Here is a 107,711-nt window from a genome sequence, read left to right as displayed (position 1 = left end):
AAAAAAAAAAGAAAACTCAAACCCCTAATTAAAACGGCGCCCCTCCCCCTCCCCCTTTCATTTCACATTTCTTTCTCCTCTGCCTCTTTTCTTCTTCTCTCTCCTCTCCTTTCTTCCTCTCATCTTCTCTTTCTCTCTCCTCTCCTCCTCCCCCTTCTCTTCTCACGCCCCTTCTCTTCTCCTCTTCTCTGATTTTTTCTCATGCTCATCTCCTCTTCTCTCCTCTTTTCTGATGGTGGGTTAAAGTCGTTTATAGTGATGCTTTAAAACAAATTAATGGTTTTTAAGGTCAAATTCGACCATGAAAATGCTAGACCTAGGGTTTTCATGGTCGAATTTGGCCTTATTAAACCAAGTTCGAGGTGAAATTCGAAGCTTTTTGATATTTAAGGTACGTTTTAATGTTTTCATTTTTGTTTTTGATTTTTTTATTTAATTTTTGAGCTGTGGATCTGAGTTTGGGTTCGGTGGTGGTGGTCTTTCGTATTGAGGGTTTTAGGTGGGTGGGTTTGAGTGTGGGTTCGGTCAGGGTTTGGGTGTTTAGGTGGGTAGATCTGGGTTTGGTGGGGGTTCGGTCAGGGTTTGGGTTAGGTGGGTATGGGTTTGGGTACGGTGGTGGTGGTCTTTTGTGTTGAGGGTCATTAGGTGGGTGGGTTTGAGTGTAGGTTCGGTCAGGGTTTAGGTGTTTTAGGTGGGTAAATCTGGTTTTGGTGGGGGTTCGGTCAGGGTTTGGGTTAGGTGGGTTTGGGTTTGGGTTCGGTGGTGGTGGTCGTTCGTGTTGATGGTGGTCTAGGCTTAGGGTTAGGGACTAGTTGGTGGTGGTCGTTCGTGCTGGTGGTGCCCTGATGTAGGGGATAGTGGCGGTGGTAAGGGTTAGTTGAGGTGGTAATATGCCGCACCGGTGGTGGTGCGACGTGTTTTTTTTTTAATTTTTTTAAAAGAAATCTCCGATGGAAATTTTGCCAGAAATTTCCGACGGAATTTGTATATGTCAGAAATTTCCAGCCGATTTTTCCGGTGTCGGAAAATTTGGCAATGACAGAAATTTCGTCGAAAAAGTGTTTTCGACGGAAATCCCGTCGTAAAAGGTCGTTTTTCCTACCAACCCTTTTCCGATAACCATTTTCGACGGAAATTCCGTCGAAAACGGGTTTTTCGACAGAATTCAGGGTGTTTCCGACGGAATTTTTCCGTCGAAAATGGCCTGTTTTCTAGTAGTAATTTTAGCCCGAACCCTTTATAATTCATTTTGTGTTATTTATTAATTAAGCCCGATTAATAAATAATAAAACCCTAAACCTAAAATAAGTCCGGAACACTGAAACGGCGCCTAATTTATCACGTGCTTAATGCTTAATAAAAAGATAAAAATGAGTTTTAACGTAATTCAGGAAAACTCAAATGTCGCGACACGACAAAATTTGCCGCGACACGGCAAATTCTACGGCAAAACGGCAAGACTTGCCGCTTCAAGGCATTTTTCGCCGTGACACGACAATTTTCAGGTTTTTATTCTTCGCAGTGCCTTCAATTCTAGGGTTGCGTGCTTCACCCCTAATACTTTTTCTATAAATATGAGGCTGATTTCTTCAGTTTTGGGGGGGCCAACAATCATTCTCTTCTCACTCTTTAGCCTAAACACTAGCCTCCATATTCTCTCACAATACTTCCCCTAGGCACTCCAAGGAATCCATACTTGACTCGAAGTTCCATACTTAAACCAAGGCGTGAAAGGTAGAATTGACCTAGGGTTTGGACCAAATCAACTCTACTTTTTATTTAGTTTAAATTCAATTTAATTTATATTTTTATTGAAGTTACTAACAATTCATTCATGATGTAGCAATTCAAAGAAACACGGAACATGAGTAATTAATTCATTTAATTACTCTTGTTTTTATTCTTTATTGTTAGTATCATGATAAGGGTTAATATTATGAATTGATTTGACTAGCGTTTATGGTTAAATTGCTTCCAATGTTGATGTTGATTCTATTGTTATTATTGATCACCATATTGCATGTTTAAAGGGAATATGTAATTGAATATAACGCCTAATAAGATAATTTGGACGACCAATTTAGGTTCCTTTTTAATCTTGTTGTTTAATTTAAGTGATCACGATATTTTAGAATTATATGTTGCATGAACATTCAACCAATTTAGCCTAATAATAGTTTGGAGCAAGTTAAGTCTTTGTTTGTATGTCTTTGAGATCACAAGATTGGAATACTTTTCACAATAAGTATCGAGTAGAGGCCAATACGGGCGACTGTGACTCCATGACTCACTTCGTACCATCATCCCCGATTCTCCTTTCATGGTTCTGAACCATATGGAATTAGTAAACTCATGGATTATGAATGGGGTGTACCTTCACGGGTCAATCTGTTGCCTTTCGTTGTCCCTTATTTGTGCGTTGTCTTAAATGATACGTGAACAGTTTACAAGTTCCTTAAAAACTTGTTGGCAGCTCCCTACACTGCTTTGTCCCTAATCGTGTCCTTAATCATATATGTCAATTCCCACTTTCTATGAGTGCCAAGCATATTCACCACATGCTTACGTAGGCGCGCTTCAAATAACGCCTACAACCAATAATGGTGATTAAAAGGTTTTTTTTTTGTTTGTTTAAATGCCACATGTCAATATTTAAGTGGTCAACAAATTTTTTTTAAAAAAAAACCGAAATCCCCTTCTCAGCCCTCACCCCTCCCTTTTGCCCTACCGGAAAACCCTTATCCCCTCCCTCTCTTCCCCCCACCAAAAAGCCCATGTAACCTCCAATTCCCTGCTGGAAAACCCAACACACCCGAAATCCTATGCTTCAGGGTTCAATTCTTTGTGGCGTTGATCAATGGGTACTATTGGGTTTAAGCCCCAAATAATCCAAACCCTTATTTTTTTTCCTCCATATATAACTCAATTAATCACACACTTAATTTAACAATAAACCAGAAATTCAACAATAATTAATTACAACAATTAAAAATCAATGCTACAATAAATTAAGCTAAAAATTAGAACGAGTATAAGTTTCTTGGATTTCTGAAGGAGAATGGAGCTAGAGTAGAGAAAGCGTTGATACATACAAAGCATGCAAATGTAATAGCTCAGTAAAAATGGAGAGATGAGAAGATGAAAGAGCAAAAGCAATTTTTTTTTTAGGGGAGGTTTAGGGCGAAAGAGGACGATTGGGTTTTTTACGAGGTTGGGGGTTGACTTTCCCGACAAGGAAGGGGAGGGTTGGGACGGGGTTTGGTTTTCCAATAAAGGGGAAGGAAGGTTGTGGAGCTTTTATTTTTTTTAAAGCTGTTTTAATTTTTTTTTTATTAATTTTTGGACCGATCAAGGCTTGACACATGTCAAGTAATCTGTTATAATAGGTTGTTGACTAGTCATACTATGTTATAAGAAACCGCAATCCAAAACTGGGATTATTCCAAAATAATTGAAAGTTGAGAATTATTAGGATTATTAATATAAATTTTTACTTTGATAAATATAACCTTGTAAACAAGGAGGATTTTGCAGTAGTCATTTGAAAAACGACTACCATAAGCTTAACTATGTGGCAACATATGATTGGATGTAGGTATCCTGTCATCTTTGACTTTTCAATGCCTAATTTAATTAAAATTTATTTTTCTAATTTATGAACTTCTTTTTTTTCGTTAGTTATATATTTAATTTTTGAAATTCATTTTTTAATCTCATAATTAATTTTTAAAAAAATCAGAATTAAATTAAAAATCAAAATAGAAAAATTTAATTAAACATACTGTTCATGAATGTTCTATATTGTTCTTTATCTAAAATCAAAACTTTTCAAAAATTTGTCACTTTTATTCAACAATTCGTTCAATGATTCAATGTTAGCAAGTTCGATCCATCAATGTCGTTCATCATTACGTATTGTATTGTTTTATTATTTTTTTTTTGTTTTTGGGTTTTTATCAGAAACTACCTAATACAACCTAAAATTTGTGAGAAACTATCTAATAAAAAAAATTGTAAGAAATTACCTTATAAAAGGTAAATTGTTGTAAGCTACTACCTTTGGCTGAATTTCCATGGTTAATCTAATTTTAAGGCGTTGACCTACCTCAAAACACCCCCGAAACCACCACGGAGGTTGCTTTTCAAGTTGGTAAGGTTATTTTTGGGGTGGTTAGAAGATATTCCGAGTTGGTGAGGGTAATTTAATTTCGTGATTTGGGATGTTAATTTTTGGGGTTAGAGGTGGTGGTTTTTGGGATTGGAGGGTGGTTTCGGCTTGGTGAAGACAATTTCAAGTAGGTTGTGTTGGTTTGGGGTGAAAGCGGTGGTTTTGGGGGTGTTTTGAGGTCGGTCAATGGTGGATTTCCGGCGTAGGTAGTATTTTACAACTAACATTTTATTAGATAGTTTCTTACAGCAACATTTTACCTTTTATTAGGTAGTTTTTTACAACTTTTTTTTTAATTAGGTAGTTTCTTACAAAATCTGGGTTTTATTAGGTAGTTTTTGACAAAAAGTCCCTTTTTTTTTATTTACTTATTATTATTATTATTATTCCCCAATTTTCAATTATTAGGTATTTGCACTCTTCAAAAATCTCATGAACAATCTCATTTTTAATTCAGAAAATATAAAACACCGTCATAGGTGTCACAAACACTCCACAAATTGGGTAAAGCTAGGTCAATCCATTTCTCCAAGCTAAGATCAAACCCATGAAGTCAATGCACATCAGTGACATCACTAAAATCGAAGCTAGTAAGAGCACAAAATATACAATAATGAACAACATTGTTATTAATTAATAAGTACACCATGTTCATCCAATCGGAAAACGATTGACATCCTCAACAACACAAGGTAAACCCCAACTATTCCAGTTAGAGCTATAAACAATAACTTGCCCCAACAATGACTACAAAAGTCGTCGGTAACATGAACGATCTTGTTGTAATCATTGTAATTCAAAACAAGGTTTTTTCGGAAATTGGATGTAATTCAGAGGGATGATTATTTCCGGCGGAAATTGGATGGAACTTGGAATAATGAAGAACATTCATGAATAATTTTTTTTTTTTAATTTTATTTTGATTTTTTGAAACTAATTATGAAATTAAAAAATGAATTTCAGAAATTAGAATATTGATTTTCAATTTTTTTTCTTCATAAATTAGAAAAATAATTTTAATTAATTAAGCATTGAAAAGTCAAAGTTGGAATAGACAATCACATCCAATCACCTTTTACCACATAGTTAAGCTCATAATAGTCATTTTTCAAACTATAAAATTTTCACGTAAACAATGATTTTCACACAAAACAAAGAAAACATGCACATCACTTTTCCACCAATATACATTGCCTTTTCAAGTGGTTATAGTTAGTTACTCGTATTACAAGTATTATTATATAACTATATAGTCAAGAGTTATTATTGGCTATGCTTTAATTTAATCAGCAAAATGCACAATATAAATTATGACCTATTTGTATATATATGACAAATCAATATACTAAATTACCAACCTCGTTTTATATTATTTGCAACAATTTGACATAAAGTAGAGAGGAAAAATGTCTAATCGTTGCAAATAATATGAAACGGAGGTAATGTATGTTGGGGAAATTGGTTTATCGGGTCATAAAAAAACACGAAAATTAGACAAATTAACACTTCGAGGCCTGAATAAGATCAGTTTTCCAAAGTAATATTTCAACCCTTATATACTCACCGGGTATCACGAAATTACTAGGAGATACAACGAAGACAATCACAACGATGTGTAGTATGTTTGTGATCTAATATAATCAAACTTATAATAATTATGATGATGATAATTGAAATATACAAGCAAAAAACTAAGAAAATAGATAATGAAAGTCACCACTCTCACGAGAAAATTGACTCCCCATTTTCTTATTATTCATTATATGTTAATTAACATATTTATATGAAGCAAATTTTCAACGCCAAACAATGCCAAGAAACTGACGATAACCGTCATTCACAAAACAGAAACAGCTTGCATTTTCTACTCTATTCTCGCGCTCCTGACAGGGCGGCGGCTGCCCGACCGGGTGGCAAAGCAGCGACCCAGAACCACCCTCGCGCCCGGTCCGGAGAGCACAACCCAAATTGGTGATGTAGGGGGAAAGGGAGGTTGGTTGAATCGAGGGGAAGGGGAGGTTGGTTGAACCGGGGAAGGGAAAAGCAGTGGTTGGGGTTGGGTTAATGTCGACACGAGGGGGAGGGAGAGGTCAGGTGCGGCGTGGCTGGGTTGTGGGGTTAGGGTTCTAGCGAGTTGGTGGTGGCTGGGTTGGTTGGGGTGTTTTTTTTTTTTTTTTAACAGTAAAAAAAAAAAAAAAAAAAAAAAAAAAAAAAAAAAAAAAAAAAAAAAAAAAAAAATCGAAGGTTAACCATTTTTTTCATTAAGGTTAGCCATAAAACAAAAAAAAAAGTCACTGTGCTTAATTTTCCAAAATCAGGGTACCACTTGATAGAATTGGAAAAATGTTTGTCTTCCATGTAGAATTTCTGAATCCTGGAGGCCACCATATAGAATTTCCCTTTCTAAAAAGACTATAAGCTCGTGTAAAAACCTCATAACGTATATTAGCATCAAGCAAAATTATTTTTAACATTCTAATTTCTTCTTATATGGATCAAGTAAACGTAGAATTGTAAATCAATAATACACAAAAATCAGTCAAGTACTTATTAAAATCTCTAAATAATATAATCTTCTAATTTTTAAGTTCTATCTCCAAAATGACAAAAAATGAAACAAAAACAAAAAAACAAATGCAGACGCATCAAGTTACCCAAGTTTCTAAGTCAATAGAACTTTTCTACAAAAGCTATTAATATACACAGACAAATACTAAATAACTATCTCCATTTATTACCCAACGTGCTAGCAGGTCCAAGCAATAAGCGATTATGATAGGCTTTAATTCCAACTAGGATTAAAAGGGAATAAGGGATTTTAAAATAAAAATCTCAATATCCCAATGTACACAAATTTGACACATAAAACTATCAATTATATACTTCCTCTGTTTTTTTATACTTGCAACATACCTTTTATTACGCTTATCGATGAGGTGATTAAACTAGGTAAACGAATGAATTAAGCTATGAAATTTAAAGCGGAGTAACTTATCCCTTTCTTCTTATAGGTGTTAAAATTTTGTAAATTAATTCATCCGTTTACCTAATCTAATATCTTCCTTAACATGCGTGCCAAAGGGGTGTGTTGCAACTAAATAAAAACGGAGGAAGTATTAATTATCAATTAAAAACTCGAACAAGATTCCAACTCCATAATCAATTATACAAAGTATATCAAAATCACATCAGCAATTAATCAATTATCAATCAATTAAAATTAAAAAAAAATAAAAAATAAAAAAAATAAAATAAAAACTGAACACATTAGAAAGTTAAGAGTAGTAGACTGCTACCCAAAAAAATATAAGCCCTTGATCTCCAACACTATCAGCTAGTGAAAAATACCACTAAGCTGCGCTTCTACTGCATGTCATGTTTCACACAAATATTACTTACAACCAGGGGCGGATTATTTAACGGGTTCAGTGGGGCTTGGCCCCTGTTGGATTTGGGAAATTTTTTTGTAGTAAAATGGAGTACAAGGCTGATATTTGCATGCGCTTAGTCCAATAAAAATGGCCCAATAAATACAACAAGCTAAGTCTCTTTTTATTCACCTAGGAAAGCAACCTAATTCCCAAATAATTAAAGTCTGACAACCCACAACCCCATGCCCCCCCCCCCCCCCCCCCACCCTCCTACGGTTACATTTAATATAATTAAGCACTTTTTCCAAATTACATGTCAAAATAGCAATTGTTGGCTAAAACGAAACAAATTATCAATATACGATAATTCGATTGTTTTTTGGTGCAATCAAATTGGTAAGTTATTTTGATTAGTTTTTAGCCAAAAATATTTTATACCCCTTACCATCTATAACAAATTCACATTAAATTTATTAATAATTTTTATAAGCTTATTATATTATATTTTTTTTAAGACATGCATATTGCATACAATTATGTTAGAAAATTTTGGCCCCTGAAACAAAAACCTTCAAGATCCCCACTGCTTACAACCTTTTTTTTTTTCCAGAAAATCAATGAACCCACCGATATCCGCCACTGCTTATAGGTGAGTGCACATTCCAATTAATACTCTCTCTATTTATTTCTTTTTTAAATGCATTGGTTTGACCGGCATATTTGTCAAAATGTAACTTAGACTATTAATATATTTAATTGTCTATTAGTAAAAATTGCAACAAAAAAAAAAAAAAAAAAAAAAGAAAAAATTATACTACGTATAATGAAACTAGACATTGTAACGAATTTAATGATATATTATATAATAACATTTATTTAATTTTTGATAACAAAAAAATTAAGTCAAACATGACATGTGAATAGTGTAAAAGTCAAATTGGTGCATTAAAAAAAAACGGGAAAGAGTATGATTTTTTTTTTTTTTTTTTAAAAGGTGTTCAAAAACAGATTTGTGCGGATTAGGTCTAAAATGAACAATATCATATTATGTGGAGTAGAGTGTGCATGCGGCCCATTTAAGGTGGGTGACCCAGCACAACAGCATGCATGGTAAAAAATTTATATATCTAATCCCCTTCTCTCGCTGTCTTTTTGTTGAAAACTAAACGAATAACAAATGACACAAACATAAATAGTTGAAAACTAAGCGAATAACAATTAACAAATGACACAAACATAAAATAAAGGAATACTAGACAATATTTTTTTACAATAGCGAAGGTAGACTCAACTGTAGAAGAGATATGATCATCGACAAAGGTGTCATTTGAAATGGCATGCACAATACACTGAACATCTCTAAATCCCTTGTTTGTACTATTGACATTTCTCTTCGAAGTACCCCTGGCTATGGGAGTTTCCCATTTCGAGAGGGACGAAGACGCAGGAAATAAAGTGACTGGAATGGCACCATAAGAAACCATAGTGTGGACTGTGGAGTTTGCTTTGATTGTAATTCAAGCTATGGGGTATTTGAACGTGATTGATCTAAAAATCTATGGTGATACTAACATTATTATAGATGATAAGGTAGGAGATAGTACGTACTAGTTCGTCTTCTGTGATTGGAAGCGAATCAATCGTAACAAATTGCTCAATACATGTAATACACGTTTTAAAATCAATTGGATGATAGGAGGACAATATTAATGGGCCACAAATTGCTTAGATGGGCCCTAGCTGAACTTCAAACACGAGGTCAATTAGGAGTTGGAACAATCACAAATTTATTCAGCAATGTGCACCAAACAGTACACTTTTTTCAAATTCACTTCGCCTAATTGCATTTGTCAAATTACTAATATTTCCGAAACAAAATAGCATACATTATTTTTCTGGCCTCTAATAATGAAGATATTAGCTAGGTTAATGCACCATATGTGTTGAGATATCAGATGTTATGCAAGTGGAGGACACGTCAGCAACGAGTTAGTTACAACTAACTCTACAAGCTCATATTTAGTGCAATAACTAATGCACCATATGTTTTAACAAAAAAACATTTCTAAAAAATGAACTAATTAATTTTCCCATTTTTCATCGTTTTGCTAGCTTACAAAAGAATTGAATCAAATTTTCTCAAGGTAGAAAATAATTTTCCTAATAATGATAATAGTAACAAACAAAACCATCGTGCTGATAAAAATAGGGCATGCATTTATTTGTACTTCATAACTTTTTATTGACATATGCATTTATTTGTACTTCATAACTTTTTATTGACATATATAGCCAAGTTATAATAAAGTTTAAAACCTTGCAATTACTCACAAATCAAAAGAATATTCTAATAACTTATTTCCAAAACATAAGAAAAAAAAAATTATAAAGTTAGCTAAAAGTTTTGTTTAATTCAATTTAATAAGTGTTTTTAGATTATTAATTATTTTTAATAAACATTACTAATAAATAATTAGAGAAAAAAATAATCAAAATGTACATTAAAAAACGTGCATAATCAAAACATAACCATCACAGAGTACATTTTATTAGATAGCCTTACTATCTTACTCTCTCTTACAACCATCCTGAAAACCCCTAAACCTAATTGGAAATTTTGATTTAAATAATCCAACCTTTGCTCGATTTATTTTTAATAATCCAAACTTTTGATTATTCTGCAATAATCCAAGTTTTGAGTAGAGTTCTATTTTATTACGCCAAGTAGGTCATCATCTAACCAAAAACAGTAGGTCACTTGCCACGTGTTGCGTTTTCATTTGTCCAAAAAACTTTTAACTTAAAAAAAATAAATTATTCCTTGTTTTTTCCCTTTCTTCTTCGAAATTCTTCCCTTTACCCCTCCATGAATTCAGGCTTCGCTCCCCTCACCGCCCCTACTTCCCTTTCCGGTCGCCCCATCCTTGCCAACCTCCCTTTACCGCTTCCCCTTCCTCATTCCTTCCCCGAACACCTCTAAACCACTTTCCTTTCCCCTCCCTTCTCGAATTCAACCACCCTTGCAAAAATCTTATCAATTTCCGGCCACCCCATCCCCTCGTATCTCACCCTCGAAACCCCGCGCACCCTCCCGCGACACCAAGAAACCTTAGCCTTTCCCTTTTCCTCCTCTTCTTGTTGGTCGATTTTTTAGGGATTTGCAGAAATATGAAGCTGGAATTGATTTGGTTATGTTTCTCATTTGTACTCCCTAATTAGGGTCGTTTATTGTCAACTGGACAGTCAAAGTTGTTATCTTGATTTGCGAAAACCAAGGAATGTGTTAAAACCCATTGTACCCCACTTGTGAGTGTCCCACATTGGAGAAAGAGGAGAGGTAGTTCCACTTTATAAAGTAAAGGAGCAATTCCTACTATTGCGTATTGATTGGTTTTAGTATGAAAGCTCCTAATATAAGCCTTGTTTGTGGACTAAACTCTCCTCCTTGTTCAGGTTGCTCAGACCCATTTCATATTGTCTTGAAATTTAACATCAATATTGAGAATTTTTATGGAAGTAATCACTCATTTCGCAAATAAAAAAAACAATTAAAAAAAAGGTTTTTTTAAACGAGGCATTTACGTTTTTTTTTTTGCCAAATCTAAGCTCAATTTGGATCTTTAAGGGAACAATTTCCAACACGCAAATCGATAAAAAAATATTATTAAGTGGAGAGTGGGCCCCACTAACGAAATTTGTTAACGGCGGGATAACGGCAAGGTTACCATATAGAAATTAAATGTATTTTGGGAGGACACATCAAATGTAGAAAAACCCAAAAAAAAAAATGTCACTTTGCCCTAATAAAATAAAACACCCCTTAAAGATTGGATTATTGTGGAATAATTAAAAAGTTGGATTATTAAAAATAAATTGGACAAAAATGGGATTATTTAAATCAAATTTACCAGCCTAATTTGCATTATTGGTGTTATTGTACGTGCCAATATTGGATTACTAGATACCCAATTACATATTGGTTGTTGCTAAGTCTATATTTCAATTAATCTTTAAAGAGTTTGCGTTTAGTTTTATGTTAACAAAAATTGTCTTTCCATTTATGGGAAATTTTCTCGTACGTTCGTTGATGGATTTTTTTTTCCCCTTCTAGTTTTAGGAGACTAATAATCAAGTATTTGCTGATATAGTCATACCTATAAGTAGGTCACTCTTGGACCACTATATGCTCTAGTTAAGACGGAGCATATAACCACCTAATGCTCCGGTTTTTTTAGCCCTTTAATTTACCGGAGTATAAAGAGGTTTTATGCTCCGGTTCAAACTCCGCAGCCTTAAATCACTTTATGCTATAGTTTTGAACCAGAGCCTTTTCAACCTGTAATCTGCTCCATCTACTAGAGACGCAGTTCAAAACCAGAGCACATATACTTCTAGCGTATGAATAGTGAAAAAGTCAAAGTATATCAATTATTATGGAACATAGGAAGTACTATGACTGTCAAAAAAAAGAAAAAAAAAAAGGTAGTTCTATATAGATATTTATTAATTTGTTATGGTAAATAACATAGATTCTTTTGTGTGGTTATTATTAGTTTGTGAAAAATTATGAATGGTAGTGATGACTATGTATGTGTATAAATGTATCTGGCTTAGCATTTTCCTTTGCTTGTTGTCATTCTTGTCAATAACATAATCACCTCAGAATATATCTCATAGAAAAAACCAAAAAGATAGACATTCAACTGCCATTTTTACAGCTCTAAATCAGCCATGTTCATGTTTAGAGCCATACCAAAAACAAGAACTAAAATATTGCTGAATAATAATGTTGTTGCTATTATTTTAAATGCTAGATATCTGCAAAATCTTACTCACAAGATCAGATGTATAAAAGTATTTCACATTACATTCCTACTTCCTTGAGGGAGAACTCTTTCAGAGGACATCACACTTCAAGTACAGTTAAGTTTCATTATTCTTCATAATTTGATTAAATTATTCTATATGTTACAAACTTACAATAATTAAAACTGTATATTGCTAGAAACTTTGCATTTTCTTTTAGAAACTACCTTCGTTTTAAATTACTTGCAATGATGAGATATTTTTATTTACACACTTTATATCAAATCGTTACAAATAATTTAAAATGGATTAGGGTAGTGTTCACAAAAACATCTCGGGTGGGGTATATATGTTGTACGACTAGTTTAGATTCATCAGTTACAACAACCAAATTGAACATACTGTGGCTGTACGTACCTTAGTATTGCCAGAAGCATTTTCCACATGGTCCCAAATCTCAAGCAAGGCACCACGAGATATTAGAAAAACTAAAGTCCATTTGTTTTGCTAATTATTAAGTAGGATCAATCAGCTTTCCAACCACCAAAGAGAAACTAGGCTAGCCTTATCAATTAGCTTTTAATACCATAGTTGGAAATACAAAGAAAGAAAACTCCACACTATGTTTGCTTATTATGGTGCCCTTCCCCTCAATGTGTTTCCCGTGTTGTCGTTCCTCACGAAAAAGGAAACTCGAATAGCCATGGATACTTCTGTTGTCATCTCTACTAATAATAATTCCATAAGAAATATTAGTAATATAAAAAATAAGAGATTCAAATATTTTCATTGTGTTGTGCATGCCATTTCAAAGGACATCAGCTTCGTCCATGATCAAATCTCTTGTACAGTTTAGTCTTCACTTAATGCATATTTAACGTGTTTAGTACTTCCTTTGGATGTTTGTTTGTTTTTTCATTTGTGTTTTTACACAATTTTATACACACATATTGGCAGTTCCACTTGTTATTTACATCATTTAACGTGTATTCTGTATGAGGTTTAATATTCTTCCATTCGCAGCAGGAATATCAGCTTCAGCACGCAGTGAAAAACATTAAGAAGATAATAAGAAGCAAATCAAGCAGCTATAGTCAGGTAGAAGAGTTGATCATGATTGATGCCATCCAGCGATTAGGCCTTGAACATTACTTTCACGACGATATACATGATGTGCTACGACGGCATCTTGTGCATTGTATCACTATGGTTGAAGATGGTTCTAATCTTCATGATGTTGCTCTTCGCTTTCGACTGCTGAGACAAGCAGGATTCAATGTTTCTGCGGGTAAGCAGATTAATTACATAAAGCCAATATACGAAGTATGCATTTCTTAAGTTGGTTACCTGTGCTGTAGCAAACCCCATCTAAGGTTATTTGGCCTCTGATATGGTTATAATTTTGAATTTTCTCTATCAACAATAGAAAGATTATTTTTGTCTCTGTTGTTCTCTGACTCTTGTGATATACTGTAAGCTTAATTGAATCAATCTCGATTCTCTTAAACAGAAATTCTCAATAGATTCAAAAACAAAGACGGGAAGTTCAGCAAAGAACTTGACAGGGACATTAAGGGACTGATGAGTCTCTTTGAAGCTTCTCAGCTGAGTACTCCAGGGGATCACATACTGGATGATGCCGGTGAATTTTGTGAGTCTCTCCTGAAATCCAACTTGATGAATGGAAGTGGACAACCTGATGAGGCAAGAGTAATACGAACAACATTGCACAATCCGTATCACAAAAGCCTGCCAAGACTTCTAAGACATAATGAAGTTCACAATTTTGAAATTTCGATGAAAAATCTTCACAATTGCTGTGGTATGACTGACTGGATAAAGGAGGTACAATATCTAGCAATGATTGATGTCAACGAGGCTCAAATAATTCACAGAGAAGAAATAATTCAGGTTACAAGGTAAAATTGAAAAGAATTTTTGTAACATAATAATCCAATTCAGACACTAACTTTCTGCTGTATCCAACATAATCAGATGGTGGGAAGAGCTTTGCTTGGCTGAGAGGCTGAAGTTTGCAAGAAACCAACCAGTCAAATGGCATATGTGGTCATTGGTTATTCTCCCTGCCCCCAATATGACAGAGTTAAGAACAGAACTCACAAAAGCAATATCATTCATTTATATCATTGATGATATCTTTGATGTGTATGGATCCCTCGAGGAGCTCACTCTCTTCACAGAAGCTGTCAACAGATGGGACTATACCAATATCAAGGGATTACCAGACTGCATGACAATGTGCCTCAAGGCTCTCTATGACACTACGGATAACATAAGTGCCAAAATATACAATAAACATGGATGGAATCCCAGAGAGCGTCTAAGAAAAGCGGTATGTCAGCAGAATCTGTTAACGAGTTAGAACTAATTTGTTGACAGCAAGTCTGGATAAGGAAATCAATTAATCTATAACTGGATGGTTTATATGTTGTTTCAGTGGGCCGAGTTATGTAATGCTTTCCTAGTTGAGATGAGATGGTTTTCTCTGGGACACTTGCCTACCGCTGAGGAGTATTTGGAGAATGGAAAAATTAGTTCAGGAGTCTATGTTGTTTATGCAAACGTCTTCTCTCTCTTAGGTGAAGCTGTAAACCATAGAAGCACAAATCTATTCAACAGCCATCACAGCATTGTATCTTCAGCGGCTGAAATTCTTCGACTCTGGGACGATCTAGGGACTTCTAAGGTACTCACTCTGGTTGCTGGATCCCTTTTCTAGTTTAGGTGATGAAAATATTTCAAACTGTCTGTATAACTAATAGCAATTTTTACAGTTGACACCCTACGTACCAAGCTCAAATCCTAATTGAACCATAAAACTCAAACGGAAAAAGACAGTGGCAGAAGTTATCATTGTATATGGAATCAAAAGGCTAATTTTCATTACTTGTAATTTCGATCTTATTCTGCAGGATGAGAACCAAGATGGGTATGACGGGTCATATATAGAATGCTACATGAACCAATATAAAGGTAGCTCAGCTGAAAGTGCACACGAATGTGTTCATTGGATGATTTCAGATGCATGGAAGTGCCTCAATAAGGAATGCCTGTCTCATTCTCCAATTTCAGCAGAATTCAAGGCTGCTTTCCTTAATTTAGCAAGGATGATTCCAATAATGTACAACTATGATGAGAATCAACGTCTTCCAAGCCTAGAGAAACACATGAAGTCAGTGCTTCATGTGCAATAGAACATAGATGTTTTATTAAGACAATGTTGCACAGTGTTGTCTTGTGCATTTTCGTGGCCCAAAGCGAAAACTAAATAAGGGCCCCAAAAGTAGGCCAAAACTATGGATTCGTATATCATAAATAATACATTTATTGACGAAATTTTCATGAATTTTATGTTACAAAGTTCATCAAAATTATAAATAAATGATAGTCATTTGAGATCTGACTTTCCCTTTTTTTTTTTTTTTTTTTTTTCCCCTCTCATTTTAATCTTTTCACAACCCAACCAGGCAACAAACCCTTTACTCTTATGGTTCATGATTTTAAAAGAAAAAAATAACTTATGAAAGTAAACTGAAAAATTTTAAGGGACATAATTATAAAAATTGGGAGGTGAGAAATTGGAAATATAAAGTAAATAAAAATTGGGATGTGATTATCATTCAATTAAGATACCACCCAAAAAGTTTTCCAAGGTTAGCAAATAATTCTGGTATACACGATCAATTTAAATGCTAAACTTTATAAAGGAATGATTATAAAACTACAAACACAATTATAAACTACTACGTCATGAAGCAATCGAAAATCAAACATTCTAATTAAGCATTATACTACTAGTTCAAGTAAAATGACCACCAAAAGTAAAAGCTGTAGCACATTAAGCACTGTAAAGAAGATGCAGAATCAGTTTCAGTACTCACAAAATAGCCACGGCGAGGAGCCAACTTCACGGCGAGTTGTTCTGTTCTTGCTTCTCTGCGTTACCTGAAGGCATCACCAAACCATATTGAACAAAGCTATTAGACTTCCCTAGCTCTACAAGTTCTTCTGCTTCTTGAATCTTCGATGCCTTCACCAACCCATTGACAACAAGCTGCAACAGAGCCTCATCAATCACAAACTGCCTATTGAACATCTTCTTGCACAAATCCAATGCCAATTCATATTCTCCATCATCACATAATTTCGGAACAAGGTAAGAAAATGTAATGCTATTCGGGGAAATACAACTTTCAAGCAACTCATAGTACAACCTTTTAGCTTCTTCTATATCTCCTTCATCACAATATTTCCTTATGAACACATTAAAAGTACCCACATCCGCTTTTAACCCTTCCCGCTCCAATGATTCAAACAAAACAACCGCCTTTTCAAGCTCGCCTTCATCAACCAAACCCTGCAACTTCAAATTATAACTTCGAGTATCCCGAACCACATCATACTCATCCATAATACCCCAAATCAATTCTCCTCCCTTGAAACCCCTCTCCCTATAAAACGCACCAAGAAGCGTATTAAACGTAACCACACTCGGGCTCACACGCTTCGCCTTCATCTCATCAATCATCAACAACCCCTCTTCAAGCTTCCCCACTTCACAAAGAGCATGAATCAAAGTATTATACGAAACAACATCACAACAAATCCCCAAATCAGCCGGAACCTCTTGAAAAAGAGTGAAAACCTCATCAAATCTCTTAGATTCAACCGCAGCCTTCAAAAGGGCATTAAAAGATTTAACAGTTCTAGGACAACCTAGTTCAGGCAATTCGTCGAACAGCTTGAGTGCATGATCAAACATCCCAGCTTTGGCATACAGCGAAACGAGACGAAGCGCGTAGCCTTCGTGGGAAATATCCTCAAAGTGTTTATGTTTATCAAGTACATATTCAACCAAATTATATCGCTTTGCATTGGAAAAACGAGCAATCGTAAAGTCGTAAATGTTGTGACGACTACGAAACTTGGAGGATATAGTTGCATTGTGGTTAATCTTTTTGGCAAGCTCGTCGAGGTCGGGTTCCTCTGCGAGCTCCTTAATTGAAATGGGTATTGTGGAAGTGATGGGTTTTGGAGTAATTTGGGGTGAGAGTTTGGCTGTTTTCTGGGTTTTGAGTATCTTGCGAAGACGACCTGCGGAGTTAGACATTTTTTGGGAGAAAGAATTTGGTTTGGTTTTTGGCGCTCATGTGCAAAAAATGAATGTGGGGTTTGAAATCGGTTATTTATACCTCAGCAACTAATTGTTGGGCTGGGCCTATTATGTCTAACTTCTAGGAGTATTCGTAATGGGGTTATATCGTGTACATGGTACAACCGAATGTATTATGAATGTTTTGTCTTCACATATTTCCCTAAATAGGTATTTTTAAGATTATGTCTTTTAGTAATTGAGTAATTTGTTTACCAGCACATAGTTTTATTTGATTCAAATTGATGACGATGAGACTCTTGACATCCCTAGAACCTTCCACCGAGCGCAATTTGCATTCAAAGAGTGGAATTATCGCATTCTCATAGATACCTCTTTAACCTCGGAGTCTCTAATGCAAAGATCCCAAACCCATCATCTTCCTCACCCAAACCACCCTAACCCACAATTAGTTGCATGGGAAGCTCCACCTCTCAACTCCTTCAAACTCAACTTCGACGGTTTAGTAAAAAACAATTCATCAGCAGTACGAGTCATCATCAGAGACAGTGACGGTAAACCCATTGCAGCACAAGCTTTCAACCTTGGATCCACCAACGTCTTTGTAGCTGAAGCTTTTGGTCTTCACAAGGGAATTATCCTCGCCCTCCAACAAGGAATACAAGATCTTCGATCAAATTGAAGGGGGCAATCTCCTCATTGTCAACGCAGTGAACAGTATTTGGTCGATCCGTGGCAGATTGATCACATTATAGCAGATATCAAGATCCTACTTCGCAGATTCCCCCATTGGAAAATTCGGCATGTCTATAGAGAAGCAAATAGAGTAGCAGATTGGATTGCAAATGTTGGCCATCTTGTCACCGACAAATTGGATATTTCTTTTTGTACCTATTCAGCTTTGTACCATTCTCACCTCATATGCTTTAGGATCGCCCCTCATGAGGAGGGGGTCCTAATTCTTTCCTTTGTTCTTACCTTACCAAAAAAAAAAAAAAAAAAAAAAAAAAAAAAAAAAAATCCCTAAATAAGTATTTTTAAGATTATGTCTTTTAGTAATTGAGTAATTTGTTTACCAGCACATAGTTTTATTTGATTCAAATTGATGACGATGATGATGAAATGTACATAAGTTTTCTAATCTTATACTTCGTATGAATTTAATTTGGTAATATAATCTAACATAATTAAAAAGGTCTTGAAGTATATATGGTGAATTAAACTGTCCATAGTTGTAATAAAGTATGCTGAACATTATTGTTAGAGGTGTCAAAAGTTGATCTGGTCCAAAACAATTAACCTAACTTAGCGTGATCTGGTCAAAAATTGATCTGATCAAGAATTTGATCTGCATCGGCACAATAATTTAGTATTGATCAAATTTGAAATGATTTAACCCAATGCAAAACCGACATGTAACCCAAGTTGACCTCTATCTACTATGCAGTATAAGTATAACATTCAGATTTCATATTCATTTTTTTTTTTCTAATTTACAAAAAAAATGGCCCTTCAATAAGCTAGGATCAACCTAACCATCCTTTTCGGATGATAGTGTATATCATAGCTTTGAGTGGAAAATCAGATAGTGCATGAAGCATGATAATTTCAAAGCGTGGTAATAACAAAAATTCACTGAAAATTTTGATAAAGTATAACGTATAAAAGTTAAAGCTGCTCTCTACACCAATGCAATTTCATTATCTTTCTTTTTTAAAGCATTTCCACAAAGATTTGGTTAACTTTTTCTTTTTTGTTTAAGATTTAAGGTTGTTATAAAAACCCCCTTATTGTTACATATTTGCTCCACATAAGCTTACATTATCTAAAGCATTATCATATATATCATGGCTCACTCCTTGCTCACTCTTGTGTTTTTCTTGCTCCTCCCAAACTTAGCACAACCTACAACTAATCTAGACCGCCAACAACGGAATAATCCCGGCCTAAAGTCGGTCCATTTCACGGTCTACCTTCACGAAACCTTCAACAAAACTGCCTACATCGTAGTCAAAGGTGTAAAGAGTCCAAAACACATGATCCCTAAAGGATCATACCCCTTTGGCTCTATGTTCGCCGTAAATGACCCCCTCACTGAGACACCAAACCCGTCCTCTAAACTCTTAGGCTACATGGAGGCATTCGCGGTCACCACAAACTTTGATGGCGAAAGAATGATTTGCACTTGTAGGACTACTTTGAACCTGAAAGGTTACAAAGGTGAGTTATTGAATGTAGGGAGTTGTCACTTTACCCAAGTTACGGAACTTCCTCTTGTTGGTGGTACGGGGGACTTTCGATTTGTTCAAGGTTACATGACTACTTCTCCAGTTGATCTTATGAGTCGTACTACTTGTTACAAGGTTGAATTTCAACTGTATTGGCCTCATGCTGCTCTTGTCCATTAATGTACCTTATGGCTCTTCATGTGTATATTTATTTTGAATAAGATATCCTACCTCCGTTAATTGTTATGTGCAACTTTAGGGTATTATTTGTGAGATCTACTACTTGTTACAAGGTTGAATTTCAACTGTATTGGCCTCATGCTGCTCATGTCCATTAATGTACCTTATGGCTCTTCATGTGTACATTTATTTTGAATAAGATATCCTACCTCCGTTAATTGTTATGTGCAACTTTAGGGTATTATTTGTGAGATCTACTACTTGTTACAAGGTTGAATTTCAACTGTATTGGCCTCATGCTGCTCTTGTCCATTAATGTACCTTATGGCTCTTCATGTGTACATTTATTTTGAATAAGATATCCTACCTCCGTTAATTGTTATGTGCAACTTTAGGGTATTATTTGTGAGATCTACTACTTGTTACAAGGTTGAATTTCAACTGTATTGGCCTCATGCTGCCCTTGTCCATTAATGTACCTTATGGCTCTTCATGTGTACATTTATTTTGAATAAGATATACTACCTCCGTTAAATTTTATGTACAACTTTGAAGTATTTTATATCTCACAAATAATACCCTAAAGTTGCACATAACAATTAACGGAGGTAGTATATAGTATTATGGAGGAACAAGGAAGAGCTAGTTAAATAATGATAGTATACTAGTATAGTAATAAATTATGGGTGCATAGAATGCACTTATCAACACGCGAGTCAATGCACCATGTAAATAAGGGATGCTAACAAGCATAACTGTTTTTACAGTGGCTTGTCGATCATTCCTTCTTTAAACAATATTTACAAAAAAATATATAAAATAGAATCATAAATTTGTTCTGTGACTAGTTTTGGTCTAAGGAGTCGCAAGAAATTATATATGCTCCTTAAATAATTGTTGTCCACTAAAAACCTTATTTTAGCTGAACTAGTTAACGAAACAACATATAAGCTAGCATGAATTTAAGCAAAACAACACTTCATGATAGAGATTAGATCAATGTACGAGTATGTATTTCGTGTAAATATATCTATATAACGAACTAAATTAGGTTTCCAATCAAAGTTAGGAATGTACTTATTTATATATAAACCTTACTATATTATATATATTGATTAATGTAAATTAATCCGACCAAGGAGATTTATACAATCCAAGATGATTATATGTGAAAGTTACGTAGCATATCATTTTGCACTGAACTAAATCATGTATAACCATGCTACTTTCTCGCATTTCCCTAACTTTGTTATATGCTTTATTGAGAGCAAGTTTTAGCAACACTCTGATTTAGCATTCAATTTTAGGCAATTTAACTCACTTCTTATTCCTTTGAAATCAGTAGTAGAGTATGGAGTATTTTTTGTCAGAAATTAAAAATGGTGGAAAATAATTCAAATATTATCTTTTTTTTTTTCTTGATAATATCATTAACATCTTATACGATTGATAATAAATTATTAATTGTTTTTTACTTTGTATTGACGTAAGTCAAATAATTTTATTCCATGGAATATATGAATCAAATTTTTTTTTGACTACATAAACTAACGTGTCCTCGAAACAATCAATTTGTTATCTCTAGAAGTCCTATAAAATTACTTTTTCGGTCTTACTTTACTTTTTCCATCTAATTTCTTTTGTGAGAACTTTTTTAATCGAATGGGTATGTAGAGTAACTTTAATCATGGGATTACAAATTTTTGGGTTTCACCATGAATTGAAAATGATCACTCTAGCTCATCCTGGCTATACATAATGAGAACCGTCCTCGCTAAATTAAGGCAGGCTTCCTTGAACTCTATTGAGAACGGAGATGAAGACGACATGGACTCCTTATTGAGACACTTCCATGCATCTGAAATCTTTCGACTAACATGCTTCCTTGCGATATCATATGAGCTTATTTTATGTTCTTTCATGTACCAATCTACGTAGGAACCATCTTCACCATTTGGAGTCCTATCCTACATACAAAAATCATATTTCGAAAAGTTGTTACATATATGTACTTAATAATAATTGAAAGTATGTTACAATATACAAGTATATGTCAATTAAAAGATAAACAAGGGACGAAAGGAATTTTATCGTGTTAAAAAAAAGGGCAAATCAAGAAACTAGTGTGCATACCATATGGTTCCCTACATCATTCCATAGGCGAAGAATGGTGGCCGTAGAAGATATAATTGAACGAAGGCTACTCAACTCTTCCAAACTCTTCTTGTTGATTTCTTTGCCGAGAAGGGAAAATGCGTGTGCCATAACTACATGGGTTCCCGAACTAACTGTTTAGGCAAATCTCAACAAGGACATATGAGAATCTGCTAGGTTTGAGGGGTAATAACAATCATACTACCAATGGCATATAAGATAACAACAAAGCAGTAATAAAGCAATAGATAAGCAATAAAACAGCAATAAATAAACAGAATGAACTCTATTATGAAGAAAGAGCAAGTTTAGAGATACATTACTGAATAAGGATTAGCCTCCTTCTTCAGTAGGGACGAAGCTCCGTAGATAAATGCAGAGTAATTCTATTATATTTTGAGTATAGGTGCGTACATGAATGCTGAAAATGTCTAATTACACTTATTTATACCTAGGGATCTCTAGGGTTTACAAATATCTTCAGAATATATTCAAAACGAAGAAGATCTTTTTGATTTATCTTCTTCCCTGTTCTGTAGGTGTATCTTTGGCAAGTATCCTCTTGATTGATACGTATGATGGTGCTTTCCTTGTTTACTCCAATCAAGCCGTTTTGCCTATTTTTGCTGAACCATTGATCTTGGTCTGATGCCCTAAATGTTATGGGTCGTATTACAATACGGGCCCAACAATTGCCCCTAATTTTTGTTTCCAAGTATTTGGAAATGAAAATTACCTAAAGAAAATTCTAGAAAATATTTTGAAATTCAGAAATTGTTCCAACGGTTAGCAAAATAGAAAGTGGTGGCGGTTTTAAGGCAACTTCCTCGATAATTGTGAAGGGCGGTTTTATTTCCGTCTTTGGTATTTATTGGGTGTGCAGGCTGTTGTCTAATCACTTCAATTGTTTTGCCCCTAATTTCAATTTCATCAGGTACTTTCTCTCTCCTCTCTGTTTGCTCTGTTTTACTTTGTATTTTTTTTTCTCTTGTTTTTGCGATGGATGATCATGTGAGAGTGGTGTTTGCTGGGGTGGATGAGGGTGTGAAAAAGCCAAACTTGGTGGCGCAGAACGTTTTTCCTGTCAAGGATACCTATCCTTCCACTGTTACGAAGGAGGAAGTCCAGAACATCGCTGCACTTGCACGTTTTCCTGATGGGGTTGTGGTGAAAATTCCATCAGCCAGGGAGAGGGCTGACTGGATTGCCCCTGGTTGGGTGTGTTTCTTTGAGTACCCTTTTGTAATTGGGCATACGTTTCCTTTTTCTGCTCTTGTTCGTCAATTTCTTTCTAGAGTTAGGGTTTCGCCTTGTCAATTATTGCCCCAAACTTGGAGGGTATTGAGAATTCTGGATTTGCTGAGTGTGAAATTGGGTATAGAACTTGATGTGAGGGATTTGTGTTACCCTTACACTATCAGGACCAGTGGTAAAGGTCGGGTTGGTCTTCGCCTGAAGGATGGTGTTGGTCCTTTGGTGACTGATTTGGAGAAGGTGTTTGATAAGAAGTGGTATCACAAGTTCTTCTTTGTGAGGATTGATTCGTTGGGTGATGATTGTGATTTTTTGATTGACACTGTTGAGGCCGAAGGTATTTTGTTTTCTTATTCTTTTATGTTCTTCTTTCCTTCTTTGTTGATTTGGGCTTATTTGCCTGTTGGTTGCAGTGAGTAAATTGAAGCAACGCTCTCAGTCTCCATCTTTGATAGACAAGTTATACGAATTGAGTGCAGACGAGAGGTCTTTCATCAAATTGACGCAGCCTGAAGCAATTATTCAAATTAAGTCTTTGGACGAGTCTGATTCTGAACAGAAAGTTGTTCCAGCCATGTCTCAAGGTTTGTTTTCTTTCTCCCTTGTGAGTTTCGATGTTTTGTTGCGCTTATGCTTTTGTGAATGCGTGGTTGGTTTTTAGTCTGTGTGTTTTTGTTTTTGAATTGGCTGTTTCCTTGTTGAACATATTTGCGCGTACTTGTTGGTCTTGGTTGTTTGTTATTAACGTCCTTGCTGTATATATTTGATGTGATCCTTGTTGTATACATTTGTTGTGTTCCTAGTTGTTCAATTTTTGAACCAACTGTATTCCTTGTAGATACATCAAGGTCACTAAGGTCTCATGATCTTCTTAGCTCATCCTCCATCTTAGGCCGTCTTAAGTCTCGTTCGTCCCCCCAGACTTCTGAAGTTGTTCCCATCAAGATGGTTGCTCCTAGGGGTGCTGCACCTCCGCCTCCGCCTCGTGCTGGTCTTAAGAGGAAGTTGGAGATGCCCATTGATGTTGACGCTGCTGAGTTTTCCTTTGATTCTCTTGCTCCACATGTGGATACCTTGTTGTTTCCTTCCTTCAAGGATCGCCAGTCTTCAATGACTTTTGCTGATCTTTCACAAGAAGCGGTTGTACAGTCCTTCCAGGTATAGTGTACTCCAAAAATTTTTTTGCATAAAATCGACCTTATTGAAATATGCTTCTTATACTTCATCTTTGCTGTGCAGAGTCTCCAATCCTGCCTTGGTGTTTTAGGCAAGGTATCAGAATTTTCTCGGGTGTATGAGGCTATGAAGAAGGAGCGTGATGCTCTGTCTGACAAGTACAAGGCTGCTACTGAAGCTTTGAAGTCTGAACGGGCTAAGCATCGGGATTGCATTTCTGAGCGAGACGGGTTGAAGAGTACCCTGAAGGAAGCTGCTAATGAGGCCATTGATGCTGCTACATACTATTATGGGAAGGCACGTCTTGAGATGATGGAAGAGTTTCAGCAAGGAAAGCATGGGGCTTGGGATTATGATGGTGACAAGGCTTCTTTTGAGAAGGCGTTTCCTGAAGGGACTGCTGCTCCTGGTTCCCTACTGCTGAGCTTTGCTGATGAGGAAGTTAATTCTCCTCACAATGAAGAAGTGAAGGATGCCCCAGAGGCGATGAAGCCTGTAGCTGAAGAAGTAGTCCCTGCTGACAACATGGGAGAGAATTAGTTTAGCTGGTGCTGTGTCACCTTTCTTTTTAATGAATGTATAACTTTGGATGCTGTTTCTGTTTACTGCCTTAGTGCAGTCTGGATAATTTGTTTTTATTTTATGCTACGCTTCTGTAGCTGGATGCTTTGTTTAATTTTGTTGCAATGCAACTAAGTATTTTCATTTTCCTCACTGTGTGATTATCTTTCCTGTATACTGTGTTGTGAATGCAGTTGTATCACGAATGTATTACAGTTGTATTACAGTTGTATTACAGTAATGATGTTACTTACATGTGTTTGTAAGTTCTGTGAGGGTAATATGCCTGTTCCTTTCAGGAATGCCTTGTCTTTGTTCTGTAGTGAAGGGACTTGTTGTATTCTTGCTCAGTAATGTCAGTCGTGTTCCTTGCAAAATAGAAGAAGGTGAGGGGTGGCCGTGGGTTTCCCCAACGGCCCTCCGATGCCAAAGTCAGTACTCGTAATGATCATAAAGTAAATTGACAAAAGATAAAGATAGATGAGTACCTTTCGTGCTGAATCTGGCTGTTGGAGATTTTTGTGTTTTTGTGTTTTTCTGATTTTTTTGTATTTTTGCTTGTTTTTCTGTTTTTTGTGTTTTCTTTTTTTTTTGTAACTTGAAATACAAAATAGAAATAACAATTGCGTACCTTCTTCAGAAATGATATAATTTTAAATGTGCTGCGTTCCAGCTTCGCTGCACTTCTTTCCCTTCTGCATTCCTGAGTCTGTATGCTCCATTACCTACTACCTTGGTGATTTCATAGGGTCCTTCCCAGTTGGGTGCTAGCTTTCCTGCGTTGACTTCCTTGGTGTTTTCGTATACCTTTATGAGGACCCATTCTCCTAGCTTGAAGGCTTTGACTCTAACGTTCTTGTTGAAGGATCTTGCTACTTCCTGTTGGTATGCTGCCATTCTCATTTGTGCGTCTTCCCTTAGCTCCTCTACTGTGTCTAAATTGTGAATCAGTTCTGCTTGATTTCTTTCTTCTTTCATCAGCCCGTACCTTGCTGTAGGCACTTCTACCTCTGTTGGAATTACTGCTTCACATCCGTACACTAGTGAGAAAGGGGTATGACCTGTAGCGCCTTTAGGAGTTGTTCTGTCTGCCCACAATATGTTGGGTAGTTCGTCTGCCCATTTCCCTTTGGCTCCCTCCAGCCTTTTCTTCATGTTGCCTATAAGGACTTTGTTACTTGATTCTGCTTGTCCATTCGCTTGTGGGTATCTTGGTGTAGATGTGATAAGGGAGATGTTCCATTCCTTACAGAACTTGGTGGTTTTGTTGCTGATGAATTGAGACCCGTTGTCTGTAATGATCTCCGCTGGTACTCCGAATCTGCTTAGAATGTTCCTCTTTATAAATGAAATGACGTGCTTATCCTTGATCTCCTTGTACACTTCTGCTTCAATCCATTTGGAAAAGTAGTCTGTCATTGCTAAGAAGTACACTCTCTGTCCTGATGACGGTGGTAATTTTACTATATCCATTCCCCACTTCATAAATGGCCACGGTGTCAATGTTGGATGTAACTCTTCTGATGGCTTGTGTGTCAAGGGCGCATGTTTTTGGCATGCTAAGCATTTCTTGGCGAACTCAACTGCGTCCTTTCTCATACTGGGCCAGTAGTATCCCATTCTGAGTGTCCTGTTGGTTAAATTTCTTCCTCCGGAGTGATTTCCGCATTCTCCACTGTGTAAGGATTGTAAGACTTGTTGAGCTTCTTTTCTTTCCAGGCATCTTAAGAAAGGTCCTGCTGCAGATTTCTTGAAGAGTACATTGCTGATTAGGCAGTACTTGGAGGCTTTCTGAGCGAATGCTTGAGCTGTTACTTTCCCTGTTGGTTTCGTGTTGCCCAGGAGGTATTCTTTCAGGGGTGTTATCCAACTGTTGTTTTCTTCTTCTGTAGGGCCTGTTTGAATTTCGTATACACTCATGGTTGATTCCTTCTCTATGGCTGGTGAGAGTACATGTACTAGAGGGATTGCCCCGAATTCTTCTGGATTGATGTTTGACCCCAAATTTGCCAATGCATCTGCTTCGGTGTTTAGGTTCCGGGGTACTTGTTCTATCTTGAACTCCTTGAATTCCTTGATGAGCTTCTTTGTGACTTCTAGGTAGGCAATCATTCTGGTGTCTTTTGCTGCATACTGCCCGTTGATTTGGTTTACCATGATTAAAGAGTCAGAGATTACTTCTAGGTGTTGTATCTTCATATCTCTTGCAACGGTTAGTCCTGTAATGAGCGCTTCATATTCGGCTTCATTATTGGTAGCCTTGAAGTTGCACCTTATTGCCTGTGCTATCTTGTCTCCTTGGGGTGATGTCAGTACTACTCCTAGGCCCACTCCTCGTATGTTTGCTGCACCATCTGTATGGAGTGTCCATTTTTGTGCAGCCTTTGGTTCCTGTAAGGCTAGTACTTCCTTTTGTGCTTCTTCTTCAAGCGTAGGGCTGAAGTCTGCCACGAAGTCTGCTAAAGCTTGAGATTTGACTGCCGTCCTGGGTTCGTACTGTATGTCGTACCTGCTTAGATGTAGGGCCCATTTCTCCATCCTTCCTGACATTTCTGGTTTTCTTATGATAGCTCTGATGGGGTAGTTGGTCCGTACTTGTATGGGATGACTCTCGAAGTATGGACATAGCTTTACTGAAGCAGTGAACAAGGCTAAAATGATTTTCTCCAACGAGGCGTATCGTGTTTCCGCACTGAGCAGGGTCTTGCTGACATAGTAGATTGGAAATTGTTCCTTTTCTTCTTCTCTTGTGAGGACTACGCTGACTGTCCCTTCAGACACTGCAAGGTACAGCTGGAGTGGTTCTCCTTCTTTGGGTTTGGAGAGAATCAACGGGTTGGCTAGGTATTCTTTCAGCTTCTGGAATGCTTCATCATGTTCTTGTTCCCATTTAAACTCCTTGTTCTTTTTCAGTACCTCGTAGAAGGCTCTGTTCTTTTCTGAAGACTTTGAGATGAACCTGTTCAATGCCGCAATTTTCCCTGTTAAGCTCTGTACATCCTTCTTGGATTTTGGTCGTTCTAGATCTAGGATAGCTTTGACCTGTTCTGGACTGGCTTCTATTCCTCTTTGCGTAACCATGTATCCCAAGAATTTTCCTGACTGTACTCCAAACGTGCACTTTGTAGGGTTCAGCTTCATGCCATATTGCTTCAGGATGACGAATGCTTCTCTGAGGTCTCTGACGTGATCTTCTGCCTTCTTGGATTTAACTACCATATCATCTATGTAGACTTCCATCGTGTTCCCAATTTGTTTTTCAAACATCTTGTTTACCAACCTTTGGTACGTTGCTCCTGCGTTCTTCAGTCCGAAAGGCATCACCTTGTAGCAATATATTCCTTGACTGGTAATGAAGGTTGTCTTTTCTTGGTCGTCCTTGTGCATGAGGATCTGGTTGTAACCACTGTAGGCGTCCATAAAGGATAACAGTTCGTGTCCTGCTGTGGCGTCTACCATGGCATCAATATGAGGTAAAGGGAATGGGTCTTTCGGGCAAGCCTTGTTGATGTCTGTGAAATCTATGCAAATCCGCCATTTCCCATTCTTCTTTCTTACTACCACCACGTTGGCAAGCCACTCTGGGTATTTTACTTCTCTGATTTTTCCTGTCTTCAGTAAGTTTTGAATTTCTTCGTTGATGATCTTGTTCCTTTCTGGCGCGAATTTTCTTCTTTTTTGCTTCACTGGTGTATGCATTGGGTCTACGTTAAGCTTGTGAGTGATAACCTCTGGGGGAATGCCTTTCATGTCCTCATGGGTCCAAGCAAACACATCTTTCTCTTCTTCTAGAAAGTCGTGAATTTGTTGTCTGATTTCCGTTTTAAGTTCTGACCCTATTCTGACTTTCTGATCTGGATGTAAGGGGTTCAGCTGGACTTCAGTAGCTTCTTGCTCTTCCGATATACTCAACTTCTCTTGGCCCAGCTGATCCTCTGATTGCTATGCTGAACTCTTTTCTGCAGATGTTGCTTTTAGTGCTATCTTGTAGCATTCTTTGGCTTCCCTAGGATCTCCTCTGATTTCTTGAATTCCCCATCTAGTAGGAAACTTGATGACCTGATGGTACGTGGAGGGGATGACTTTCATTTCGTGTATCCAAGGTCTTCCCAAAATCATATTGTATGAGGACAGGGTGTCGATTACTAAGAATTTGACTTGCAGGTTGATCCCTTTTGCATATGTTGCCAATGTAATTTCTCCACTTGTCTTCTTGGTTTCCCCGCTGAATCCCACTAGCATTGTTGACTTGTTAACTATATTCTTCTCATCTATGTTCATGTGCTTCAGGGTATCCAGCATGATGATGTTTGCAGAACTTCCATTGTCAACTAGGATTCGCTTAATCATGCAATTTCCAACTGGGAGTGAGATTACCAGGCCGTCATGATGACCTTCTACTGCGTCGCTTTCTTCAAACATGATAGGGATGTCTATCTTTGATTTTTCCCTCTTGTCTGATTGCTCTTTGTTACTTTCCTTTGCGTGCCGTTTCGCTGCTGAATATGTTAGGTCGCATACTTCTGACCCTCCTGATATAAAACAGATGGTTTTGACAATTGGAGGTGGGGGTGGAGGACCTCCTTGCTTGGACTCTCTATCCTTCCCTGAAGCTTTAGATCTGTCTGACAAGAGTTCTTTGAGGTAGCCCTTCTTTAATAGGTATGCAACTTCCTTTCTGAGCGCGACACATTCGTCAGTAGTGTGACCAATATCTGAATGGAAATCACACCATCTGAATGGATCCTTCTTCTCCCCAGGCCTATCACTCCTTCTAGGCCACTGAACAGTATCTCCCATCTTGTTCAAGGTCCTTATTACTCCTGCAGGATTGACATTGAAGCAATACTCGTGCAACTTTGGTGGGAGCTCAGGATCTTCCCTCCAATCAGAAAACTCTCCTTCGATAGCGTTGACTGATCCTTCCTCAAAGCGGGAACGCTGATACGGCTTGAATCGATTATCTCTCCTGGGGAAGTTGTTGTTCCTTCTTGAAGGGCGATCTTCATCCTTTCTGAGCTCTGGAGTCTTTCTTGCATACGCGTCTTCTTCGAATCTGACTTGAGCCATTGCCTTAGCTTGTACATCTTCAAAGGTTGTGCATGGATATTTGGTCAATTCCTTGTAGAGCTCACTGTGATCTAGCAATCCTCTTCTGAACGCTTCAATGGTTGTAGGAGCATCACACTTGTGTATTCCAATCTTTTCCCTGTTGAACCTATTAAGGTAATCTCTCAAGGATTCACCATGTCTTTGTACAATACGGTACAAATCCGATGACTGTTTTTCTATTTTCCTGCTGCTGGTGAATTGGATCTTGAATAGGTTTACCATTCCTGCAAAAGATCGAATTGTTCCATTATCTAAATTAATGAACCAAGTTAAGGCTGGACCTGATAATGTGGCTCCAAAGCCTTTGCACATGATGGCCTCCCTGATGTCTCTGGGGATTGAACTGGTCATCATCTTCTGTTTGTAAAGGGACACATGCTCATCAGGATCTGTTGTTCCATCGTACATGGCCATGCTGGGTGTGCTGAACCTCTTTGGCACTTCTACCATGGCGATCTCTTCTAAGAAAGGAGACTCTATATAGCCATCTGATGCTTCTTCCTCCATGGGCTTTGGCATTCCAGGGATCTTGGCGATCTTGGCTTCGATTGCTTTGAGGTACTCTTTGACTACCTTCTCTATCTTTCCTTCCTCAGACCCTTCTTGACTATTCTGCTTTGGGGTTCCTGCATTCAGATAGTCCAGGTCTAGGGTTGTTTCCCTAGAGTTAGATCCTTTTTCCCCGTTAGGGGTATGAAAGACACCTGACATGTCAAGCTGCATGGCTACACTTTCAGTGTTTTTCCTGGTATTAATGGTTTTGGAAGCGACTGATTGTATTTGGCTACGGAGGGCTTCATTTTGCTTGGTGAGGCTGGTAAGCTTGGCTTCAGTTTGGACTTTTTGGGCCAACAGTGTTTCAATTTGGCTTTTTTGTTGGTCTAAGGTTTGACGGAATGCGTTCATTCCCTCATTGATTTCGGCTATGGTAAAGGGTACTTGGAGCCCAGACATGGTGTTTGTATTGATTTTTTTTTTTTTTTTTTGTGGATTGGTAGGTTAATTGATTATCAGCCCCACGGTGGGCGCCAAATTGTTTAGGCAAATCTCAACAAGGACATATGAGAATCTGCTAGGTTTGAGGGGTAATAACAATCATACTACCAATGGCATATAAGATAACAACAAAGCAGTAATAAAGCAATAGATAAGCAATAAAACAGCAATAAATAAACAGAATGAACTCTATTATGAAGAAAGAGCAAGTTTAGAGATACATTACTGAATAAGGATTAGCCTCCTTCTTCAGTAGGGACGAAGCTCCGTAGATAAATGCAGAGTAATTCTATTATATTTTGAGTATAGGTGCGTACATGAATGCTGAAAATGTCTAATTACACTTATTTATACCTAGGGATCTCTAGGGTTTACAAATATCTTCAGAATATATTCAAAACGAAGAAGATCTTCTTGATTTATCTTCTTCCCTGTTCTGTAGGTGTATCTTTGGCAAGTATCCTCTTGATTGATACGTATGATGGTGCTTTCCTTGTTTACTCCAATCAAGCCGTTTTGCCTATTTTTGCTGAACCATTGATCTTGGTCTGATGCCCTAAATGTTATGGGTCGTATTACAATACGGGCCCAACACTAACTATCCCGTTGTTTAGATACTCCTTAGGGTTTGGTGAGTACTTGTCAACACTCCATTTCAACTCAATCAAGTACGCGTTGCATTGCTCTGCCCACGGCATCATTAATTAATATAGACTTAATAGCGTAGTCTGAATTTATAACTTGGCAATTAAATCTGAATATAACAATCTACCATCCTATTAATCTGTTCAAAAAAATGCATGTGTCACGTTGATAATACTCCCTCCGTCTCTTTATTAATGTTCACTTTCCCTTTATTATGTGAGTAATAAATGATAGAAAGTGGACATTAATAAAGAGACGGAGGGAGTATAATTTAACTATTAATTGTACCAATTTTCGTAAGCATTGTTCTGGGTTCCATCCATGCTTTATTTGAATTTTGGAGCTAAAATCATTTGTGGTTTCTAGAAGAGCCTTGAAGCAAACTTTCATGCAATTGGGTAATTGTGTAACATCAGCGGATTCCCATCTGTAATGCAATATTAACAGATAGAAGTAGTAAGTAGTATGATCAACATACAATAATGTACAACAATAACAATAATGCCGTATTATATATATGTTGAAGAAAGTTTACTTGTTGCAAATTAAAGTAAGTTCATGATATGCGAAATATGTTCCATTTTAAATTAGTACATTAGGTTTAATTATTTAGATCGGGCTTCAGTCCAAATTGGATCACCTAGCTTAAGGTAGGTAACGTAAAGTTTGAAGTTGAATTAAATTGTTCAAGTCGAGTACACTACTAGAAATGAGCCAAATACCGATGGCCAAAATTCATCGGTAAAAGTATAAAAAACCATCGGTATTCAATTTACCGATGGCTGCCATCGGTATTTGGCCGTCAGTTTACAATTCATCGGTAAAAATGAAAATACCGATGGAAAAGCCATCGGTAAACCAGATACCGATGGTTTTACCGTTGGCCAAAAACCATCGGATTTTTTTAAAATACCGATAGCTTAAGCCATCGGGATATTTTTACCGATGGCAAAAACCCATCGGTATTTTCGATTTACCGATGGGAAAAACCATCGGTATTATTTTAAAAAAAATTAAAAAAAAATAATACACCCCCTGCCCACCCACTGCCCATACCCCCTACCCCTACCGTACATCTCAAACTGCCCACACCACCACCCAAAACCATCTACCGCCACCTCAAACACCAACCGACAATCACGCCCTCTGCCCTGGTAAAACATGCAAATCAACCCAGAAAACAAAAAACAACGAAAATCAAGAAAATAACCAAAATCAAACAATTAAATGAAAAACAACAAAAAAATCAAGAATAATAACCAAAATCAAACAATTAAATGAAAAACAACAAAAATCAAGAATAATAACCAAAATCAAACCACATAATGCAAATCAAGAAAAATAGCCAAAATTAACCCACATACCAAAAACCAAACCAACTAAAAAAGCAAAATCAACCCACAAAATCAAAGTATTAAACCTACTAAATAACTCAAACAACCCACAAAATCTAATTAAAAAAAAAAATAAAAATCAACACAAAATCAAACAAAAACGAACATACCTCTAATATTATGGCCAAAATTCATCTACTTAAGGTTTAAATGGTCATATTCGACCATAAAAACTCCAGATCTGGAGTTTTTGTAGACGAATTTGACCAAAAAAACCATAATGTCGCCGAATTCGCACGAAATTCATCTACAATGACCAATAAAATCCACGAAGACCATGAGAAAAATAAACCGAAGGTGAGAAAAGAGGACGAAATCGAGAAAGAGAAGGGAAGAGAAAGATAAAGAAGAAGACAGGAGAGAGAGGAGAGGAGGCGTATGAGAGAGAAGAGGAGAGGAGAGGAGAGAAGATAGAGGAAAGAAGAAAGAGGCGCTGGAGAGAGAAATAGAGAAGAAAGAGAAAAGGGGAAAGAGGCGTAGGGTTACTTTCTGATTTTTTAATTTTGTAAAAAAAAAATTTTTTAAAGAACACCGATGGCTTTAAGCCATCGGTAAAATTTTTTTACCGATGGCTTTTAACCATCGGAAAATAATTTTAATTTTCTTTTAAAAAAATAAGATTTACCGATGGATAAAAGCCATCGGAAAAAATATACCGATGGTCAGGCCATCGGTATTTTGAGAAATACCGATGGATTGAAAAAACCATCGGTAAATTATTTTTTTACTGATGGCTTTTATTGACCATCGGTTTTTCCCATCGGTAATTGAGCTTTTTCTAGTAGTGAGTCAATTTTACATTCATGCATATGGAGTACCTGTTAATGGCCTCTGCGAATAGATAGAGCTCATCGTATGTTCCATAACCATCAAATATTGATAGATAATACATTTATATATTATCTTTGTTAATATTATATGTAAAATATATCTTGTGTAATTATGACTCTCATAATTAGGGTTGTACATACCTATATATATTGATTAATGAGAATACTCCAACTAAGGAGAATTACACAATTCTACATGGTATCAGATTCCAATTAGGGTTTTTCGCTCTTTTCTCTTTCAAACCCTAAAACCGATCCTAGCCGTTCCCTATCACTTTCGGCCAGCATTCTTCTTCAAAAAGCATGGCCGGTGATGACACGACCCCACCACCTCCTCCCCCTCCTCCAACCACCTCCATCCGGCATATGCCGCAACATCCATCAAGAACCTTATGCATGTTACCCTAGATCAAGAGGAAGCTCATTACACCACTTGGGTCGAGCTCTTTCGGATACAGGTGTGTGCTTACAACCTCCTTGGTCATATCGATGAAAAGGTTTCTCGTCCGTTGGACATTGATGATGTAACTTGGAAGAGGTTAGATGATATCGTGAAAAATTGGATTTATGGAACCATATCCAAAGACCTTGTACACACCATAATGAAATCGGATGCTACGGCGCTCGAATTGTGGAACCGTCTCAAGGAACTCTTTCATGATAACAAGCATACTAGGGCATTATATTTAGAGGAGCAGTTTAGCATCATCAAGCTTGAGCAATGTGCCAATATGACGGATTATTGCAAGGAAATCAAGCTTCTTGTCGATCAACTTGCCAACGTTGATTGCCCGGTATCCGACCGCAAGATGGTTATGCAACTCATTGTGTGACTCACCGAGGGTGAATATGACACCGTGGCCGCTATTGTCTCTCAATCCGAACCAACACCGAGTTTTAATAAGGCTCGATCGATTTTCTTGTTGGAGGAAACTCGTAAGAACAAACAAAGGGATAGTGGACAACACGCCCTTGTTGCACAATCCTCAAACTCGGCATCCACTCCATCACCGTCATAGCACCGGCGGATCCGTCACGAGGGGGTGGTCGAGGTCGAGGTCGAGGCAAAGGTTGGGGAAATAATAGCAAGGGAAAAGGTCATGGCAGAGGCAAGAACAATCCGCAACAACAACCGAATCAACAACAGCAGCAAATTGGGCCCTCCAACTATGCGGCCCAGTCACAACAGGCTGCCCTTCAGTGGGGAGCCCAGCCCACCTGGCAACAGCAGCCCGGGCAGTGGGCTTCACCACCCTGCCCGTTCCCAATTGCAGCCCAACAGTAGTTCCGTGGGCCTGCCTAGTCCATCTTGGGCCCACGACGAGCACAACAGGAGGCATATTACGCTGTCCCGGCCCAGCAAGGCTATGGGCAGCTTATGTCACCTACGGAATTGGGCCAGGCATATAGTTCCATGAGCTTGCACCCTCCCGACAATGGATGGTACATGGATACAGGTGCCACCTCTCACATGACTCGTGATTCGGGTAAACTTTCTAATTTGTTTAATTTGAGCATTCCTCAGTTTATTTTAGTTGGTGATGGAAACCGCATTTTGGTTAATGGTTATGGCAATTCTACTACCCCTACACCTAATCCACCTTTCAATCTCAAGAATGTCCTTATGTCCCTAACATAATTAAAAATTTAATTTCTATTAGAAAATTCACTAATGATAATTCTGTGTCTGTTAAGTTTAACCCTCTTGGTTTTTCTGTGAAGGAGCTTCATTCGGGGACAATTCTAGCGAGGTGCAATAGTGTGGGAGACCTCTATCCTTTCTTATCAGTTTCCGCATCAAATGACAATAGTCATCTATCTCTAGCTGCAATTTCTCCTTCAACTTGGCATCATAGACTTGGACACCCCGGCGATCCTGTTTTTGATTTTCTTAGGAAAAACAATTTCATTCGTTGTAATAAGAGAAATAGTTCTCATTTTTGCTATTCTTATCTATTAGGAAAACATGTACGGCTTCCCTTTAAGCCATCTACATCTATTACTATTTCGCCTTTTGATATTATTCATATGGATGTATGGGCATCTCCTATTTCTAGCAAATTGGGTCACAAATATTACTTAGTTTTACTTGATGATGTCTCTCATTTTCTTTGGGTGTTTCCTATCAAATATAAATCACAAGTCTATGATATATTAATTAATTTCCGAGCATATATTCGAACTCAATTCGAAAGGGACATTAAAACTTTTCAAAGTGACAATGGTCGTGAATTTGATAATTCCCCTTTTCGAAAATTTTGTGTGAATAATGGCATGGTTTTTCGATTCTCTTGCCCAAACACTTCTTCTCAAAATGGCAAAGCCGAAAGGATTATTCGCACAATTAACAATGTGTCTCGTACTCTCCTTTTCCATGCCTTTCTTCCCCCATCCTTTTGGGTTTATTCTGTGTCTATGGTTGTCTACATCCTTAATATTCTTCCCTCCACAACCATACAAAATAAAACCCCTACCGAGGTTCTATATCGTAGGTGTCCCACTTATGATCATCTTCGTACTTTTGGTTGTCTTTGCTACCCAAACCTTAGTGTTACCACTCCCAATAAGCTCTCCCCTCAGTCTACACCATGTGTTTTCTTGGGATTTCCTTCCAATATAATCATCGTGGTTATTTGTGCTACGATTTATCATCCAACAAAATAATTATTTCTCGTCATGTGACATTTGTTGAAGATCATTTCCCTTTCTCTAACATTCAACAATTTAAAGAAAATGATAATGAGTTTTTGGATTCATGTGACACTTACAATAGTTTGATGCAAACTCACTGTCAAAGACCACAATGCACAAACCACACTCAAACACATGGCCCACAACAAAAACCCACAATACCCACAAATGCCACGGACTCCCAGTCCACTCCGCAAGTGGGCCACGGCAATCCCACTCCAACCGCAGGCCCCCTGCGGAGCCCCCTACCCAGGCCACCTCTATCCCCTTCTAGCCCACCTAACTCCCCTATTTCACCATCCATTAAATTCGGATCACTTCCGAGTCCCACCCCGGTTATCACTCCTTACTCTCGGCCTACTTTTTGGCCTTCCCACACTATGACAACTCGTGCTAAAGTCAGGATTTTTAAGCCGAACCCCAAATATCAAGCCAATATTGTGGTTCCTTCTATTTCCCCACTTCCTAAAAACTCGAAATTAGCCATGCTTGACCATAATTGGAATGCCGCCATGAATGAGGAATTTAATGGTCTTACTAAACAGCATACTTGGGATCTTGTTCCAAGACCGGAAGGGGTTAATATTATTTGTTGTATGTGGTTATTTAAGCACAAATACAGGGAAAATGGTGACTTGGAGAGACACAAAGCAAGCACTTCTGATCATGGACTACACTTATACCGTTCTGCTCCTACGAGACTTATTTCTTACACAGATGCCAATTAGGGCGGCTGCCCGCACACTCGACGATCCACTTTAGGGTATTGTGTTTATTTGGGTGATAATCTAGTCTCGTGGTCTGCAAAACGTCAGGCTACATTGTCCAAATCAAGTGCCGAAGCAGAATATAGAGGTGTCGGTAATGTTGTTTCTGAATTATGTTGGCTCCGGAATCTATTTCTCGAGTTACATTGCCCTATTCGACGGGCATCCTTGGTTTATTGTGATAATATTTCTGCCGTGTACTTATCTTACAACCCGGTACAACACCAATGTACCAAACACATTAAGATGGACATTCATTTTGTACGCGACAAGGTCGCTCTTGGTGAGATCAAGGTCTTACATGTTCCATCTTCATACCAGTACGCAGATATTTTCACCAAAGGATTACCTCGCCAACTGTTCTTAGATTTCAGAGACAGTCTCAGCGTCCGACCCCCTCCCCCTTCGACTGCGGGGGTATGATAGATAATAAATTTATATATATTATCTTTGTTAATATTCTGTAAAATATATCTTGTGTAATTAGGGCTCTCATAATTAGGGTTGTATATACCTATATATATTGATTAATGAGAATACTCCAACTAAGGAGAATTACACAATTCTACAAATATGTCATCAATCATGTAGCTAAATGATATTGCTTTTGTAATCTCTAATCTTTCTTCGGACATATCGAGCCCAGGAAGAATTCCCATTGACCACATATACCACTTTAATGGCTCAATTCTTGCAAATTGCAATTCCTCCTTCAAATTAAGCTCGTTTACCCATCTAGCAAAATCCACAATTTGTTCTGTAATTAGATAAACATGGTAAATCACTAATAGATTAAGATTTTCATTTATTAAGATTAGTAATATTTTTTACTCCACTACACATACCCTAGCTTTTCATTAATCTATAAGTTTTTCTTATTTAGACAATGATTGTCTCGCAAAAAAAGGAAAAAAAAAAAAAAAGAGTCAAAATAGGAAGAACTTTAAAGATGTATATTATTTCTCTACTCAAGGCGCATATTTATTGTACTCGTTTATTATCATTTATAATTTTTTGATTGGACCACATATGCATACCAGCATATATATTGTCATATTGATTCTAGTTCAACGAAACATATATGCCCACGAAGTTCAAAAGTTATGGGTTTCGAAAAATTTTACATATATGTTTCAAAGGTTATGCACTTGGCCTTAATTAACAGTAAGGTTTTTCATTGTCATCCTTCTCGGCTCATTTATAATTGTGACTTTTCTTTCATAACATACATCAATATCTGTTGTAGTACTTCATTTCTATAAGCCATATGGGCCATGACAAATTTTTGACGGTCTCCATCAAACAATGCATGGTAGTGATACCAAAACAAAAACTCAATAAAGACAGTTGTTCACAAATTTCGAAGTAAGAATAGTTTTTCACAAAAATGATAACCTAAAAAGTAGTTGTTAACATAAATTTCTATCAATAAAAAAAGAACATATAGTTTAAATTAAATAATATATCATTCAACCCTAAAGAATATATACGAAGTAGATTGTTTAGTTAATTGGGTGTGCATCAACTATTTTGCACTTAAATGTAGCATATATAATTATATATGCACAATAATCAAATTTCATTGTTTGTACTGTTTATGCTCTAATTACAAGTCATTATATTATATACATTATACAAGGGTATTAACTTATTTTAAATTTACTAAAACTTATATTAATCTTTTATTAAGGTTCTGATTGTTGTGAAAAATTATTCTAGTCTCAATTAAATCATCGCTTCTACTTTTGCACAAAATCTGATAAAATTTAATTTAAAAGTTTCACAAACTTGTTTTTATTTTTATATTTTAAAATTTTAAAAATTTGGGCATGTACCTTGTATTTTTATGATACGCACTTTATAGATATTAGACATATATACATGTACTTCTTCCGTCCCTTAATTAGATTCCTACTTCTCTATATTATGTGAGTAATAAATACAAGAAGTAGGAATCTAATTAAGGGATGGAAGGAGTACTACTTTATGATATAAATCATATACCTCAAAACTTGGGTTAGTTCCAATTGTTGTGATATTTGAGCCAAGTTGATGTCGATTCTTGCTAGATCATGTACCTCGTTTATCCAATCGTTGATATGATTGGAATCGTGGAGAAACATTAGGGATGATTTGAAATAAGAAACTTTTTGGCCATTAGTCTTGGCAAGCTTTTATGATATGGATAACGAAGTGTGTTTCCTATTACCATACCCCCATATTGTTCAACATTCTTCAACGAGGCCTTCAATAGTTTGCGACTAAATTTATTTGCGTCATCAAGGAGATAGTCACTTCTAGTGCTAAATTGAGACGCTTCAAATAGACTCGAAAACCCTTTTATGTCTTTTGCAAGTTCTTGATTGAAATTCCCATTTTTTTCCTTGAATTTTGCCAAAGCATCTACATTGGGGATTAAAAAATGGATAAGACAAGCTAGCGATATAATTTAGCTACATGTTTGATTTGTGCGCAACACACACACACACACACACACACATATATATATATATATATATATATATATATATATATATATATATATATATATATATAAAGAACAAAATGTTGGAGGCTTTGCTCACTAATTCGTACTAAGTTGACCTATGCAACATGGAAGGATTTTCATTGAGGTTAGCCTGGCACCCCTAAATTTTTAAAAATTTAGTATACATAGAGATGTAAAGCTAGCATACAAAAGGTTGACACAGTAGTTTAATCAATATATATACTTTTAACTAAAGAAAAATTGTCAAAAACTACTCGTCTAATAGGTTAATCTGTGAACAACTACTCGCTTAAAAATTTACCCCTAAATTTACAAAGTTTGGGCAGCACTACCCTTTTTCATTTTCCGGCAACTAATTTCGACGAGTGGGGCATATATGTTATTTTTCCTTCGACAAAACATTCACTCTCTCGTATATATTAACCAACCCTCCTCTTCTTTGCAAAAACTCAATCCAAAAAACCAAATCTTTGTGAAAATTAAATCGATTTTCCTTCTTTAATTGGTGATTTTCACAAAGATTTGGTTTTTTGGATTGATTCTTTGCAAAGAAAAGGAAGATTGGCTAATATAAACAAGGGTGAGGATGTTTTTTTGGAGAGAAAATAACAAATGGGCCCCACTTGCAGGATTTAATTGCCGGAAAATGAAAAAGGGTAGTGCTACCCAAAAATTTTATATTTAGGGGTTAAATTTTTTTATAAAACTTTTTAGTGAGTAGTTGTTCACAAATTGACTTGTTAAGCGAGTAGTTTCTTACAGTTTTTCCTTTAACTAAAGGTTGAAAGTTTAAACCTTGATCCACAGTACTTTTTGGTCCAAAATCCGCCACTACATGCGAGGTTTTAATTGGTTATAATCTTCTTTTTACCTTACCTTAAAGTATACAAAAGAAAAATTAAAAATTAAATACCTGAAGATACATAGTATCCTTGTTGTCTCAACAGGCGAAAGCGAAGAGCTAGATCATGAAGATTATCAGTACCTTCTCCGACTGTACTATAATATAAATCGTAATGCTTTTCTAAAGTAGCACCGATTTCATCTCGAAAATAATATTCAAGACCTATTCGTTGTATAGCATCAATTATAACCAATTCTTCTATATCACCATATTTTTTGCAAGTGAGATATTCACTCCTTTTTCTTGATGTTTAAGAATGTAATCTTTGTTTTCTTTCCTTTAACACAACAAAATATATGTATAAAAAAAGGTGAAGTTACTATATGAGTCGTGATCAATACTTTTTAAGACGAAATTCATGAAGTGGTAGCAAAACAATTGATAAAAATGTACGCTAGTTAAATAAAATAAAACTTTGAAAGGAGTACTCTAAAAAACTAATGAAAGAGAAGTTGTTAACCCCAAATTTCCCTTATTTGTAAGAAAAATAGGGTGGAAAATAATTCGGTTTATATCTATCAACAATTAACATGATTGATATTAAATTATCTTACTACGTACATACTAAGCTAATTAGTTTTAAAACTCCAATTTTAGTGGTAGATAATTTGGTCCAAAATAAAACAAATTAAAATGTGGATGATCACCAGGATGCAAGTCAAATTGTTTTTTACTTTACACTGATGTGTCCTTTTGAACTAAACAGTCCATTTGCTATCTCTAGGAAGTCCTATTATTTATTTCATCGGTTCTATTTTACTTGTCCCATTTAATTTTTTGCGAGGACTTTTTGAATCAAGTGGGCATCTAGACTAAGTAAATTTCATCATGCGCTGCGCAACAAATTTTAGGGTTCCACCATGAATTGAAGATGATGATTCTCATCCTGGCTATACATAATGGGAACCAACCTCGCTAAATTAAGGCATGCTTTCTTGAAGTCTTTTGAGAAAGGAGATGTAGACGACGTGTACTCCTTATTGAGACACTTCCATGCATCCGAAATCTTTAGACTAACATGCTTCCTCGCAATATCATATGAGCTTATTTTATGTTCTTTCATGTACCAATCTACGTAGGAACCATCTTCTCCATTTGGAGTCCTATCCTGCAAAAATCATATCTTGAATAATCAAATTAAATTAAATTTGCATTTGATTTCAAATAGATGGGGAGACTTTATTATTTTTTTTTTCTATTATCCCCTCGGTTTCATATATAATTATCACAACAGTTTGACTTTTACACTATTTATATGCTTACTTTAGACCATACTTCTTAACAATATATAAAAATATATGTTGTCATGTGAAATATAATTGGATTAGGTCTTTATTTATATTTTCATTATATTAACCTTTTATATTTCTTAATAATATATAATTACAAATATTAATGGTCAAAGTTGTGCATTAGCATGTGCGCCATTCAAAGTGTTTCGATTATTATGATATGGAGGAAGTATGTAAGAAAATGTGGTACTGTAGTATTAATTGGAAGTACGTTACTGTACGATTTATGTCAATTAAAAGACAAACAAGGGACGAATAAACCACATAAAATGCTTCGTATGTATTTATCTGTGTTAAAAAAAAGTTGGGCAAAGCAAGAAAATAATGTGCATACCATATGGTTCCCTGCATCATTCCATAGGCGAAGAATGGTAGCCGTGGAAGATATAATTGAAGGAAGGCTATTGAATTCCTCAAGACTCCTCTTACTGATTTCTTTACCCATAAGAAAAAATGCGTGTGCCAAAACTACATGGGTTCCTGAACTAACTATTCCATTGTTTAGATACTCCTCAGGGCTAGGTGAGTATTTGTCAACACTCCATTTCAATTCAATAAAGTACGCGTTACATTGTTCAGCCCACTGCATCATCAATGTCGAGTTAAAAGTGTAATTTGAATTAGTAACATGGCTATTAATCTGTTCAAATTAAATATGCATATGGATGTACATGGAGCCTAGGTACAAAACTTAGAACGGTCACGTTGATATATTATTAATGTGACAATCAGTATAAGATCAATAATAGAGTTAACGTCCAGTGTAATATATACAAGTATATATTATATAATAACTATGAAAATGTACCAATTTTCGTAAAAATTGCTCTGGGTTCCATCCATGCTTTGTTTGAATTTTGGAGCAAAAATCATTTGTTGTCTTCAGAAGAGCCTTGAAGCAAACTTTCATGCAGTTGGGTAATTGTGTAACATCAGCGGATTCCCATCTGTAATGCAATATTAACATATTCTATAATCAAATGTAAAACAAGAATAATAACGCCTTGTTCATATATGTTGAATATTGCAAATTACATAAGTTCATGATGAAAATTTGTTCTATTTTACTAGTACATTATTGTCCTAATTACATTAGAAAACTTAGTACGATAAGATCCTGTCCACTTCACCTTAAAAAATAGTAATATTTAGTAATATTAATTTCAGTTCAGTAAAATTAATTTTAGTTTAGTAAAAATAAGTTCAGTTCAGCAAAAATAATTTCAATTCAGTAAAAATAATTTTAGTTCAGTAATAATCAGTACACTTAAAGAAGAAATATAATAGATTATCAGTAAAAATAATTTTAGGTCAGTAAAAATAATTTCAACATAGTAAAATTAATTTCATGTCAATAAAAATAATTTAAGTTCAATAAAATTAATATCAGTTCAGTAAAAATAATTTCGGATATATTTTGTATATCAATATTCAAGTAAGTCAAATAAGTAGATTAGGTTGGCAAGTCGGTTTTACAAGCACGTACCTATTAATGGCTTCTGTGAATAGACATAGCTCATCGTACGTTCCAAAACCATCAAAAATGTCATCAATCATGTAGATAAATGATATTACTTTTGCGAGCTCTAATCTCTCTTCGGACATATCTAACCCAGGGAGAATTCCCATTGACCACATACACCACTTGAATGGTTCAATTCTTGCAAAGTGCAATTCCTTGTCCAATTTAACTTCGTTTCCCCATCTTGCAAAATTCCACAATTTGTTATGTAATTAGATACTCATGGTATCACTAAAAAATTATTCTACTATCTTGGCAACGAAATATCACGTAAAGATCTTAATTTAATATGATCGTTCCCACCCATCCACCTGGCTACTCCTTAAAAAAAAGTCAAAACAGAAAGAGTTTTGAAGATGACTTGGAGGAAATAATAGCTATTATTAAATTTATGATTTATTATGCTAGAATAATAGAACGAGAAGTTTTTTACAATAACTAACGTACTTTTAAATTGTACCACAAAACATATTCATATCAGCATATGCATATCACCACAGTGCATACGCACACAAAGTTAAAAAGTTATGGATTTCGAAAATTAAACCAAATACATGTGGTTTAAAAGCTATGCACCGGGACAATAAAGTCCATTTCTATCCTTTTCATTATCCAAGTTTCTATTGATCTTTATTATTGTTAAACTTACTTCGAAATTTGTTGTACTTCATTTTTGTAAGCCGTATAAGCCATGTCAAAATTCCTTCTTGCTAGCTCTTGTACCTCATCCAGCCATTCGTTCACGTTGTCCAAATCTTGAAGAAGATTCAAAGAAACGTCGACATTGTGTAGGAAGTTCTGAACCAATAGGCTTGAAAAGTTCTTATGATAAGGAGTGTGCAATGATATGTTCTCCATCATTATCATTCGAGCTTTCGAGTGTTCCACAATATAGTTTAATGAGGCTTTTAGGAGCAGCTCACTAACATTATTACAAGCTTCATCTATTAACATCTCTTCTTCTGGCTCTTGCGTTATTAGCTGAGAAGATTTGTCCTTGAATTTCATTTCGATATCTGTTCAACATTTATAGATCAAAGGGGAGATATTTACGTAGTTGTATGTACGGACTAAAAATCCAAATGGATGGTCTAAAGTTTCAATAACACCAAACATGTTTGTTTGATCAAATTAGATGTCAAAATAATAGATAAATCTCTCATCTAATCCATGATACTCCTTGTGTGTTTTTTTTTTTAAAAAACAAAAAAATTCTTAAAACACACACTTTTTCAGAGTATTTATTAAGTGCGAGTTTCACATATAGCTAGGTTCGAGAGATTGTTAGAATTATAATTATGTAAGCCATGTACTTTAAAATAAGGCAATAGTACATCTATCACCATTTTTTGTTTCGATTATAATGCGTTGCAAATATTGTGGATTTTGGGGTTATAATGTGGATTTCTCAAAAGGGGGGTTATAATGTGGATTTTTCAAAAAGGGGGACATATCGTAGAAAACGGAAAGTTAAAGGGTTATAATATAGAAAAACACTTTTATTATTTTTAAAAAGTGTTGTAAGTATTAAAAACAGAGGAATTATAAGTTATACTCTGTACATGTCACGGTCAATCTAACGATAAATTTAGTGAGTTCAAAAAATTATAGAATTACCCTTTTGACCATTAGATCAATAGACCGTAACAAAAAGCTAATTTTCAAATAAAATTACCCCTACTATATAGGCTTTGCAGTGTGGACTAAAAATCTACAAAGTATTCGAAAACTCAAATTAGCCCATTGTCCGTCATGTGTCACGGCCCCCACTTTCCATTATTATTTTTTTTTTTTCTCATTTATAAAAATATTTAAACTATAAAAATTTATCCTTAAATCTAAGTCATTACCTATGTTCAACATTATTTCGTTCGTATTTACAATCAATTTGCGAAAATAATCAATGTTCACCCCTTCATTCTCTCTCTTTTGTAAACTCTTTAATTGTTGAATAAGCATAGCATATAACAAACATAAAAACACATACGAAGTATACGCAAGTATTTTTCTTTCTCCGTTCTAAATAGTTTGTGAGCCGAACAGGCCAAAAAGCTAGTTATTATAGATGAAATAACTTACCAGCAGTTGTATGATATCCATTTTGTCTCAGTAAATAAAATCTATGAATACCATCTTCCAATTCAAAATATTTTGTAGGTAGCTTTTGTAATGCTTGTAATTCCTTCATGCTAAAGTAGATCCTTGCTTTGCTTGTCATAAGTCCCATAATCTTTTGCTGTGGAATCCGATTTTCGATAAATAACATGACCAATAATTTGTAATTACGTATTAAACTTTTACACGTTAATGTCATATAAACATGATTTCCTCAAAAAAAAAGTAAAGTCATATAAACATGTACCAAAAAGTATTATCGCTGGATTATGCCTCAGCTTCATTTAAGAGTGATGATCTGATCTACCACGCAATTTGTTGTAGCCACGGAAATGATTTATGTTTAATTTATAAAATTGTATATTAAGAAAAATAATTGTTGCAATCTCAGATAATAATTTTTAATCAACGAACCAATTTCATGATACTCAACGTTATCTTTAGATTAAACTCACAAAACAAAACTAGAAGGGTTGACAAAACAGCCTAGAAAATTTGACTATTTCTAGCCTAGATAACCATGAATTTAAAATTGTTGAAAGATTATTGACTTGTTTAGTGGATTTGGAGGTGGGAATTAATATACTACCTCGATCCATTCCAAATTATCTCAACAATTTGATATAAGTGAGTAAAAAAATCTCTAATTAATGCAAATGATTTAAAACGGAGGTAGTTTCTAAAACAAAATGCAAAGTTTAATATCTAACTACATATAGTTTTATTTTAACATATAGAATAATTAAATTAAATTATCAAGAATAATGAAACTTAACTGTATTTGAAGTCTGAAGTCCACTGACAGAATTCTCCCTCAAGGAAGTAGGAATGTAATGTGGAATACTTTTATACATCTTGCGAGTAAGATTTTGCATAAATCTAGCATTTGAAATAATAGCAACAACATTATTGTTCATCAATATTTTAGTTCTTGTATTTGGTATGGCTCTAAACATGAACATGGCTGATTACTTGATTAGAGCTGCAAAAATGGCAGTTGGATGTCTTTGTTTTTGGTTTTTTTCTATGAGATTTTGAGGTGCTTATGTTGTTGACAACGATCAAAGGAATTTGCTAAGCCAAGTACATTTATAATAGTCCATCACCATTCACAAATTTTCACAAACTAATAGTCACCACACAACAAGAATCTACATTATTTACCACAACAAATTAATAAAAATCTATATTGTACTCCCTTTCTATGTTCCATAATAATTGATACATACACTTTGACTATTTCACTGCTTATATACTTCTAAGTTCTAACCTTGATTATTGCTTTTGAGTAATACTCTGTGTATCATTCATCAAACGCAATTAGTATTATGTAAAAATGTTTATAACGGATAATAATAATATAAAGTTTAACAAAATTAAGTTTTTAAGAATTTATTAATGTTTAATTATATACTTGTATAGTCTTTAAAAAAATATTATATACAAGAGTACTAGTATGAAGATAGTCAAACTCATACATTAACATATATGTGTAAAATTTGACATTGGGTGGGGGCAATTATTAAACGGAGAGAGCATTAAATAAGTAGAGTCAATATATATATAACACAAATTTAAAAAAAAACAACTAATAGAATGTTTGTTGATAGTGAATGGTTAGTGATGAGTCCGATCAACATATTAAGATATGTGCTTTCTTAAAAAAAAATTGACTACAACTAATAATTGTTATGGAGTACTGGAGTACCAATTTTTTAAATATAACTGATTGAGGATTGATAGGTGATTAATAGGTTATTACCTATGGTGGGTGATCTTACTAAGCTTTTGAATTATATTATTCTTTTTATTTCGTATTAATTGCAATATTTTTTTTTCATCTGTTTTCAATTAATTAATTACAACATTTTTTTTGTACTAACATCAAAACAAAGGTTGTCACATAAAATTTTGTTAAATACTTAGTACATATTAATATAAAATTTCATTATTTCAAATTTTCAAGATTTTAATACTAGTATAAATTATTTATATTCAATAATAAACTAGTCCACTGAAAAATATGTCAAATTTAATTGTGTCAAATTGTCAATTATTATAAATCAGAGTTATCACATTATATAATTCGAAAAAATCACATAAAAAAGATTGGAGTATGTAAATCATTTCATTATCGCAAGGAGACATGGAGTCATCTAATAAATCATAGGACTCCGTACAATGATATTCCAAACCAAATAATTAAAACCGAATAGACCAAGTATAGTTTTAATTTCAAACTAATGGTTACGGAATAATTTATCTTGAGTCCACTGATAGAAATTAGAAATGCTTTACCAACTCAAAAGTTTTATCAACAAAAACAGTACTCCGTTCTTAAATAATGCAAGAAAAACGTGTGGATATGCATTTACATGCTCCCTATCTCCCTATTATATTTTATATCAACACCCAATACCGAATACCCTACAAGATGTGACACTGACACTCATATTTTTCATGCATCCCTTACATATTGCATACTCCGTAATTACTAATGACTTAATGAGGTCCTTGTACGAATTCTGTTTTCCGTTAGATTTTTTTTTTTTTTTTTTTTTTTTAAAAAAATACCTATATTTTTTTTTATACAAAGTATAAGCAAAAGGGTGAGGTGATGGACTTATGGTGTTTTTCTAAAATATGGAATATATAGATAAATAAAAATAACTTCATCAATCACTAAAGAAAACAAATGAATTAATTAATAGACATATAAATTTCAAGTAATTAATTAATTAATTAATGCACATATAAATTTCAAGCAATTAATTAATTTATATGGTGTGCAATCAAAATCATTTGTAAGTTGAGCTAATATGAATAAAAAGAGAATTAAAAAAAAAAAAAAAAAAGAAAAAAAAAAGAAAGAGAGAGAGAGATCATTTCTTCAATAAAATACTAACCGTGACATGCGAAGAAATATGAAGGTAGATCGGAAATTTTGGTGGGACAATTATTTGTCAATTTTTCAATAATTGATCAAAGAGCTTAAAGTAGCATTAAAAAGATGTCAGAAATATAATAGTCCTTTATGATAGACAGATAGAGTGATAATGATGCTGATTAGCCTTTCCCCACCACCCTCGACCCCCACACATTACCACAATTTAAACGATTAAGACTTTGCTCCACGCTGCACAGAGCCACGGACCACTGGACCACAATTAAGGATACTTTACATGTCTCAAAACAAATAATTGATACCTGATACATGGGATTATTATTTTTTTTTTTTATTCTTATACGAAGTATTAAAGATGCATTCTATTCACATGATTTTTACTTATTTAAATTTTACTGATCTTATATGATATTATCTGAACTTATCTAATCTTATATGAACTTATTAGCCTTTATTAGAACTTATTTTAGTTTTAAATTAAATTTGGATAGTCCTGATTAACTTTTATCTGAACTTGTTTTTCCTGAACTTATCTTATCTGAGAATTTATTTGAAGTTATCTAAACTTATTAACCCTGAAATAAGTAGAAATAAGGATAAGAGAACCGGGCCTAACTTTTACTATACTTTTTTAGTTTTTACTAACATATATAATAAAAATATATTTTATCATATTATAAAACAAATTGTATATCATTTATATTTATACCCCATTCACTTTACCTTATTTTTGTTGAACTAAAATTATTTTTACTGAAGTGAAATTATTTTTGCTGAACTTAAATTATTTTTACTTAACTGAACTTATTCTTACTGAACTAAAATTATTTTTGCTGAACTGAAATTATTTTTACTGAATATTTCTAATACGGAGTATTTTTTAAGGTGAAATAAACCGAGCCTTAATTACATAAAAATAAGATCAAATTAGTACATCAACATGTGTGCAACATTTAATTAATTATGTCAATTATTTTGGGACAAAGAGAATAAAAGATTAAAGACTCTCATTGATAGGAGTAAAAATTACCTGTTTCCTACTCCCTAATCCCTATATCCCTTAATAATGTGCATGTTTACCTTAAGAAGTGTCCCCAAAAATTGTGCTTTTTTTTTCATTTTATTATAAAGTTGTACTTTAGGGGGAAAAAAAAATACCTACATTTCTCATTTTTATATCCTCCTACTTGAATCTCCCTTAGCCTCTTTTTGAGAAAATACAAATTTGTAACATTGATAAACATAATTGTTTTATTAATGGGTATTTATGTAATTAACATATAACTTGGGTTGACAGTTGACTGAAGTTTTTAGCATTAACATTTACTTTCTCTCTCCTCCTTCAAGCTTTAATGGTGGATCTAGTTTTCACTTACTTTCTCTATCCTCCTTCAACCATTGATTTTAATGCCGGAGTTTACATTGCATCTCTGATGAACATCCGCAAAACATAGTAAAATAGAGAAGCAACGAAATCAATGGAAATTAAAAAGAAGCTCACTTTCCCTTAAGAGTAAACCATGCCCTTTATCTCTCCCTTTGTTTTTAGGGATTTCGTTTAATTATAATATTCATCTTATATAATTTAATAATTTTTATTACCCGAAAATATGTACTTTATATTTGTTTGTAATGTACAAAAATATTTTAACACTACGTTTTTTTCCATATGTTCCTTATTATATTCATATAATTAATGATCTTTATTATTTCTTGATAAACTATTTTAAATGTTCATATTCTTTGATTTTAATTGTAATGTACTTTTATACTCACATAATGTTCATTACTAAAATGTACACAATTAGATTATAATTAATATACAAAAAATATAGAATTATTTTTATAAATGATATTGAAGATCAATAAAGGTTACATTCACAAAATATAAGAGATATATTCAAATAATGTAGACACTAAAACACATACAAGCTTAACAATAATAAGAATAAAAACTTTGAAAAAACATAAGGGATAGAAGAAATTAACACTATGATAAAACAAATATAATACCTCAAAAAGCATAAAGGAATAAACGACATAAGCATAGAAGAACATATTAATTATTTAAGTAAAGAAAGTATTTTGTATTGTTGAAACCCAAATACCTTTTTTAATCTACATATATTAAAAAAAAAAAAATAGATAATATCGTACAAAATATATAATTTAACCCAAAAAACATAATAATCAAACTCAATAAACATATTATGCTTGTATTCTTTTTGTAAATGTATATAAATATATAATGTTCTTTATTTTGCCCGTATTCTTTATACATATATGACTATATGTAATGTTGTTTCCATGGTGCACCATGCGCATGGTGATGTTGCACCCGGGTGAACCATAGAAGTTTCATATATATGGAGAGTGTACAATATAATTTTTTTCCTTTTTAAATAATGTGTGAGTGAACCACTAAAGGCCTATTCTGATTTATTGAAGTGAGTTGAACTGAATTGAATTAAACTGAACTTATTGGAGCTGAACTGAATATTTTATGAGAGAAGAAAAATAGAAAATGAACTGAACTGAACTTATTAGAGCTGAACTGAACTGAAAATAAGCTGAAGAGAACATGCCCTAAGGCTATACTAAATTACTAATTACATAATGAAAGTGTCAGGATTTGAAATCTATAACTTATTAATTTATTATAGTACACAAGCCCTCAAGCTTTCATGGCGAATTCACTAGCATTTGTAGGACTACTTATACAAGGAAAGGTTACACAGGCAAGCTATTAAAACTAGACATTGGTCACTAATCACTATATCCAAGTTTAGGAATTTCCTCTTGTTTGTGATATCTGGGCTTCAGCTTTGTTCAGAGTTACATGGCTTCATCTGTAGTTGATCATATAGCTAGGGGTCCTATACATGTTACATTACAAGATTGAGTTTCAACTGTATTGGCCTCACTATGCTGCTTTAGCCAATTAATGTACTTTGTGGTTCTGTAGATATAGTTGTCAACATATTCATATTAATCTTGAATGAGATACATGAAGGTGAAACTAGGAAGAAGACTAGTATATTGCAAATATTGTAACAAATTAAATTATCACCCAGGATGAATAGATTACAAGTTAACAACTATATGCAAATGTGTCGCATACACTAGTATATAAGATGTGCTAACAAGTAACAGTCATAATGTTGCTTGCCATTCCTTCACAAGATCATACAAAACATAGAAGATCACTGAAAAAATAATTCTGCTACTAGTTTGGGTCATAAGAAGTCGTAAAAGGCAATGATACAACGCAAATGTGCCTTAAGCCTACATCTTATACTCTAACTGTAGCCTGCTTAAAACCTTAGTTTTATCTGAACTGGTTCAACACAAACACATCAAAATTTATACTCTGAAGCTTCAAAGGAAATAGCGCAAAATACCTGCAGGCAATACAAGATCATAAGGAAAATAAGTATTAGACTTTCCAAGTCCTACAAGGACCTTCGCTTCCTCCATCATCGACTTCTTTGTCAATCCATCAACTACCTTCTGCAACAAAGACTCATCAACCGAGCACTGATGTTTAAACATCCTCTTGGACACTTTATACGCCAAGCCATAATCACCCTTGTCGCATAGAAAAGGAACAATGGTGTTGAATGTAACCCTGTTGGGAGAACAACCGCTGTTCAAGAGCTCATAATACCATCGTCGAACTTCATCCAAATCATCATTCTTACATGCTCCTAGAATCAAAGCATTGTAAGTACCAACATCAGGCTTCAGTCCTTTACTTTCCAACTCTGTGACAAATCCCATCGCCTCGAAAACCCTGCCATCATTAACAAGTCTTTGCACCTTGAAGTTATAGCTTAGTACTTCAGGAACTACACCCTTTTTAATCATCCTTTTCCATATCTTTTCACCTTCCTCAAATCCCTTACTCTCATAAAACGCACTAAGAAGCGTATTATACGATACGACACTCGGGTTTAAGCCATTTTTCTCCATCTCATCAAGCAATGATAATGCATCGTCAAACAACCCAAGTTTACACAGAGCATGAGCAGCCGTATTATAACAATGTATACTCGGTTTAATCGACAACTTAGAGGGCAGCACACGAAAAAGCTCGTAAACCTTATCATATTTCCCTGAATTAGAAGCAGCTCCTAAAAGGGCATTGAAAGATTTGAAATTTTGAACACAACCTCGTTGAGGCAATTCGTCGAACACCTTGCGTGCATGATCAAACAAACCAGCTTTCCCATATAAATATATAAGGCGAGCAGCAAATGGTTCCCCAACAATGTAAATTTTCTGGGATTCTAATGCTTCTTCAATTAAAGTATTCTGCTTTGCAAGAGAAAGACGATGAATTGTGTTTTCGTAAATTTTATGCTTTTGCCTGAAATACTTTTCTTGAGATAAAAATTTGAACTTTTGTACTAGTTTTTGAGGGTCTTTCTCATCTAAGAGATCTTTAATACCCAGATTAATGGCTTGATTGTTTGAAGAATTTGGTAAGTCAGTGGGTTTTGGGGTCTTTGATTTAATGGAGTTTGCTGCGTTTCGAGTTGAAGAGAACAGGCCGTGAAGACGAGTGTATACGTTGGATTTTGACATTGTGTTTTATAAAAGTGTGTTTTTCAATTGGAAGTTGGACACAACTATACTAGTATAATTCAAGTTTTTGGTTTAGGCACAATTAGAACTTAAAACTGACTGAAAACTGAGTTTAAGTGTTTAATTGAAAAGGTAATTGTGTCATAACTTTTTCACATCCGACCCGGTTAAGTGTAAAATCGCTAATGGCTCTTAATGGTGATAGATGGAACGGGTTGGCATCAATTCAGTTTAATTTGGCTCTTCATGTTGATTCTATTTCAATTTGTCTAAATTTTGGCCATGTTCAAATTGGTTGGATGCACTCGTGTTTGAGTCCAATTCAAATTATAGTGTTGAAGTCAATGACAAGCGCGATATAGAAGCACTTGGTAGATATCCAAGACAAGCATCATGCTTGTATGTTTAACAAGTTTTACTAAATTAACAAGGTAAATTGTTCCGCTATTAGTTTCGATCATAAGAAATCACAAAGAGGCAATGACACAAAAGAGATTCAAAACCCGGGTCTAAAACTTGCAACTAATGCCAACAAAAGAACCTTTCATAAGCTAAAACAGTTAACCTTTGAATTTAGTCACCAAGCTTGATTTGAAATAGCCCATAATACCAGTAGGAGGCAAATCAGGCAATACAAGATTATAAGGATGATAACTGTTAGACTTTCCTAGTCCCACAAGGATCTCAGCTTCCTTCATCATCGAGTTCTTTGCCAATGCATCAAGCGCCTTCTGCAACAAAGACTCATCAACCGTGCACTGACGCTTAAACATCCTCTTGCACACCTGAAATACCAAGCCATAATCACCCTTATCACACAGAAACGGAATAATGGTGTTCAAAGTAGCCTTGTTCGGAGCACAACCATCGTTCAAGAGCTCATTATACCATCGTCGCACATCATCCAGATCATCGTTTTTACACGCTCCTAGAATCAAAGCGTTGTAAGAACCCGCACTGGGTTTTAATCCACTAGCTTGCAACTCCAAGAACAGCTCCCTTGCTTCAGAAATCTTTCCATCTTTGACAAGTCTATGCAGCTTGAAATCATAGCTGACTATACTAGGAACCACCCCACTTTTAATCATCCTTTCCCACAGTTTCTCACCCTCATCAAACTCCCCCTTCTCATATATCACACCAAGCAGCGTATTGTACGTAATCACACACGGTTTCACCCCATTGTCCTCCATCTCATCGAGCAACGACACCGCCTTATCAATCGACCCGAGCTTACACAGCGCCTGAGCAGCCAAATTATAACTTCCAGTCGACGGTTTGATCGACAGCTTCGACGGCAGCTCACGAAACAGCTCATAAACCTTATAAAAATCCTCACAACGATAAGCAGCCACTAAAAGGGCATTCAAAGTTTTGGCATTCTGTTCTAAACCTCGTTTAGGCAATTCGTCGAACAGCTTGCGTGCATGATCAAACAACCCAGCTTTCCCATACAAATACATAAGCCGAGCAGCAAATCCTTCCCCATAAATGTAATCTTTCTGGGATTCAAGCGTGTCTTCAACTAAAGAAATCTGATTAGCAAGAACAAGTCGATGTATTATATAATCATAAATTTTATACTTTTGCCTGAAATACTTATTTGGAGACAAATACTTGAATTTTTCAACTAGTTTTTGAGTGTCTCTCTCATCTAAAAGCTCTCTAACACCATTATTAATTACTTGATTATTAGCTAAGGCAATCAATGGCTGTTCTTTTGGGGTAATTAGGGTTTTGAATTCTGGTATTTTTGTTGGTTTTGGTAATTTTGGTACATTTTGTGTTTTTGGTACTTGAGGTAATTTGGGTTTAATGGTGTTCGCTGCATTTTTGGTGAACAAGCTATGGAGGCGAGCGCATGGTTTGGACATTTCTGTTGATTGTCACTGTTTCAGGGTTTAAGCAACTATAGGAAGGTTTAAGAAGAGTGGAGTTTTTAAATTGAAAATATGGGATGGAGGGAGTAATAAAATTAAGGTACGGATTATGGTGGTTATAGGGCGAACATTGGGACTAGGATTTTTGCACAAAAATTACTCGTAAGTGGCTTGATTCAGATAAAGGATTAAGTCGGGACTAATTTTTTTTGCCAAAGTTTTCTTTTATAGAGACAATAATAATTTTTTTTTGAATGTTTATAAATTACTAATAAGATTCTGGTTGGTGGAAAAATTATTATGGAACTTGGATTCTCTTTGAGTATGGGTCTGCTGGTTAGACTCGTGTTACTAAGCTCAGTCTCTATCTATTGCTTTAGTAGATATACTCCGTATTTTATACAAACAGTGATTGTATATTGGTTCATTTAGCCCCCAAAATTGAAAATTCACCAAATTGTGTAGTTTGTGTTTGTGAAGATTGTTAAACTTGTTATTAACAATACTTGAATTGAACCCCAATTGGCACAAATGTATCCCTAGCCAAACAACCAAATGACTTAACTTAAACTGATTGCGAAGTGATTATAATAAAACTCTAATCAATCTGAATGGATACATACTCAATATATATGGAGTAATATAAAAGTCTAATAGATTAGTTTATTACATTTTTCATAGATGTTACTTTGTCATCCAAAATCCCATATTTGTCATCCACATCTCATAGTTGTCCTTTATAAATAAAAATGATATATGTGTTTTGTGGTGATTTAGATGACATTCAACTAAACAAGTTTATGACATAATAAATCACATAAAAATAAACGAAATATGATCTCTACATGTAAGCTTGAAGCTGCTTTCTTTAAAATCGTGACATGGTACAAACTACATATCTAATAGGTCAAAACAAACTTAACTAACCCAAATTACGCGAGCTTAGCACAAGGCGCAATTGAGTGCCAACTTAATGTATGACGAATGATCTCTTATTACAAGGTAATATTCAATATCTTAGCTAGGGGTGTGCTAAAAATAGCCCTGACCTGAACCAGATTGGACCTAATAGGGCCTGACCGGTGAATTTAGGTCCGGTCTCTGGTGAAATAAGGAACTTAGCACGAGTGCAATAATCTTTACAGACCTCCAGATCCACATATATTGAAGCTAATTCTAAGATAACCCATTTGAGCCCAACTGGGCCTGGGCCTAACTTGGACCAGTTGATCCAATATGACTATGAGCATATGAATAAAATAGTCAATAAACATTAACATGAGTAATATGTGATGGGTAAAAAGACTATAACTAATTATTAATGTAATCTTCTCTTTACATTCATAAATAAACAAAAACACATTAATACAAATTTTTGACAATCTAATTAACCATCTTTCTAAGTATTCTTACAAGTCCTGGATGACACGGTCTCACACAAACTTAATGTGAGACATCAAAAAATTTTTAGCAAAGAGAGTAATAATGTTACCTTAATTGTCTCACAAAAAGTTTTGAGAGATTGTCTCAAACAAATCATTAATAACAACCTCTTGGATTTTGGTGACTACTATAAAAATAATGTGAGATAGTCAAAATTTACCAAAAAGAAAAGATAAAGTCATCTCAATCTTACAATAAATTATTGTGAGACCGTCTCATACAAGACTTTATCATCTATCTACTTCGGTAAAGTAGGTCATAAACGAATCTATGCTATCTTTCTTGCGTGCTCCAAGTTTTACACAATGTTCTCTCAACATTTAAACTACAATTTTTAACATTCATATCTTCTGTATGGAGTATACCACTGTAAACTAACCATTACCTAGGGTCCATCTCTGTTGTGCTGGATGTTGCTGTAAACGCTGAGGCAGAGAGATCTATCCCAGAGTAATCATCAATCTCCGAATAAGCACCTGCTGCGAAGAAATGAGGCGCTGTAGGTCGTGGTAGAATGACAGAATCACCATTAAACGCAGCTACTATTGTAGCCATTCTTGGTCTTCTAGAGGCATCTTCTTGGATGCACAATAACCCAATGTGGATGCATTTTTCTGCTTCTTCCAATGATATATCATCTCCCATTCTCGAGTCTACCAATTTCATTGCAGACCCCTCATCCCAAAGCTTCCATGCCTGTAGTTATGATAATATATAGTAGCAGGTTCAATACATAATACTCCATCCGTCCCAACATAAAATAGATCGCTTTCAAAATATAGTAAGTTAAAAAAACAAGCCAATACTATAGTTACTCATAATACTTCGTACAAGAAACATTGATAAGGTTGAGATAAACTTTATTGATAATGGATAATTATGATTTAGAAATGGAAGGAGTAGTGGCGAAAAGAAGTACTTACACGATCGAGAAGAGACTCTTCGTTTCCGTTAAGTCTGAAGAAATTGTTCAACTGACCACTGACTATCTCCAAAACTAAGATCCCGAAACTGTATACATCAGATTTTGCTGAATAATGACCAGCAATTACATATTCTGGTGCCATATATCCGCTGCATCATATTGTTAACTCTGTCAGATTTTCAGCTAATTGATTGCTTCTCATGTTAGAGCTACTGAAATATCAAGGATAATATGGAAACAAAGTTCCAGAAATTATATGGAAAAAGAGAACAAGCTACTTACAAAGTTCCTGCAATTCTACTAGTGTTTCTCTGGGTTTCATCTGCCTTAAAAAGTCTTGCCATACCAAAGTCTGAAATTTTTGGATTCATATCTTCATCTAATAGTACATTACTAGCTTTAAGGTCCCGGTGTATGATCTTGAGCCGAGAATCTTCATGAAGATAGAGTAATCCCCTTGCAATCCCAGATATAATCTTAAACCTTGTTTTCCAATCCAAAGATGCAGACTTTTTTGGGTCTGACAAGCAATATATATTAGCAGAAGGTAGATGGTGGTAGGAGAGATCTTTTATAAAATCAGATCATCAGTGAAAATTATACCAGTTAAGAATCGGTCAAGACTTGAATTTGGCAAGTACTCGTACACAAGTAATGTCTCCTCTGTAGCAAGGCTATATCCAAGGAGTTTCACAAGATTTCGGTGTTGGAGCTCTGCAACTAGAAGCAGTTCTGTCTTAAACTCCGAAATGCCTTGTCTGGAGAACTTTGACAGCCGCTTTACTGCGACTTCTTCTCCATTGTCAAGCTTACCCTGGCAGAACATGGATATAAATGAATTTTTTCACATGCAATATGAACTACTGCAATATATCCAGACAGCCTATGATTCCATGAGATCTATGAACTTATGCTAAGAACAAGAGAGCATAATACAGGAACAATATAGGCAAAACATTGGCTTATGAACATGCATAACAATCATTACCCTGAACACTTCACCAAATCCACCTTCTCCAAGTTTTCTATCTTCTGAAAAACTATTGGTTGCAGATCTTATTGTGCTCAAGTCGAATTTCAAGGATTCCACTTCAATATCATTGAACCCTGCAAAAAAAATTAAAATTACATCAGTTGAATTTGCTATTAATGTTTGCTACTAAGCAAAGGCATGCCACAATATCTACAATGCAAAATCACAAACATGCTCATAATTCGATACCATACTGCGACACAGATCACTGATCAGTTACAATTACCAAATTAGTCGTGCATGAACCAATGAGGCAATAAGTCTATGACTCTATGAGTTGTTGAATCTGAATTCATGCCAATCAAGCAACCAAAACATAAGCATTCAACTGATTTTAGTTACCAATATGTTAAACCCAAGCTACATATAGTATTAGATGCTTTACATTTCCATATCTCTAACTAGGGTGATTCCTTTACCAGCACCCTTTAGCTCTGCCTACGATGATCAATATAACAGCATGACACTTCTAGCAATATAGTCAGGCATAGTATCGTATCAGCAATATTATGAAGGAATTTGATTAAAGTTTTTTCACTCAGTAACTCTTGCCCGAATAAGGATTTAGGTTGTCTCACCTGCAAGTTCCTTCTTGGACTTCCTCCTGCATACGTAAAACAGAACTCCAAAGAAAATTATCAATGCTAAAACTGCTGCTGTGATAGTGCTTATCAGTATTGCCTTCTGCTTTCTTGTAGCTTTTGCAGGGTTTCCTGTTTTAAACCATATTGAGTTAATTAATCTAAAGACCAATACACTATCAAAGCTCAGCTCTACAACAGCAAAACAACAAAAACACATCATTTAACAATTTTTTGTATAAAGGTAACACTTCACTGATTGTCTGAGTAAAGACAAATATACAGTAACAGCAATCTTTCAAAGCAGTCCAATTCTGCCGTAGAAAAAGGGCAAGTAAAGGTTCAAAAAGGGGCGAGAGATTACAAAATCCCCAATAGGTGATGCTTCCCCCCCACCCAAAACCCTCAAATGCCCCAAAAAAGGCTGACAGGTTAAATTTACTTTACAATCAAGTCTAACCCCTGGGCTCATAGTAACAAAAGTGAACACGATTAAAACATATTTATGGTACTCATTTAATTCAGGTCGAAACAAATAAGCACAAGAAGAAGATTTGGATCTAGGGAGACTAAAACTTTGAATACTTCAATACCAAAATGGAAATTTGACTTCAAAAAAATTGTATCTAAACCAGCTTAGCCTAAAAACAAGATGTTGACTCACCAATCATCACATACTTTTCTGTTCATAAAGGTTCAGAGACCAAACCCAACAGAATATATAAGATAAGGTCATAAGGGATTCATATTCAGCACCTATTATACTCAGAACCACTATGATAATACACAATTAATCTTCATCCATATAATAAATAAACAACTTTATTCAAAGTTTCTTACCTTTGATGGGAGCAAATAAAGGCCCTTTAGAATTTGCATCATCTCCATAAAAAGGGTAAATGTCATATCTCATATTACAATTCGGACACATCAAAGTGCAACCAGCCTTAACATTGCAGAGCTCTGAAGTATTCCCAATAACCATTTGAAGACAACGTCGACAATCTTTCAGAGATATATCAGGTGTGCATTCAACAAGTGTGTAAAGAGTGTTCAAATTTGACAGGTTACCAACAAATCTAGCTTCTTTTGTTGCAAACTTTCTGTCTATTCGACCATCTGTTGCATTGATCGTAGCTTTCCACATAGTATCAAGCAAAACTTTCGTAAAAGCATCCATATTATTCGTAACATTCCAAATATCATGAGAATTCTGTCTGTTCCACATAGGTATCATAGGAGCATCACGCATAGTACCAAGAAAAGACTTATCAGAGTAATGAACAACACATTGATCATAATACCATACTGTTGACTCTTTCTTTCCAGGACAACGAACGCCTATTGCATCCCTAGCCAAAGACACACACTTCTTACAGGCGGCATCCTTAACATCCAGACGACAGAAAAATAGGCCATAAACCTTATCACGTCCACTACCAACACTTGTGTTGTAAAACCGGTTGGCACGGCTAGTGTTTGAAGCAAGGTAAGAAAGAACCCTATTAGTGTTGTTATGATATCTGCTATTAGAACCAACTGTGGTCATGTCAGGGCAAAGAGCATAAACATATGCTTGGGTTGCATCAGAGGCAGCCGCCGAGCAGCAACATATAACCCACCCATTAAAGAAAGTCACAATAACAAACAAGGATGACCAACATAATCTAATGATATGTTCCATGTCTAAGAGATGAAAGATATGCAATACTAATACTATGATCTGAAACTATGAACAACATAGGGTGTGAATACAGATGAGATAAGGGGTGTTAAACGTTAAGAAACTCACTTACATACGCCAAAGTGAGCAGATATAGTAGTCCCTTGTGGGGCAAAGCCACATGTGACACTTAAATTGAGACACTTAGCTCCCTCCAACTTTGATTATTTCATCTACTTTAATTTTTAACAGTAAGTGAAAACTGCATTTTTTTCTATCAACTTGTTTTGCTCACCAAGAACCTTGTATACTTTCTTACGAGTAGTTTCTTTTTCAACAATAACCTAAGAAGTAAGAAGTATTGTTTTTGTTAGCTACTCTGTATAATATTAATATTGGCCGGTGTTTAAAACTAACAAGTAATATCGCTTTCATTCATTAAAACAAAAAGTAATAGTACCATATTTTTTCAACTTACAAGTCACAAGCTGACAAATAATATGAATTAAGAAAACTTAGTGTAGCTGATAGTACTACCTTCATTTCTAAAAGCTAAACACATTATGTTTTATTTTGTTTCACAAAAGTTATTTCTTGTAAAAATTTACAACTCTCTATCCTATTTCTGGCAAACTCATTACTTAGGGTCTGAACTTAGCTGAATTAAATTGAACTGAGCTGAAGTGAGCTGAACTGAACTGAAGTGAACTTATTAATTAGTGATTTTTAACTACGAATTAATAATCTTTGATTGTTTATTATTATACATATGTGTATATACAAATATACATATTAAAATATTTAAGAAAAATATACTGTATAATTAAAATATTTATGGAAAATATATTAAAAACATGAAACCGGGCTGATGCTGTGAAGAATCGTATACCATGGGCGAGCTGTTCTCTGAACCATGGAAGATCGACCAGGTGTTTAGCGATCCATAGCTTGAACAAGACAGCTGCACTGGGATACTCAGAAAGAAGTCAAGCGCATCCGCAGAAAGAACAGGAGCATCTATCCGAAAGAGCCACACCCAAAACATTTTTAAAACATATACTATTTAATTAAAAAATAAAATATTATTATGACAAAATAACACAAAACACTTTGTAAAAAATTATCACAATTAAAAAAAATAAAAAAAATATAAAAAAGAAAAAGCTGGAACGAAATTAAACAGAGCTAACCCCCCCAACTGTATACCACTCTCTTGATTATTCTAATTAATACAATGTTATTATTAATTATTATTATTAATTTATTATTATTATTATTATTATAATTGTCGTTGTTGTAATAAGAGCTTAAAAGAATGAAATTTGGCTTTATATCATTAGCAATATCATTAGATATAAACTGAACTGATTAAAGCTGAGCTGAACTGAACTGAACTGATTAGAGCTGAGCTGAACTGAACTGAATTGAAAATAAACGTATGAGAACAGGCCCTTATTCCTCTTACCATAGTACTCTGTACCTCATAATATTTACACATTTTCATTCGCACTCTCGTACTTTTATGGTTTCACCCCATTAACCCTTTTTCCAATTGCCTTAATTTGTATGCACACAGTAAATGTTAAATACTTTAATAACCAAATGCAGTATATTCGTGATAAAAAATTATCAAATAAGAAAAAAAATCACAAGTATAAACGCCGGAATATTTATACTCCGTAAAAAAATTAAAAATATATATTAGGAAGATTAATATGGCCAACAAAAGGACACCATGTGGTATGCATCCTGATCCACAAGTGAATTGGATATGCAACAACATAAAGTCAGACTCAATAAATCCTCTCTAGCAGCTTTTAAGGCCTAAAAGGCCGAGAAAAACGAATCTATAAACTTAGAGAGTGGGTGCATTAAATCCTCTTATGGTTGGGCATATAGTAATATTTTTGATACATAACTAAGACAAGTTCAGTCGGTGGGATCATGTATTAGTTTCAGCACCTAAATGTGAAGGGTGAATTCTACTGTTATGTGGCAACTTTTACAATCTACTAATAAAAGACAAACTCTTTCTTTCTTTCTTGTGCAGTTGTTTTCAGAATTACTTGTAGTGTACCTTAGGTTTTTTTTTCATCTAAGACAAAAAAACATGCGAGTGCCGAAAGTCCATACCAACTAAAAGCAAAATCATACTCAATCCATATTTCAAAAGTTAAAATTTGTAAACTTTGACTAATAACAATGTATCAAAAAAGTACATTGATCAAAGCTAGTGATTTCTTATGACGTTTTTTGACTGTTTAACTTAGTTTTAGGGTTATCCAAAACAAGATTGTTTCGATCAATCTTGCTTATACATTTGTCTAAGTTTATCAATAATGACATTGTAATTGACCCATACATAACAATACTAGATAACATAGATTTGATATTCCAACAAAAATTAATTATGTCACACACAAAAGAGGAAATATAGAAATTATTGACATTTGAACCGTCTTATTCATACATCTTATAGACTCACTGAAAACACGGATTATAAGCTGGCCACATTATAAATTCTACAGGACACGGATTACAATAAAGTAAACGCGTAAGCAATAAAGGTTGAAGAAAATCATACCAGATTCAACTTTCATTAAGACTTGATGAGCATCTCCATCAGCCAGCTTAAAGCTTTAATCACATAGGTTGTATGATTAAGCCATTTAGTTGATTTTTGGAAGCACTAGCCACTTCTTCTACTCAAAAGCGACATCTAAAAGTTAAATCAAGCAGCCAACTTATTAGGCTTATTCAGGCCTGGCTCCACCATACAACAACATCAAGGGTGGTCACGACTCATGAATATCAGCATTATATCATACTTTTAACCAACTCCCTTGCCATCCTCTTAATGAGGCTCATCTAATTTGATGAGTACAATGCCACTACATAGATGTGTTCGATCCTATCTTTCCAAGTTAGATACTCTTTGACTCTTTTCCCAAGGAAGCCCCATAAAATCTTTTTTAGATGGTAACAATAGTTGGGATTTCAACCATACTAATCTGATCTTGTTCATCTCTTAAAGTACCAACAACTCATTTCATTGGTCTCGAGTTCAAACTTCAAACCTTGCTCGTGCAAGTATGCAACTACATTGTCATCAAAACACGAAGCTTGAATCCAAATTAGTCAGAGTCTAACAGCACAATCACCAGAAATATACAAGTCAAATCCAGATTAATCGGAGTTTATACTTAAGTAGGTACCCTTACAAATAGCAAGAAGCGAATTTATCAACAAATGACATAAACCCTTTTTAGATTTCTGCTAAATAACATTGTTCTCCAAGTGGGTATAGCATCAAGTATCCCATACGTTTGGATTGCTTAGGTTTTGGCTCAGGCATTTCATCGAACACCTGGTGGGCACGGTTGAAGATGGTTATATTTGTCAACACTCAGCAGTATGGATTGTTGTTGATGTTTCGGCAACCTGATAACAACGTGGGAATTGATCTTTCTCTTTCAACGAATCCAATCCGACTTTCGGATTGGTGAAAGTTTTGACTTTTATATGGTTTGTACATAATAGACCGTGCACCAAAAGTCAAAATTGACATAGCCTTTGATTTTCACTGTCGACTTGTCGGAGATGTAATCGATTTGGTATATTTGCAGGGATAAAATGTATTTGTACTCCATCATAAATAAGAACTAATAAAAGTACATTGAAAAGATAAATTTACATTGAGTATGCAAAAAAGTAAAGAGAGAAAGTAATAAAAGCACATGGAATAGTAAAATTTACATGAAAAAGTTAAATTTGAACAAATATTATTGTAAATTGGAGGAAATTTTGGTAAACAAAGGGTCGGTTCATATTTACTAAACTGAGCTGAACTGAACTGATTGGAGCTGAACTGAACTGAACTGAACTGATTGGAACTGAACTGAACTGAACTGAATTGATCTGAAATGAATATTTTATGTGAGAGGGAAATTAAGAGCTGAACTGAACTGAACTGATTGAAACTGAACTGAACTGAACTGAACTGATTGGAGCTGAGCTGAACTGAACTGAGCTGAACTGAACTGAATTGAACTGAAATTAATGGTACTTGAAAAAAAACAAATGGGACTAACATTTTGAGACTTAAAATTGGCCATAAGAGACTATCAATAAGAGACGGTGAGAGTGCAATTTTAAGAGTTTATTTAATGCTTATATGCAGCCTTGAGCATTACCCTTAAATTATTTACAAATTTTGGACACTTGTATTATAAACAAGGAAATCTTGATAAGTTCAAGTCCAATCAATTAGAGTACATTTGCTTCCTTTATCTTACCTTAAAAAGTAAAAATTTGAATATTATTAGTAAAATATGAAATATTACGATGTAACTATTATTTAAAAGTTGTAATTAATATCAAATGGGAGGTAGTAAGGGTCTGTTCTCTTTAGATTATTTTCAATTTAGTTCAATTCAGTTCACTTTATTTCAGCTCCAATAAGTTCAGTTCATTTCAGTTCTTAATTTCCTTCTCTCATAAAATATTCAGTTCAGCTCTAATAAGTTCAGTTCAGTCAATCAGAACAGGCCCTAATTTATACAGGACATAAAGAATTTTATAACATTGGGCTAGAGTTTTCCATACTCCCTTTAATTTTAAAAACTATATCGTTGAATAATTGTACAACATTGAATTTCACATTTATTTTTGACAAACCTTATACTTCATATTATCTTTTGATTGCCCATAATCTTGTGTTTTCAACTTTTTACTTCATTTTCTCTCTTGTACTTGTTCAAATTGTTTTCATGTAATTATTAAACTATTTAAATTTTGTAAAAAAAAAAAAAAAATTGTACATTTATACTTATTGGTGCATGTGGACTTTGTGTTGGACCAATCATCCATGGTTTTAAGTCCAACACATTCAATAGCACAGCCCACATAACTATATCCATAACCCGATCATTCTTGGATCCTAATTTATACAAAGTACTTTGTATAATCTTTTTAGATTAATATTAGTATTTCATAATATCTATTAAAATGATGTGTCTAATATAAACATAATACATGTGACTTCTTTGCCTACAAGCTAGATAATATAATTAAACAAGTATATGTGGCGAATTCACCATAATTTTGGAATATTTTGGCAAAATCACCATAATTTTAGAACATTTATAAGTAGAAAAATTTGTACACGGCAAATTAAAAGAAATCACATGCTAAAGGCTGAATTACATTAGAGAAATAGAGAAGCTAATGTGTTCCAACGTTAATAAGGTCATTCAAGAAATCAAGATGATTTGGTAATTATATGTAATAGAGCATGTGATACATTAAATTCAGCTATAAAGTTAGGGACCGCAATTATTGCTTTTTAGATTTTGGCCATCCATTTGTATTTATAATGGTGATCATACGTTTATTCATTTAATTCTAGAAGAATTGAACTTAACTAGTTAGGTTTATTTACTTAATACTTGTTACACCGTATGCTATCCAATGGAGTTACTTTACATTTGCTTTTTGCTCGATTCAGTAAAATACCCCTTTATTACATCTAAAAAGTAATGGAGATAGTAAACGGGTTAAATGGGCCTGAGATGGCAAGACCATGGGTTATACATAGACTTAAAGCTCGACAAAACACGACTTTTTTTTCTAGTTCCATCCACAGCTAGTCTGACTTTGTGCGGCATTGACTGGGGTGGGTCCTACTCTGCCATATCAGTTAGAGGCTAGAGCCTTTAGAGGTAATAATGTAACTGGTACAACAATGAGGGGATGATACGTTACCCGGCCCAATAAATATAGGTGGTCCGGCCCAAATAGCATTTTTTAAGCTAGCTCTTTCCAATTTTATTCAATCATTTGAATCATTTCTTCCTCCATCTTACGACTATATATCATTTCATACGAAAGCCTATGTTCATCGAGTTAACAATTGTAATAATAAAATTATACTATTTTCAAACATGTTCTTTTTAGGAATGACACTATTACATTTGGTCATAAAAATAAATCAGAGAATAGTGAGCACATATTCCTACAAGAATAACATATACCTATCAAAAATATGTTAGACAATGAAAAATTGGTCACACAATTGCTAAACATGCACTAAAAGTTACCGAGGATCCACAATAGTGATGTTTCTTGAACCAGAAAAGGTCGGGCCAGATTGATCTACCCCATAGTCTTCCAATCCGTAAGAACCGGCTGTGAAAAAATGAGGTGGTGTAGGCGTAGGCAGAACTATAGCATCACCACTAAGCGCGGCAACCACTGATGCCATTCTTGGCCTTCTCGCGGCTTCTTCTTGGATGCACAACAACGCAATGTGGATGCACTTTGCTGCCTCTTCGGATAAGAAAGCATTTCCAATGGCTTTATCAACCAACTCCATTGCAATCTCTTCATTCCATAGCCTCCAGGCCTGTAACAAATACATAATATAATACTATTTTAGGATGTCCGTATATGAACCAGACCAACCAATATTTTTAAAGCATCAGCTTTTTGGTTAGAGTAACATTATGTTGTGACGACTAATTCTGGACAAAGGTGTCATGTAGCATATTAAAGAACTATAGGCCAAAGTTACAAAACTTACGCGATGAAGTAGTGATTCTTCGTGTTCACTATCTATTCTGCTGAACTTGTTCCTTTGACCACTTATGATCTCCAAGACTATAATACCGAAACTGTATACATCTGATTTGACAGAGTAGTGGCCAGTTAATACATACTCCGGAGCCATATATCCACTGCATCATAATGTTAACTACATGAGCTTTTCAACTTACTGAAGCTTAATTTTGGAAAAGCAGAAACTAACTACTCACAATGTTCCAGCAATTTTATTAGTATTTCCCTGAGTTTCATCTGCTCCAAAAAGTCTTGCCATGCCAAAGTCAGAGATTTTTGGATTCATGTCCTTGTCTAACAGCACATTACTTGGCTTAAGATCCCGGTGTATGATCTTAAGCCGAGAATCTTCATGAAGATAGAGTAGTCCTCTTGCAATTCCGCATATGATCTTGAACCTCGTCTCCCAATCCAATGCTGCACACTTAGTTGGATCTGCAGCAGAGAAAGTATTAGAATGTTTATAACAAAAAAAAAAAAAAAAAAAAAAAAAAAGGTTTCAGAGTTCATATGAAAACAGGTCATTTCTGATGATCTTACGATGCAGAAACTGGTCAAGACTTAAATTTGGCAAGTACTCATAAACAAGTAACTTCTCCTTTTTTGAGATGCAAAATCCTAAGAGTTTCACCAGATTTCTGTGCTGAAGCCTTGCAACTAAAAGAACTTCAGTCTTAAACTCAGTAACACCTTGTCTCGAGTTCTTTGATAGCCTCTTTACAGCTATCTCTTGTCCACATTCAAGCTTTCCCTGTCAGAATATGCCCAAACAATTCATGAACTCCAACAACACAAACGACGGTTTAATTTATATGCTGAGGAATGTACATGACATGAAATCTTTACCTTGAAAACTTCACCAAATCCACCTTCTCCCAGCTTTTTCTCTTCTGAGAAATTACTAGTCGCGTATTTTATTTTTTTGAAGTTATATTTTAGGGACTCTGTAGTCTCATCAATGTCACTTGAATCTGCAGGAGCAATTTACATCAGTTAACTTAAACCCTTACATTTTGCATAAAATCTCTTATTGTTGGTAGAGTTGGTTCAGGGGACCTAATGCTAAACTTGAGTAGATCATAATCCTCATTGTATGCAGTTAAAAGATAGCTGTGATGATCAAATGGAAGCATACTTTTCGGCATCACTCAAAACTTTACTTAGCAGCAAATAAAATTTAGTCTATTGTCAACTGTCAAGTCAGTAATTAGTATGAAGGGGTTAAACAAGAATAGAAAAACTCAGAGCAAAACAGATAATCCTGTATTCTCACCCTCATATTTATGTGCTTTCTTGGACTTTCTCCTGAATACAATTAATATAACCGCGAAAACAAGAGTCATTACCAAAGCTGCACCAGCAATGGCACCTATAAGTATTGCGTCTTTCTTCCTAATAGATTGTGAATGAGTTCCTGTTACAAAGAATACAATACAGATCATTTAATGTACAAATCTTATCCAAGATATTTCTTCAAAACGCGACTTTAATGTTTACTTATAAAAATAGAGAAAGTAGCATGCCACTATGCCAACATGGTAATGATCAACAAGAAGCTAAGTTGACAAAACTAAACAACATATTAAAATATAGGGAAACATAGCTTATAGTCATTTAGTCAATGGCGGAACTAGCAGGTAACTCTATGGTTCAAGCATATTTGTTTATTCTTTAGCTTTGTCACTACTCATTATTGCAACTCTTGTAAGATCAATCTTTCAAGCTCATTGAATTCTTCTGTGACAAAGCGCGAGGAAATTAAAGGCTCAAATGTATAAAGTCTGTCAATAGTTAAAATCCTTTTAATGTCATTAGTCAAATAATGCAGCGGGTTTGACACATTATTAAGGCTTGTTATTAAAATAATCTAAAATAATCATGATTATATTCTTTAATGTAAGAAAACTAGAGATGCTTAATCTTGAAACAGCCTAATACAAACAAACAAGAGGTTAGAATAAACTTAGAAATCCTAAGTTTGAAAATTAATGATTCGATGAAATCATGAAAAGTTGACTTTTAGAAATCCAATCTGGCAGAAAATGAACTTGGCCTAAAACACAAGATGATGACTCTACAAATTAAAATAGAACTTTAACCAAGCTTGTTACCTGATCGATTCGAAGAATTATCCATTGCATCTCCATAGAAAGGATAAGTGTCATACCGTATATTACAGTTGGGACACATCAGAGTACAACCAGCCTTAACATTGCACAGTTCTGTGATGTTATTAATCGTAACACGAAGACAGCTTTTGCAGTCCTTCAAGGTTATATCAGGTGTACATTCTGCAAGCGTGTAGATGGTGTTTAAGCTCGTCAAGTTATCAGAAAAAGTTATTTCTTGTGTCGCGAATTTCTTGTCAGGTGATCCACCTGAGGCATTATCTGCTGCATCATTTAGACTTTCTATCAGAACATCCATAAAACCTGTCATGTTGCTAGTAACATTCCAAATGTCTAGCGAGTTCTGCCTGTTCCACATCGGTATCATAGGAGTATCATGCATAGTGCCAAGAAACGGTTTCTCTGAATACCGAGTCACACACTGATCAAAGTACCAAACAATGGATTCTTTCTTCCCAGGACAACGCGTTTTCAGTGCAGAAATAGCCAAGGAGACGCACTTCTGACAGGCAGCATTAGTAACATCAAGACGACAGAAGAAGAGACCGTATATCTTACTGTCTCCGCTCCCTACAGTCGTGTTGTAGAATCGAGTTTTGCCTGTAGAATTCGATGACAGGTATGACAAAGTAGTGTCTATATTGATCTGGTAAGCACTCGTAGGAGCAACCGTCTTCATATCAGGACAAAGAGCATACACATAACCTTTGGAGTCTTCTGAATCATCAGCTGCAGCATATGAATTATAAGTAATAACAGTAATTAGCAGAACTAGAAACAGAAACAAATTTAGTTTTGAAAGAACAAAGAAAGCCATGTTTTAGAAACAAATACTACTGTAAGATTGTCTAAAATGATAGTGTTTGATTTAGACCAAGTTTATAAGCCTGAAAAAAAAGGGGTGATGAATGTCAAACTAATATGTAATTAGTCCATTCTAATCTATATCAGTATAATATAATAATGGAGTGGAACAAACTGTAACAATGGTTGGCCTGAACTAATAAAAATAATTAGAATAATTGTTTTTGGTATTTCGTTATGCTAGTATAAAATGACTAAGTCAACCAATCAATCAACTTCTTGCAAAGTGGAGTAGCAAAGTGAATGCTATGTATTATACATCATTATCATATGGTGTAATACTTCAAGGTCAATGTTTTTAGCAATAGTGTTATCAGGTATTCAACCATAACAAAAAGGGTAATGAGCGAAAATATGGGTTCGATCCTTACCAGTTGCGTATTTTTTGGATAGTAATTATCTTATCCATCAGCCTTCACGGCTTCACCTCCTGGACTCCCTCCCCTCCTGGCTTGGTTTACCTACATCATATGTTAAAATAATGTTGTGTATGTAGTTTGATTATTTTTCTTAAATTCTACGAAGTATAAATTAATTTAATAATGAAAGATAACAAATTTGAGGTAATTATATGGTATAGTCGTTTTGCAATCTCATGTCCATTTACTCTTTCCCCACCCTGTTAGTACTTGGTAAGTTTTTTAGGGTAAGCTTCTTTACTCCCCTTTAGAAAATTAGAACCATTTGGGAAAAGAAAAAAAAAAAACATTTGTTGCAAATAAAATTACATGCAAATCACTCCTATTATTTTAATTTGTAGTGCAGTTCTTAGCTTGACAATAATCATCTGAAATAATATAATTTCCCAACAAAAACAGATAACTTGCTTCCTTAGTCAACTTTGGTGGCAAAAGTTATACAGTCCCAAATCTCAATTTCTTCTAGAAACTGTCACTCCATGTGACATTTGTCTCCTTTCTTTTAACTTCCGTTTCATTTTGATTGTCATATACAAGTACGAAGTATCATTGTTCCATCTTAATTTACGACAATATAAAATGAAAATGTCTTAATTAATTTGAAGCAATTGAGTAACAAAATTATTCCTCCATATTACAATATTTGTGCTATTTCAATGTAAATTATTTTAATTTGCTACCATTTTTTATTAGATTAACACACATCCAACTATCTTATTATCTAACTATATATATATATACTCCTTCCCTTTATTAAATTGTAATAAAATTGTACGAAGTAACCAAAAGAATTTTCGTATGAAGAGTGATACTTACAAGTCATCGTGCTCGCCTTATAGAATTATATTTCCTCGTATCATAAATCTAGTCCAACTTTAGAGTATAATATGTGATTTGTTTGTTGAATGTCAATGCCTTCTCTTGGTAACTCGTAGTTGTAGGTTTATAATATAAATATCAATATATCATATGATTAGTGGGCTTAAACTTTCCAAAACACTAGCACTACAACTTATGAGACTAAGCTAACTAATATTGTAACAAATACAATAGTCAACTTACCTCAAAAAGACTTGTTTTGTTCTTCAATACTCCCTTCATCTCTAAAATTTCATACTACTATCGTGAGAAAGTGGTTTCAGAAAGAATTCGTCTAATATTGACAACAAAACTTAGTGGGCAGAGTATATTGTTGAGTATTGACATGGTCTAAGAGCAACTAATTGGGTGGGTCATTCTTAGCATAATCTTCAACATGGACAAATTTTAAAGATAAGGCTTGGGTAGTGTGCATAGTTCATAGGTGCAACCGTGGACAAATCGTACAATCATTCTGCTCCAAACTGATTTGTACAAGACTCGTATATACTTTCTCCGTTTTTTTTAGCAAGTGGTAGATACTGGCATACTGCTAGGAGGGCTAGGACCATCCGCAACAAAGAGGACATCCTGGCTATATGAAGTATGTTATCATTATTGGAAGAAGGCTATATAAGGTTTGAAAGTAAATCTAAAGATAATAAACTTTTCGGAGAAAATTGTGATTATTGAAGAAATTATTAAGAAAGTTTGAGATGTTATAGCCTTCTTTTTAAGGTGTTTTTTTTTTTTTTGGCAGTACTTTTGAATGTGTTGTGGTCTTAATTATCATAATTTTGAGCGTCGGTTCTACAAAATCAGCAGTTACAGGATTTTTTAGCTCAGTAAATGGCCTAAATGCTCTGATCTGAGATAACAAATTAACAATATACACTTAATTAATCCAGGAAACTCGAACAATAATATTTACCTGATGCATGAGTGCATGATTTGAGCTAGCATTGATTCCATAATCTGCAAAACTAATCAAGAGATGAGGCGGGGTGGGTAGAGGCGGAGTGATTAACTCACCATTAAGCACAGGAACCAATTGATGTCATTCGCGGTCTCTAGCAGCAACTTCTTGGATTCATAAAAGACCAATGTGGATGCATTTTGTTGATTTCTCAACAGGAAAATCACTGCAAATAATTAGGAAACCTTCATAAGACAGAGAAGGTGATTCAATTCAACAGCATGAAATCAGTTTGCATAATTCAGCACATTTGAGTTCTTCCACTTATCAATGTGGGATAAGCTGCACAATTACAACATACGCGAGAGAGGGGATCAATTTGAAACCTAAAGACACGAGACATTACAAGTTCACAACCTCTCAAACATGGTATGTATTACATCCATGCCTCCAAGGGATTGATAATATTTTACCCACAATGTTCAGTACAATTTCAAGGGCATCCTCATCATTCTACACAAACCAAGTACATCAGTGAAATTCCTTCATGACTTGTCTGTTCAAAAAGCTCCATTATGATGCAAACCATAACACGAGCATATAACACAATCATTTGTAGAAATCACACGTGAACTAAGTTAAATCCAATCAAACAATCATATCCTATCACACAAATAATCAATATCAATTCAAATGATTATCTTACAGGATTACAGATATAAAAATAAACAATTAGGTTCTGCTGCCATGTAAACATTCACTATGAAACGAGCAGCAAAATAACCATACTCAAAACTGGCTAACGCTGCTTAACAAACTAGGGTAAAAAAGAAATCATGGAAAGCTGGGCAGTGGTCAACTGGTCAATCACCTCAGAGTCCTTCAGAGGAGCAATCAAATAAAGTTGATAATTTACCTAGCCTCCTTTTACACACTTATGTGAGTTGCCGAGCTCCAATTATGTAGAACATGATCTAACAGCCTTGGGGATGACTTGTTTCATCGTACAAGATTTGTAGTTACAAAGTCTTTTTAATTCAGTCTCCACTTCCAAAACAACTATACAGTAGTTAAATGATTTGGAATTTGTGCCTAAATCAACATTATCGAGGATACAAGTCGGTGAAGATATCTCTCACTCCCAATGCAGGAGTACATTTGTCTGAGCCACCATCTTTGATTCCATAATCTACAGAGTCATTCAAGAAACGAGGCGGGGTTGGTAAAGGCAGAGAAATTGACTCTCCATTAAGCGCAGCAACAATTGATGCCATTCGCGGTCTCTTAGCTGCATCTTCTTGGACACATAACAAACCAATGTGGATGCACTTAGCCATTTCTTCAACAGGAAAAGCATTGCCAAAAGTTGGATCAGTCAACTTCATAGGAACCCCTTCATTCCACAGCCTCCAAGCCTGCACTATATTTTGGTTAATAAGTTGTATGAATCAAGATAACTTTTTAAATAAAACAGTTCAAAAATTAAAAAATTACCCTATATAGAAGTGACTCGTCAATTTGCTGTTTATGTGAAAACCTGTTCTTTAGACCACTAACAAGCTCCAAGATTATGATACCAAAACCATACACATCTGATTTAACAGAAAAGTGTCCTGTAATCAAATATTCTGGAGCCATGTACCCGCTGCAAAATCAGGTATATAAGCTCCAAGTTATTGGGCATTTTTCAGCAACATTAACGTAAATTTTCATAAAACACAGACTCACATAACTAAGGACATGAAGAAAGTGTAACATATTCACAAAGTACTCACAATGTTCCAACAATTCGGTCAGTGTTATCTTGAGTTTGATCTATCCCAAAAAGCTTTGCCATGCCAAAATCAGCTATCTTAGGATTCATATCTTCATCCAACAGTATATTACTAGGTTTGAGGTCCCGATGCACAATCTTGAGTCGAGAATCTTCATGAAGGTAAAGAAGCCCTTTTGCAATTCCTTCAATGATTGTTAATCTTGTTTTCCAGTTTAAAGATTCCCGTTTTGTTGGATCTGGTTACAAGATGTATAATTAACCAACCTATGCATTAAAATTGAGCAAAAAGAAATTTAAGCATCAAACTACAGCAGTAAACTACCTGATAAAAAACGGTCAAGACTCATATTAGGCAAAAACTCATAGACAAGTATCTTTTCCTTTCCTGACAGGCAAAAACCCAAGAGTTTGACCAAATTCCGGTGTTGAAGCTTTGCAACTAGAACGACTTCAGTCTTAAACTCACCAATGCCTTGTTTAGAGCTACTTGACAACCTCTTTATAGCTATATATCGTCCATCTTCAAGTTGTCCCTGCAAACAATGTAGCATGTCTGATTACGATAACTCATACAACAGAAAGCAGTGTGACCTTGCTTAGGAGTTACTTCCAGCAACTTTACCTTGTAAACCTCACCAAATCCACCCTCTCCTAGCTTTTTATCTGCTGAGAAATTATTGGTTGCCTTCCTTATTGTGGAGAAGTCGAACTTCAAGGACTCTACAGTATCAATTTCATCCATTTCTTCTACAAGCAATGATCCAAAATATTCCACTGTTAATTTTTTTGAATTGATTTAAGGTTCTAGTGCAATCAACTATAATATCCACCACTCCACTATTTAACATGGGAAAGAATCTATTCTAATCTAAAAAGTTTCAAAGAATCCTTATGAGTACACTCTAGGATTACAAATTTACATTTTACAATACTAATCTAAACTGGTTGTTGACAAAGAGCAAGTGACTATTATAAAGGGTTGGAACCAAAGAAAGGGGATGAAAAGGTCCTGTTGTGCTCCTACCTCCAATTGGTTTCTTGGATTTTCTTTTGAACATCAAAACCCAAGCCCCAAGTAGGATCATCAGTACCAAAATAGCTGAAATGCTGACACCAACAATAAGTAACGTTTTTTTCCGCCTTGACATGGATGAAGTTTTTTTAGAGGTATCTGTTTGACATAAATAAACAGCATTATTCACTTTTACTGGATGACTTTGAATATGAACACCAGATATAGCCATGAGATGAGAATGGCTCTAGGTCCATGGTGAATATGGAGCAATAAATAAGAGGAAAAAAAAAAAAACGTTTCCCAGGCCTTAATTGGAGTGGTTGAATGTAAATGGATAAATTGCGTCAACTGATGCAACCTTATTGAAGTTATCTTACCTCCGGAAACGGGAACAGGCGGAGGTCCTGAAGCAGGTGTGAGAGCATCTCCATAAAAAGCGTATATGTCGTACCTCATATTACAACTGGGATTCATCATAGTACAACCAGCCTTCATGTTGCACATCTCTGTCATATTGCCAATGGTCATCTGGAGACAAGTGTTGCAATCGTTCACAGATAAATCTGGGGTACATTCAGCAAGTGTGTAAAGCAAGTTCATGCTTGTCAAATTGGACACAAATTTCCCTTCTTTTGTTGCAAATTTTTTGCCTGACAGACCTGCTGCTGCTTGGGATGAAACATCTCCCAGTGTTTCTAGCACAACTTGGGTAAATTCGGTTTGGTTGCTTGTAATGTTTTGTATGTCAACAGCATTCTGTCTGTTCCACATTGGTATCATAGGAGCATCATTCATGGTACCAAAGAAAGAATCATTAGAGTATCGTATCATACATTGATCATACCATACTACAGACTCTTTCTTTCCAAGGCAATGGGAATTTAACGAGTTATTAGCCAAGGAGAAGCACTCCTGGCAGAAAGAAACTGTTTGATCAATACGGCAGAAAAAGACACCGTATACCTTGTTGGCTCCAGTCCCAACAGTTGTGTTATAGAAGCGGTTTTCATTGGTAGAGTTGAATGAGAGGAAAGAGAGAAGCGTATTAACATTAGTCTGATATACGCTACTTGGAGCAGCAGTCTGCTTGTCTGGGCAAAGGGAAAACACGTAGGATGGCTCAGCTACTGCAATACAGTTAAACGAGCAAATAAGCAGAGTGATCAGCAAAGGAAGCAAAGAGGACCAAGAGATTGCAAAGCATGCCATGTTTAAGTAAGATGTAGAGGGAAGCAATGTTACAGTTAGGAAACCTTTAGAAGCCAGAGAAAGTAATTCAATTTAACAACATGAAATCAGACTGCATAATTCAACACGTATTCCAATTTTCAATGCGGGGTAGATGAACTATTACAACAGATAAAATTTAGCCTAAGCAGTTGCAGCAAGAAGATGATTCAACATTAGCAGTTAGCAAGTGATAGCAGAGAAAAGTCACCATACAACATTAGGTGATGGGTAGCCTATATGGAAAAAACACCAAAGAGACAAATATTATTTTGAAAAGTCTAGCTAGTTGACCATTCAAAAGATCAAGTAAAAGTCAAATTTTAATCACCTATTTGCTTTCCCATTACTATTTTCTAATCTCAGGTTACAATAAAATCCCCTTTTTTCAAGTCAACCCTCACATTATTATGGAATAGAAGTTTACTGTACTTCTTTTCTATTTTGTTTTTAAAAAATTAAGAGTTTTAATCATAATCCATACATTATTAGGAGTTGGAATCATAACATAACTTTCTGTTTATTAATTAGACTAGGTTATGCTACTGTACCTTTTAAGGAAAAAGTAAAGTATTGCAGTACAAAGACAGACAGACTGACAGAGTGAGGGATGTTGTGCCTTCCATACCAGTAAGCTCTATATTATACGAAGCACTTCACCGCTTTAATTAAACTTATGTCACAACAGACAGACACAAAGGCAATTAAGATGCAGGAAGTATTTAACATGGTATACAAGGCAAGAAAACAAAATGTAAACACAGTAAGTAGCAGACCTTCACAACCTGCTCATGGCTACTTAAGCTATAGACACATGAATCAACTTCACAAAAGAAGTGTTTCACGTCTTCATATCCACTTCCTTGTCGTATTTGTTGATGTGGTTACCAAATTTTTGTTTTGGAACATTTGGTAAGGTTGCTGGTAGGATCCTCGGATTAGTAGGTTTGGCTTGGCTTCAGGCAACTGGCAAGGAGAGCACAGTTAAATATAGTTAAATATCTAACTTCGGAAGCAACTTTAACTTCACAGTTGAATCAGCATTCCAAAAGGGACACAGCTACTCTTTTAGATTTTCAAGAAGCACAGCTATTCTCATCATCACCATATCTTCGATTTCAAATTCAGTAGTCCTATCTTTAGTGAGCCACTTCATATAAATATGAAACTATGTCTAAGTATAAGCAAGGATCTTACATCTACACTATTCAATTAAATTCTGGGATTAGTGGTTTCTTTTATCACACATTTCAGATACTTCATAGCAATAGGGGTTTTAATCCGTTAACAAGATCAGTCTCTTCTAATAGATACTAGATCTTCAGTTGTAAGACTGTCATATACCACTGCAAGGGACTAATTAATTAACAGCTAAACCTCAGGGTAACTCCATCCCCTTCAAGGAAACATCATCTCAAGACTTCAAGCTATTCAACAACCAATCCCTTGTCCAGCCATATGTAGAGAAAGGAAGGAAGAGAGGTTGAGAGGAAACATAGAACTATAGAAGTGCATTTATATTGGTGAATCATCAACATTTGTATCAGACGTGAATATGTCCAACAAATCATACAAGTTTATGATATTACAATTCATGGGTGCTTCGGTTATGTTGAGAACACCTCCTAATGACAGGTTGGTTCATGAAACAGGAAAAACCAATTTTAAATTTGCAAAGCTAAGGATTCTCTTCATATACGAATTCATAAGTTTTCCAAGTATCATAGACATATATGGTACTATGCACCTAAAAATAAACATGCCCTTGGCACCAGTAAACAGTTTAGCATTAATAGCATATTAAACAACTTGTCTATTATAGAAAATAAACCATAAAAAATACACTTCATATTATATAAGAAGTATCATAATAAGGTCAATTAAAACTAATAATGAAAATATAAAACAGCTTATACTATAAATAATTAAAGATAGTAATACCTTTTTTTTTTGGTTAAAAGATAGTAATACCTGATTCACTACTTTAATTCAGCGTCTTTAAACAGAGCTAAATAACAAACAACTTTGATCTAATTACCTGAAACATAACACAGGGCAGGGAATCTATATTAAGTATCAAACTTAGGCATTTTAAGGCTGTTATAACAAGAATATCTACTGTCCTTTCCAAGTTTCACCAATATCTCTGCTTCACTGATGTTGGACTGCCTCACTAACCCATCAATAACCTTCTGAATCAAGCCTCCCTCATTCAATCGACAACGACGATAAAACAATAATCTACACAACCGAGAACCAAAGCGGAAATCTTTGTTATCACAAGCATATCTTAGCAATGTAGAAAATGTCAGACGGTCTGGTGGACACTTGTTTTTCATCATTTCATCAAACCATTTTATGGCCTCCTCTAAATACTTCCCATCCTTGCAGAAGCCTCTGAACAAAATATTATAAGTGTAAACATCAAGCTTCAAACCCTTGGACAATGTTTCCTGAACAAAGTCCACTGCATCCTGCATCTTTTCTTCTAACACCAATCCTCGTAATCTCGAATTAGAACTTATGATATCAGGAACTACATTATACTTTTCCATCATACTCCACAGTTTCTCACCCTCCAAGAACCTTAAATTCCTGTAGAATGCATCAAGCAAGATATTAAAAGTGATCAAATTAGGCCTTAATCCCTCTTTTTCCATTTCATCAAGCAACGAAAGAGTGGAATCCAAAGAACCCATCTCACAAAAAGCCTTGATCACAGTATTGTAAGACACAACATCAGGCTTAATTGACAACTTCCCTGGTAATTCACGGAAAAACCCATCAACCTTATCAAATTTCTTCGAATTAACACAAGCCCCCAAGAGGGCATTGTAAGATAACACAGTTCTTTTACAATTTAGTTCAGGCATTTCGTCGAACAGTTTATGGGCATGATCAAACATGCCTGATTTCCCATATAAAGCAATTAAACGAACAGTAAACCCTTCATCAGTGATATCTTTGTACTGCTTTTGATCTTCAAGTATCTCTTCAATCAAATTGAAGCTCTTGGTATTGGCTAATCGTTGAACAGTATGTTCATAAAAGTTGGTTTTTTTACGAAAACTGGAATTCTGGGTGTGTTTTTTGAAGGTTTCTGCAACCTTTTTTACATCAGCTTCTTTGTAAACGACCTTAGAATATTTTGTTACAGAAGATATGGCCGAAGATGAAGAAAATGCTCGGCGAAGGAGGAGAGAGATTGAAGACATTGGAAATGGCGGGGATGACTGAAGTGATGAACAAAGCAATGCAAAGCAAGAATGGGTTTCATAAACCTTACCCGAGCAAAACTAACCCAATTATTCATTTTATCCGATCCAAATACGAACCCGAGCAAATGTACTCGTACGCGTAATCACTTGATCCAAGTTAACCCCAATTGAAATTGACTTAACCTAAATTATTCAGATCATTCGAATCAAATTCATATCGAGTCAATTTGAGTTGAGTCATTTTCGGATAAGACTCGTTTAATTTGGTTTCAAGTTAGAGGTGGGCCAATTTTGATTCAAGCGTTAATAAGCAATAGGTGAACCCTGGTCTCGAGATCAGGTAAAAATACATGGTCCCGCAATCAAACGTCGTCGTTTCATGCAATGAAACATAAATATGAAATCATGTGACGTGATGTCGCCAATACTTGTCTTGTCAAATCAATATAAATACTTGTTTTAAAATAAAAATTAAAAAAAAAACACAAAATTCATTTAATGAAACCGCCATAACATTTTCTCTCTCTAACCAAAACTTCTCACCATAATTCCTTTAAAACCTCCATAAACAATACCTCCATAAACATTCTCCAAAAGCTTAGAAATCAGAAATTTCATATGAAATCATGGATATTAGACAAGAAATAGCTGGCGATAACACAATTTCTGAAAATCGGTGGAAAAATTCAAGATTTATTCTCAATTTTTCGCTAATTTGAGCAACGAATTTCACTTTAAACCATATAATTTTGTACAATTGCACTTTAGATTTTGTTAATTCACCATTTTCTTTCTCTTATTGTCAATTTCACTAACTATTTACTTCAATATTAATTGATTTATTTAGATTTTGTACATATGAAATTTTGTGTGATTTATATGAATTTTTGTACATTTTGTAAAGAGGAGCACGAATTTCGTCTTCAATGCCTCAATCAAAGACCAAAAATGACGAGATTAAAAGACCGTAAGTTATTTTTACATGATTTTATGTTTTGTTCAATAAAAAAAAAAAATTAAAACACAACTTTTTTTTTTAATAATTTCAGAGAGAGAAAAAAAAATTCATAGCCAGAGAGCAGAAAATTGTAAGTGTGTTTCAATTTTTTTTTCATGTAAAATTAGTAGAATTATATGAAAGCTAAATGTTCATTTTATGCAAACTAAATGTTCATTATTATTGTATCTTACAAACAGTGATAACGACGATGATGATGTACCTCTTATTAATAAACTTAAAAACAAGCAACAAGCGCGAAAATCCTTCTCATATAGTAGATCCAGCCTTGTTAAATGATATCAATAAAACAGCCAAGTAAGTTATATAATGTTCATTCTAATATTTGATGATGATCATTCTTACTGTTAATGATGTTCATTCTCATAGTTGATGATGTTCTTTTTGGTTTGAAAGCATTCTAAATTACTCTTAATTAGTACCTTGTTAAATTATATCAAAAGATCAGCCAAGTAAGACATAGTTTGCTCAATTTTATTTATAATGATGTTCAACATCATAATCATTTCTTCATTTTAATTTCATAGTTTGGAATGCATAATTACTCTTGGCTGATCTTAGTATTAAAAATGTTCATTGTAATATTAGAAAATGTTCATTATAGTATTAGAAAATGTTCATTTTAAGATGATGAAATGTTCATTTTTAGGTGATGAAATGTTCATTTTAGTAGTTCAGAATGTTCATTTTAATAGTTTAGAAGCATGTCCATTTTCTTTTTAAAGTCATTACGATTATAAACATGATCAAATTCGAAAGAGTGAATGTTCATTCCTATACAGCTGACCCTAAGGAGAATTGGATTTGTGACTTAAAAGTAAATGATGTAAGTGCTGTTTATGTTCATTTTTCTTACCTAAATGTTCATTTTAATAATTTTGATACTTATGTCTAATGATCTTATTGAAAATCTTGGTTCTTTATTGTATTTTATTAAATAGGTTGAGCAAATGAAAAAGTTACGGGTGACATATTGTGCACAACTTATGCTATTTGAGGGAAACAAGTACCAACAAATGAACAAATTGGCAGCGAAAAGAAGACATAGAGAAAGTGATTAATTGTTGATTTGCAAAACAATATTTGTTATTCATAATCTACAATGTGTTTTTTTTTTTCAAAAAGTATACCAGGTTTATTTCAAAGTATGTAAGGATTTTAATATTCTATTTGCAATGTTAGATGAATTTGATAGTACACTTTCTATTAAATATATTCATTATATATCGAAAAAGTTTATTTTATTATTATTAAATTTTCATTTTTAAAAATAAACTATTCTAAAAACACATGTTTTTGAAGATGTTCATTTATATTGTGATAATTGTTCAATTTTTTTCACAATATGTTCATTTGTATTTTTTGAAGTAAATTTCTAGTTCCAATGTAGAATATAGAATTGATGAATCGAACTATTAATAAAATGATAACAAAAAAGCTATAATACTCAATATCTATAACCTTGTTCTTTACATCAATATGAATATCAAGAATATATACTATAGTCAAATTTTTTAATTTTTTTTACAAGTAAAAATTTGTTGTATGCTAAAAAATATTCCAATATCTTGAAGGATAATGTAACACTTCAAACCAAGTATATATATGCTTCAAACCAAGTATAGCATGCTTCAATAATTGGCAGCAATCCCTTAAAAAAAAAAATCAAATAAAGATCATAATATGTTTAATAAGAAATAATAAGTAGATCACACATAGCAAAATTACTATAAACTTATTAAAGTATTATTTATTGATCAAACTTTGGTATAATTTCATTGAAATATGCGTCTTTACCACCTCCAGCCTTAAAATGCTTCAAGAAATTTAAAAAAATTAATGTCAATATATATATATATATATATATATATATATATATATATATATATATATATATATATATATATAGAGAGAGAGAGAGAGAGAGAGAGAGAGAGAGAGAGAGAGAGAGAGAGAGAGAGAGAGAGAGAGAGAGAGAGAGAGAGAGAGAGAGAGAGAGAGAGAGAGAGAGAGAGAGAGAGAGAGAGAGAGGGTGATTTTCATAAAATGGTTAGAAAAGTTATAAATTCCAAAAATATGTCATTTTTTGCTAATATTCCCTACAAACTATCCACGTCATCAACAATTTTTTTTATTTTTACTTGTTTACAACAAAACGGCTAATTCAATTAGTGGTTTTATCAAGGGAAACCGCTGAATTAGCGGTTTCTATTATTTTGTTTTGTGTACATCAAGTTTAAAAAAACCGCTAATTCAATTAGCGGTTTTACTTTTAAAAAAAATTAAATTCAATTTTTATGGTGACATGGACGGTATGTAGGGAATATCTACAAAAACTAGCATAATCTTGGAATTTATAACTTTTCTAACAATATTGATGGAAATCACTTATTTATTTATATATATATATATATACACACACACACATTAGTGAGCATCAAAAATATGAAATGTTCGTATACAGAGCGTATCCTTCTGAAATTTGTTTCCTTCACTTGCTCAACCTATTTAATACTATATACATATATACATTTGTAATTTATAATGTTTAATTACATTTACCTTACTATACTTATCTTGAGTTGCATCTTTAGACTGAGTAGCATTTCCGTCACCAATCTTTTATATAAAAAGAATATGAAATGTTCATTATGGTAAAATGAAATGTTCATAACAGAAATTTGAAATGTTCATATACTTACCTTATTCTTATGAAATTTGTTTCCTTCACTTGATTGAGTAATAGCCTTGTTTAAAACAACCAATCCTAATCCTTCAATGCTAGAATTTGAATATATCAAAGAAGCGTCATTATTATCATAGTCTTGTAAAATAAAAATAAAATTGTTCAAAAAACAAAAATTAATCATATGAATTCATAAATTGTTCATACTTAAAAACCTATATGTTCAGTAATGTCTAAACATTAAACCTAACCATTTCAGTATATTGTTCAGTTCTCTTCTTCCAACCCTTAGCTTAATCACATTCTTTCTCCACTACTCTTTCTCCACAATATTCAAAGTATTTATTTCTTATTGTCTTTAAACCCAGCATTTGAACAAAAAAACTTTCTCATAGTCCATTCCCAGTGCTCCTAATACTAAAACATTTTTAAAAAGCACAATCATTATCGTAAGTCTCTTCATCACCCTTAACAGTCTTCAACATTAGTTTAGATTTGTCTGCCTCATGAACTATTACTGGATCTCTATTCAATAAAAATAGTAAATGTACATCATAGTCACATAATGTTCATTTTAGAATAGATCATACTATATCCAATTAAAAATGTTCATATCAAAATCATAAAATGTTCATTTATAATAAAAAAAAAATATGAAAACGACCAAAAAAAAAAATGTGATTTATAAAGTGTTGAAATATTGTTCATTAGCAACATAACAAATGTTCAATTAAAAACAAGATATTATTATATAACTAAAACGTATATCATATACAATCAAAACCAAAAAGACATATATAATATAAAAAAATATAAATTCAAAGTTTAAATTATTATTCAATCAAAAGAAATCAAACATTAAGCAATTATTAATTACCAAGTATATGAAATAATCAATTTGCAAAATTAAACATCATGATCATCCATTATACAAGGAATACACTCACAATCTAACAGTAAAGAAGGAATAAATAAACTCCATTGAATAAAAAAAAAAAAAGCACTAAATTATTCAATCAAAGCAATAAATAAACTTATGTTCATCCAATAATAAAAGGAAGAATTTCAGATAAACAATCAGTAGCAAGCTCCATTGTTATTCACAAACAAAAAAATCGAAAATCTTGAATATTTAGAACAATTCAACACCAGAGATCAAAAAAATATAAATCGAATATGAACAATGAGAGAGAAAATATTGTAAAATCTAGAAGAGAGAGAAAGTTTGAATTAAATGGAAACAAATACTTTATATACTAAACAGAGGAAAGAAATATGGAAGGAAAATAAAATTGGGGATTTGATCTGGAAAAAAGCGACCTCGTTTAGAGAAACGACTGGATGAGCTCCAATTCTCCATACCACAAAACGACGTTGTTTTACCGAGGGACCAGTAAATGGTAGCTGATAGCTGGTCTCGAGACCAGGCAAAAATTTGTGGTTAATAAGTATGTAATGAGCCATGTGATTTTGGGTATAGTTTGGACTTCGAATCCAATAATTTAGGTCGCGTAATTGAGTATAGGTTTCTGTCATGTTTAGATATATAATCTAATCCCGTACAATTTATTTATAGTAAGCATTTTAGCTTGTATATGATAGTTAAAAAAAAATAATAATAAATAAATTGAAAACTAGCTAGGTATCAAAAAATGGGCTTGAGGTCCAAGTCCATTTGGATTAGTTATTTGGGTTGGGGTATAGGGTTTAGAATCATTGTTGGAATGGATGAGTACTTAGTACACCAAGCCTTACTTGGTAAGGAAATGACTAGTATTAGATATGATCATATGTTCATATGTTATAATCCCTCCGAGTTTTAATAAGTGTTACATTTTAACCGGTACATAGTTTTAGGCAAATTAATTGACTTAAATAAAATCAGAGTTGAGTGCGGTAGTTGGAGTATTAAAAAATAGTAAAAGAAATATAGTGGGGTTAATAATTTATCAAAAAGTAATGAATGTGAGAGGAAATAAATAATAATAAAAAAAGTAGTAGTGGGTTTAAGTGGTGACCATTAGAGGAGGGTGACCATTATAGGAGATATAATATTAAAATATAGCTTTTTGTCAAAAAAGGAAGTATAACACTTATTAAAACACGGCCGCATTTGGTAAGTGTAACACTTATTAAAACACGGAGAAAGTACAAATAGTATTGAGAATAATGATATATGTAGCTTTAGATATAAACATTTAATAAATTTTTAAAATTATCAATGCTAGACACCTAGATTATGCAACTTACACGATTGAAATCCATGTATTGTTTGAGTTTGAGAATACAAGTAGGATATTGATCGATGCAATTAATATTTACTTAAACTTTATTTCACACTTTTATTAGCTCCTTCGCCAATAGTTAACCTAACAAAAAACTTATTGATAATTAGAATTCACTCGGACACTCAATTAATAGCAAGTTAATAGCTATTACAAATTAATTGAAATTGGAAATTGTTTGAAATATTATGTTTCATGACAAAATTGGTATACAAATTTGATCACTTTTCTTCTATCCACTTGTGTTGGCTCTGCTCTTTACTGTACTAATAACAACTAATTTTGCTACTGGCTGGCTGGCTGCAGGTGTACTAAATAAATGACATCCAATTTGTACAGTGTACTAATTATTGATTCACCGAATATTTCTATGTATGTTTTGTACTAGTGATTGTTGTACTTAAATTATGTATAAAGTGCATACAATAACATTATTTTTCAAAGTTTTTCTTTGACTGCAATTTTGTGTTATTTGTAACGGTTATGATTGATATGGTTAGTGGCATGTGCAAGCTAAGAAACAGAAAATCCCTAACAAAATGATCAGTTCATGAACCAAAAAACATCACATATTCTCAATAACTTGAATAGTTGTGAGGAACAAGGAGTGGAGCGATGGTTAGTCCTTATATCTCCCCCTAATGTGACTGGATCAGGGTTCGATCCTGATCACCCCCACGGCCTCACCCCTCCATATTACAGTTCAATGTGACATTTTGGACGAATATACAAATCTCTAATGATTAGACTCATAATACCATATTTAATTCGAATCAAATTCCGTCTATGTAATGGAACAAATTGTTTATCAAACACTGTTTAGTTTTATTTAAAAGAAACGGAACAATTTATCTTTGTAATGTTACCTACTTATCACACATTACAATGTTAAATGTTTATTGCACCTTAAACATAAGTAATAGAAGAAAGGCCAAAAGATCTTAAGCTGTACTATTTACATGTCAAATGCTGTTAATTTCTTACTCAGGTGCTTTGATTCTGTTAGGAAAGTACATATGATGGAAGTTTTTATCTCTCTTTCTTCTCTCACTCATCATGCCAAATTGCGCCTTTTACCATCCAACAAGTACTTAACAACCTCTAACAATAAAGATTCCCTCCAAAACCTACCATTTTTTGGAGGGAGCCCAAATTAATTAACTACCTATATATATACACATACCTATTATTATAACTTAGATAATTTATTAACCCTCCTCAAAAATTAAAGCCATCTATCACTTCTATCAAATTTGACATGGAGTTTTCATATGCTTCTTCTGATGTTGATAACGACAACGATAACGATAACAACAACAATGATGATTCTAAATTCAAATCCAAGAACTTAGACGCTGAGAGGAGACGACGTGCCAAGCTTAATGATCGCCTTCTTCAACTAAGAGCATTAGTCCCTATTATCACTAATGCAAGCATCTACCTCTTATGACTCTCACAAATTATGCTTTTTTTTTTTTTTTTTTTTCCTAATGTTATTCCTATTTAAGTCTTAATAATTATTAACTCGTCTTTTCCTAATCAAATAAGGTTTAATTTATTACTTTCATTTTTTGGTTTATTTAATTAGATGACCAAAGCATATATCATTAAGGACGCGATTACTTACATTGAAGAGCTTGATAGCCAAGTAAGCGAGCTTAAGGACGAGCTTCTTGAACTCGAAACTTGTTATCCTCCTAGAGAAGAAATTAAATCGGCTATCAAAGACGAAAATAAAGTTAGAGCAAAAGACATGAAGAATTATGGAATTGAGGTTTGCATACTTAATTTGTTACATATGAGGTTACGTACGTACAAATGTACATAATAATTAATTAAGTACTTTCTAATTACCTTTTTATTTTTTTGTGACAGCCTGAAGTGAAGGTGAATCCCATTGACGATAACAAAGTATGGATAAAAGTTGTGTACGAGAAGAAAATGGGAGTATTTACGAAATTGGTCGATGCCATAACTCGGTTAGGGTTAGAGTTTAATGACACAAACCTCATCACCTCCAATGGAGCCGCGGTTATTAGTTCTTGTTTAGAGGTTAGAAATATTAAATCAGTTCAATTTAATTTAAATCAAGTCATTTTTAACCATGTTTCTTTGTTAATATAGCTTAATTAACTTTGTTCTACGCTACATTCCTAGGGTATGAACGACGTTGAAGAGACCGAAGAACTGATAATGAGTGTAATTAGCAGCATATGAAGAAATAAAACCATGGATTAATTGATGAAGCAAATGATTTTTTATAAAATAGTTTCATACTTAATAATCATCAAGAGCTATATATTTTTATTTTCATACATAATGTGGTAAAAAAGGTTTATATTTGTGAGGGTGGGAGAAGAAAATAGTAAAAGCATGCATTATATTGTGTGGTTCAATGATTTTATTTTATTCTGAAAAGAAAATCTATTATTTACATCATAGTAATTAAATGTACTTACTAGTTACTACAGTACTTTTGATAATTCCTTGAATAATTGCAACAATAAATTGTGGTATATGTACCCTTACTTGAATATCCGTACGTATAATTTTACATTATAACTTTATAGTATGCTTATTGTTAAGAATTCTACCAACATGTAATGTGACTTCTATCATACTACCTCCAATTTTTTTTAGTGGCAAGTTTGAAATATTTTATATCTCTCAAATAATACCCCAAAATTGCAACTAAAAAAAATCGGATGTAGTATTTAATTTTTAGCTAGAACTATTATTCAATTTGTAGCTTATACTATTATACATGAGTACATGAGGGCGGTGCATTATGCTTTGAGTTTCGAATAATGTTCTTTACTTTCATTATATACATGCATCATGTTGGTTTTTTATTTCATTCATCCATGTTCTTTTATTATATGTTGCGAATTTAAAAGTGTAATGATCTTTAATGAATGAATATAATATGAGATGTTTCATTATTGAATCGTATATATGTGCATTTATAAGCATCATGTTGCTGTATTGCACACTTATGCAAAATATTTTACCAATTTGTTGCACCAAATGATAAATGATTGATGCATACCTATTACTCTGTACTCCCTTTTTGTCCCAATTGTGTATTTTTTTTACAGAAATTAAGGAGAGTTGAACAACACCTTTTTTTTTTTTTTTTTTTTTTTTTTTTTTTTTTTTTTTGACAAATGAACATTACAAAATTAATAATGACTTTTAATTAAAGAAAAATTAATTGGTCCCATGACTTTTTTTTCTTTAAAAAAAAAAAAGTTGTTCCTCGTACATAAATTGTGTTCCCCTTGTATTAAAACTTCATTATTAGGCATAGTCTTTGGGAGAAAGCTAACAAGGTCAAATTTGTCAATAATAAAAAAATAAAAATAAAAAAAGCAGTATGAGAGTGTTTTATGAAGTAAAGACAAATTTGCCTCAAAAAAAAAAAAAAAAAAAAAAAAAAAAACAGAATTAAAGACAAATTTTAAAAAAGAAAAGAAAAATAAAAGGAAATCAATTCAGTAAAATTGTTAGCCATGAATATGATGCCTTGAATATGAGTGATCAATTTTATTAAGAAACACTCTAATGTCTTATTCATACAAATTATGAATTAGAGTACGTGACGTGTTACTGTATTCGCAACAACTCTCAATTCCTTAACTTATTTTCTATAAATTATAGACACACTATTGATATCATATCGAAAACCCCTCAATTAATATAATATCCCCTACGTAAAATTGACCGGCTGAGATTTTGAATTTTACATACAGTTGTAATTCTTGTACTACGTAAACAACTAAAGAAAACCAAATAAGGAGAGATTCATCATCCACGCTAAGCCATAAATTGTGCTAGACTGCTAGTTACATCTCTTATAGTAAGTAGCAACAGCTAAGAGCTTACTTATAAATTAAAAGATGTTTATAAGAAAAGTACACATTATCTATAAAATCCAGCTTTATATTACTCGTATAAGTATAGTACTTATAGTAGTGGTTAGCAAACTCCAAGAATACAGTTGGCAAAATTTGATGCATTCCTAGTTTACCGCGTTACAAATTTAAGAGAATCTTATTTGATGCATCTACCACCATTCATCCAATTTTCTGGCACAGAAACTTGATTATTTCATTGCATGTCTACGGCAACTACTTTCTTGGGCTCACTAATTTATTGGACTCTTCTTGGATTTTGACCTCCATTGTTGTCTAGTCTTACATTACATTAAGTAAAGAGGACTAGCTACGAGTCGAGCTAAGTGACAAATAAGTCGTTTGGATTGAATGAATTGTAATCAGATCATATTTGTACAATAAGTTTGCATTCTTACTACGTACTGGTGTGGAGTTTAACCTTGACTATTGGCACTGCATGGATCGATTTAGATATTCTTAATAGTATGTGCTCTACTACGCACCCTCCTAAAATCCTATTATAGTTTGATTATTTAATAATCGTGATTATATGTTTTTGACAACGGTTGTCAAGTTTATACTTTAAGAGGAAGTAACTATGAGCCAATAAGTTATTTAAGTGACAAATAAGCTGTTCAGATCAAATTACTTTAAAACGCGCTAAGTTATATTGGTAATTTTGTACGCGACGCGTGATGAGTTTAATTTGTTTTCTTTCTATTGGTGAGGAACTCAACCTCTCTACATACAATGTCCTGCATCAATAATGCTCTACTACATACCCTCCTATACAACAGTGTTATTATTATGTTAAATAAACTATTTATTTTATGATATCACTGACATTTGTCAAAAACATTCACTCGTTCAATATTACTTTCATGTCCATCTATTTGAAGACCAAAATGTCTGATTCAAATCTAAGTTAAGCTAGTTGACAAATTATTTAGGAAACAGGATCTCATCTCCCCATCTCGCTCTCCCCTTCAACTTTTTCATAATTTACATCAAGGTATCTAACATTCTAATTAACAAGATGCTCTAATAATGATATAGCTAATAATAACAACAATACTTCGTATGATTTCTTTTAACATGGTCCAAATCATTATATATAAACATTAAAATAGTACCAATAATCAAACAGAGAATTTATAACAAAACCACATATACCGCCATTCTTTGTTATTACTTGTAATTGTATTGATTTTCGAAAAAAAAAAATACGACTAATCCAAAATTATTAATTAAGGTCTTTTGATGTCATTTTCTTTATAATAATGAATTGTCATGTCTTATTACAGCTTTCAATAATATTGTAACCAACACTTTGGGAACATTAAAGTAACATTATACCAACCTTATTAAATACTTATAAAATCACCACCTCAGACAATATCTAGGGCCATAACTCGTCCTATGGAAACACTCATACATATATACATACCCCTAGCTTATTAACTTAGTCTCTCTCAATCTAATTACTCCCAAAAAAAACTTTGAACTTTTCATACAATCCAACAACATTATTCTTATACCATCCTTACTAATTTTAGCTAGTAAAATGGGAAGATTTATTGTTCTTATTTCTTTCATGATGATCTTGTTTCAAATGTCAAGTTCCATGGCAGTGTCTAGGATGCAACTATTACAAAGAATACCGAACCCGAAACCGGCTTCTCACGTTCAAGTTCCAGCTTCAGCTCCGGCAGTTTCAAGTATTGGTGATGTACAACACATAAGGTTGGTTAGTCGACACCACGATATCCCTATGGGTGGCGATGTTATCCTAGGAGGATTCGCTTTCGCTTTTGTTGCTGCCATTGTTTGCTACATTCGTGTTACTAGAAAAGATCATTCTAAGAATATTAGTCCTGAGATTTTTGAAGCTAAACTTTGAATCCATTACATATATATATCTTCCCTCTCTTTTTGTTCTTTTGACTTTTAATTTTGGTTATGTGCTTGAATACTTAGAATCAAAGAATATAGGATCGGAGTAGATTGTGGTAGTTTGAAACTAGAAAGTGAACTATCTTATGTCCAGAATTAGTTGTTACGCTAATAATGCTAGTCAAGCTAGCTTTAGCGTGGTAATTAAATCTAGATGACATAGGTATCTTATCGTATATTAATTATATTGTTCAAATTAAGAGAGATATATACAAGTATTTGTAAATTGTAATCTTCCTATCATGGGAATTGATGGTAAAAATGTTTACCAAGTGTAATTATGTTTGACTTCTTTGACTTGATTATTTCAACTTCGTTCAAGCTCATTTGAAATTTTCAATTGCTTGTTTTAAGTTCAATTTCTCTTTATTGAAATAAAAACTGATACGTAAATTGTATTGAGCTAAGTTGTCCTAAAAGAGTAGAAGAAGAGGATGTTTGACTAGCTTATAAACTCATAAACCTAATAGGCTATTTCACTTATTACTAACTTTTTCACCGAAAAAATCCGAAGTATATATTTTTGTCGAATTTTTAGGCATATCCTACTAGACATGTTACCATTTAAAAGAATGGAGCCAAAGAACTTGTATCAAACAAAAAAAAAAAAAAAAAAAAAAAAAAAAAAGAAAAAAAAATTGGTATTTAGAAGGATGTGTTGAATTGGGACTTGGGAGTTGGGACAAATGCACATGCATGAAAATTAAGGAATAATTAGGGGGCCGATTCTTCCCCCCGGCCCACTTCCAAAATTATAATGGTCACCAAACCTAATCAATGCTAGTAGCTACTAGCTAGTGGCCGGTTTATGTCAAAAATCGTCTCAATCTGAAACCCATCTAAAAAGATAGATTTTGATTTGTATGGAAATAATCGATTAGTATGACTTAAATTTATAACACAAAGTTTTATATGTGGCTGGTCACACCGTGCGAGTAGCCACAATTTTTTTTTTAAAATTCTTTTTCTTTCTCTTCTCTTTCCTCTTTCTCTCTCCTCTTTTCTTCTTCTCCAAGTCCAGAACCCTTCATCTCACTTTCTCAAAAAACACAAAATTTGCAACCATCGTCAATAGTCGTCTTCGTGGTTCGTTTGTCAGAGATGGTGGTTTCCCTGGGTGGGTAGTGGTGGTTTGGTGACTCCGTTGCCGGAAAATAAGTTTAAGGTTTTTAAGGCCAAATTTAGCTTTGAGAACTCTAGATCTAGAGTTTTCATGGTCGAATTTGGCCTTTTTAGCCATATATAAAGTGAAATTCGAAGCCATTGTTAACTTTTAAGGTATTTGTTCGATTTAATTTTTTTTAATGGTTTGGTTGGATCGGGGTTTGTTTGTGGGTTAGGGGCTAGTGGCAAGGTGTTTGGGGCTGGGACTGGTGGTGTGGGTATGGTAGTTGGTGGTGTTGTGGGTTTGGTCAGTATAACGGTCGAAGGTTAGATGATGGTGGTGTTGTGGCCGCCATTGTTGTGGTTGATTGTTGATTGTTGTGGTGGTTGGAATTGGTGGTTTGGTGGCTACTTTAGCGGTGGGATGGGTGGTTAGGTTAGGGGTTACTAGGTCCGGTTAGGGGTTACATACTAGATTAGGGGTTACTAGGTCCGGTCAGGGGTTACTCGGTCAGGGGTTATTAAGTGGGTTAGGGGTTACCAGGTCGAAGGGGTTACTTGGTTAGGGGTTACTAAGTTGGTGGGGTTACTTTGTCATTATTTGCTGACTTGGCCCCCCTGCCGCACCGTGCGGTTGGCCGCACCAGAAACACGTTGAATTTATAAAAGATTCTATCTCATCTGGCCTCACCAAATATAACCCAAACACCCAAATTGACACAACTATGAGAGATGCGACTCATGCGAGACAATTTCTAATCACGCATGCTATTTATCTCATCCATGATTGTTCAATACATAAGTTTACAAATTTAAGTACTATTAATTAGTGATAAAAAATAACGATTCATTTTTGGTTCGAGATTCTCATCACGTCATACGAATATATTGTATACATACTATTTGTGATTAGTAACATCTTTGAGGCTTTTACCACATCATAATGTTACCATAGAGTCTAGTTTATAATCTAATTGAAAAATGAACTCGAAAAATTACACGTTACCTTTGTGGCTTTATTTCCTGTGAATTCTGAACTCCCCTACTATTTCCTTCCAACCAAACAAAGCCTTAGAATCATAAATTAAGCCAAAGACTCCATGTGTACTTTCTCATCATGATTTCTTACTGGCAACTTCTATTTGTTACAAGTAATAAAACAACTCAATTCGGCAAAAGACACATTGACTATGCTGTGGCAAATCGAGCACATAATTTCAACACATTCAAATACCAGTTATGTTTATAGAGAAGCAAACTAAGTTATATATTGTTGTCTGAATCGGAATTGCTAATTGGTTATTTTATTAGTGAGACTATGTGGACGTACATTATTCCTCGTACTACCTCACCTTTGAATTCAACCCTGTCTTTTATATTACCTATTGCATTATGAGGGATTTCACGCTTGTCAATGCATTACTTAAGCTATTAATATATTCAATTATATTTTTGTAAAAATTATAAAAAGTTGATATTTTAAAAGTAAATTTCGACACGAAGCTAATTAGATCTCACATGACTATGTTTTTCCTATAAATAAATCACAAATGATGATCAAAGAAAATTAAATGAATAATATATAAGCCCTTAAGGTACAATAAAATAAAAATGGAGAAAGTATTAAGAATTTTCCTCATGAAAAGGATTCCTAATATCTCTCATCCTCTCCTGAGTCTCCTCTCCCTTTTTCTTACCTCTAAAAAGAAATAAAATAAAAAGGGAATAAAAGAAATTGAAAGAAAAGACATGAAACGATACACTAGAGGGCTGAGGCCCGTTTCTATCAGGCCCCATTGGGCCCTAGACTAGTTGTAATGTACGCATAAGAACTCAATCACTACATGAAAATTGATTGACGCCCACTTATTGTCATTATCAATGCCACCTATGTCCAAAGTCAAGACTATCCACATTTCACGATTATGTGAAAACTCCTCCTTCCCCCTTACCACAAAATTGCTGGTGTCATTGCTATCAAAGTTATAAACTTTTTGTGCTATATTGTAACACAACTTTTGTTCCTTTGTTTAGTAGACAATATGATATTGTAACATGACTCATATTGTGAATTATCCTTTGTCATACATTAAAAAAAAACATAAGGTATAATATATGTTAATATTAGCTATTGTTTCGAGTGATATTAATATGGTATGTTAAACATTATGAATTTATGATCATTATGATGAACATTATAATTTACTATGGAGCAAAATATAGTGGTCAAAACTCACAAATCATAATATTGATATCTCTAATCCTGTATTGTAACCCTAATTTTAATTTTCAAGCTCAAATTGAGATAGAGTTGTCTCTTTCTATTATAGTTAGTTAGTTGCCTTTATAAAATAACTCAATCTCCGCATCATTACTTTCATAACCAAATATATACCTAAAATATAAAAACACAAATTCAAAGGTAAATGTATACACAATTACTATATATTTCTCACATTCTAAAAATTAAGTAATTGGGTAATGCAAAATGCGAAATTGTATTTTTGTTTCTCCCTTCTAATTCATCTCTTTCCCCTTTTCCTTTCCTCTCTCATTTTATTATCTCAACCCCTTCTTTTTCAATACAACTCGTACATCGCATTGGTCGAAATACAAATAGATCTTAATTTACAAGTATACATGTGCATTACTTCGTAAAAAAGGGTCAATATTGAGTCCAACTTCCCTTCCGACAATCGAAATAAATCATTTCACTTCCACAAGTCAACAAAGCTATTGATTGTAATTTAATAGGCTATATATTTTTCAAAATATATTTTGAACTTGTACGTGTATATTATTCATTATTCAGCACAAACATGCGATTAAATAGGCTGGCATTCATTAATATTCGATTGCCAACATGATAATAAAAGACAAGAGCAAAACCAATCAAGTCTTGAATAATTAATTTTCAACACACATGGAGTAACTCTAACTCGTTTTGTCAAGTAGGTAGAGTTTCATTATTTCAAAATTTGATTTGATCTATTACTACTATTATTATTATTATTATTATTATTTTTTTTGTTATTATTATTATTATAATATCTCAAAAACAAAAGTCATACAACCTATAATAAATTAGTAGGAAGCCGAGATACAATCTGGGCCCCTACTCCTCTAGCTATAGCAAAGTCTACCCAAGTGAAGATATGAGCTGCAGCACGAGCCCCAATGTCTTGCGTCGTCGAGAACCTTTGAATCCGCTTCAGCAACGCAATAGACTTCTTCTCTAATTCCCCAAGCGAAGAAAAGGAGAAGGAAAATGATAAACATAGCTCTTAGGGCTATGAATAAGAAGCTAAAAAAGAAAATATTGAGGATAAAGTAACATTAATTACACTGATCTGTGCATGATTTTGTCATGAATTCCCAACTTAATTCCATTTTAGAAAGTATATTAAATGCTTATATATAACCCTAAAGGTTACATATATCATTACCCTTATTATTATTTATTTATTTTATTATTATTATTACTACTTTGTTTATGAATATAGTCGATGTCTTTTGTTTATTGAGATATAACTTTGACAATAATAATACATGTGGAGTATTACACATGTTGCTATATGAAGAAAAAGAAATAATTAACAGTATTTTTTTTTTTGAATACCTTTTAGACGAAAAATAACTCTTAAAAGTGAAATCCATGCGACACGTGGAGCTCTAGCAATAGTAACAAAATATTTCAATTAAAAAAAAAGAGAGAATAAATTCAATAATGGATCTAAGTCATCTAACAGATTATACTCCATATATCAATACATTTATAATACTCACTATTTGTTTGAATTTTTAAATTTTTTATTTTTTTTATTTTTTGTATTTATGTGCTAAAATTTGTTATATATTTAGATAAAATTTCTACTATTAAAAGATAATATTTTATATGTAATTAGTTTAAACATAAAAAATCTCATTCGCCAATTTTACTTATGTGGCATTTGAATTATTTAAATCTAAAACAAATTTAGATAAAATTTAGAATATCAAAAGATAATATTTTATATTTAATTAATTTAAACTTAAAAATATAATTCGACAATTTTAGGCATTTGAATTAATTTATTATAAAAGAAATTAATAATCTTTTATTTAATTGGCTACAACTAAAATTTATAATTTTACATGACGTGCTAAGAAAATTAAATCCAAACTCCCCTTTATATATATATATTAGATTAGATTATTTGTCTAACACATACTACGTATATACTCCTCTTGCTTCAATTCACTACGGAGTATCATTCTCAATATTGTTTTTTAATATTTCAAAATTCTTGTATATGGGTCCACTATTGTCAAAGTTTCATGCATAAAATGAATAAATATAGTACCATAATTAGCGGTAGACTATACATTATTTCATGCTCATCCCTCCCACCCTTTTTTTAGTCTCGAAGTATCACTAACTTGCATGGACTGAGGGAGTGTTGGCTAGTTGATTTGATACATCAAATAAATATTTTAAACGAGTAATAACCTAATATAGGTCTAATTAATTAAATTGTATCCAAAAGTACAGTGAGTGATGCTGATTCATTTCAAATAGACCCCGACTGAAAATAATATGATAAAACTAATCGTATCCTCAAAAAACACTACTATTTTTTATTATTACATTATAGACTAATTATACTCGGTTTTTATTTGACTTATACTCAATCAACTCAATGAGTCATTGTCAAAAAATGACCATACACTAACAAAATTCACCCTAAACAACTTAGATGATTCACTCATTTTCCACCTCAATATACACTAATCTATAAATCAACCTACATCACTCTTTTATTATGCAAAATTGCTTTTAAGAATTATAAATATAATTAAAGCTAAGGACGTGTCAAATTATGATTTTGTTGTAGTCAGGTGGAGTTGATGCTTGTACTTGTAATTGAGAATACAATCCTAAAAGGAAGATCTATACTCAAATGCTTTAATCTTTAAAAGTCATTAATCTAAGCAAAAAAGAAGATTAAGCAAGCATAAAACCTTAAACAAACTTTTCTTTTTAAAATTTTCTATGATTTCTTTACTTGATAGAACAAACATTTTTGCGACAAAAAACACCAACATTCGATTCTTTCCAACCCTTTGTCCTATCAATATATAAAATGAATTCCCACTTTATTTTTTTTTTATTTATTTTTTTTTTTTTACCAAAATTTGTATTCTTTATTATTATTATTATGGAGAAAATTAGCTATTTGTTATCTCTGATATTGATGGTTATGATCACTCCCCTTCCTTCCAAGTGGCGTTTGTATATAAGAACCTGCATTTTTGTATCACAATTATATAATTATTGTTAGAAATCATAATTTTGGAATTCTCAAATGAACAAAAGAAAAGATAGCACGTCATTTATACAAACATAACTAGTCATTCAATATATCACAAGCATAATCTAAACCAAGTAAAAGTCACCTCTTAACAAAATGTAATAATAATAAGCAAGAAACAGTATAGTTGGCTTAATTATTATCTCAACGTAACATTACATGTAACTAATGACTATATTATCGAATTATTAGATCAGAACATGGAGACACTACGATACATAGATATTAGGCGTTACACATCAATCTCAATAACTATGGATTGATTAACATATAGAGTTCTAATAATTTGATAGAGTATAAAACATATTTCTGGGCCTTATTGGTTTAGGCCCAGAAATATGTTTTATATTCTATCTTAATGAAATACTTTGATCAACAATTATATGATATGTACGTTAATAAAAAGCCCACTTAATGTACGAGTAGATTGAATCATGCAAATTAATTATGAACACAAAAATTCAAATTACAAACGGAACATTTAATTAATTGTTACATATAAATTCATCTACAATATTACTACTTTAAAACCAACAAACATATTTTTGATTCAAACATAATTTAATCATATTAATTACTTCGTTGTTAAGGACAAATTTAAAGCCTAATGCTAGTTTACAAGTAGTAATATTAGCCCACTGTATTTTCCCATAGGAAGTTATATGGGCCCCATATAATAAAACTTAAAAATAGGGCCCAACGTAAGTGTAGTAATTCACGAGTATAACAACGCAAAATAACATAAACTTGATTATTATTCCTACATTATAAACGTTTAATGGTCCCACATTAAAGAAAATGGACCAATAGGAAAACAAATATGCACATTATTTTTACTACCTCCGTTACATATTATTTGCAATGATTTGACATAAAGTAGAGAGGAAAAATGTCCAATCATTACAAATAATATGTAACGGAGGTATTACTCGCTAATAAGGCTCTAGCTATGAGTTTAAAAAGATTTATAACCATAAAAATGCACATGATTATTCGTAAATTTTGTGTAACCGATTTGACCAACCCACATTTTTTGTTTGTGACTAGGAAATATAATTACTTTTAGCTGTCACCAAAATTATTTAAATGTGTCACATTTAATGGTGGTCAAAAGGTTTTTTTTTTCATAAATGTTATATTGCCATATGTGTATATTACAAAGTATTTTGTAACTGCATAGTTTGCTTTGGTTGGATGATCAATTAGTTGATTATAATTTTAAAAAGTGATATTTAAAACATGATATTATATGTTTCAGTACGTTTTATATACTTGATTTTCATTAATTTGAAAATATTTTAACTTTTAAAAGTTATTTTGGTTAGCCAGCTTAGTTTTCTGCACTTATTTCTTCTAAACTTGTTTGGTTTAGAATAAGTATAAATACATTAAATAGCCCTATGATAATATCTAAAGCCATTATTGGGTTTGTAATTAATATAAAAATAAATGAATTTCATTAACTAAACTATTATATCTAGCACAATATTTTATAGATTAAGTATTGAATAACCAAAATTATAATCTCCAATAAGGTCATCCTAATTTATAATCTCAACTATCATTTTCATTAAGAGGGAAAAGCCTTGTTTTAGTGTCATAACCATACATTTACTTTTGCAACACTTAATCAATAAATTAAACTAGGCAAAAATCAGGTGCTATATTAACTCGTTCTTACACCTTTGACTTTAAATAATAAAAACCTTTAAAAAACAAATTAAATACTCGTATACAACATGTTCAATGTTGTAAGTCGGATAATAATTCACCTTTTTTTTTTTTTAATGAATTAATTCCCATGTTCTTCATTAACTAATCTCTTCAACCAAAATGAACTAATAATTGAAATGTATATAATTATTCGTAGTACATTTAATATTTTTAAATGTATATTCTTTAGTAAAATATATTTCACTTTATGACTTAAACCCATATTTATTAAAAGGTATATATCACACATTTGTTCAATGTTGTCATTTTTTAACCACGTTAAAATAAACACACACATACAAAATAAACATATATTCATTAGAATAAATTAAATCTCAAAATATTGTAATAAATTAATCTTATAATTAATTAAATAAAAAACATTAAAAATTAAATAAACAAAAGAGAAAAAAAGGGAGAAGAATTATTACTATCAGGATTGCAAAATTGAGGATCTTCAAAGATAGAGAAAGCAAGCTGTTTTTGCGCAACGCCAATATCAAACAATATGACACCCGAAGAAGGATCTTGGACGATTATACCCTTAACCGGTAACCATAAAAATAGCTCTTCTTGGCTAAGTCCTTCAACACCATTTAGACCACCAAAAGAAAGGTTAGCCCTTACGACGGTATCGAATCGAACCAACGTCTCAAACTTAGCCTCACATGGCTCGTCAAAGAACACCTCTAACAAGTCATTTTGGCTAAGTGTGTAGGACTTTACGTTCATTGGAAAGAGCCCTCCGGGGAGGCCACGACTCTTTAGAAGATCGTGTATTGATAATGAATAATACGATGCGACGACGATGTTGGTCGAGAGAGTTAGGAAGAGGAGGACGATTAGGGGTAGAATGGTCATTGTTTTCATGGTGGTGGAGGAGTAGAATTGAGTAGAAACCATAGCTTCTTTAATTTGGAGATTTTGAGATTTTTGGTTGAGTGAATTGAGTGATGAGAAATGACTAATGTGTGGGGGAGAGAATAGGGAGATGGGTCGTATATAAAGGGAGGTGGGCTCCCAAATATTATTTGTGAGCCCACCGACCTTTATACACGACCCTATTCGGGAGTCCACTATGACCACACGTGTTGAAAAAACTGAGTTGTGTTTAGAACGAGCTAAAAAAAAGTCATGTTGTATCAGGCTTGTGTCGATATTTCATAATCAAATAAAGCCCATTCACAACTCACATGTCTTGTCAATAGCCAATACCTTTTATTTTAATGGGAAATGAAATATGAAGCCCTATAGGAAACACATATATACACGAAGGAAGATTAAAATGAATATGAAGATTTATTAAGCATCGATAACACTAATTAACACATAATTTGATCACAAATTTTCAAAAATATATCATTTATAAGAATTTATTTAATAGTTATTTGCTACCATAATGTTGTCAACGGTAGGGTTGCAAATAAGCACTAAATACATTTTCTAATTTGATAAACTTTTGAGAATTTACAAAAAATATCATACATCCTATAGTGTATGGACTATGCACCCTAATGCTAAGGGCTTCATTTATCATTTTCTTGTATGGACTATGCACCCTAATGCTTAAAAATATCATATATTTGCTTAATAATTATCAATATTTCATTTTTAAACTTCTTGTATGGACTATGCACCCTAATGCTAAGGGCTTCAATTATCATTTTCTTTTAGTGAGTTAATTGTTTAGCAAAAGATTCATTATCATCCATGATCGCATCGTATTCATTATCAATCCACGATCTTCTCAAATTATCAATTATAGTCTTTGTCTTTGCACATTGTAGCAACATAACTTAAGAAGATCGTGGATTGATAATGAGTACGATGTGGTGACGGTGAATTGTTGGTTGAGAACTAGGAGGAGGTCAATTAGGGGTAGAATGGTCAATATGTTCATGGTGATGAAAGATTAGAAGTGAGAAGGAACCATGGCTTATTTGATTTGATTTATAGATCTTTGGCTGAGGGAATAGAGTGACGAGTAATGAGTAGGGGACAAATCGATAGAAAGATGAGTCATATATAAAGGTTGGAGGTCTCACAAATATTTGTGAGCCCACCATCCTTTAAACATGACCTCATGTGTTATACTAGTGGGACATGTTTAAAACAGGCCAATTTATACTTCTTTTGTTCCAAATTAGTTGACACGTTTCTTTTATCACATTTGTGATTTGTTAATGCAAAAGTTCAATTAAAAACATTTTTCATTTTTTTATTTACAAAAAAATTGAATTTTAATTAAGTATACATTGAAACGAATCTAACAAGATCACAAATGACTATACATAATTCTATCTAGAAATCACAAGTGTTAGTCAAAGCAAAGTTTATAAATAGTGTCAAAATTCAAAATGCATTATCTAATTTGGAACGAAAGAAGTATGAAAATCAAAATGATTGTTGCATTCCTAGTTTTTGTACTCCCTTCATTTCAAAATAATAGCTTAACTTTGACTTTTTGTACTATTCACATAAGCCAAATGTTAATGATCTATAAATAAGAATAATACATAGTCATCTGGGTACTTGTTAGAATCGTTTCAATGTATAATTTTCAAATATCGACTTTTTATAACATATACTTATTGATAACTAAAGACATTATTAGTCAATCATTTACATCGGCACAATTGTCTAGTTTGATAAGAGCTTTATTTTTAAACATAGGAAATGTATTGGGATATCAATGAAAGTTTGTGGTTTTGAAAACGAAATAAATCCCTCTTGGATTAGATTTTTGGGAGGGATGGTGGTTGGTTTTTTTGGGTAGTATTGTGGGATTACTTGGATATGGGTTTGGGTTGCTTTGATCTAGTTTGGCGGTGGGGTAAGCTAAGGTTGGAGATTTCTTTTCTCTACCAGACTAAGGCCTATGGTCTATTTACTTGATTTTCAGTTGACTAACTTATTTTTACTAAACTTAATTTTTTAATGAATTTAATTGATTTTGCGAAACATAAATTATTTTACTGAAATTATACTATTTTAAGAAATTATCTTTGGTGAGACTCGAGTTCTTATTTTTCTTTTTAATGAATTGAAAAAAATTATTATCATTGGTAATATTATATTATTAACTATCAATGATAATAATTATATAATTAAAACCCTTAATTATTATTAACTTTTTAACAATAAAATTATTTTAATTTTTTTTATTAAAAAGGACCACATCCTCCCTACCCACCCACCCAGCCACCCCCTTCCCTTGCCAGCTCCCATTAGCCCCTAGCCTTGTCACCCATGCCGGCGAACCCCTCCCTTTCCCCCACCATGTACGACACCTACCCTTCCCCCTCCCCTTCCCCTACTCAAAATGACCCTTCCTCTATCCTCAACCCCAAATCAACCCACTATCCCCTTCCCCACCCCGAAACGCCCCCAATTCAAACTCTTGCCCTGAAACCACCCTAAATAGGCTTAGGATTTTGTTTATTACGATTGTTAGTTTTGGGGTAGTTGTTTAGAGTTTGGGGGTGGCCCCGGTGGGGGACAAGGGTGGGGGCATGTCATTTTAGGGTCGGGGAAAGGAGCAGAGGTGGTGTTGCCGACAAGGAGTAATTGAGGGGATTTTATTTTATTATTTTTTCAACCATGAATTTATTTTTTAAAGATGGATATTTTGAATATCCTAGACTTTTACATGGCAATCCAAATCCGGTTCAAAATTTTTCGAATATTCAATATAATATAATTGTACAAAAAAAAAAAAAAATATATTGGATCGATCGAATTTTCTAAACTTTTACTAGAATTGAATGGACCATATGAGTTTATTAACAAGATCTAAGACGAAGTTGTGAATAAATTACTATGGTGGACAATTTGTCAAGCTGATAAATTAAGATAGATATTCTTTTGAAATTTTGAAACACAAAGCCAATTTTTAAAACAATACGTTACATATATATATTTACATAAACTTAAAACATAAAAAAGAAACAAATAATATCTCATATATAATCTATAATTACCAAAATCAACAACTAAATAGTCTGAAATGCGCGAAAATGTAATTATGACCAAGAAAAAACCTTACCAAATAAACTGGAGATCCGATGAGGCGCTAGCACAGTACGAAGCGACAAGGGAATTGATGACTCTAATAAAGAGTTCATTCAATTGGGAATTTGAAACCACTTGGCCTACAGCCGGGATAAGGGATCGGATCACCAACAAAATCGACGGGATTAAAATCAAGACCGATGCTATAAATCAAAGATCTTTTGTGAAAGACATAATAGACAACCCAGAGTGAAATCAAATTATTGGGCAAAAACACCAAATTGATTTTGATGGAAAAGCAATGAAATGAACGATTATTAAGACTCAAATGTAAAATAGATAAAAAAAAATTCATAATTTAAACCATGAGATCGAATTTTCCATCCTTCAAACCTAATTCTGTAAAAAAGCTTAATTGATTGAAAATTTTGGCTAACAAAAGGCTAGAGGAAGCTTGAGGTTAGTGGTAGAGAGAAATTGACACAACTTATAGTTAGGAGCATTTTAGAGAAAACTAGAGTTTGCGGCTGATGATTTATTTTTTCTTCTTAGGGTTATCCAATTTATAGTTGTAAGCTCCTCTAAAAAGGAAGTTTTTTACGGCTCTAGCCAATACCCTAATTAATTTGGCTCATGCACCATTCGATATGAAATTCACTTTTAACAATCTAACGGTTTAAATTAAAGCTAGCTAGTTTAAATTACTTAATGTTTAGCCATTTGAAATATTTATTTTATTGGTAGATCTTTCAAATTTTGAGATACAAAATGTGAGAGAAAATAAAATATTAAATTATGAAAATGAATTGAATAATTAGCATGTTGTTTTCAATTTATATGCGGAAAATTAGTATTGGGTTTTTCTAAGCTATGCCCCTAAACTTCTTCGGTTTCTAAGTTGTGCCCATGCTTTTTCAAACGTAATCTTTGTTCTCTTCACTTTATTCTTAATTTTTATTTAGTTTCAAACTAGATAGAACTAAAAATATATGACTAGACTAGAATGATTTAAACCAAACCAGATTAAATTATAAATGTATGTACTCGTAACAATTTAAAGCATAAAAAAACGACTAGGTCAAATTAGATAGGAAGATTCTACGCAAACTTGGATTTTCATATGGAACTTGGTATTGTTATCCAGTTGCCACCAAAGACCTAGTTTAGAGTAGATAGACTTTCAACCCGGACTCTAATGAGTCTAGCAACCAAATAAGGTGAAGAATTTAGTCCGCTAACAAGGATCATGAGGTCGCTGGTCATTTGGACTGGTGGAGGAAAACCTATGTCGAAGTTCAGATTATTGTATCAACATGATATTACAGGGTACCTAAGACACATGGCGGCACACATAATTGATCTAAAAGTAAAATAAATAGAAAAAGAAAAAAAGAAAACCTACGACAACTACTCTTCCATGCTCCACCACCATCGGCACCCCCTCCCCAAGTCGTACCCCCATAATTATCGCCCTCCTTAGCCTACCACCACGAAACAGCCAGCCTATCCCATACCATCTCCGACATGTGTCATATCTCCAACCTTCGGCATCCCTAACCCCTAAAAACGGCCACTCCTCCCTACTCTAACCCCGAAACCACACCCCTCCGATCCTTAGCCCACTACCCGAAATCTGCCACCTCCCCTAAATCCACCACCAAAAATCCTATCTCTTCCCTTCCCAAGCTCGGAAACCCACCCCTTTCCCTTCAACAATCTTGAAAACCTACCCTCAAAAAAAGGCAAGTGGTGAGGGGTGAGGGAAAGGGGAAAGTGGTGGTTTTCGTGGTCGGGTTTTTTGATGTTTCGTCGGTGAGGGAATGGAGGGGGGTGGTTTTAGGGATAAGGGGAAGCTAAGGTATGAGGTGGTTTCAAGGGTAGGGTGGGTCAGCCGACCATTTTCGGAGAATAGGAGGGGGCAGTGGCTGTTTTCAAGAGTTAAGGGGCACGCCAGCAGGTTGCTGATGGGGTTTAGGCTAGGGTGTACGTTAGAGGAGGGGTGATAAATGGTGGTTTATTTTATTTTATTATTTTAGATCAACCATGTGTTGACACGTGTCTAGGTGACATGTTATTATAAGTGTGATTGATTGGGAGTGGGGGAGGAAAACCTGTATCAAAGTTTAGATTATTGCAAAGGAAACAACAGTAGGGATTACTAAGAGTTAATCAAGGAAAGTTTAAATTATTAAAATGAATTTTCACTGCGTTTAATTATACTTTTGTAAAAATTATTAAATGTTGATATTTGAAAAGTTATAAAATGTTAAATTGTTAATTATACACACTATTTTTATAATTTATAACATTTTTAACAATTTAACATTTATTATAATTGTTAAATTGTTAATTATACACACTATTTTATAAATTTTAAAAATATTGTGTTTAATAAATTGATAAATATACACAATATTTTTAATTACACACATTTTCTAATTATACTTTAATTATATACACTATTCAAAAATATTGTGTATAATTAACATTTTAAATTGTTAAATTTTTAAAAATATCATATAAAGTTAATTAAAATTGCTTGTTTAACGATATTGTGTATGAACAATTTAACATATAATAGATTTTAAATAAGCAAGTTATTTTGTAACAATATTAACATATCTTAACGTCATAAACATTTAATCCGTATATGTAATCATGTAAGATAATTTAATTAATAAAAATTTCATCCTTTTTTTTATCTGTATCTCCAACATTTCATAATATCATTAAACTGGGATTATTATTCCTCATAATATATGATTACACGCAAATGTATGGTGATCCAAAGGGGTTTTTTTCCTGCTCATTTGACGATTAAAGTATCAATAATAAATCATCAAAATAAGCAAATAATATCCTTAGGTTGGTGCACCGTCCACCCATATATAAGAATCTTTCTATTCATTGGGTACAATATATAATTTCAAAATGCTTTTTATTGGTTAATAAAAAGAAAAACCAATTTATCATTGAATTTTTTAAATACTCATATGGTCTATCTAAGATGTAGTTTTAATATACTCATTTATTTAATCCTCTCTTTCTTTATATTTCATTTTTCTTTTTGTTTTATATATGTGAAATAAGAAGAAATAAAGTAGATATGTATTTTATAGTTGTATTTTATCCATGTTATATTATAAAAAAATATATTTTTTTTAATTAAATATATTAAAATTACTATGTAAGGCACGTGATCTAATCTAGTAAGACATAATTTGAAGACCGTAAAAGCCATCCTTAAGTAACAAAGGGAGGTACATATATATATTTCGTGTTTGCAACAACACGAGGATCGCCAAGTGCCGACTGCCGAGTCTATAAGGACTATAACTAGTTTACAACCGAAACATGTGAATGTTACTAGTGCACAAGAAGAGAGAAAAACGTGTACTCTCTAATTGGCTATGTTAAAGAAGAAGGTCAGAAGCTAAACGTTTTCTCTGTTTTGCAAAAGAGCCGGTGATGGAAAAGAATCATATTGGATATAGAAACAAATCACATTGGATGATTCTAGGCTAACTTTTTCAAATTTCTATAAGCGAATTATATTTCCTCTATAATGTGAAAGAAATCACAGTGATTATAAGTTAATAAATGCATTTTTGAAATAATGTTAAGGATCCTAGTCATTCTATTACGTCACCACAATGAGGAAACTCATGCTATTATATGATTATGTAACGGTAGCTTCACAAGGATCACACATAATATGAGTAGGCAAGCAAGCTTTCGTTAAATATTGGTAGTAATTGCTTGGTTTAAAAGGCTATTTTTCATTAAATGTTTTTCTTTAGTCATTAAAATTTGGCTTTTGCAATTGCTTG

General features: G+C 33.8%; 12 protein-coding genes and 1 pseudogene across 15 annotated transcripts; 3 read left to right on the top strand and 10 right to left on the bottom strand.

The window, feature by feature from the left end:
• The first annotated feature begins 12,910 nt into the window (after nucleotides 1-12,910).
• On the top strand, nucleotides 12,911-15,644 carry LOC145579512 ((3S,6E)-nerolidol synthase 1-like). The gene is made up of 6 exons (XM_081636754.1): nucleotides 12,911-13,195; nucleotides 13,372-13,633; nucleotides 13,856-14,264; nucleotides 14,341-14,698; nucleotides 14,804-15,052; nucleotides 15,279-15,644. The coding sequence occupies exons 1-6, from the start codon at nucleotides 12,968-12,970 to the stop codon at nucleotides 15,558-15,560; spliced, it is 1,788 nt and encodes a 595-aa protein (XP_081492880.1). The 5' UTR covers nucleotides 12,911-12,967; the 3' UTR covers nucleotides 15,561-15,644.
• A 402-nt stretch (nucleotides 15,645-16,046) lies between these two features.
• LOC145579511 (uncharacterized) lies at nucleotides 16,047-17,476 on the bottom strand. The gene has a single exon (XM_081636753.1). It carries the CDS (start codon nucleotides 17,474-17,476, stop codon nucleotides 16,274-16,276), a length of 1,203 nt encoding a protein of 400 aa, XP_081492879.1. The 3' UTR covers nucleotides 16,047-16,273.
• Nucleotides 17,477-19,326: 1,850 nt separating this feature from the next.
• On the top strand, nucleotides 19,327-19,887 carry LOC145578298 (dirigent protein 19-like). Its single transcript, XM_081635642.1, has one exon. It carries the CDS (start codon nucleotides 19,327-19,329, stop codon nucleotides 19,885-19,887), a length of 561 nt encoding a protein of 186 aa, XP_081491768.1.
• A 1,730-nt stretch (nucleotides 19,888-21,617) lies between these two features.
• Nucleotides 21,618-41,591, bottom strand: LOC145578297 ((3S,6E)-nerolidol synthase 1-like; annotated as a pseudogene).
• Nucleotides 41,447-46,857, bottom strand: LOC145579510 ((3S,6E)-nerolidol synthase 1-like). Of its 2 annotated transcripts, XM_081636751.1 has the most exons (7): nucleotides 46,586-46,857; nucleotides 45,774-45,930; nucleotides 44,344-44,710; nucleotides 43,659-43,877; nucleotides 42,981-43,119; nucleotides 42,507-42,755; nucleotides 41,447-41,988 (listed from the first exon to the last, which is right to left on the bottom strand). In XM_081636751.1, the coding sequence occupies exons 1-7, from the start codon at nucleotides 46,769-46,771 to the stop codon at nucleotides 41,728-41,730; spliced, it is 1,578 nt and encodes a 525-aa protein (XP_081492877.1). In that variant the 5' UTR covers nucleotides 46,772-46,857; the 3' UTR covers nucleotides 41,447-41,727. The 2 variants fall into 2 exon arrangements, with proteins under 2 accessions (XP_081492877.1, XP_081492878.1); XM_081636752.1 differs by lacking the exon at nucleotides 42,507-42,755 and having other exon boundaries at nucleotides 41,448-41,988.
• A 5,086-nt stretch (nucleotides 46,858-51,943) lies between these two features.
• On the bottom strand, nucleotides 51,944-53,301 carry LOC145578296 (pentatricopeptide repeat-containing protein At3g13150-like). The gene has a single exon (XM_081635641.1). It carries the CDS (start codon nucleotides 53,299-53,301, stop codon nucleotides 52,093-52,095), a length of 1,209 nt encoding a protein of 402 aa, XP_081491767.1. The 3' UTR covers nucleotides 51,944-52,092.
• A 516-nt stretch (nucleotides 53,302-53,817) lies between these two features.
• Nucleotides 53,818-55,338, bottom strand: LOC145579509 (uncharacterized). Its single transcript, XM_081636750.1, has one exon. The coding sequence runs from the start codon at nucleotides 55,173-55,175 to the stop codon at nucleotides 53,862-53,864; it is 1,314 nt and encodes a 437-aa protein (XP_081492876.1). The 5' UTR covers nucleotides 55,176-55,338; the 3' UTR covers nucleotides 53,818-53,861.
• Nucleotides 55,339-56,749: 1,411 nt separating this feature from the next.
• On the bottom strand, nucleotides 56,750-61,137 carry LOC145579508 (cysteine-rich receptor-like protein kinase 15). Its single transcript, XM_081636749.1, has 7 exons — nucleotides 60,004-61,137; nucleotides 59,161-59,295; nucleotides 58,538-58,656; nucleotides 58,153-58,363; nucleotides 57,832-58,069; nucleotides 57,548-57,698; nucleotides 56,750-57,320 (listed from the first exon to the last, which is right to left on the bottom strand). The coding sequence occupies exons 1-7, from the start codon at nucleotides 60,845-60,847 to the stop codon at nucleotides 57,006-57,008; spliced, it is 2,013 nt and encodes a 670-aa protein (XP_081492875.1). The 5' UTR covers nucleotides 60,848-61,137; the 3' UTR covers nucleotides 56,750-57,005.
• A 5,663-nt stretch (nucleotides 61,138-66,800) lies between these two features.
• LOC145579507 (cysteine-rich receptor-like protein kinase 19) lies at nucleotides 66,801-70,387 on the bottom strand. The gene is made up of 7 exons (XM_081636747.1): nucleotides 69,553-70,387; nucleotides 68,715-68,855; nucleotides 68,288-68,412; nucleotides 67,982-68,192; nucleotides 67,639-67,876; nucleotides 67,407-67,560; nucleotides 66,801-67,229 (listed from the first exon to the last, which is right to left on the bottom strand). Exons 1-7 carry the CDS (start codon nucleotides 70,385-70,387, stop codon nucleotides 66,921-66,923), a joined length of 2,013 nt encoding a protein of 670 aa, XP_081492873.1. The 3' UTR covers nucleotides 66,801-66,920.
• Nucleotides 70,388-73,300: 2,913 nt separating this feature from the next.
• Nucleotides 73,301-76,790, bottom strand: LOC145577480 (cysteine-rich receptor-like protein kinase 25). 3 transcript variants are annotated; one of them, XM_081634962.1, is made up of 8 exons: nucleotides 75,797-76,790; nucleotides 75,429-75,575; nucleotides 75,027-75,151; nucleotides 74,871-74,937; nucleotides 74,727-74,789; nucleotides 74,403-74,640; nucleotides 74,122-74,272; nucleotides 73,301-74,042 (listed from the first exon to the last, which is right to left on the bottom strand). In XM_081634962.1, exons 1-8 carry the CDS (start codon nucleotides 76,626-76,628, stop codon nucleotides 73,731-73,733), a joined length of 1,935 nt encoding a protein of 644 aa, XP_081491088.1. In that variant the 5' UTR covers nucleotides 76,629-76,790; the 3' UTR covers nucleotides 73,301-73,730. The 3 variants fall into 3 exon arrangements, with proteins under 3 accessions (XP_081491088.1, XP_081491086.1, XP_081491089.1); XM_081634960.1 differs by having other exon boundaries at nucleotides 74,727-74,937; XM_081634963.1 differs by lacking the exon at nucleotides 75,429-75,575 and having other exon boundaries at nucleotides 74,727-74,937.
• Nucleotides 76,043-80,042, bottom strand: LOC145577481 (small ribosomal subunit protein mL103 (rPPR7)-like). Its single transcript, XM_081634964.1, has 4 exons — nucleotides 78,685-80,042; nucleotides 77,423-77,612; nucleotides 76,383-76,546; nucleotides 76,043-76,179 (listed from the first exon to the last, which is right to left on the bottom strand). The coding sequence occupies exon 1, from the start codon at nucleotides 79,859-79,861 to the stop codon at nucleotides 78,716-78,718; it is 1,146 nt and encodes a 381-aa protein (XP_081491090.1). The 5' UTR covers nucleotides 79,862-80,042; the 3' UTR covers nucleotides 76,043-76,179; nucleotides 76,383-76,546; nucleotides 77,423-77,612; nucleotides 78,685-78,715.
• A 7,069-nt stretch (nucleotides 80,043-87,111) lies between these two features.
• On the top strand, nucleotides 87,112-88,070 carry LOC145578295 (transcription factor DYT1-like). Its single transcript, XM_081635640.1, has 4 exons — nucleotides 87,112-87,282; nucleotides 87,442-87,627; nucleotides 87,729-87,905; nucleotides 88,011-88,070. The coding sequence occupies exons 1-4, from the start codon at nucleotides 87,112-87,114 to the stop codon at nucleotides 88,068-88,070; spliced, it is 594 nt and encodes a 197-aa protein (XP_081491766.1).
• An 8,816-nt stretch (nucleotides 88,071-96,886) lies between these two features.
• LOC145579506 (uncharacterized) lies at nucleotides 96,887-100,829 on the bottom strand. The gene is made up of 2 exons (XM_081636746.1): nucleotides 100,302-100,829; nucleotides 96,887-98,090 (listed from the first exon to the last, which is right to left on the bottom strand). Exons 1-2 carry the CDS (start codon nucleotides 100,771-100,773, stop codon nucleotides 98,026-98,028), a joined length of 537 nt encoding a protein of 178 aa, XP_081492872.1. The 5' UTR covers nucleotides 100,774-100,829; the 3' UTR covers nucleotides 96,887-98,025.
• Nucleotides 100,830-107,711: the final 6,882 nt, after the last annotated feature.

The sequence above is a fragment of the Chenopodium album genome, chromosome 14 (genome assembly GCF_948465745.1).
Source record: "Chenopodium album chromosome 14, dcCheAlbu1.1, whole genome shotgun sequence".
Taxonomy (NCBI): Eukaryota; Viridiplantae; Streptophyta; class Magnoliopsida; order Caryophyllales; family Amaranthaceae; genus Chenopodium; species Chenopodium album.
This window is presented reverse-complemented; position numbering and strand designations above follow the sequence as displayed.

Coding starts and splice junctions, on each gene's coding strand:
- LOC145579512 (XM_081636754.1), top strand. CDS start 12,968: ATGTTTGCTTATTATGGTGCCCTTCCCCTCAATGTGTTTCCCGTGTTG. Junction 14,265..14,340: donor GAAATAATTCAGGTTACAAG/GTAAAATTGAAA, acceptor CAACATAATCAG/ATGGTGGGAAGAGCTTTGCT. Junction 14,699..14,803: donor GAGAGCGTCTAAGAAAAGCG/GTATGTCAGCAG, acceptor ATGTTGTTTCAG/TGGGCCGAGTTATGTAATGC.
- LOC145579511 (XM_081636753.1), bottom strand. CDS start 17,476: ATGTCTAACTCCGCAGGTCGTCTTCGCAAGATACTCAAAACCCAGAAA.
- LOC145578298 (XM_081635642.1), top strand. CDS start 19,327: ATGGCTCACTCCTTGCTCACTCTTGTGTTTTTCTTGCTCCTCCCAAAC.
- LOC145579510 (XM_081636751.1), bottom strand. CDS start 46,771: ATGTTCATGTTTAGAGCCATACCAAATACAAGAACTAAAATATTGATG. Junction 45,931..46,585: donor GACTTCAGACTTCAAATACA/GTTAAGTTTCAT, acceptor CGGATTCCACAG/CAAAAGATTATGGGACTTAT. Junction 43,120..43,658: donor TTCACAGAAGCCATTAATAG/GTACGTGCTTGT, acceptor ATTGCATTACAG/ATGGGAATCCGCTGATGTTA.
- LOC145578296 (XM_081635641.1), bottom strand. CDS start 53,301: ATGTCAAAATCCAACGTATACACTCGTCTTCACGGCCTGTTCTCTTCA.
- LOC145579509 (XM_081636750.1), bottom strand. CDS start 55,175: ATGTCCAAACCATGCGCTCGCCTCCATAGCTTGTTCACCAAAAATGCA.
- LOC145579508 (XM_081636749.1), bottom strand. CDS start 60,847: ATGGAACATATCATTAGATTATGTTGGTCATCCTTGTTTGTTATTGTG. Junction 59,296..60,003: donor TTTATTTGCTCCCATCAAAG/GTAAGAAACTTT, acceptor GGTTTAAAACAG/GAAACCCTGCAAAAGCTACA. Junction 58,070..58,152: donor TCTTGACCGATTCTTAACTG/GTATAATTTTCA, acceptor ATTGCTTGTCAG/ACCCAAAAAAGTCTGCATCT.
- LOC145579507 (XM_081636747.1), bottom strand. CDS start 70,387: ATGGCTTTCTTTGTTCTTTCAAAACTAAATTTGTTTCTGTTTCTAGTT. Junction 68,856..69,552: donor TAATTCTTCGAATCGATCAG/GTAACAAGCTTG, acceptor TCTTTGTAACAG/GAACTCATTCACAATCTATT. Junction 68,413..68,714: donor GAAAGCACATAAATATGAGG/GTGAGAATACAG, acceptor TTGCTCCTGCAG/ATTCAAGTGACATTGATGAG.
- LOC145577480 (XM_081634960.1), bottom strand. CDS start 76,628: ATGGCATGCTTTGCAATCTCTTGGTCCTCTTTGCTTCCTTTGCTGATC. Junction 75,152..75,428: donor ATCCAAGAAACCAATTGGAG/GTAGGAGCACAA, acceptor CATTGCTTGTAG/AAGAAATGGATGAAATTGAT. Junction 74,043..74,121: donor ACGAGTCACTTCTATATAGG/GTAATTTTTTAA, acceptor AATATAGTGCAG/GCTTGGAGGCTGTGGAATGA.
- LOC145577481 (XM_081634964.1), bottom strand. CDS start 79,861: ATGTCTTCAATCTCTCTCCTCCTTCGCCGAGCATTTTCTTCATCTTCG.
- LOC145578295 (XM_081635640.1), top strand. CDS start 87,112: ATGGAGTTTTCATATGCTTCTTCTGATGTTGATAACGACAACGATAAC. Junction 87,283..87,441: donor TAGTCCCTATTATCACTAAT/GCAAGCATCTAC, acceptor TTATTTAATTAG/ATGACCAAAGCATATATCAT. Junction 87,906..88,010: donor TTATTAGTTCTTGTTTAGAG/GTTAGAAATATT, acceptor CTACATTCCTAG/GGTATGAACGACGTTGAAGA.
- LOC145579506 (XM_081636746.1), bottom strand. CDS start 100,773: ATGGTTTCTACTCAATTCTACTCCTCCACCACCATGAAAACAATGACC. Junction 98,091..100,301: donor TCAATTTTGCAATCCTGATA/GTAATAATTCTT, acceptor ACAAAAATGCAG/GTTCTTATATACAAACGCCA.